This window comes from Acomys minous (genome assembly GCF_964271855.1).
Source record: "Acomys minous genome assembly, chromosome: 14".
NCBI classification, from domain to species: domain Eukaryota; kingdom Metazoa; phylum Chordata; class Mammalia; order Rodentia; family Muridae; genus Acomys; species Acomys minous.
In genome coordinates, this window is record NC_140496.1 from 4,574,411 (window position 1) to 4,693,138 (window position 118,728).

At 48.8% G+C, this 118,728-nt stretch overlaps 4 protein-coding genes and 1 pseudogene across 11 annotated transcripts; 2 read left to right on the forward strand and 3 right to left on the reverse strand.

The window, feature by feature from the left end:
* Window positions 1-17,079: 17,079 nt before the first annotated feature.
* Window positions 17,080-46,311, reverse strand: URB2 (URB2 ribosome biogenesis homolog). Of its 6 annotated transcripts, none has more exons than XM_084755951.1 (11): window positions 46,190-46,220; window positions 45,526-45,639; window positions 44,270-44,405; window positions 42,802-42,978; window positions 37,953-41,283; window positions 33,869-34,029; window positions 32,207-32,317; window positions 29,867-30,109; window positions 25,812-25,899; window positions 22,949-23,088; window positions 17,080-20,999 (listed from the first exon to the last, which is right to left on the reverse strand). In XM_084755951.1, the coding sequence occupies exons 3-11, from the start codon at window positions 44,393-44,395 to the stop codon at window positions 20,802-20,804; spliced, it is 4,575 nt and encodes a 1,524-aa protein (XP_084612077.1). In that variant the 5' UTR covers window positions 44,396-44,405; window positions 45,526-45,639; window positions 46,190-46,220; the 3' UTR covers window positions 17,080-20,801. The 6 variants fall into 6 exon arrangements, with proteins under 6 accessions (XP_084612077.1, XP_084612078.1, XP_084612076.1 ...); XM_084755952.1 differs by lacking the exon at window positions 46,190-46,220 and adding an exon at window positions 45,999-46,178 and having other exon boundaries at window positions 45,526-45,600; XM_084755950.1 differs by lacking the exon at window positions 45,526-45,639 and having other exon boundaries at window positions 46,190-46,311.
* Window positions 46,312-46,316: 5 nt separating this feature from the next.
* TAF5L (TATA-box binding protein associated factor 5 like) lies at window positions 46,317-68,524 on the forward strand. 2 transcript variants are annotated; one of them, XM_084755959.1, is made up of 5 exons: window positions 46,317-46,536; window positions 55,126-55,270; window positions 57,507-57,611; window positions 61,240-61,964; window positions 66,798-68,524. In XM_084755959.1, the coding sequence occupies exons 2-5, from the start codon at window positions 55,129-55,131 to the stop codon at window positions 67,593-67,595; spliced, it is 1,770 nt and encodes a 589-aa protein (XP_084612085.1). In that variant the 5' UTR covers window positions 46,317-46,536; window positions 55,126-55,128; the 3' UTR covers window positions 67,596-68,524. The 2 variants fall into 2 exon arrangements, with proteins under 2 accessions (XP_084612085.1, XP_084612086.1); XM_084755960.1 differs by lacking the exon at window positions 46,317-46,536 and adding an exon at window positions 46,656-46,889.
* On the reverse strand, window positions 64,665-66,791 carry LOC311582733 (small ribosomal subunit protein uS17-like; annotated as a pseudogene). Its single transcript has one exon. The product of its transcript is annotated as a small ribosomal subunit protein uS17-like (transcript).
* A 14,374-nt stretch (window positions 68,525-82,898) lies between the features above and the next one.
* On the reverse strand, window positions 82,899-85,517 carry LOC311583468 (uncharacterized protein; the record flags this gene model as incomplete). Its single annotated transcript, XM_084757086.1, has 2 exons — window positions 82,899-83,074; window positions 84,909-85,517. 2 exons carry the CDS (start codon window positions 85,515-85,517, stop codon window positions 83,009-83,011), a joined length of 675 nt encoding a protein of 224 aa, XP_084613212.1. The 3' UTR covers window positions 82,899-83,008.
* ABCB10 (ATP binding cassette subfamily B member 10) lies at window positions 85,516-115,154 on the forward strand (the record flags this gene model as incomplete). Its single annotated transcript, XM_084757085.1, has 13 exons — window positions 85,516-85,936; window positions 96,485-96,685; window positions 97,964-98,166; window positions 99,441-99,575; window positions 100,756-100,902; window positions 101,956-102,091; window positions 104,040-104,135; window positions 105,307-105,516; window positions 107,801-107,880; window positions 109,096-109,276; window positions 110,605-110,648; window positions 112,785-112,819; window positions 113,147-115,154. 13 exons carry the CDS (start codon window positions 85,516-85,518, stop codon window positions 113,376-113,378), a joined length of 2,121 nt encoding a protein of 706 aa, XP_084613211.1. The 3' UTR covers window positions 113,379-115,154.
* Between the last annotated feature and the right edge of the window lie 3,574 nt (window positions 115,155-118,728).

Here is a 118,728-nt window from a genome sequence, read left to right on the forward strand (position 1 = left end):
CCAGGCCTAAGTCACAGAGAGCCGTTCCTAACTAATCCATCCCACAAAGCAGCCAGTCCAAAACCAAACACAGATGTATACAGCTTAAAAAATAAATAAAAGGAAAGGCCAAGAACATGTCTTAGTATGCTGTAAATCCTCAACAAAAAATTTAGCAAATCAGACTCGGCAGACAGGGCCTTGGCCATAGCTCAGCAGGCGAGACCCCCTGCCGTGCGTGCGAGTGCGTGCGTGTGTGCGTGCGTGCGAGCGTGAGTGCAGAAGGACCTGGCTTGAGTCCCCAGACCACGGAGACAAGTCCTGCATGGCACCTGAGCTTTCCCTGTGTCCGTGGACGGTCCCAGACACAGGTGCACATCAACAGCACCACACGGATGGCCTCAAAGGGTTAGTGCTAAAAAAAAAAAAAAAAGGAGGAGGAGGAAGAAAAGAAGAAGGAGGAGGAGGAGGGAGGAGGAGAGGAGGAGGAGGAGAAGAAGTTGAGAGACGGATGTGTTGGGGATGGCCAGGAGAGGTGGAGGGGGCTGGGGGAATGTATATGATAAAAATACATTGTATACATGCATAAAATTCTTTTAAATTTAAAAGAACTTGGGACAACTCCCTTTTTAAAACTGTTTTGCATGAGTGTACATGAACCTGCAACCCCAGCACTAGCTGAGGTCAGGGAAGAGAGACTGGGCTTGCTGGTCACCAGTCCAGCTCCAGCCTTAGTGGCAGGCTCCTCCCAGGGGACTAAGAGTGATAGGACAAGTGTGGCTTCTGCAGAAGCACATTTGCACATGTGTACAGCACACACACGCACACACACACACACAGTAATGATGATGATAACGCACCAGTATACTAAAGGGAAAGTGTGCCAGAATCAAGTGCGACCTGTCCCTGGAAAATCAGTCAGTAGAATAGTATACTACCCATTAAAAAGTGCAGAAAGGGAGCTGGAGAGATGGCTCAGAGGGTAAGGGCACAGACTGCTCCTCCAGAGGTCCTGAGTTCAATTCCCAGCAACCATATTGGGGGTTCCCAACCATCTATAATGAGATCTGGTGCCCTCTTCTAGCCTTCATGTGTACAAGCAGGCAGAGCACTGTATTCATAATAAATAAATAAATCTTTTTTTTAAAAAGCTGAATGGTATGCAGTTTTTAAAAATGCAGGAAGAGAAACTCATTACTATCTCAACAGATGCAGAAAGCCAGCCATCATCAGACTCAGTGGCGAGAAACTGAAACTGTTTCCATCTCGGACCAGCAACAAGACAAGGACACTGACCTCGGCTGCTTCTGTTCAACACCACAGCTGAAATTTTAGTCAGAGAAATCAGGCAGAAAGAAATGAAGAACTCAAGGCACCAATTGAAAAGGATGAATCAGATGACTTCTATTCACAGACAGCATGGTTTTATATGAGGAAATTCCTAAAGGTTTTACTCAAAAGAAAAACCATTAAAGCTAAGAACCAAATTTAAGAAAATACAGGACACAGAACCAATACTCAAAAGTCAGTTGCCTTTCTACAAATTCACAGTGAATATCTCTAAAAGGAAATTCAGAAGAGAGCTGATACCAGGACGGGACTCAGGTCAGCCATCACCAGGGAAGCAGCTGCTTGCGGAAGATGTGACCTGACACAGACCCGCAGCTGCACAATGTGCAGACAGTGGGAGACTTCAGAGCAGTCGGTCCTAAATGAGATGTCTTCATCAAATTCCTCCCCTCATGGCTCAGGGGTCTGTAGAGAAAAGGAGGTGGAAATAGTCTAAGAACCAGAGATGATGAATAACTCTGAGGAAACAGTGTCTTCAAGACACCATAGGGGTTGACGCACATAGAGACCGAGACTGTGGCAGCGCACACCAGACCTGCAGATCAAGCCACATGGGGTCCCAGTGCCAAGCTGGGGGAGGGGACACAGGCTCCCACCCCTGACCAAGACGCTGTCTGAGGTTGATACCCACTGGCAAACGAAAAGTTAGCTTTCTCCAATGGAGTCTCCTGGGAATAGGGCCTACCCTGAGTAATCGGTCAACACAAAATGAACTCAATGGTATTTTGTGGACTGTTTGTCTCATTCTGCTTTGTTTGAGCTTTTTTTTTTTTTTTTTTTTTTTTGTCTTATTGGTCTTTGTTTATATGTTTTGGTATCCATTTTTGTGTTTTTGGCAGGTTCTCTCTCTCTCTCTGAGGGGTGGGTTCTCTCTCTCTCTCCCTTTCTCTCTCTCTCTCTCTCTCTCTCTCTCTCTCTGGGTGTGTGTGTGTGTGTGTGTGTGTGTGTGTGTTTCTTGTATTTTCTTTCAGAGAAAAACAGGCATGAAGTTGGGTGCTTGGGGAGATGGCGTAGCTGAGAGGAGCTGGGGAGGGTGACAGCGTAACCAAAATATATTACGAAAAAAGTTCAATAAAAAGTAGAGAACAATCGCAAGGCTGAAGAGATGGCCCAGCAGTTAAGAGTGCTGGGTGCTCTTCCGGAGGACCTGAGTTTGGTTCCCAGCACCAAAGGCTGGTGGTGCACAACCACCTGTAACACCAACTCCCAGAGTTGGCGCCCTCTCCTGGCCTCTGTTGGCACCTGTATTCACATGCACATACCTACGGGTAAAAATACAGTAATAAAAAAGGCATAAGATAAAAAATCAGTTACATTTCTACAAGCCCACAATAAAGATGCCAAAAAAGAAAATTAAGAAAAGATTTTACTTTCAACATCATCAAAATGAATAAAATACTTAGAATAAGTTTATCCAAGGAGGTGAAGACTCGTACACTAAAAACTCCAAAATAATGTCAAGTGGAATTAAAGAAACCATAAATAGATGGAAAGAAACCTTATGTTCATGGGTTATAAAATAAAAATGTTTTTTAAATTACAATAGTCAAAACACTTTACAGTTAACACAGTCCCTGAAAAATCCTTATAGTATTTTCTCTCTCTCTCTCCTTCCTCCTTCCTCCCTCCGTCCCTCCCCTCTCTTCCTCCTCTTCTTTTTGCTTTATTGTTGTTTAGAAATAGGAATCTAGGGGCTGGAGAGATGGCTCAGTGGTTAAGAGCACCACCTGCTCTTTCAGAGGTCCTGAGTTCAATTCCCAGCAACCACATGGTGCCTCACAACCATCTATAATGTGATCTGATGCCTTCTTCAGCAGATAAAGCACTGATATACAATAATTAAATTTAAAAAATCTTAAAAAAAAAAAAGAAATAGGAATCTAGAAGGATTATGAACAAGAACACTGAGAAAGAAAACAAGACCATATATATATACATTTCCTGACTTTAATGTATCTATAAAGCTGTGGTTATCAAAGCGGCATGGAATTAACATAAAGACACACACCCCAGCCGAGCAGGTGAGGGAGGCTGCAGGTGGATAGAGCCGGGTGATCTTTGTCAGGAGTTCCAACACAGAATAGAACTTGTTTCTTCAGCAAATGATGCGTGCAAGAAAATGAAGGAGCCCTGCCCCCTACTTTACACCATATAAAAACTCAATATGGATGAAGAAATAAAACTTTAAAACCCTTGAAAGAGTGATACTACAGCTAACAAATGGCGAAACCGGAAGAATCTGAGTCAGGCTCAGGTCCGGAGTCCTAAGATGTTACTGTTGGGCTAAATGTTGAGAAGTCAAGACAGGGAAAAAATGTGGTTAAAGCCGGGTGTGGTGGCGCACGCCTTTAATCCCAGCACTCGGGAGGCAGAGGCAGGCAGATCTCTGTGAGTTCGAGGCCAGCCTGGGTCTACAAAGTGAGTCCAGGACAGCCAAGGCTACACAGAGAAACCCTGTCCCAAAAAAAAAAATGTGGTTAAGAACTCCGTAGCCTGGGGCTGGGGAGATGACTGTCAAGTGTGCGGTGACAACTGTGAAGACCTGTGTTCGGATGCCCAGCACCCACACACAACGCTGGACATGGCAACGCACTTGTGTAAGCCCAGTGCTGTGGTGAGGTGGACGTGGATGTATCCTCGGAGCTCATTGGTCGGCTGCCTAGCTGAATCAATGAGCTCCAGGTTTGGCGAAAGACCTTGTCTTAAAAAAACAAGGTGGCAGGCTCTGGGTCTGGTTAACTTGGTACGTGGTATTTGTTACTTCCAGTTTTGTAATAATAAAGCTAATTTTAAAAATTAAAATGAGGAAAACACCTGATGTTGACCTTTGGCCTCCACACACATTCCGTGAGAATGTACATACACACTGTACATAACACACACAAAAGGACATATAGCCTATGAGTGGGGGAAGGTGCTTGGTTCAGCAGTAGAGCACGCGTGGAGCGCTGAGAGCTCCGAGGGCATTCAGAGTATAGCCAGTCTAGAGGGAGAGCAGTCGGGGTTTGTGTGCACCCTGGCCTCCGGCCCAGGACCACAAAGCCTGGCTGCACTACAGAACACCCCCCACCCGTTGTTTCCTGATTTGACGCCAAGAATTCCCTTCAAAAGAAGAAGGGAGTGAGGTGAAGAAAGAGGAGAGGAAGGGGGAGGAAGGAGGGAAGAGGAGGGAGAGGGAGGGAGGGAGGGAGAGATTGATTCATTTACTACCCCAGTAGGAAAAGCATTTCAAGAAGAAACTAACATAACCTTAGGGTAGCTCCGGTGTGGTTGACCCCTGAGTCTTTATAAAACTAACGACCTCGGTGTCCACGGCTGCAAGGCCCCTGACTGCATCTTCACCACAAATGCGCGCATGCACTAACACTTGCAATTTACATACTTACTTCGGCATTAAGTCAAGCAGTATGTGGGTTTAGGACACTGTGTGCCAAGCCGTGACAGTCCAAAGCTCTTCAGGGCAGCAGTTTGAGCCAAGGGCTGTGTGTGTGTGTGTGTAGCAGCAAACGAAGCATGCGTTATTTAAGAAACCCATCATATGTATTTTAAGAGAAATTTATCCAGAAAATCCTGGTTGTGGTGTCTGCGTTTTACTGGAAGGAACTCCGAGAGATGTAGAGAGAGCGATTAAACATGCATTTAGGAAGGGCTAGTCACCCTAGCTAAAATGAACCATTTGGCTTCATTCAACCAAAGTCTATTATCTCATAATATCAGCATAGAAAGTTCTAATTTTCTGTTGCTGTAACAAAATACCTAAGGCTGGAGAGTTTATAAAGGAAAGAGTTTTATTTAGCTCACAGCTTTGGAGGTCCAAGGGAAGGTGCCATTACCCCATTTCTGGTAAGGCCTTTCTCGGCACATCACAGCAATAGGATTATGTACAACAGGGAGGCAAGAAGACATGGGAGGACTCAGGGAAGGTCAGGCTCACAACACAGCAGCACAGGATTCCGTGAGTCCAGCATCAGTCCCTCTGGAGGCATGCTCCTGGGATCTTGTCACCTTTCACTAGGCCACACCTCTCAAGGCTCCACTAGCTCAGCGCTGCACTGAGGACCAAGCTTCCCAGCACAGGCTCTCAGAGGATGCACTCAGCCCGCCATTGAAAGCCTCTACCTACTCAAAAACCACACATGTGACCTTGTGTGCCGATGCTGTTTTGTGTTCCTTTTACCCTTAAGATAGAAACAGCTACTCTTCCTGTTTCATTGTAGACAGAAGAACTTAGTCTATTCAACCACAGCTCGCAAAGGGTTACAGATAGAAAAGAGCCAGCTCTTCAGGGTCAGCTCTGAACAAGACAGATGGTAAAGTGACTTTCTTTTCTTCCTTATAACAGAAATGACTTGTAAATGAAAGCATTTTTTTTTCCTAAACAGGTTTCTCTGTGTAGCCTTGGATGTCCTAGACTCTCTTTGTAGACCAGGCTGGCCTTGAACTCACAGAGATCTGCCTGCCCCTGCTTACCTGAGTGCTGGGATTACAGGTGTGAGCCGCTGCACCTGGCTGTAAATGAATTTTTTTATTAGGTGTTAAAAGAATAAGGTGGAATTGGTGAGAAAAAGGTATTAACAGAACATATATCAAAATACATGAAGATGTCAAGGAAAATATTACTTGGTGTGTCAGCCAGGTGATGTTCATCATGCAACTTAAAACATAGGACAAAATATTCCAATATTCACGCCAAACATAAAAGAAAAATCTGTTTGCTGCCAAAAAGGTGACATATTCCTATTTGGCTCATCATGAGATATTCACAGGTCTCAACATAAAAGCAAAACTATTCTATCTACTTGAGAATCATTTATTGTAGCTTTTGCTCATTAAACAGCTTCATAGTGCAGGCTGGAGGTGCCCTTGGAGGTGGAGTGGCGGCCAAGATCCAGGACTCTGCGGAGGGGTGTTGGTAAATACCAATTACAATGAGAAAGAAACTGGGTGGTGACTAGAGAGGACAGACTAGGGACTTTAATAGTCTAATTACAGAAGCCAGAAAAGGTTTACCACAGGAAAACACCTACTGGTATCCACTTTTTAGTAACGTTTGCGTTACTGTGACATATGGCAAGGAGACTGTGGTGTTTAAATTATGATGTGAATTCCTCAATTTTAGTTTTACCTAGGATTAAAATATTTTGGTTAAAATACTCTTTCATTTTCTCACAGCTAATTTGCATACAGCCTTTGATTCTACCAGGAGGGCCCTGGGGCACCCACTGCATCACTGAGGCGCAGGCTGCACTGTGAGGCACCTTCACTGCCTCACCCCTGCAGCAGCACTCATACCCCCCTCCACAACCTGGGATGGAACTGCTGACCTACACGTATTTTTTGAAAGAATGAGTGAATTTTCTATAGAAGATGCCATTTAGAACTTGAAAATAACGATATCCTCTGAGCACAAAACTACACAGGAAAAATGAAAGGCATCAGCCAGCTATAAAAGTAATAGTGACTACGATGCCTGTGTGTGTGTGTGCGGGTGTGCGAGGGTGTGTGCCGGTGAGGAGCTTTGGGACTAAGTAACAAAGGGACAGGCTGGCCTGGAGTCACAGAGGAAACATGGCTACAGTCAAGAAGACAGACGCTTGGTTTCCACGTTTCTGAGAAAAGACACACAGTGAAATGGGGACCTATGAAGTGTAGAATAAAACATTAAGACTTAATTTTTCTAGTTTTCTTATACTTAAGTTTAAAAAAGAGCTTCATGGGGTTAGTTTTTCCTCTTTAGATAAGTGAACAGAAGGACAGACATGAGTGGGTCTGGCTGGTGAGCGAGGGATGGGTAGATGGCTATGCTAATGAGATGGAGGGGGGGAGGGGAGGGGGCATATGTGCACGAGTGAGTGATGGATGTGTGGATGAGTGAAAGGATGGGTAGATAGATGAGTAAATGCATGGATTTGTGGGACAAATAGGTGAGTAAGTAGATGGGAAATGGCTCAGTGGGCAGGTGAGAAGGTGGATGAATACATGCATGTGTGTGTGAACGCATGTGTGTGAATGCATGCGTGTGTGAATGCATGCATGTGTGAATGCATGTGTGTGTGAATGGATGCGTGTGTGAATGCATGCGTGTGTGAATGCATGCGTGTGAATGGATGCGTGTGTGAATGCATGTGTGTGTGAATGCATGCGTGTGTGAATGCATGCATGTGTGAATGCATGTGTGTGTGAACGCATTCGTGTGTGAATGAGTAAATGGGTGGTGGAAACAGAGAAGAACTTAGATATGGACAAAAGATTCAATCAACACTTTACTCATGACGAGTGTGGTGGCGCACGCCTTTAATCCCAGCACTCAGGAGGCAGAGGCAGGCAGATCTCTGTGAGTTCAAGGCTAGCCTGGTCTACAAAGTGAGTCCAAGACAGCCAGGGCTACAGAGAGAAACCCTGTCTCAAAACAAAATAAGACAAAACAAAATGTATTCGTATGTTAAAGAATTCAGTTTTGCTAATCCAGTGAGGTGGAGAAAAGAGAATCATTAAATTGGAAAGACAGGGAGACCCTGGCCACCAAAATGGTACCTCTGCTTAAGGACAGAGATGTGTCACCCAATCTTACCATGCCTCCGTTCAGTCAGCAAACACTGGACATTGACTACTGGCTAGTTCTCAAATGAGAGGTCAAGATCCTGAGTGTTTATATTTGTTGAGACACAGTATGAGTTGGCTGTGATTAAAAACACAAAAATGGCCGAGCATAGTAGCACGCATCTCTAATCCCAACATTCTAGAGGCAAATGGCTCTCTGTGAGTTCAAGGCCAGCCTGGTCTACACTGCGACCAGGCTACATAGTGATACCTTGTCTTGGAAACAAAATAAAACAAAACCAAGAACAGCAATAGCCACTGGGCATGGTGGCGCATAACGTTAATCCTAATCCCAATACTTAGGAGGAGGAGGAGGTATACACAGGTGGATTTCTGTGAGTTCGAGGCCAGCCTAGTCTACAAATGGAGTCCAGGACAGCCAAGGCTAGATACTAAAAAAAAATCAAAAAGAAAAGAAAAAGGAAAACAAAAAACAAAACCAGACAACCCACAAAATGAAGCAGTAGCGTAAACTACACATAACCATCCTACCTTGTGCTCTCCATGGACAGATGTGGTGGGCCTGCTCCACAGAGCTCTCCGTGGACAGATGTGGTGGGCCTGCTCCACAGAGCTCTCCGTGGACAGATGATGTGGTGGGCCTGCTCCACAGAGCTCTCCGTGGACAGATGATGTGGTGGGCCTGCTCCACAGAGCTCTCCGTGGACAGATGTGGTGGGCCTGCTCCACAGAGCTCTCCATGGACAGATGACGTGGTGGATCTGCTCCACAGAGCTCTCCGTGGACAGATGTGGTGGGCCTGCTCCACAGAGCTCTCCGTGGACAGATGATGTGGTGGGTCTGCTCCACAGTGCTCTCCGTGGACAGATGATGTGGTGGGCCTGCTCCACAGTGCTCTCCGTGGACAGATGATGTGGTGGGCCTGCTCCACAGAGCTCTCCGTGGACAGATGATGTGGTGGGCCTGGTCCATAGTGCTCTCCATGGACAGATGATGTGGTGGACCTGCTCCACAGAGCTCTCCGTGGACAGATGTGGTGGGCCTGGTCCATAGTGCTCTCCATGGACAGATGTGGTGGGCCTGGTCCACACAGCTCTCTATGAACAGTTCCTGAGCAGTTCAGGGCAGCGTAGGCGTGGCTACAGGGAAAGCGACTCTGAAACTGCTGTGGCTTTGTAGAAATTAAGTTTCTATTCTCCCTGTTCCTGTGCCACTGTAGGTCAGAGTGTGTGCCACTGAGCATATTCAGTGGCAACCCAGGAATCCACCCAGAGGCCACAGATACAGCCAGCTGGTGGAGTATTTACCTAGCCTGCACAGCGAGGTGGGTTTAAGGCCCAGTACCACGTCAACCGGGCAATACACACTGTAACTTTAGAATGCAGGAGGATAAAAAGTTCAAGACTACACCTGGGTTCACGAGAGCTTTTTTATTTTTATTTTTTGGTGTTTTGGTTTTTTGAGACAGGGTCTCTCTGTGTTAGTCTTGGCTGTCTTGAACTCACTTTTGTAGACCAGGCTGGCTTCAAACTCACAGCAATCCGCCTGCCTTTGCTTCCCAAGTGCTGGGATTAAAGGCGTGTGCCACCACGCCCAGCTAAGAGAGCTTGTCTTAAGAAAAAAAAACAAAACAAAACCTGCAATCCGCTTCCTTTCTTTCAAGCATTTTTGGGCTGCTGATCCACAGGCAGAGCCATGCATGCCTGCTCCTGAGGTCCATGTTCCACATACTGAAAGGACGGTCCTGGACTATCAAGAGCTAGGGGGTCCGAGCACCAGTGAAGGGACCCAGGTGTCAGCAGCTGACTCCAGACTTCAGGCCTGTGACATGACCATCGTCAGCTTTCCCCCGCAGCACAGCAGAGAGCAGACTTCCTCAGAACCCCGGATGCCGAGGAAGCAGCCAGCGCCGCAGCAAGCAGAGTGTCCGTGCTAGCCTCGCCCTCCACGCACCTGGGCGCAGCATGTGCGGATGGTTTGAGGCCAGCAGTAGTTGACTTGCCCCGCACCTGCATCCCATCTGTGTCAGACAGGTGCAAAGGCTGAGCGGTCCTGTTCTGCTCCAGCCCAGAATCTTCACTGTCAGATCCATATGACCCCGTCCATGCAGGGAGAGGGAGGGGGTTCCCAAATGTTTGGGAAACTGTATGGTCCATGTCTGATGTAGCAGGTACGGCTCTCAAGGCCCAGAACTCAGGATGTGTCCTCCGATCCTCAAGATGGCCTTGTAACTGTACAGCCGTGTCTTCATGTGGGACGTGCTACAGGAGTCGGTAAGACACACAGGACCTTGCGGAGCCCCTGAGCGTAGCAGTCCCCAGTTACACGTCCCTACCTCAGTACTTCTGACTTAGCATCTCTGATTAATTTGCTTGCCAGGGAATGGGGAGATGGAGAGAGCTCTTGCCAGTCCAGCACAATGAAATCAAAACGAAACCTCCAAATCAGAACTACACTGAAGATACAAAAGGCTCACGGCACCCTGTCCTTTGACGGTCACCAATAATCTACTGTTCTGTGGAAATTACAGGGCTGGCCGTTCTCAGTAACTGTGTCATTTGCACAGGGGGAAAGCCAGAGCTGGCACAAAACCCATTTTCCCAGTTGATTTTTCAGATGTACCTAAAATAAACTAAGGCAAGAAAGACTTCAAGGCGCTGAGAACACAAGCTGTTTGGGAAAAGATGGCCCATAAAGAGGAAACACCTGGCCCTGGCAGCCAGGCTCTCAGTCGCAGTGGGTGCTGAGATTCCACACGAGGGGCCCAAGACACCTCTCGCTGCCTAGGGCTGGGGTAGAACTCAGGGGTGGTGGCTCGGATGGCTCCAGTAGGCCCACATGTCTGAATACTTGGTCCCCACTTGGTGGACTGTTCAGGAAGGAACAGGGGACGTAGCCTTGCTAGAAGAGGTGTGCTACCGGGCCTTGAGGCCTCAAAAGCCCATGCTAGGCCATCTTGCTCTGCCTCCTTCCTGCCTGGTGGTCACAATTTAAGCTGCTACTGTTCCAGTACCACACCAGGCCCCCTGCCACCATGCTCCCTGACATGACAGTCATGGACTCACCCTCTGAAACTGTCAGCGAGCCCTCCTCAATTAGATGCTTTCTTCATCCGGGTGGTGGTGGCGCACACCTTTAATCCCAGCACTCAGGAGGCAGAGGCAGGTGGATCTCTAGGAGTTCAAGGCCAGCCTGGTCTACAAAGTGAGTCCAGGACAGCCAGAGCTACAGAGAGAGACCCTGTCTCGGGGGTGGGGTGGGAAAGGGAAGCTTTCTTTTCTTTTCTTTTTTTTAGTTTTTTGAGACAGAGTTTCTCTGTGTAGCCTTGGCTGTCCTAGACTCACTTTGTATACCAGGCTGGCCTCGAACTCACAGCAATCTGCCTGCCTCTGTCTCCCAAGTGCTGGGATTAAAGGCGTGCGCCACCACCACCCCTCGAAGCTTTCTTTTCTAAGATGTCTTGGTTATAGTCTCTTCACAGCAACAGAACAGTAACCGAGACACAGGTATCTCACCCAGGAACAAAGACCACAGGCAGCACTGATTAGGGTGACACACTGCCTGAGACCTCTTGTCACTTCTGACTTTTGAGAACAACTTCCATGTCCACAGAGACACCCACCAAACCCAGCCCCCAAGCTGGGCAAGAGGCCAGCGCCTCACACACCCTGCACGAGGGTAAGACTGGCCACCTGCAGTCACCACCGCCTGTCCCTGAACAGCAGTGTCCCACTTTGCAGACAAAACTTGCACGTATTCCTATGTGAACTATATCTGGTAATGACTGCCTTAAGCTAGCTGCAGTCCTCTCAGAGCTACGCAGCACTGGCTCTCGCTCGTCTTCCACGGTGATGGCTCTCAGGGTATGGCTTGTGGCTTTTGGTTCAGTGATGGTTGGAGAGAAAGGGGGCTGGCTGTTTTTCTTCTGGGATCTAGTCTGGATTCGAAACTATTGCTGGTTATACATATCCCAGTCTCAAACAGTTGTATGTACCACCTTTTTTTTCTTTTCTTTTCTTTTTTTTTTTTTTTTTTTTTTTTGTGTGTGTGTGGGGGGGGGGGGGTGAGTTTCAAGACAGGGTTTCTCTATGTTATCTTGGCTGTCCTGGACTCGCTGTGTAGACCAGGCTGGCCTCGAACTCACAGCGATCCGCCTGCCTCTGCCTCCCGAGTGCTGGGATTAAAGGCATGCGCCACCACGCCTGGCTCATACCACCTTTTTCTTTCTTTTGTGATATGCTGTTTGGATTTCACGGACTGTTCCAAGTTCTGATTTTATCTGATTATTTCTTTCTGATATCACGTGTTCTATTCCTCCATCTGTCACACTCTTGTATAATGTTTAGGGCAGCATTTAATAAAAATACTGCTAGAGGGGCTGGGGCTGTCAGGAGGTAGGCGGCTTTTCACAGAACCCTGGGCTCAAGCCCTAGCACTAACATCACAAAAACTGTATATGGTGGCACAGGCCTGTGATGGACAATCAGGAGCTCAGGGTCAGCCTCAGCTACAAACAAGCTTGAGGCCTCACTCACCTACCTTCACTGTCCTAGCACATGGTTTGCTTGTTTGTTTGTTTGTTTTTGGTTTTTCGAGACAAGGTTTCTCTATGTAGCCTTGGCTGTCCTGGACTCACTTTGTAGACCAGGCTGGCTTCAAACTCACAGAGATCCACCTGCCTCTGCCTCCCGGGTGCTGGGATTAAAGATGTGCGCCACCACGCCCGGCTCTAGCACATGTTCTTGATACTGTCTGGATCTTAAGATGCTCCACAGCTGCCTCCCTCTGCTGTCCCTGTACCAAGACAATCCTGATTCCAAAGGCATGTTAAACCACATGAGGCAGCACAAGAGTCCAGGGGCCACCCTGGGACGTGACAATGGCCAGGGCAGCTGAGTCAGCAGTGACCAGAACAAAGTTCTCCCAGGTGGAGTCTGTTTTGGTTTGTTTGAGACAGGACAGCTTCTTGCAAAGCAAACCAGGTGGGCCTTGAACTCCACGCCTTTCTTTCTGCCTGTCTTGCAAGTGCTGGGATGACAGGTGTGTTCACTATGCCCAAAGAGCCAGTTTGTCTTTAAGAGGGAAAGAATCCCTGCAGATACCCGTGGCGTTGGGATGGACAGAGGCTGTGAGTGATTAGGGCTGGACTACAGGAGCGTGCGAGAACACTGTGGGGAATGTATCACGGAAGACCTGCTCGACACGTGGCTCAAACCATGACAGTTCAAGAAGCAGAAATCCAAAGCTTGAGAGGAACTTGCCCAAAGGTGGCTAGTGACCTAACCGGAGTGGAAGAGATGAAGAGAGAATCAGAGTATCAGAATTTTAGGGACGAGGAGAGGAGAAAAGCCTATGCTGTAGGGACCTTAGAAAAGAGAGGGCAAACCTGGGGTGGTCCTACATGCGAGGCCAGAGGGGAAAACTGAGGACCCTCCACAAGGCTGGGGCCCTAGATCGTGCACACAGGGAAAGGCTGGGATGCACACAGCAGAAGAGGGCACTTCTACCCGGGGTTCTTTGTGAGAACAAGGAGCTGGTGGGAACGTGGGAAGGACAAAGGGCTGGGCTAGGGTGGTTTAGAATCAGAAACTTCTGTGTATCTGTAAATCGAAGGGAAAGTGATGAAAAAATGGGCAGGGGCCAGACAGAATGCAGGTGCGAGCTACATGCTGAGTTAAGAGCCACAGCCACAGATGCCATAGGTACCTGTGGGACCACACACTCAGCCCCTACGATGACCACATCCTCCAGGAGGGCACGAAGGTGTAGCAGGAACATGCTGTAATGCCATGTCTGCTTGCCCACCTGTGTGTGCTCCATGTCCCCAAGGTGCACCAGGCCAGGTGCTCCTTCCTAGGTTCTTGTCCTTGCATGGCCTCACTGCTTTGAGCTTTTTAAAAAATATATATTTTATTAATTTATTCATATTATTCTCAATGGTTATCCCCTCCCTTGTATCCTCCCATTTCCCCCTACTCCCCTCACCTATGACTGTGACTGAGGGGGACCTCCTCCCCCGTATATGGTCATAGGAGACGCCAATGCTCTCAGCTCCGGAGAGCCCAGTCTGTGTGCTGCAGTTTTAGCCACTGCCAGTTTTTGAGGCCCAGCCCCCGGGTCCTCTTTTTAATCAAAATGTTCGCTTCCCACTCTCAGCAGCTGCACTCACTACAGAGCACGTTACATACTTCCTGCTTTCTCTTAGCATTTATGCTACAATCAGCCATAACTTCGCCATAAAACCCTAACTAGAGCTATGCTGCCCCAGGGGCGACTCCTCCTCAGATGAGAAGCTGTTCTTCCTGACAGCTGGACCAGTGAAGGGAAAAAGTAGGATTTGGAGAGAATCCATCACTTACCACTGCCCAAACCGACTGATGTGGCCCCTGGAGGGAGAAGGGAGGAGCACGAGGGCACTCAATAAAGTACCAGCACATGAGGTGCTGGGCTGGGCATACTAATGAGAGAGAGCCATGGGGCCATGGCAGAGGAACAAGCTACGCGGGAATCTGAGTGAGCGAGCCAAAAGGTAACTCAACGTGGAAAGCTGAGGGACCCCAGACGAACAGGTCCCAATGCAAGGTCTCTGCCAGTGCCCGATGGCAGGAGACCAGAGGCAGCAACCTTGGGATTCAGGGCCAGGGTGTTGTCCCTGGATAAACTGAGGTGAAAAGCATGCCCACAGAGAGCAAGAAGGGAGACTGGGGATGAGGGAAATCACTATGGGCGGAAGTGGCAGGGAGCTGAGGCCTGATACACAGAGAGACGCAGGAGGGCGGGGATGGCAGCCTAACGTGGATGAGATGCTTAGGATGATAGGAGTTACAACTGTTTAAACTGCATACTGCCTACCACATACAGTCTGTGCAGGAAGGACGGATAGCAGGGAAGGTGAAATACAGACAGCAAAGAAGACCATTTACAAGATGCTCAAGAGAATGAGGGATTTAAAAATGATAAAGCTGCCTCTGGACAATGGCGCTCTCTCTCTCTCTCTCTCTCTCTCTCTCTCTCTCTCTCTCTCTCTCTCTCGTTTTTTTTTTTTTTCCAAGACAGGGTTTCTCTGTGTAGCCTTGGCTGTCCTGGACTCACTTTGTAGACCAGGCTGGCCTCGAACTTAACAGTGATCTGCTTGCCTCTGCCTCCTGAGTGCTGGGATTAAAGGTGTGCACCACCGCGTCCGGCTTGGACAGTGGCTTTTAAAAACAAAAATGGGAGAGCTTAGCTGGACACTCTGGTGCAAACCTGTCATCTCCGCATTTGATAGGCTGAGGTAGGATAATCAGGAGTTCAGGCCAGCAAGTCACAACTAGCCTCAGCTACATGAGACCCTGTCTCAAAGTGAGTGAGCTCAGAAGGTCCAAGAACACTGGAGATAAATCAGAGTAATGCCTGTGAGCTACCTTGAAAGCGCCATTGAAAACATGAAGTAAGAGGGTGTGAAAAGAAAGGGAAGATCTGTGAGGACTGTGTCAAGAAGACTGTAGAGGACAGGCTAAGTTACTACGCCCTCTTTGGTGTCCCCCTCCCCAAACATTCTAGACTGCCCCAGCAGTGCCTGCAAAGAAATGGAACAGGTATCCCCGATATGGAATGGGAACCTGTTGGGGTTCACACTTCTGGCACAGCAGGGTTGAGGAGGCTCAAGATCTCAATCCAGCTCCAAGGGCAAATTCGTTGACCACAGTTCCTTGAGCAGCACCACAGCACCACCATCAGGACACCCGAGGAACTGCTGGGCCTGCAACTGATTCACCTTAAGTGGGAGATCATCAGATGAACCTGCAGCAGAGGCCAGACCAGGCTCTGCTCTACCAGGTTATGGGCAGAGGGGGCCAGAGACTATTGGAACTGAAGTTCCACGTGTCTGGAGCAGGAGGCCTTGAAAGACTGTTTCCTGCACCGCGTCTCCAGGTGACCAAGCCTCCCTTGAAAATTCCTGCAGCAACGTAAGTAAAATGAAATCTGTCGGTACACAGCAAGAAGCAAAAGGGAACCAAATGCACTCAGGTCCAGTTCTGGCTGCCCAGCTCTGAAGGCCTGAGCAGAGTAAGAGGAGAGACAAGCTAGCCATGCCAAGTTGTTTCAAGTCAGCAAGAGCAGGGAGTAAAATCAGATCTGGGGCATAAAGCCAAGCCTTTCATATAAAAAATATCTAGTTCATATTGTCTGTTCCAGATAGAGCAACTCAAAAAAGCAGTTATGAAAAACAGGGGTGTGGTGCGGCAAATTTATTTGTAGAACTTTATTAGGCTGTTCTTGTATTCCTTTTGTGGTTTCTCGGCCTCTTCCATTGTGCTCTGACTTGGCTGAGAATAGTTGTCTGCTGCACTGTATACAATAGGATGCCCACCGTCTAAGCGGCCCATTGTTTAACTGTAAATCATGCGGGGTATGATCATACTTTTCAAGTAAGAGTGACTATGACAGGATGGTGGTTTGTTGTTGTGGTTTTACTTTCTATACTTTCTCAGGTTCCTTTGAGATGACTCGGATGTCAGCCCTTAGTCACGCCTGCATTTGCACTCTTGACTCTATGTCAGCCTCCCGAGTACAAGCCCAAGGGTAGAAGACATTCGCTCAATGTGTTTCATTTTGTCAAATGTTTTAACAATGTTGGTGTTAAAATGATCACTAGAATGGAATATAAAAAACATTACATACCTCATATGCGTATCCGAAGCACCGTGTTCATCTATCTGGTAGAGATGTAATGAAGTAGGATAATCAGCAGCCGACCGTACATGTCACAACACAGCTGGGTGTGCTATGGATGTGTATTAGTTGATGCTCCGTGCTTCTCCATAGGCCCATTAGTTACCATTTGGCACTTCATCTTGAAGTACTGCCATTTAAGAAAATTATCTATATATGCTAGATAACATAACAGCAATGAAATTAATTTTTCGTGTGTGTGTGTGTCTGTGTGTGCGTGCACATGCAATGCGATCATGGAGTTTTAGGCACACAGACATGTGGAGACTGGAAGATGACTTTGTGGGATGTACTTTTGGCAGTCTTTATATTGTGACCAAGGCCAGGTTGCCAGCCTTGCATAGCACTGACCTTTTGCACTGAGCCATGTCACTGACGCTCAAATAAGATATGAGTAAAACATGACATCTGTAATGTCGTGTCTTCTTTTGAGATTGTAAACATATTTTCATCCAAGGATCGAGGAAACACAGGACAATTTAAATAATAAGTTTTATTTGCAAATGAAAAAAAAAAACAGGGGTGTGATATGTGATATCGTGGGGCCAATGTACTGTGAGGCTCACTGTTAACTCCACACAGGGGTGTGATATTGTGGGGCCAGTGTACTGTAAGGCTCACTGTTAATCCCACACAGGAATACTGTGCAGGAGCGCCCTAATACATTCAAGGCCAGTGTGTACTTCACAAGGGAGTTGATGACAAGCCTAGACTATGGTAAGACCCACAACAAAAGCAACAACAAAGCGGAAGGCACATTTTCTTATGGGTTATCCTTAAAGTCATTTTTTAAAATCTCCATTTTGACTGGATGAAAAGAGAGAATCAGAAGACTTTACAACATGAATTCTACAATCAATGAGAAAAAATAGTCCAAGAAAGAAAGATCAGGGCCGGGCGTGGTGGCGCACGCCTTTAATCCCAGCACTCAGGAGGCGGAGGCAGGCAGATTGCTGTGAGTTTGAGGCCAGCCTGGCCTACACATCGAATCCAGGACAGCCAAGGCTCCACAGAGAAACCCTGTCTCAAAAAAACAAACAACAACAACAAAAGAAAGATTATATAAGAATAATATTTATGTAAACAAACTACACAATAAACTTAAAATAGGTAATGTAGAAATGTATACTCTGAACAAATTAGAGCACTTGAAAAGAAAATGGCATAGCTCCTTTATCAATAAAAATGGACGTCGTGGGACTGGAGAGATGGCTCAGTATTTAAAAACACTTGCTACTCTTCCAAGAATTTCTGGGTCCCACTCGTAGCACATACATGGCTGCTAGCAACCGTCTGTCACTCCAGTTCCAGGGGTTCCAGTGCCCTCTTCCGGCTCCCTGGGCACAGGGATGTACAAAGTATACACGTGTATGCCTTGTACACACAGGCAAAAAGCTATTCATAAAGTAAAAATAAGTAAGATTACAAAAAAAAAAATCCTGTGACATTATTTAAAAAAAAAAAACACCAAAAACTCTTTAAATACTGAAAACAATTCCACTGCCTGGCATGCAGAGCCCAGGGCCGTATGAATCAAGTGCGGTGCTGCATGCCTGCTGTACTCAGCGCTCAGCAGGTGGAGGGGAGCGGATCAGAAGGCTACGGTCATCCTCAGCAACACAGCGAGGTCGAGGCCAGCCTGGGCTAAGAGATTTTGTCTCAAGACAATGATGATGGTGGTGAAGACTGATTTGGGAGAGAAAATGATCCAACCTTCCTCAAAGTATCTGGTAGAGCACTGTTCCATATCACTAAGGCAACACTAATGCTCCATGAAGGCCTTTGCGCTAAGCCCCTCTTCAGTGCTTACTTTTTCTTTAAACAAGCTAAGATGCTGGGACCACAGTGGTTTGACTCCCTAACTGACAGCTGTTAGACCCTTCCTTGGTACCCAGCTGGTCTGAGAAGAATACGTTAGCCAAGTAGCCAACCCAGGCCTGCTTATGGCATTCTACCTACTTCATATACTCCATGGACACCTTGAGGAAGCCTCATCGCAATCACAACCGCAGCTCCAGAAGGAACCGTGACTGTTACAGCAAACACTTCAGTCAAGTTAAGCAGTAAGCTCAGCTAGGCCAGTCGAGGAGCACCTTCCTGGTGGTCAGAGAAAGCCTGTGATGGGTACAGACATACTTGCCACACCTCTTTTCTGCTGTACAAGCAGGGCAGACTACTCAGCTGATTCTGAGGTACCCAATGACAGCTGTGTCACACCCTAGTGTTATAGCCAACACTGGGCCCAACAGAAGCTTCTGGAAAGCGGCCTTTCACTGTTGTTCTCCTTGAGACAATGCCTCGTGTAGAGCATGAAGGCCTCAAAATCACTGAGAATGACGTAAACTCCTTCTGCCTCTACAGGCACGTGCCAACATTCCTAGCCCAAGCGTCTTTTCCTTGCTTGCTTCTGGTAACATAAGAAATGGACGCAGAGGCTGAGCAGCAAGGGTAGCAACGATGCTCATAGCAACAGCAGCAACAGCAGCAGTGAGAGAGCAGCTGAGGAGCACTGGACAGCGACCTGAGTGGGAAGTAGAGGGGGCAGAGCCCAAAATGAAGAACCGTGGGTCCTACACAGTGACAATCCCAAAAGGCTTCCAAGGCTTAAGCATCAAGAGTCTTAAGGCCCAAGAACCATAGAACTGATCACTGTCAAGGTCTGAGAGCTAGAACACTGGTCACCGTGAGAGCTAAGGTCTCAATAAGCAAAGGCTCATTCAAGAGCTAACACCAGCAAGCGCACACGACCACTGCCTGCTGCTGTTGTTCACTCCAAAACTAAATAAACAGCTCATGTGAACTTGACTTAGGAAATAATCTAGCCACAGGTAATATTTCTAAAAGGAAAAGATTTCCATGTCTGACAGTGAGGACTTACCAGATGAAACAGCTGTGTCTGTACTCAGCAGAATGGAACATTTAAAAATACCAAATATTTTTATTGATTCTAAGATATGACAACTATTACAAAAGAAAACGTTAAGTAATCTTGAAACACATTTTGATCAATACACACACACACACACACACACGAGACTAAACAAGACGTTTGCAGGTGACAATAAAAGCTGTTTGGGTAACTAAGGCCATTAAGACACACTGCTCAGGTAGTGAGAGTAGCTACCACTCTGTGCCAGAGCTCCTCCTGACCAGACTGCACACCACACTGCCCAGGGCCTGGCTGCTCCCCCAGCACCTGGATTCTCAGAGGGAAGGCACAGGGTAGCAGCTGGAAAGAGTCTCTATGCAACTTGGTTTAACTAAAAGGGCAGAATTATCCAAACAGGATTTAATTGCAAGTCTATGTATCAGGAACAAAACACCAGCTCTAACAGCTTCCAGCCGAGAGAGGGAGAAAGACCCACATCAGGTGCAGTCATAATGGTCAACAATTTTTCCATTAAATTTATCCCATCTCAGATCCTTTTCTTTTTCTAAAAAAATAAATCTATTTATTTATTTATATTATGTATACTGTATTCTGCCTGCATGTACACCTGCACACCAGAACAGGGCGCTAGATCTCATTATAGATGGTTGTGAGCCACCATGTGGTTACCAAGAGCTGAACTCAGGACTTGTAGAAGAGCAGCCAGTGCTCTTAACCTCTGAGGCATCTCTCCAGCCCCTACTTCCAGGTGTCTTATACGACATAGTTATAAAAAGATGTACTGAGGCATAAGGTGTAGCCAAGCGGCAGCAGTGTGAGGCTAGTGTGTGTGAAGCCCTAGGTTGAATTCTTATCATACTGGGAGGTGGGATATTAAAAAGCACCCAGCATTTTTAAAAAGCTATAAAAATACAACCCAGGCTGGGCATGGTGGCTCATGCCTTTAATCCCAGCACTTGGGAGGCAGAGGCAGGTGGATTGCTGTGAGTTCAAGGCCAGCCTGGTCTACAAAGCAAGTCCAGACAGCCAAGGCTACACAGGAAAACCCTGTGTACAAACAAGCAAACAAAAAAATCCCCAGGGTGGGCATGTCGTTAGACCCAGCGTGCAAAGGCAGAAGGCAGGTGGCTCTCTGTAAGTTCCAGGCCAGTCAGAGATGGGCAGTGGGACTCTGTGGATATATGCATGGGTTTCCTATGGTTGTGGACAATACGCATGAGAACTTCAGAAGCCTTACAGCCTCCGTGGCTCTAGACCATGAAACCTCTGCAAGCTGTCCCAGGTCACTGTGCTTCTGGGGTGCGGCCTAGGCCATGTATCTTTTCTCTCCTTCGTGCTTGGCCTTGTGGTACTTGAGGTAGTCACTGTGCAGCTCCTTAAAGACATCCCGCGCTCCAGGCTGTAGTGAGGCCCGTAGAAACTGGATATCACGCTCCATGCAGAGATCCAAGATGAGGTAAATTCCTTCCTGAAGCAGGTTCTTCACAGCTGGGTACAAGGTTACCTGGGAAAGAAGGTAGGAAGGAAGGAAGGCTCTAAGCTCACTCCAGGGCAGGATCAGGCAGCGTGTTGACAACGCCAGAGCTCAGTCAGCAGCATGAAATTGGTGCAGCCACAGAGCCCTGGGCTTCAGCCTTTCTAAAAACAAAAGCAATTTCTACCACTAGGGTCAATGGTCAGTGAAGAAAAACAGATCCCTACTGCTTCAAAACTCACTGGATGAGATGAGCACTAGCTACTACTCACCCCAAGCTGGCCACATAGGGAGCTTGCTGTAAACATGACCTGGAAGTAAAGGAGAATGTACTGGAAACATCTTTGTACATGTTCATGGGGACTCCTCACCACACAGAGCAGACAAAACAACCAGGACTGTGGGCTGCAGCATCACCTGACCAACAGGGTCCTCCCAGGACACCTGCCTGTCCCTCACGGGTCCTCCACAACACCCAGTCTACAGAAGCACAAGAGTAAATGCAGAGATCTCTCGGGCTGTCTTTGCTCTTGAGCATTTAATTAAACACAAACATGCTGCCTGGGAGAATATTTGGCTCTCAGGAGCAGTCTCTAATGCACACAGAGCATTTTCTTCATTACTAAATTTAAAGATAAATGAAAGAAAAGACCTAGACTGCTGCCAATGGATTCCAGGATGCAATGCCTTAAATAATTCACAAGGCCTTTTGCTTTCAAGATTGAAACAAAAAGAAAAAAGAAAAAAAACGGACACGTTTAAATTAGAGATAAGTAATGAAGCCAGGAAACCAGAGATTTCATAAAATAAATCTTAGAATAATATGACTTAAGGGTTCCAATTATCACTTCCCTTTTTGGCCCTCTGCAAAGTGAAATTACTATGCCCCATTTTATTCTCCAGCTAAAAAGTACAAGCTTTTTTTTTTTTTCATCAAAAGTTTACATGTTAACGACTCACATGCTTGGGAAATATCACGCTTCTACTGAAACTGTTAAACACTTAAATAACAAGTCTTCATGTCACTCTAGGCCCACCAGAACTCTCTCCTCACGCACTCACTCACACCCTCAGCCCAGCCGAAGGTGCTAGGACGACAAGAAGCTTCACACACTGATGTCAGCAAGAGTGTGGGCTGGAAATTACTCAACAGTTAACTGTTGAAATAGGGAAGGAAGCAGTCTAGAAAGGCCGTTCAACCAAGCCTCCCTGGAGAAATGCTGGCTTCTCTAGGCAGACACTCCACTGCAGTGCCACCCAGACACCCAACTACTATGCACGCAGGAGACCCAATCGCAAGCCGGCCCAGCAGACTGGCTGCTTCCCAGACAGGAAGCATGAACATGTGTTTATGCAAATGCAAGCAAATGGAGACACACACCTATCATTCACCATGACACACTGGCATTGTAGTCCTGACCTGGCCTGACCGTAGGGCACCTGTAGCTTATGGAAGTGCTGTGAAACAGTGCATGGGCATACACAGCAAGTAACTCTCTTATGAAAAAGTCAACATTCAAAACACTCACAAAATCACCAGAGTGTCAATGCTATAGTGTCTGGGAGCATCTGAATGTGGTGACTATCTCAGACCCACCCTCTTCTCTAGCCTCTGCTGCTGGACCCATAGAGCTCTTCTTGGTTCTTGGGCCTGGGTGACATTTCACTTGCCTGTCAGATAACCAGAAGAAAAGGAAACAGGCCCAAGTCTGTACTGAAGCCAGAGACCCGGGAGTCCTGAGCAACTTCACTGAGGGGCTCCAGTGACCCTTACACATCCCGCAGCTATGACCATGACTCTGTAAGGCTGCTGATAGCTCCCTCTCCCCCCTCACCCTCCCTTCTCTCTGACACACACACACACACACACACACACACACACACACACACACACACACACCATGAACAGGAAAGCCCACTGCTGTGGGCCTATAAGACTGAATAAACCCCCTGAGGAGCATGCCTAGCCTGGGTTTTACCTTCTGTGCTTCTGTCACATACTGGGCCACCAGGAACGGAGAGAATGTGGTGAACTCCTCAGCTCGAGCAGCAATGTGGCTGTACATCCTCTCCATCAGGCGCGCACACTCAAGGACCACTGGCAGGTCATCCATGCTTCCTACAGACAGCAAATAATTAGCACTGAAATAGAAAGAGCACCTCTTCTAGCCCTACAATCTTACTAGAGACAGAAATGACCACAACCCTCTACTCTTTCCAGACTCTAACTGGCTTATTCTGTAGACAAAAACAAGGTAAGACATACATCAGACACGACACCAGCAAAAATATACCATCAAATTTATGTGTTTTTCTAGGTCTGTGACGCTAATTTTCATTGTCACCCTACTGGATTTTAGCAGTTCTAATAGACGTATCTCTGGGGAATGTGTGTCAGGAGGAGTTAGTTCCAGGGAGGAGCACCCTGAATGTGGACAGCACCATGCCAGGACTGACAATGGAGGAAAGCGTAGGAAGCCCCAATGAGCACCAGCATTCATCTCGCTCCACTTCCTGACTACAGACCACCTGACCAGCCACCCCGCACTTCTGTGCCCATGATGGACTGTGTCCCCTCAAACTGTGAGCCAAAAGAAACCCCTCCTTCCTTAAGCTGCCTGTGTTGGTATTTCATCAAAGCCAAGAGAATAGTAACCAGTACAAGGTCTAACTAGAAAACCAGTACTTTTCAGGATAAAAATCTATAATTGCTATCGTTATTTTTAAAAGGATAGACTGCTACAAGACAGGATCAAATGAAAACTACCTTCAAGAGAAACAACTTATTGAGGCGGTTTAAAAGAGTTCCAAATTATGTCTTTGCCTCCATTCGTTTTAGAAATTGTCTGTGTAAGGCTTTCCTTTGAAGATCCAATGTCATCAGCACACAATCCCCACCTTTCCGCTATCTTCCCAGAGGCCCTTCTTACTCCTAGCGCTTCCTCGCTCTTCAGTGTAGGACCCTCTAGCTCCTGGGGTCCCCACGTCTGCCCTGCCTTGGTAGGGAGCTCTGGCCCATGCTACAGCACCTTCCAAGCTCTGCTGAGCACAGTGATGGCTACAATTTTATTTATAAATCTGGAAAATGCAAATAAGCCCAGGAACAAAAGGTAGACTGTTGCTGCTCATGGTCAGGCCTAATATAGAGGCACAGGACTCAAATAAGAGTTGAAACAATCTATATTTTGGCTGTGGTATGGCTTCATTTTGTTCTTAACTGTCAATTAAGCAGACAAAGTTCATCACGCATACATTAAATCTCAATAAAATTGATTTCTAGTATGTATTTTTTTTTTTTTTTAGAATAAACACATAGACACCTTTTATAAATGCAGTTTCCTAGCTGGGCATGGTGGCACATACCTTTAATCCCAGGATTTGGGAGCCAGAGGCAGGAGGATCTCTGTGAGTTTGAGACCAGCCTGGTCTACAAAGTGCTTTCCATGACAGCCAGGGCTCTCTTAACCAGAGAAACATAAATAAAAGGTAGATAGATGGGGAGACAGATAGTAGATTAGAAAGGAAGGAAGAAAAGAAAAAAAGGAAAGCTAGCTAGCTTTCTAGATCAATGTAACTTCTATGAAATGATGTTAACATTTGGGAGGTATTTCAAAAGGGCCACACTGTAGCCAAGTGCTTCATGGTCTAACAGTCTCCTGCTTCTCTTCAGACAGCACGAGTAACTGACACTGACTGCTGCAGCCCCTGACTTCATACATCATGATAAGAACATGTGTACTAGAACACAACAGAGAGAATAAAGTGGCTAAAGCCTTGCAGGGCAGAGAGCAGTCTTGGGATTAGAGGACTGAGCTAGGCCAACATGAAGCACATGCTTCCGTGCACGCTTCAAATATGTGACAAGGGACAAGCGTGATGGAGCCTGGGGCCATACTGCACGTCCACAGCCCATAGCAAGGCCTGGGTTTGCCTGCCTGCCTTCCTGGGGAGAACAGGGAGGCATCACTGTCAGAATAGGATCTTGGGATAGTAAAGCACCTTAACTGGAATCACAGAACCAACCAAGACCACCAAAGAGACGCCACTTGTTACCAGCCCTACATATCAGTACATCCCCCCACCCCCAAGACAGGGCCTCTCTGTGTAGCCTTGGCTGCCCTGGATTCACTTTGTAGACCAGACTGGCCTTGGACTCACAGAGATCCGCCCGCCTCTGCCTCCCTGAGTGCTGGGATTTCAGGCGTGAGCTACTGTGCCCCGATACATCTTATTTATTAGTGGTCCATGTGGGAGAGCACACGCCTCAGGGGCAGTGCCAGCCCTGGGGAAGGCGGTACTGAGTTGTGTAAACAAGCGGGCTGAGCAAACCACAGAGAGCAAACCAGAAAGCAGCATTCCCCATGGCCTCGCTTCAGCTCCTGCCTCTCCAGAAGCAGCAAAGTGTGGCCCGAAATTCTAAGCTGAAGTAAACCCTTTCCCTCCGCCAAGCTGCTTTTGGTCAGGGTGTTTGTTACAGCAACAGAAGCCTTAACTAAGCCAAGAGGCACGAGCAACGTCCTGGCGATTAAGGTACAGATGCCCCAAGTTCCATTCCTAGCATCCACGTCAGGTGGCTTAAAACCACCTGTAACTTTAGCTCGAGGGCATCAAACACCACTTTCTGGCCTCCACTAGCATTAGCAATGCATATACAATTCACACAAACACGTAAATAAAAGTCAGTATTTTTACAAAAAGTGTCTCTAAACTTTTTCTTGAATAGTCTGAGCATTTCTCACATCAACTCAGTTTGGTGTTTTTTTCCCCAATACTATTTATGCAGGAACCCTGCATGATGAACACGCTGGACTCTGTGCACCTAGTGCCGTTACTCTCAATTACCTTTGTCTCTCTGCCGTCCTTCATGCATCACAGAAACCAGCAGTCTATGAAACGAGTTCAGGAACGATGGGATGGCCTTCAGCATCACCTGTGGTGATAAAGGACACAGCAGCACATCAGCGGTCTTTTGTCTGTTTACCTGGCAGGACATACAGAGAAGCGCACGCCCCACCATGCAGCACAGAGACTTCTCATAGTTTCTGCTAAAGTGTCTAAGCACCTGGCTCATATCTGGCTTAATAATTCTTGTTCATAACATTTTAGCAAGTAGGGGTGCTACATTACACACCTTTTAAAATTTATGGGGCACCCTGATTTACAATTTGCTGAGTCTATGCTTTCTCTATGCTGTTCTAATATACCCTAGAAACACACAGAACTGGTACTTTTAAAAAAAGATTACACACACACCTTTAATACCAATACTGAGGAGGCAGAGGTAGGCAGATCACTGTGAGTTTGAGGCCAGCCTGGTCTACAAAACGAGTCCAGGACAGCCATGGCTATATAGAGAAAGTCTGTCTCGAAAAACCAAGAAGAAAAAAGAAAAGATTACATAAATTCCCTTCCAATATGGAACAAACCATCTCAATTAACAGTGATGAAGTGGCTTGCCTAGGACTTTCCTGTCAACACTGAGACTAGGCAACTCCCTCAAGAAGCCTGCTCCTGGCGCTGGAGAGAGAACCAGGTGGTTAAGAACCTCTTGCCAAGGGCCTGGGTTCGATTCCCAGAACCCACATAGTTACTCATAACCAGCTGTGTCTATAACTCCAACTCCAGGGGATCAGACAGCCTCTTCTGACATCCGTGAGTACTGTAGACATGAGCTGCACACACATACATGCAGATAAAACAGTCCTATACATAAGCCATCCTCCTTCAAATGTGTTACCCTTCCCCACTCACTCTCTTATATATTATAAAAATATTTTCACCGCCCCCCCTTTGAAACAGAGATTCACTATGTATCACTGACTGGCCTGAAACTTATATGTAGACCAAGGCGGCTTCAAACTGCTGCCTTTGACAATGCTGAGATCACAGCATTAATTAACACACTAAGCAGCTAAAGCCAGCTGGGCCCAGTGGCGCACGTCTTTAATCCCAGCACTCGGGAGGCAGAGGCAGGTGGATCACTGTAAGTTCAAAGCCAGCCTGGTCTACAAAGTGAGTCCAGAACAGCCAGGGCTACACAGAGAAACTCTGTCTCCAAAACAAAACAAAACAAAAAAAACAAAAAAAAAAACAAAAAACAAAAGGAAGGAAGGGAAGCCTGTACACTAAAAATATTTTATAAAAGGAAAAAAATGAGACTAAAGATGACAAAAACATGCTTTTTAATCTCTCTCCATGTATCTGTGTGTGTACATGGTCATGTATGTGAGTGTGGCTGCATGCATGCCATAGCACACACAGAAAGGTCTGAGGGCAGCCTCCGGTGTCAATATCTTTCTGTTGTTCACTGCTGTGTCCTCCAGGCTGGCTGACCCTCAGCCTTCCAGGGACTCGCCTTGCTCCACTTCCTGTGGTGCCATGAAGCACTGGGATGCAGACACGGGCTGCCGTGACAGCTTTACGTGGGTTCTAGGGACCCAAACTGGGCTCCTTGTTCTTAGGTGTCCCTAGCCCCAAGCATGCCTTCTTTACGCCTCACCTCGGAACACACCCACAGCGTCCAGCCAAGCAGCAATGAGCTCATGTAAATTTAGTTAGAATTAAGCAAAATTAAACATGCAATTTCTGGTTATACTGACTGCATTCAAGCGGCCCACATGCTGAGGCCGGTGAGTACCACACTGACAACGCAGGCGCCATGGAGTATTTACTGGACGACACTGACCACTGAAGTGAAACACAGAATAAAGCACCAGGCAATTCTCTCTGGCATAATTAATCCAACAAACTTCAGACAACACCACGGCAAACTTTTGTCCTGTTTTTTGCAGTAGGTTTCAGAAGAGGCTATTTTTGCAAAAGCACCCTAGAGCTTCACTGGTGCTGAGTCCCCTCTGAATCCTGGCTACATTAATGAAAAGCTAACCAAATCCAGGCCAAACACGACACCTTTGGTAACTTTGCAAATCTGTCCTCTGTGTATGCCTTTTCTTTTGCATAACAAGGGTAACAGGTCATCATGAGGTCTACAGAACTATAGCAAGAGAAGGCTTCGCACCACAGACTGGCCACCTGCTGCATCTTCCAGACAGACCTGTGAGGACTCCAGCTGGATGTTCACATGGGCCTAACACCACGCACTGGCTCCCCTCATGAGGCCCATCCGTGTCAGGTGAATGGGAGCTGCTTTACTCACTCACATCATCCTGTGAATACTGTGCTGTTCATGTTCTCCATACACTGAAGTCCGATCACACTAAATATTCGTGTGTTAATAGCTTTGCAGGGGTCAGTTTTTAATCTTATTTTCATCACAATCTCAGACTGTGATGGATTTGTGCTGTATTTGTATTATACGGTCACATACCAACCATAATAATTAGTCAAAAAATTCCATATGCAAGGTAGTGAACATAGGAGGCAGGGTCAAAGGTGACAGTGGGGAAAGTCTTTGGAATAGAGTATTTCTTTTAAAAACGTGATTGCTGGGGAAATAAGATCACTCAGTGGGTAAAAGTGTTTGTCAGCATAACTGGTGACCTGAGTTTAACCTCTGGAGCGCTGGATAGGTTTTTTTTTTTTTTTTTTTTTTGTCAACTTGACACAAGCTGGAGTCATCAGAGAGGAGGGAGCCAGCCCCAATTGAGGAAATGCTTCCATAAGAGCTTGCTGCAACACATTCTCTTAATTAGTGATTGATAGGGGAGGGTCCAGTCCCTTGTGGGCGGTGCCGTCCCTAGGCTGGAGGTCCTGGGCTCTATAAGAAGAAAGGTTGAGCAGGCCATGGAGAACAAGCAGGTGAGCAGCTCCCTCCATGGCCGCTGCATCAGCTCCTGCCTGCAGGGTCCCGCCATGCTGGATTCCTGTCCTGGCTTCCTCCAGTGATGGAGTGTGGTGTAGAAGAGCAAGTCAAATAAACCCTTTCCTCCCCAACTTGCTTCTGGGTCATGGTGTTTCATCACAGCAATAGTGACCCTAACTAGGACACTGGACCTCATATAAAAGAAAGAGACAGATGACTCCATAAATTTGTCCTTTGATCTTCAAACACACATCATAGCATTTGTGCAAACTATTCTTAGTTTGTTTTTTTGAGACAAGGTTATTCTGTGTAGCCCTGGCTGTCCTGGACTCACTCTGTAGACAGGGCTGGCCTCAAACTCACAGCCATCTGCCTGCCTCCACCTCCCGAGCGCTGGGATTAAAGGTGTGCCACCACGCCCGACTATGCACACTATTCTTAGATTATCAAAATACTTTTTAAAGTGTCAACATGTATGTGTACATGCACATACACAGTACTTATGAGTTCCTGCTGGTCACATGTATTGGTGGGGGTGCATGAAAAGAACCCTGATCAAAGGTATCAATAGGGTTTGCCCAACACAGGTTTAACTATGTGGCTCTCTGGTCGAAGCACTCACTGGCCATCAGTCCCTTATCACTAAACAGGGTCAGCACGTGCTTTACAGGCTTCCTGTGGGTGCAGCAGCAATTGCTCTACAGTGCTGGCTGGCCATGCTCTCTTCTAGGACATATGTGCTCCTGACCTCTGCACAGCATAAACAGTAGCACACTATAAAATCAAGACCCTCCCACTTGAATTATAAGCCCAACATAACTAAGCAAGGCAGTGACTGATTTAAATACATCAGCAGCACACAGTAATGGCCTCCTTTGTGTAATACATGGCACCACTTGAGAGTATCAGACACGGTAAAGAACAGCTCAAGCAGCCTGAAGAAAAGGTCTAGTATTTATTTCTATGTTCACACAGAAATTACTGGAAGCAAAGTCTGCAACAGTAGAGTTTTCTCTACACGCACGCATGCACGCACCCCCCACTGAGCAGCCCCTCCCCCACCCTTCTCTGCTGCTTCTCCAGATGCTGGTGTCCCCAGCTCCTGCAGGAGTGGCCGCAGTGCCCATCCCCTCACCTTAGAGTGGCACTGCAGGATGGAGAACAGCACATTGTGCATCTTCTGGAAGACACTGCTGAACTCCAGCGGCTTCAGGTGCTCCAGAGGGGCTGTGAGCAACATGTTGAAGGCCAGACTGACATGGTGAGGGTTCCTGATGGCCTCCTCCCCTTTCCGCAGCAGAACAGCCAGGACGTCAAGAACAGGCTCAACCACTCCTAGGGCCACAGGCTGCTCCTGGCAGGCCTCTCGGTGCTGCAGCTACAAAGCAACAAAGAAAAGAAAGGGCAGGTGATCCTCCAAAGAAATAAAATCACTAATGCTCTAGGTGACAAAGGTAGTCCCCCTGTACTCTACCAGGAAGTGGTATGGCCAATCAATAACCCAAAGGGACAAGGAGGCTGCCATCCAGTCTCCAGGGTAACCTACTACAGACCTAGCTGCTCCAGCCCTCGCTCTTTTTGTTAAGCATATCCACCATGAAGACAAGCCGCTTCTTAAAAGGAAACAACTCATCTAATTTCTTACAAGGACGCTACATGTTGGACACCCATAACAGTGTTTTCCTGAAACAGATCATCAGTCCCAACTGCCTGTGATTATAATTCAGGTCTAGTTAAGATTTTCAGTTACTGTCCAAGAAAATAAAGAGACTTAAGATAAAAGACAACTGTCTTCCCTGGGTCACCTAGAGAGCACCCCTATGGTTCCCAGCTTGACAGTGAACAATGAAGGAGGCCTCTGCGTCCTGAACCTTACAAGTCCCACTGTTCTTATGGAAACAGCTCTGCAGCCTGTCGGTCACACACACTAGAGGCAGCAAGTGGGTTTCAATCTGGTGCACATCAATGGGACAACACACAGTCACCATTACGCACACATCAGTATGTTCTATTCTTACTCGGGAACTTACTTCTCCACTGTCTGCTCAACAAACTCATGTTAGGGGAGAATTACACACTTTGGCACAGGACTTCTGGTGCTACAGATTCTTAGGGAAAAGAACAAGAAGCAAATTAAAAAACAAGAAGGAGGGCTGGAGAGATGGCTCAGTGGTTAAGAGCACCGCCTGCTCTTCCAGAGGTCCGGAGTTCAATTCCCAGCAACCACATGGTGGCTCACAAACATCTACAATGAGATCTGGTGCCCTCTTCTGCAGATAAAGCACTCATATGTAATAAATAAAATAAATCTTAAAAAAAAAAACAAGAGGGAACATAAAGTCCAGGTTTTAGGCCTTTCACTCTGAAAATATGGTGATCTCTTATAGACGTTTTGGTTTCTTTAAAAACTCAGTTATGTCATGCAAACATGTTTTTGTTTTAATCCCAGGTATGGGATATGGGGCTGCTCCAGTTTGTCCACAGCTGATAACAGCCTCCTGAGAGGGCACATGATCTGTCAGCAGGAGACTTTCTCCTGTGGGGCCGTGGTGTTTGCCAGCTGGAAAGCATGCTGTGTGGACTCTGAGAGGGTATACCTATGAGCGTCCACAGAGAGGAGGAAGGAGGCTTGGGGAGAATGCTTGAGGAGGCAGGCGGAGCAGGAGGAGGAGGGAGAGAGGCTGCGCTGCATCCGCTGTTGCTCGCTGACCGTCCTGGCAATGAAGACTGGACTTGCCCCCAAGAACCAGTGACCCTAGACAGCAGCAAATAGCCAAAGAGAACTACGCCCCTTCTCCCCACTGATCCTTCTCTCCTACCTGGTGCTGGGGTGTTGTAAGGGATTGGGGAAGGGAGAAAGAGATATAAGAAACCAAAGTGAAAATAGAGACTTCAGACAGCAAGGGCTACAATCTGGATGGTGATGATGGCGAGTAGGCACTGCCCTTTCATGTCTGCCGAGAGAGTCTTTGAGGCAGGCTCGATGGAGGGTGCACACACGAAGACCAGCCCCAGAGAACCAGGCTCTTGTAGAATAAAATGAAACCAAGTCACTGCCAGATGAAAATTCAATACTTGGGTAGAATGCAATAGTAACCTATCACAATCAAACTTCCTCAGAGTATTTATTCCCTTTACTGCATCACATGCCTTACATACATGTACCCTCCTGGTACTAGAGTATACTTAAGTGACCACAGAACTTTGTGGGGAGTCAGCCCCAGGCACCCCCTTCACCCACAGCAGCCTCCCCTGTCCTGGCCATCATCTTATCCCCCCGCCTGACGGTTCGAGCGCCCACCCCCATCCTCTCACCACCTCAGTCAAGCTGCTACTGTCTAACCCTGAACACACACAGAAACCCTAACCTACGGCCACCTTCATCACACACCCCAGACGACAGAGCCCAAGCAGACAGCCACCTTACAGAAGAGGAAAGGACAAGCTGGAGGGTTCATCTCGAGAAGCCACTCACCATTAAAGCTGTGACTATTTGGGGGCATGCACGCCACAGCAGACTCTTCTTTTCTCCACTGAGTGAGCACTTTAGGAGTAGGCGGAGTAGTCTAATGGCGCACAAAGTAACCTGGAAGAAAAGGGAGGGGGACGTCAGCACAGGGATAACCAGTCCCTGAGAGACGCCCCTAAGAGGAGACCCTCTTACTGTACTGACAGGATAGAGCAGAGCCCTGTTACTGGGGACAGGGACAAGGCCTGGTCAGGGCTGAGTGTTAGGAGCGAGGACCGTCTTTTACATGTGCACTGACAGGAGGCAATGATGCTGAGCATAACTCCAACAAAAACAGGGCCTTTGGAGAACGTCTCACTAAACCAAGCACAAAACAAAATTGGTCCGCGACAGCAAGCTCAGCGAGGGACAGAATGGCCTATTCATAGACCCATTGTGCTTAGATGCTGTCCATCTACTTTATTCTACAAGAGCCTGTTTTTGGGGGCTGGTCTTCTACCATCAAGAACTACACAAGAGGCAGGTGGCAGTGTGCACCTTTAACCCCAGTACACGCAGAAGCAGGTGATCATCTGAGTCTGAGGACAGCCTGGTCTACAGAGCAAGTTCCAGGACAGCCAAGGCTGTTACACAGAGAAATCCTGTCTTCAAAAAACAAACAAAACAAAAACAATAAAGTAAACAAGGGGGGCTGGAGAGACGGCTCAGTGGTTAAGAGCACTGGCTGCTCTTCCAGAGGTCCTAGGTGTGGTTCCTGGCGCCCACACTGTGACTCAGAACCGTCTAACTCCAGTTCCAGGGTCTCTGCTGTCCTCTCCTGACCTCCCCAAGCACAAGGCATACAAAAGGTGCACAGATACACATGCAGGCAAATACCCATAACACATAGAATAAAATTAAAACAAAACAAAAACTACTACGTAAGGAAAGGGTTAAAGGAAATATGGGCGAGATGTTGTGAGGGCAGATAATGCTTTTAAACTAGAGCATAAGCATCTCTTTTAATATCCATTTTTAACTCTTTTAGTATTTCTAGCCAGGTGGTGGTTGTGCATGCCTTTAATCCCAGCACTTGGGAGGCAGAGGCAGGTGGATCTCTGTGAGTTGACGGCCAGCCTGGTCTACAGAAGGAGTTCCAGGACAGCAAAAACTACATAGAGAAACCCTGTCTCAAAAAACCAATAATGATGATGATGACGACGATGATTCCAACAAACTATGGTAGATGAAATGAACTTATAGATTTCTACATATGGTCTCTCTATATATTTATCATCTCGTATAATAAGATCACACATCTGTAATTCTGAATAAGAACTCTTCAGCAACAGTTAGACAGACTACAACTGGGCTCCTCTCACAAGCTCCTGCTCTGCCTCTTCTCTGTCAGCCAAATTTATCTATTTAGTTTTAGGGGTTTTGTTTTTGTTTTTTGAGACAGGGTTTCTCTGTGTAGCCCTGGCTGTCCTGGACTTGCTTTGTAGACCAGGCTGGCCTTGAACTCAGAGATCTGCCTGCCTCTGCCTCCTGAGGGCTGGGATTAAAGGTGTGCACCACCACACCCGGCTTCTATTTAGTTTTATAAGTGACACAAAATTTCAAACAATCCTTCTTTCTACCTGGAGTGAACACCACTCCAGGCCTACAACACAAAAAGAAGATGTGCACCTGCAGCTCTGACCTCCACGCCTGAGAGATGTCCAGCCCCTCGAGAACAGACTGCAGCACCATCCCAAAGTGCTCTGTTGTCCCAACCTCAAACATGTGGGTGAGCAGGGCTCCCAGGTGAGGCTCAACGTCCTGAGTGACTGGAGCAGGGATGCTTGGACCTGCAGGAAAAGAAGGACTGCCTGATGACAGTGGACTGCAAAGCGGCCGCACTAAGGACACCAGACACCTCTGGAACAGCACAAAACCAAGTACGGTGAAGCCAGAACGGGCGCTCATTGTGGCACCTCTCTCTGACCCAGAGCTGCACCTATACACAGGGTATGCACACACACAGTGCCAGTACACTCGGGTTAGCTCTGGACCACAGCAGACTGGTGACTGTTACTTTTTATCTTTCTATCTTCCTTATACAATCAGTATTGGTGAAGATGTGGGGTATTTTTAAATACCAAGATGGGGAGTGGGGAGCCAGACCAACCCTAGACTTTCGTAGAGGCCCAGTTGAAAGGACAAAGTGAACTGTAAGTTCTGTGTTCTTGTCCACGAGTGGACTTGGCAAGGCCAATGCCTCAAAAGTCCAAGTTATAGCTTCTAGGCACCCAACTCTTCCCCCGGGGCTGGTATCAGTCCTAAAGCAGATGTGCCTGGGATATCCCATGCTCTCTTGCCAACACCGTCTAACTTAGCTCTCTTCTGGACCTGGCCACCCACCCACCCCCACAGATAGTATATATGACGCTGTACTTCTTAAAAACTTGCTTGGCATAAGTCATTAGCTTATTGAAGACCTCCTGGCCCCAGCCAGTCCTTTTTGTCTTCTCTGTTTCTCATCCTCAGTTTTCCCACTCAGTACCTCACTGTTCGAGCCACCCAGAAATGTTGAAAAGATAACAAGAACCTTGACATTCCTGGGACTGTCAATTAGGCCCAAAAGCTGTATTCTGGAACTTCCAGGATATTCTGGTCCACAATCCTACAATAAAGCTGAAGGCAGGGTATTCAAGGCCCTTCAACACTGACCTGTGCATCCTCCCATGTGCTCTATGTTGCCACACACTGCCACAACACCTTCTACCTCTCTGTGTTATTCACAATCAGGACAGAGATGAGGCTCTGACTGATGAAGTCACAGGCTCATGTTCCAGCTCCAATTTGCTCATCAGTAAGCTAACAGATCAGCAAAGATGCCTGTCATTGGCAAATAAAAGGACAAAGAACCCACAGAAGAGCCTCTCCAGGACGGCTTACCAACCCTTGCCTGGCGGACTTCATGGCCACCTACACTTGGCTTACCCTCTAGGCCCAGTTCCACACTCAGGTTGGGTTTTTGTATCCCATATTCTCTCCTCTTCAGTCTCTATAGATGCTTGTCAGTTAATGAAGCCCAAATCAGCCAGAGCAGGGATAGTCCTATATTGAAGACCAGCTCTAAAGCTCCGGCTTCCGCAGTTCCACTAAGGCGTCTATTGCCTGAACGCACTCTTCATAAACGCTCCTGCTTATAAAATGCCCCCTTAGTGCCACTGGAGGGCAGGGGCACCTCCACAAGCTGCTGTATTGCTGCCTTTCAGTTCTTCAAAGCAACCTTCATGTTCCTTTTCTTTCCCAGTGCCTTGGGCCTCACCTTACTTGGTACTTCCTCCAGACTGCTCACTACTCCAGCACATCACTCGACATTTTTATGGTTCAGATGTGTGAACAATGCTGGCTTCACTGTATCTGAGGCTCTGTCCCATACGTCTGAGGTACTACAGGTCCAGGGATATAAAAGTAAGGCTTAGAACTGCCTCATTCAGCAGAGAGAGGGAAAGCGGGTACAGAAGCTGCTGTTTATCAAACTGACAGCAGCCATAGCTTCAGATGTCAGCTGCCATCCTAAGACACTCACCTGGAATGCTGTCACAAGTTTTAACAAAAAATTTGATGCTAGTCTCACTATAAAGGAAGCACCAATCCCTGAGTTATTAAACAGAGAAAGACAGACCGTCACAGCTGGGTTTTCGGTTCATCCACACTTGACTCCCAGACCGAAGGCCACTGACAGGGAGGCAGCAGCACTATTCACTCCATACCGCAGCTGCTTGTGGTTTCACCTCCTCACAGGCCCACCCTGCAGCTGGCAGTGGCTTTACATCCTCACAGGCCCACCCTGCAGCTGGTAGTGGCTTCAGGCCCTCACAGGCCCACCCTGCAGCTGGCAGTGGCTTCACATCCTCACAGGCCCACCCTGCAGCTGGTAGTGGCTTCAGGCCCTCACAGGCCCACCCTGCAGCTGGCAGTGGCTTCAGGCCCTCACAGGCCCACCCCGCTGCAGCTTCTCTATGGGATAAACTCAGCACTCTCTATTCAGCACATACTTTGCCGCCTGTGATGTATACTGACTGGATACAAGAGGACATCAGGCCTGTTGACCTTTGTCTACTTTAGGGAGTAACTCTACTTAATATATGTTTTTATGATTTAGTTTATGTTTCATTTTGAAACCTTGACCTGGAAATTGCTATGCAGACCATGCTAGCTTCAAACTTAAAAGAATTCCTCCTGCCTCTAGCATGCTAGGATTAAAGGTATGCCCTGCCAAAAAGAATAATTTTATACTATATTTGTTTGTTTAACTATTTCAATGGCTACACAGGAATCCCTAGCCCTTTGATCTATACGACCAGGTGTCAGTTTTATACAGGAAGATGTCACCTCTCTCACACGTCTGTGTCTGAGGTTTTAGCTGGCCTCAAAGGGTGATACCTCATTAACATAGATGACACCAGGAAAGTCTATTTTACTATGCACACAAGTTATTGACCACATTGAGTTGGTGTACTGAGGAAAGCAGATTTTATGTAATTTTCAAAGTTAATCTATAGCTCTATAGACCTGATCCAGAAGAGTTTCTCCCAGGTGAGATGATCCGTATGAGTTATCTGTGGCCAGAACAAATTAAAGGCCAAACACAGTAACTCAAAACCATGAATGGAGGTTGGAGAGATGGCTCAGTGGTTAAGGGCACATAACTTAGTTTACACAGAATATCCAAATTAAGTTTCTAGAGTCCATGCTAGAAACAAATGTGTAACTTAGAAATGTGGAACTCCAGCTCCAGAGAACCAGCAACCCTCTTCTGGAATCTACAGCTATCTGCACCCACATGTGCACAAACCCACACATAGAAATATAATTAAGAAAAAAAAATTCTGGATGTGGAATTCAAGATGAGCCAGGTCTGCATAAGGAGTTCTAGGCCAGTTATGACATAGTAAGACCTTGCCTCAAACAAACAAAGCATGAATGTACACAAAACAAGCCCATAAACACGAGAGGCCCTGAGAAGCCTAGAAGGGTACATTGTAGACAGGGAAGGGAAAGCTGGAAAGGTGACTGTTTACATGGGCCAATATAGAAAGAGGAAATGGGACTGGAGAGATGGCTCCAAGGTTAAGAGCACTGACTCCTCCTCCAGAGGTCCTGAGTTCAATTCTCAGCAGCCACATGGTGGCTAATCACCACCTATAACATGATCTGGTGCCCTCTTCTGGCCTGCAGGTGTACATGCAGCCAGAGCACTGCATACATAATAAATATTTTTAAAAAGAAGAAAAGAAAGAAAGAGGAAATGATGCCCAGATGTATGTTTGGGGGGCAAACTTTCTCCTGTGGTACCTTCTGAAGCTACCAGGCATCACCTAGTTCAGGAGGCCCAGCCAGTTATGATGGGACATACTAGACATACCGGCAGGACACGTGAAGAGACAGAGGACTGACTCATAGGACACGAAGCATGGTAACCTGGCCATGGAGTCCCATTGACTTACACCTCTGAATCACAGAATCAGCTCAGAAAAAAAAATACCTTACTGGGGCTAGGGAGATGTCTCAGTGGTTAAGAACACTGGCTGAATGTCCAGAGGGCCCAGGTTTGATTGCCAGCACCGACATGGCCACTCACAACCATCAGTAACTTCACTTCCAGGGGATCTGACACCAGCGTCTGGTTTGAGGGCCCCAGGCTTATACATGGTACACAAACACACATGCAGGCAAAACACCCATAAACAAATTTAAAACAAGCAAAAGCACACCTTACCTGTAAGAACTTTCCGCACAGAATAAAAGATGGACGCAAAAACAGAGTTCTCCTTGGAATGGAGCTCTGGGGCCAAAAGGAACAAGGTTAGAAATCGCAAGGCTGCCTGGAAAGCCTGAGTAGTCCCCACCAGGGCTGGCAGCTCCTCCAGCAGCTGAAGGTAGACATCTTGGTAAAGGGCCGTGTGAGAAAGCAGGGTTCTGTCTCTGTCCACCACCTGGGCAATTCTGTCCTGTCCTTCCCTGAGGTGCTGGCTCAGGTCTACTTCTAAAAGTGTGGGGACAACTGAGAGGAGGACTGAAGGCAGGCGGCGGCGGCCTTTGGCCCCGGGCACTAAGCAGAGCTGCAGCACGCTACCCATCTGCAGCATGGCCTGCTGCAGCAGCTCAGGTAGCGCTGCCGGTGCCTCCAGTAGCTGCCTCCGCTCCTTAACACAAGGCCCCAGACTTTGACACAACTTGGTTAGAGCCATTAGAAGCAGCTGCCTGCCCCGAAGGTTCTGGATTTTCAATTCTTTGCTGGAAGCTCCCTTAGTAAACCTTGAGAGGAAGGCAGTGATTTTTCCAAAATTGAGCACCAAGCTCAGCTTTACTTGGCTAAGCATGTGCATTAGCTGTTCCAGGAACACCCCTGACACTTGAAGGAGCTGCAGCCAGGCAGGGTCATCCTCCCTAACTTCAAACTCAGTACTGGCTTGCAACAGTGAGGTCAGCACGACCTCAAAGATGTCACTAACATACATGACCCTGAACACAGCGCGGGCACTCCTCCCCCTCTGCAGAGCACTGAGGAGCTGGTAGCATGTCACCAAGAACTGGAGGGCTCGTGGGCGAGAGCAATGCCCTACTGTGGAGACAGCCATGGAGAACAGCAGGAAAAAAAGATGCACATGGTAAGATGGCGAGAGGCTGTCCAGGCGAAGGGCAGAGATGACTTCCAAGAGCTCCAGGAGGCCTTTGAGCTGCTCTTCGTCCAACTTGATAGGAAAACCACTCTTGACCATGGATAGAAAATTCTGGGCAATTTCTCCTCTTGTTTCTATACCTTCAGGTCCAACTTTTGCCAGCTTGGTTTCCCAGTGAGCCACACCTGTGTGGTAGTCCTTTTTGAGAAGCCAGGGGAGCTGCTGACTAATAAGACGCAGATCACTGTGAGCACCAGAGCACAGAACGCTAGAACAGTCTGCAATGATACACATCAGGAAGGCAGAATGGAGGGACTGCATCTCCGGAAAGAGAGGGCTGTGAAGGAGGGCTGTGGATACTTTCTCAAGTGTGACGTGTGTCTCACTATGTGCCAAGTTCCCCTGGGCTTTACTTGCTGGTAAAGTTCTTAGTAGGACAGCTGCCACGTATCTCACGTCATCCAAACAAAGGTAGGGCATTAAAACTGTGAGGTTTGATACGATCAAATGCCAGTGTGCTACAGGGTATGTGGACTCCTCCACTGTCGACACCTGCCCATCCCAAGCAGCTGCTGTCTTCTGACGTAAACAGTCTCTGCTAGAGTCAAGAATGTAGGCAGCATCACACCTCAAGGTCTGAAGGGCTTCTTTAGACTGCGACCTAGTCTGCATTAAAGTCCTTTTCACTCTCTGAAGGTACAGCTGCTCTAAGCAGAACCTACTGAGCGCTCTGGACCGGGCTACACACTGTTCCACCTTCTTCCAAAGCTGTGTTTCCACACCTGGTAGCAGCAAAGGGAGGTCTGAGACATCCACAGCAGTCCCAGCTATGGGCCCAGCCAGAGAACAGTACTGGCTGCAGTGTAAGCTGAGGGTGGTGTCCACCTGAGCCCAGGTGAAAGACAGTAAGAGTGCAGAGTCACTCACCTTCTGCTGCCACGGCTCAGCCTCTGGGCTCCAAGGGTCCAGGAGAAGGCCCAAAAGGGGCTTCACAAGCTCCTTCAGCATCTTCTCCATTACGCACTGTGTCCGCCTGATGACGGGCAGAGGCATGCTATCGTCTAGACTGCGCATGTTGACCATTATGCAGTGCAGCAGAGAGCTCAGGGACAGTGCCTTCAAAGCCATGTCAGGGTCACTCTGCAGACAGGGCATGACTAAAGACTGGAACTTATCTAGTACAAGGGACCATGTATCCAGGACCTGACCCAGTGGCAGCTCCAAGAGGCATGCACAGAGCGCGGAAGAGGGGCCTGAGGCAAGCAAAGGCTCCCGAAGTGCCTCAGCAGCTGGACGGCAGATCACCCCCAAAACCTCCTCAAACAACTGTGGCACCTGTCGGAGCTTGGCATATGTCTGGAAGACAGTGTTAATAAGCACTTCCTGGGCTTTTTTGGCCCGAAATTCTGTTACTTCTGCATCAATCCAAGCTGAAGACAAGAGGTCATCCAGGTCTGGCTCTAAAATCAAATGATTCAGAGACATCAAAATCTTGAGGCATCGAAACCAAGCTGGCACAGGTGCTTGTGAATGGTTCAGCAGCAGCTCAGCCACACGGCGGTAGAAGTGGAACTGTGTCTCCCCATGCCGGATCCTGTCAGCAGCCACATTGTAGATGTTGGCAGTGGCCACTGAGTTTAGCAGCTGTTCTACAGCCAGAAGCTCTGTGGTCCAATCTGACAGGGACAGGGCTTCCATCTGCCCCTCCTGCAGGTGTGACATCTGCAAGCAGCCAAACAGCCTGGGGAGAGCCTGAAAACAGAGAAACTGGTTTTCTTCCTTAAGGTATGAATCCAGAAAGAGTCTGTACAACAAGGACACTGAGCTGGCCACAACCAAAGCACGGAGGTCTGACGTGACATAGCCAGACTCCACCAGCCTTGCAGTCACTGTTTCCATTGGAGTGACAAGACTCTTCAGAACTCCTATCTTTACGTCCCCTTGGTGCTGTTCCAAGAGCTCCTCTTTATAGGACGAGAGTAAATCATTTCGAAAAATCCCGCCTTGAAGAACAGTTTCAATCTTACTCCTGATATCTCGGCTCAGTGTCTGCTGTAGCTGGCCCTGACCAGCCTGCGTCCATGTGCCCCCCAAAAGCAAGTGTCTCAGGACTAGGCAGGGCTGGAGGAGGTGGCTGGTCATATCCCCAAAGACACGCCTGGGATTGGCTTGTTGTTGCTGAAGTCTGAGGTAATGGTCCAGAGCCAGATGAATGACCTCAAACAGCTTGGCTGTCATGGCTCCTTCTGGCTGTCTGCAGGCTGACCAGCAGAGCTGGCTGAGCAAGGCCACAATCAGCTCCGGTTTGGCTGTATAGATGACAGCAAGGGCAGGTGCTGAGAGGATGCCCTGGCAGCAACTCAGGATGGCACAGATATTCCTCTGGGATCCTGAAAGTGAGAACTCTGATATTCTCTCATTTATGATCTGAGTATTAGGAAAGAAAGAAAGCAAGCTCATGACTACCCAAAGCCACGCCTACTCAGAATGTATCAACAATCAATCACTCCTCTCCCACATTTGACGAGAAGCACCCAGGTTCTTCTACCTCTAACGTGACCGCGACACTTAATGCATCAGTAAAAGACAAAGTGTCTGTTCTGATCCCTTCACACGTCCCTCTCCTGTCAGCATCCATTCTGAAAAGGGTTAGTGCCGTTGTAAACTTGCCACCCAATTCCAAAAGGCTGGGCTTTGCAAAGCTTAAAAGTCAAATTTTTTTCTTTTTATTTATTCTTCTCTCATACAATACATGCCAATTACAGCCTCCTCTCCGCCCCCCCCCCCTCACCTTCCCCCAGATCCGCTGCTTCACTGTTGTCCTCAGATAAGCTCGGAGGTGCTAAGCTATTAGCAACAGCATGAAACAATCATTATTTCCACTCAAGTCAGTACTGGTTTTTTTAAAGTTGCAGCAGATGTGCTGGATCCTAAGATGTCCACATGTCTCTAGATACTTTATAATATAGATGGTCAATTAAAAAACCTTTTTCATGCTTAGACCCCAGAGCATAATCTGTTCAGCTTGTATATGTGTCCTTTAGTGACGTTTTATATAACCATCACCACACATTTTAAAGCTTTAAGCAGCATTTAGGTGTGCACCACCACCACCTGCTTAAGCATCATTTCTTAAATGCAGAGCTCTTCATTTTCCAGCCTTGCCTTGAAAGACACCTCAGAACAACCCCATTATTTAGAAGTGTCACAAGGAAGGGTATTGTCTTAAGAATATGCGGCAGCTTGTCTACCTGTTCTCTGTTCTGTTCCATCTGTGGGGCTCTGGCTGGATAGCTCTGCCACCCGCACATGGAGGCTGCAGTCCCAGCGCTGCTGCTTCCCACTCATGCCATGGTCAGTTGGGCCTTCTGCCCTCGGCGCCTGGTATGCACTAAATGCTCACTGGCACTGGTGTTAAGAGAATCCCTAGTGTTATGGCAAAACAGTTTTGACAATGAAGTTGACTTCTGCGATTTTAGTAAAACACCTGAGGTAATTCCTTTCCATATTTTGATCTGTGTGTGTGTGTGTGTGTGTGTGTGTGTGTGTGTGTGTGTGTATGTGTATGTGTGTGTGTGTGTGTGTGGTTATAATATGTTAGCTACTTTTTCCAGTCAAAAAGTAATCAAGTTGGGCTCTGATGACACACAAATGTGTTCATAGGCCAGGCATGGCAGCCCATGGTTGTAATCCTAGGACTCAGGAGGCAGAGGCATACAGATCTATGAGTTCAAGGCCAGCCTGGTCTATGCAGAAAGTTCCAGGACAGCCAGGAGACGCAGTTTAAAAAAACCAAACCAAACCTTTTTTTGGATACTATTACGACTTCCTACTTCTCCTTCCCCTAAACTGGAATTTCACATATATTCACATAACTGATTCTGAAACAAGTTTAAGCAGTACCAAGAAATTAACAAAAATGCACATAACATACCCACTATTTACCTTGACAAGAGAAATCTGAAGATTTACAGTCTTCCCATTCTTCAGGAGATTCTGCAGTTTTCTGCTGTGTAGAATGTTATCTACATAGACCCAGAGCCTTTCAACAATATCTTCCTGCAGCTCAAGTTTTTTCTTATAAAACGCAACCAATGACTGTCTTGCCCAATCAAGTAAAACCTGGATTTGTAGAAAACATACTATGTAAATGAACCTCTTACATGAGAGAAAAGATTTAACATTACAGGGACACCCAGCCATGACCAAATTCTATTACAAGAAAAACAAAAACAACTTCCCGCTAAAACGTGTCTGCAGTGTCAGCCCTACTGAGGCTGAGGCAGGAAGAGCGCCTTAGTCTACAAGTTCAGGAAGAGACTGGGTAACATAACAAAGTCTTACTTGAAGCACGAGGCTAAACATGGCCGCACACACGGCTAATATCAGTGCTTGGGCAGCTGAAGCCAAAAGACGCTGATGCACCAGCACTGTCTTCATCCTCACTTCTGTTAATGTTGCATGATAATATATGTTTTGAAATCTTGAAATGTTTATTAAGAAATGAAAAAGGAAAAACAATAACATCTTCATCTGAAGCCAATGAAAGGTTCAGGGGTCGGTCTTTGCTAAGAGAAAAACCAACGCCCACAATGACCGGAAGAGATCACACGTGCAACTCAAACGGCAATGAGGGACAATTCAAGAAAAAAAGGAATGAGGGTCAGAACACTAGGACAAGCGTGCTGACTTTCCCAAGACATGCACAGTGTGTGTGTGTGTGTGTGTGTGTGTGTGTGTGTGTGTGTATAAAATCGTGTAAATTATAAAGAAAAGTGTAAATATATATATAATTTCTGAATCTGCTTCATTCAGGAGACAGACAATGCAAACCGAGGCACAAGGGCTTCATGAGGAAGAGGCTATATACATGCCATTTCCATTACTGCAGCTAGACTGACAAAAGCTGCGGCTCAGGCTAGTGACTGAGGCTAACAGGACCAAGCCTGCCAGGATCACCCCTTTGACTCACGTTGTGCAGCGCTCACCAGGTGCCAGGATGACTCATTGTGTGCACTGGCAGGTGTGCCACTGTCCTGCAGACGGCATCGCACCGTTCACTGTACATTTTGATACATCCTGCAGGGCCTCCTCTGAAGCCAGCACCGGGATGCAGGCCATGAGCTTGTCACCCTGCTACAGCTGCATTATCTACTTTTCAGCCACAGAGGCTTAAATAATAGAACAACATTATGCTTGGTACCTATCTATTTCCGGCTCGGTCGCATACAAAGACTAGCACCTCCCAGCCTTTAACCTAGCAAACTGAAGATCTCACTGCTTCTTAACTGACACGATTTTTAACTTCCAATGAAGTTCCTTTTCTAATCTTTTAAATAAATGCCAATATCTAAGTTGTACATGTAATTATTTTAGATCATAAAAATGTAAGCTTTACATTAAATGTACTTACTTGTTCTTTATTTGGTAGAAAGCACTGATGGGAAATCCAAGCAAAGTGAGCTAGTTTTAATTTATCTTCCCAGGATGTTGTCTTGCTTTTAAGTTTAAAGGAAATGCCAGAATAAATAGCAGCCATTGCTACAGGTCTACAATTAAAAAGAAAGGACAAGTATTACAATATGGCCTAGCCAAACAGGCATCAGAAAATAACAATCATCTTAAAAAGAAAATATGTGTACGTGCCTGAGTGTGTGCATGCAAGACCCCAAGAAGGTAAGAAGGCATCAGATCCTTTGAGACTGGAGTAGACAGTTGTGAGCCAGCCACCATGTAGGTGCTGGGAACTGAACCCAGGTCCTCTGGAAGAGCAGCCAGTGCTCTTAACTGCTGAGCCGTCTCTCTAGCCCCTCACTATATACCTTATTGAGCACAACTGGGAAGCAGAGACCAGCCAAGAATACACGGTGAGATGCTATCTCAAACATATAGTCAATTTGAAACTGGATTTCAGCTAAAGCAGGCAGATGGTCGATGATAAATACTTCTGCTGGCATCACACACTGAATAAGGCAAACTCAAAGCACGTAAATTACTCACAGAATGATAGCCACCACCTGTGACTTAAGACTGAGATGCTCCAGCACAGAGGCTCTAAAATGGGTATGTATCAGGATCGGCATTATTAAATAACAAATAAGCAGGCAGTACACTACTTGAAGAAAGTAATGTTTCTTGGGGGGGGGGGGGGAGAAATCAGGTGTTGTGCCTGAGGAAATGGCCCAGCAGCTGAGAGCACTTGTTACTCCTGTGGAGAGGCAGAGTTCGGTTCCTAGCACCCACGAGGCAGCTCACAGACATCTGTAATTCAGTTTCCAAGGGTTTCTGCCCCTTCTAACCTCCCCACGCTGCTGCATGCACGCCATCAGACAAGACGAAAGAAAGACAGAAAGAAAGAAAAAAAGAGGCATTGATTTTAATAGAAATGCTGCTATTTCTACTATAACAGTATCTTCTCACACAGAGACCTACATTAGACAACAAAACATACACATTTTTTTTAAAAATGTGATAATACAATAAAATCCTAAGTAACCAAGGGAAAGCAAAGCTTTTGAGTTTCTTTCTTTCTTTTTTCTTTCTTTTCTTTTCTTTTTTTGATACAGGATTTCTCTGTGTAGCCTTGGCACTTTTAAGTATCTTAAAAAATCATTGAGGTAAACAAATGAGCTCAAAAAAAAAAAAAAAAAGAAAAAGATAAATACTGACCATACTGCTGTGTCGGGCAGGAGGGTGTGCGCTGGGGAGGGCTTACTGCATGCCTTCAGAACATCCCTTCCTGTCCTGGGATTATAGCGAGGGTCTAGGGCAGCTGTTCTCAGCCTGTGGGTCGCGACCCCCCTCGTGCGTGTGGGAGGGGGAGGGTGTATATCATATATTTACATTACGCTTCATAAGAGTAGGAAAATTACAATTATAAAGGAGCAACGGAATAATTTTATGGCTAGGGAGTGGGTGGGAGCTGGAGAGAGGCTCAGTGGTTAGGGTTACCCACTGCTTCTCCAGAGAACCCAGGTTCGATTCCCACACCCGTCACTGTGGCTCCCAAGCACCTGTGACTCCACTTCCAGACCGGACGCCCTCTTCTAAGAGAGGGGTTCTAGATTGATACCGCCAAATCCTGTTACCCCGGATCGGGGTTCCCTAGGGTCCCGGGGCTCTTTCCAGTAGGGCTCCCCTACCTCTAAGACCCCTTAGATCGGGGTGCTCTCAAGTGGGTCTCCCTCAGATCGGAGATCCCTCAGAGGCGGGAAATCCCTCAGCCAGGGCTTCCTCGGAGTCAAGTCTCTCCAGCGGGGTGCCTGGATCCTCCACACTGGCGCCCCAACCGAAAATAAAAAAACAACCCCAAACTCCTCAACCCGGCGCTCACCTGGGACCTCCGCGGCAGCCAACTTACACGTGACGGGGGCGCTTCCGGCAGACGTTGACGCCAACGGCTCGGGGCGGGGCGGGGCGGGGCGGGGCGTCACGCAGACATCGCTAGAGGAGCGCCGAGCGCGCCCTGGCCGCGGCGTCGCGCGTCCGCGGCCTAGCCCGGCGTGCCCGCTCCGTCAGGCGGTCATGGGGCGGCCACCGAGAACCGCGGGCGCGGCAGGACGTAGGGCGCGGGGTCCCGGCTAGCCGGCGGCGGTAGCGAAGTCCCACGGCGGGCGACGGATAGGGAAGCAGCCGGTGCCGGGGCGGCGGCGGGGCAGCGGGAGCCGCCTGGGATGTTCAGTGAGTGCGGGCGGGGAGCGGCGGGGGCGGGGGGGAGGGAGGGAGGGAGGGAGGGTGGCGGGGACGCGGGGGAGGGGCTTGGGGCGAGCGGCTCGCTCCGCGCCTCCCGCCCGCACGCACGCGCGCTCGCACACACGCACACCTGCGCGGGCCCGAGCGACCCCGCACGTGGCGGCCCCGGCTGCACGCGCCCGGGAGACACCCACCCCACCCCCCGCCTCCCGCGGCCCCGCCGGGCGCCCTCGCGCGGAGCCAACCGCGAGCTCACGAGGGCGCTCGGCGGAAGTGGGCAGCCGACGGGCGGCTCGCGGCTGCCGCCGACCTCGCAGGCGCTGTGGCTCCGGCGTGGAGAGGTGAGGTTATCCCACCCCACCCTACCCCACCCCGGCCGGTGGGTGGCGGCAGGGCTTTCCCGGTGTCCCGGACCCGGCGTTTGGAGACGCGTTCCAGCCTGGTCCGCCCTACTGGAAAGTGAAGTAGAAAGGGAGTCAGTCCTCCACCTCCTCCTCCAGGTGACAGACTTCTCGGCTACTTCATCTCGAAGGGGCTGAATGTCACGGGTGGAGTTGGTGACCGCGGAGAGTAGGATTGCAACCATTGTAGGTAGCTAGCTAGCCGCCTCGGTTCCTCCTGTAAGATGGGACGGATGGCAGTGTAAGGCTAGACTCGGCTGGTCGTGGTGGCGCACTCCGTAATCCCAGCCAGCACTCTGTAGGCTGAAAGATTGCTGCGAATTCTTGGCCAGCAAAGTGAGGTCTGGGCCAGCCTAAGCTACAGAGTGAGACTTGGTACACACACACACACACCTCTAAGCTACAGAGTGAGACTTGGTATACATACACACACACACACACACACACGTGAACCTCTAAACTACAGAATGAGACTTGGTACACACACACACGTGAATCTCCTTGTTTTGTGAATTATAAGGCGAGTGTCAAACCAGAATAGCCGAAAAGTCTGCTCGTGCCTTCAGCTTTCTGCCATCAGTGATAATAAACTAGGTTCGTGTGTTTGCGGACAGTCCCTTGGAACTGTGAGATTTGTGTGTACTTCTGTCCCTGGGAAAGGGGTGAAGGCCTTCCCTGGCTGCTTAGTGACTGATGAGTTTTGTTGTTTCTGCACTCTGTGTGGCAAGTCCATGAAAGACACCTAGGGACGAAGGACAGGCTTTGCTTTTTCCTGACTTGTTTTAGCTTTGTCGTGTGTGGTGCCAGCACTGTTCAGTTGCAGAGTACTTGAGGTCACGTTCCCAGCCTTCCACATCGCCATCAGCACCTCAGGGCGTTGACTGACACCTGCTCATTCTTGGATAAGCATCAGCCTGCCCTATACGCTCCCTTGGGGTCCCGTGTGGGCGCAGTAAAGCGGTGCTGTAAAGCCTGCAGGCTCAACAGCCGGGCGTGGTGGCGCACACCTTTAGTCCCAACACTCAGGAAGCAGAGGCAGGTAGATCGCTGTGAGTTCAAAGCCAGCCTGGTCTGCAAAGCGAGTCCAGGATCTCAGTTGACACAGAGAAACCCTGTCTCAACAACAGACACTCACCTGGACCACTGAACCTGCGTCCAAGAGCTGAGTGACTTTGGGCTTTGGTCAGGTTATCTGACTGTTGTGGGCCTCAGCCCTCCCACCTGAAGAATAGTACCTACCTAACAGTAGTGAGGGTAAAAGCAGATAGTCTGTGGGAGGTAGTTAGGATGGTGTCTTACTTAGCAGTGGACTATGTTAAATAAACGTTAGGAATCCATGGTAGTGTAGGAAAGACAGCACCGTGACGTAGGCTGTGGTGCTCTCCCTGCTCAGGGGTGGAAGGGCAAAAATGAAGAAGCCATGGGAGATCTGTTCAAGCCAGGTGAGCGTGTGGGAGGGCGCTTCCATCCATAGGAGAGGGATTGGCCAAGGCCTACATAAAAGGTGAGGGACCTCCAGTAAAGTGAGAACTAAAAATTGGTTTGAACATAAACAGAGGCAGTTCAGACCAACCTCAGAATGACATGATTGGGTTTTAATTTTTTTTAACATTTATTTATTATGTATACAATGCTCTGCCTGCATGTACACCTGCAGACCAGAAGAGGGCATCCAATCACATTATAGATGGCTGTGAGCCACCATGTGGTTACCAGGAATTGAACTCAGGACCTCTGGAAGAGCAGCCAGTGCTCTTAACCTCTGAGCCATCTCCCGGGTTTTAATTTTTTACGCTTCAGTGAAAGTAAGTTTTCAGCTGAATGATGCCTGCAGTACAGCTGGGCCGGAGAGCGCCACCCCAGCCTCGGTGTCTAGCTTCATACAGATAGATGGGCTTTTTAGTCTAAGTTTCACAGTTCAGAGAACACTCAAGTACAGCATAAAGAAACTGTAGGACAGCAGGGCTGCAGAGAAACCCTGTTTCAACCCCCTCCCCATGTTTGCTTTTATAAGTTGCCTTGGTCATGGCTTCTCTTCATGACAAAAGAAAAATAACCTAAACAATAGAGAGCTCCCCTGTGCTATAAAAAACAGTATTAAAGTAGAAATAAAATACTTGTGGTTTTTCTTGGTTCCTAGAAATTGCAAAAGATCAGAAGCCTAAAATAAGTCCAAGCGGAAACTAGACAGTGCTCAAATACATAGCCATGCTACCTGTCCCTTCAGAAGCCAGTAAGCAGGATAGGAACTGAACCATTCAGCTGTACTCAGTGTTGTCCATCTGAGAAGACAAAGAGTCATAGTCTTAAACCCCATCTCCAGCGCAGTCACATAAGGAGAGGGGGCTTTGGGGACACAGCATCAATCACACCACAGCTCTTGCTCCTTGTGATGGCACATACCTGTTCTTCCAGCACTGAGAGGTGCGGCCAGGAGATCCCTGGAGTTGTTTGTTTGTTTGTTTTTCAAGACAGGGTTTCTCGGTATAGCCTTGGCTGTCCTAGACTCTTTGTAGACCAAGATCTCAAACTCAGAGATCCACCTGCCTCTGCCTCCCCAATTGCTGGGATTAAAGACGTGTGCCACTGTACCCGGCTGAGATGTTGAGTTTAAGGTCTTCAGAGAATATAGCTTGGGCTTCATGAGACCCTGTCAAAAATAAACCAACCCACCAAAACAACAACAAAACGGGGAGTAGAGTAGATGTGAGTACCTTAATAAGATCTTACATGACATCTCAAACAAATAAGGATAAAATCCCAGACCTGCCCCAGCAGAGGAATCAGGGCTTTGTGCTTGCTAAGTGAGAGCTCTATCACTGAGGTAAATCCCATGTGAGAGTGCTCTATCTGCATGTACACCAGCCGGCCAGCAGAGGGCCTCAGATGGCTGTGAGCCAGCGTGTGGTTGCTGGGAATTGAACTCTGGACCTCTGGAAGAGCAACCAGAGCTCTTAACTGCTGAGCCATCTCTCCAGCCCTAGTTCCAGACTTTTTAAAGCATAAGTTCATAGTTAGAAAAGATACTCAGCTCTCCATACCCCCAAAACTGGCCCATGGTCAACAACTCTTATCAGGTGAATTAGAGGGTTGTGTAGAAGTTAGATTGCCTGGATTTACCCTGACCTCCATTCTAAAGGAAGGGACTTGGTCCATATAGCAATGGTTTGGCCTCCACAGAGCTGCGCAGTTGCCACTTGGCTCACCTTGTTCTTTACCTGCTGTCTTTGGTGGTAAGTAGGTAAGGCCGAGATGCAGAGTGCAGTGATGGACCAGGCTTACCAGGCCCTACTCCAACATCCTCGACTTAGGGAAGTGTAAGAGGACCCTGCAGTTTGTCCTTCCTGGTGATTACTTGGAGTGATCATGTAAGAGTTTACATTGCAGCTTTGCTGGAAGTTAGTGGAACAGAAGCAACCACTAAGATGCAGGTGGAGAAGGGATTTGGCATTTGTTTTGTATGAATTGAAAACTGAGACGTCAGCCAGGCGTACCCCTTTAATCCCAGAACTCAGGGAGCCAGAAGCAGGTGGATTTCTGTGAGTTTGAGGCCAGCCTGGCTGGTCTACAATGCAAGTCCAGGGCAACCAAGGCTCCACAGAAAAACCCTGTCTTGATTCCTCCCACCACCACCAAAAATTGGGGGGAGACTTCGAGTCTTGAAATTTTAACAAAAGATTGTGTACTTATAGCCAAACTCTTTTATTTTATTTGTATTTTATTATGAACACTGGAAAGTGAACAGATATGTCAAAATTGTTGGGTAAGCCTTAGGAGACTTGGGTTAAGAGATTTGGAAGCAAGCTGGGCGTTGTGGTGCACGCTTTTAGTCCCAGCACTTGAGAGACAGAGGCAGGCAGATCTCTGTAAATTCGAGGCCAACTTGGTCTACAAAGAGAGTTCTAGGGCAGCCAAGGCTACACAGAGAAACCTGAAAAACAATAGGGGGATGATATTTTTGGAAGCACACACAAAAGTGTACAGGTCCATTTGCAGATATTTTACCATGGGAGTCCAGTTTCTCTGATGCATTATTTCATTATTTTGCTTGAAATATGTGCATCAGAACAGAACCAGCTCTGCTGATTAAATCGTGTCTGTGGTGTTTTGTGTTCCTTGTGTGCTGGTAACCCAGTTCCTACTGAGTTTCTCCTTGAGGTTGTTGGTCCAGAAGCTGGCTCACCTGTCCTCAGAGAGTCTCCTAGAGAAGGCAGCCGCACTCAGACAGTTCCTGCTGAAAGGCGTAATCGGAGGTGAATTCTTGCAGTCAGTATTTACAAACTAGCTTCTCTCCATCAGATGTAGCTGAGCATTCCTATTTGGGTTTTTTTTGTTTTGTTTTGTTTTTTAAAGATAAAACTAAACCGGATTTTTATGTAGCCTGAGGTGAGGCTTGATGCTCCTACCTTCCCTTGCTTGAGTTTGGGTCGCCACAGGTGACATTTCTCTGTTTTCTTTTCTGCTTGAGCATCTCTTCCCCTTATCTGCAGACACAGGTGATGTTATCTTAAGGTCTGCTCTCCTGGGTTGTCTGTGTCTCAATGGCAGTTCTCTCCCCGCCTCAGAGAGCTTGATTGGAGCCAGGTGGTGGGTGATGCTCACGCCTTTAATCCCAGCACTTAGGAGGCAGGGGAAGCAGACAGCCAGGGCTACACAGAGAAACCCTGCCTTGAAAAACAAACAAAAAACAAAAAGGAAGGGTTTGATGGGAATGCTTGTGAGTTCACATGGGTACATGTACATAGTCCCATGTCACCAAAATCTTACAGTAGGAAATCTGAAAGTTTTAGATTTTGAAGTGTAGAAGTGAACTAGTTTAACAGGGCTTGAAGCCAGGCATTCTGGAAAACGTCAGCAGCAGATAGAGTGTAATGTGGGCAAGGCTGGATGTCTTGACTTCCTAATTGGGCCACACTTAGAAAGGGTCATGGAGCCACAGCTGCTGGATGTGTTTGATTCACCCTCTAAATCAGACTCTCCAGGCCTGGGGTTATTTATTTGTACACATACACACACTGCTGGGGTTCTTGTACGGCCAGGTGAGCTATAATGGTGGCCACAGAGAAACAGTGATTTGGCCTCATTAACGGAAAAGAGGAGCAGCCTCTCCTAAGTGTTAAGGCCCTTGTGCTAGCAATAGAAAACAAACAATTAAAATGTTCATCAAGAGCTGGTGTGGTGGCGCACGCCTTTATTCCCAGCACTTGGGAGGCAGAGGCAGGCGGATCTCTGTGAGTTCGAGGCCAGCCTGGTCTACAAAGTGAGTCCAGGACAGCCAAGGCTACACAGAGAATCCCTGTGGGGGGGGGGGAAGTTCATCAATACATTGAAAGAATATCAATATTGGGAATTTATTCATGCTTTTTGTCACATGACCAAGTTACAGCCCTGTCGTGCCCTCCCCTCCTTCCTGGCAGGTGTCTGGGGCTCTGTGTGGTTGTGTGGTGCTCCAGGAGTGAGATGCACAGCCAGCACGGCCTCTGCCTCATAGCTCAGTAGGGTCGGTAACACTTTGTGACTCCAGTCCTCCCTTTCCCCAGCTATGTGACTTTCAAGAAGTGGAGGGTTGGTCAGATACAGTGTGTTAGCCAGGTAAGCAGGACAAACGTACGTGCGTATTGATGCACAATTCACTGAAAGGAATTGTAGAGAGAGAACTATGAGAGGTAAGGTAGCTGCTGGAGCGACGGCTCGGCAGCTGAGCGTGCCGGATGCTCCTCCAAAGCACGGGGTTTGATCCCCAGCACCAGGTGGCAGATGGCACCTTCTGGTACTCTAGTTCCAGGGTATCCAGTGGCACAGAAATTGTGCATTTGACTTACATGGGGGCAAAACACTCATAGGCGTAGTTTAGTTAATTTCTTTTAAAAACAAACAAACAAACAAACACTTTTGAGACAGGTGGTCGTGGTGCCTGGCTGAAAAAGATGAAATTTTAAATAAAGATGCAAGTAACAGATTAGAAGGCTGGCCAGGCGTGGTGGCCCATGTCTGTAATCCCAGCACTCGGGAGGCAGAGGCAGGCGGATCGATGGGAGTTGGAGCCCAGCCTGGTCCACAAAAGTGAGTCCAGGACAGCCAGGGCTACCCAGAGACCCTGTCTCAAAAAAACCAAAAAGGGCATGCAGTTATGTGCCATCATGTGTGTGGAGGTCAGAGGGCATCGTGGAAGTGGATTCTCTTCGGCTTTTACATGGGTTCTGACATAAACCTCTGATTATCAGGCTTTAGGACAAGCTTTATTGCCCAGCAATCTGATCAAGTTTCTCTTTAAAAGCTCACTAAACAAGGGGGAGGGGAGCACTGTCTGCTCTTCCAGAGGGCCTGGGCTCAATTCCCAGCAACCGCATGGTGGCTCCCAACCATCTGTAATAAGATCTGGTGCCCTCTTCTGGTGTGTAGGCATATATATATATGTATAAATAAAAAGCCACACGCACTAAAAAGGCAGTGTGCAGTGTGCAGTGTGCAGTGGTGAGAAAGGAGGGAAGCTGGAGGACGGCCACACTAAGGGATGTGGGCGCGGGGTCCTGAGGCAGGGATGCTCCGGGAGACACAAGCATGCTCAGATGCACCCGAGTCATGACAAGTGAACCTAAAGATTCACATCATTGCCCGGATCATCTCTGTACTTCAGTGTCTGGCAAAGTAACCTTTGAGGCCATGACAATTGTAGAGGCTCTTGTTCATTATAAGTTTGGTAGTAATGGAAAAAAAAAAACTCTGCACTTTTTTGAAAGCCTCAAATGATCTTAAATTTTTCAGAAAGTTGTTTGTCTTATTCAGGCTACTTCCCATCACTTTCCCTTTTTTTTTTTTTTTTTCTTTTTCCTTTTTCTCTTTTTCTTTTTTTGCTTTTAAAGACAGGGTCCCTCTGTGTAGCCTTGGCTGTCCTGGACTCGCTTTGTAGACCAGGCTGGCCTGGAACTCACAGCGATCCACCTGCCTCTGCCTCCCGAGTGCTGGGATTAAAGGTGTGAGCCACCACCGCCCGGCCCACTTTCCTTTCTTATGACAATTAGTGTGGTTCATTTTAACACATGTTCACGCTGCCCCTTTATGTTTTGATCATTTTCTGTGTCTGTGGTTTGAATAATTAACAAATATTTTGATGTAGGTGGAAATGCGTTGCCTAAATCCTCAAATTCAGGTGACAATATTTTGTTTGTCTTTCAGGACTGGGTTTTCTCTTTGTAGACCAGGCTATCCTGAAACTCAGAGATCCACCTGCCTCTTGCTCCCTAGTGTTGGCATTAAAGGTGTGTGCTCTATGCCAGAAGGGTGACAGCTCTTGTCGTCTGTTAAGACCTATGAACTGAGCTGGGCGTGGTGGCACACGCCTTTAATCCCAGCACTCGGGAGGCAGAGGCAGGCAGATGGCTGTGAGTTTGAGGCCAGCCTGGTCTACAGAGTGAGTCCAGGACAGCCAAGGCTACACAGAGAAACCCTGTCTCAAAAAAAAGAACTATGGGCTGAGCGCCAGGCGTGCTGGGCATGCCTGTGATCCCAGGACTCAGGAGCAGAGGTAGCCTGGTCTACAAGGCTGCCAGCATAACAGAGGAACCCTGTCTCGAGAAAAAAAAAACTTAAAAAAAAATGAAGGGGGGCTGAGCCTGGACGCACACCTTGACTCACAGCACTTGGGAGGAGAGGCAGGCAGATCTCTGAGTTTAAGGCCAGGTTGAACTGCAAATCAGTCAACACTGCCTCATAAGAAAGTGATGGAGTAACCTGTGGGTGGGAATGCAGTTCAGTGTAGAGTGCTTACCTGGCCCATCCCCACAGCCACACAAGGCTCCTCCCGTGACCAGGCTCGCCTGGTGGCCCGGTGGCCCGGGCCTTTGGTCTTCTCTGCCTCCTGCTTGACTTTTCGTATACTTGTTCTCGTACTTCTAATGAGCAGCTCTCTTGCAGAGCAGCAGAAATGGCTGAAATTCACACCTGCCTACTTGCTTGATGCTAGGAGTGCAAATGAAAAGGCTTGTGAGCTGGTTGAATGACAGTAGTTCAAGAGTGATCTGTGGGGTGTGTTACCCTTGCTATTTCCATGTGGCCCATCAAAGAAGCTGGCTCTAGGGCCTTTGGAAAAACAGATAAAGTGGAAGAGAATGCCAAGCTCCCTGTGTGTGGCCTCTCCCATCCCTCACCATCTGCTTCCTGTGTTTCTTCTCCATAGGTCATGAAACGAGTGCGCACGGAGCAGGTTCAGGTGGCGGTGTCCTGCTACCTCAAACGTCGGCAGTACGTGGACTCAGAAGGCCCCTTGAAGCAAGGCCTGAGACTATCCCAGACCCCTGAGGAGATGGCAGCCAACCTCGCAGGTATCGGGTCCTGTGGCTGGCCTGGAACAGCAGCTGCAATTGCCCGCCGGGGTTCTCAGCAAAGGGTAGGCTGCCAAGCCTCAGTGAGAAGCTCTGAGGGGCCATGGCCTCCAGGCCTTTCCTCTCCTTCAGAGCTGTGCTCATTAGACTTCTGAGCCTTCTGGAGCCCTGGCTAGAGCTATATTTTCTTCCTCGGAAATCTAGATTGTTCTGTATGTACCTGATGGTATGTGCCACTTTTTTACTCTGCAACACCCCAGTGGTAGATCCTCCTGCTAGAATACAACTTTTGCTCCTGGAAGAAGGGTCTGCCAGGTGGATGTACACATACTGTAGGGTTGATGCTTGGAAATGCTGGCGTCAGAAACACTGCTGATGGTCTTAGATTTTGTTTTGAAGTCATAGTGAAACTGGGCATAATGGCTCATACTTTTCTTTGTTTTTGTTTTGGTTTTTTGTTTTGGTTTTGGTTTTTTGTTTGTTTTTGAGACAGGATTTCTCTGTGTAGCCGTGGCTGTCCTGGACTCGTTTTGTAGACCAGGCTGGCCTTGAACTCATGGTGGTCCGCCTGCCTCTGCCTCCCGAGAGCTGGGATTACAAGCATGCACCATTATGACCAGCTAATGGCTCATACTTTTAATCCAAGCCCTTGGGAGACCTAAATTGGGAGTTGTTGCCTTAAGTCTGAGACCAGTTTGAGCTACACAGTGACGGCCAAGCCAGACTAGGCTGCTAACCACGGGGAAATTTTAAAAGGGAAGAAGTGTGACTCCATCAGGAATATCACGCCGTTGCTAACCATCGTCAAAGGTGGTCACTCTGCTGTTCTGTGAGCTCAGGGTTTGTGTGATAGTTTTTCTGTCCTTCCATTTCCCCCTGGTTTTCATGAAACAGTTTTCCACAAAGTGCAGTCTGTCCTTGACCTCTCAGCAAGCCTCAGCCTCTATGCCGGCTATTTCTTACACCGAATACCTGGTGATTGGATGCATTTCAGTAAATGGGGTGGTTGTGAAGGGCACTGATGGCTGTGTGGTGTGGATTCTCGTGTTTACGTGGCCCTGGCTCCTGGCATACTCTTGAGTGCCTCCTTCTCCCTCTGAGTTCCTGGACTTCTGCTTTCCTCCATCCTAGCAGCGGCAGCTCCCTCAGCCCCGCCCCACCACGCTGTCAGTCAGTGGCCTGTTTGGCTTTAAGGGTAGACTGCCTTTGCTGCTGTGTTAGAAGCCTGAGGAGGTCCTTGAAGTGAGAGTCCTGGCTTCACGGGATAACAGCAGCTCTCAGAAGTCTCCCTCTGTTTGTGTAAGGCACACTGGCCGTTCTGTTTGAGCTCCTCGGGGACGCCTCGGTGAGCGTTTACCTCTCTGTCTCTAGTGCTACATGATGAGACCCTGTAAGAAAAGGAAGTATAAAGTCAAGAAGATCCTGTCTGCTGCTAACTAGTGAGACCCCGGGCTTCATCCTTCTGTCAGCTTCCCAGAACACTGCAACCAACCTCCTTCCCCAGGAAGGCTGTGAACAACTGTTGGCTGGATTCTGACCAGCTCAGATCAAAATTAACACTTTTCCTTCTACAGCAAAAATAAAAGAAATATATAAAAAGGAAAAAAATCAACAGAAGATTGAAAGTTAGGCCAGTCATGGGGCCACACGCCTTTAATCCCAGCACTCAAGAGGCAGAGGCAGGGGGAATCTCTTGTTAAAGGACAGCCTGGTCTACAGAGCAAGTTTTAGGAAAATCAGGGCTACACAGAGAAACCCTGTCTTGGAAAAAAGTGGGGGAGTGGGATTGATAGTTACAGAGACTTTCTATAGGTAAAGCTAAATGATGAAGTATAGAGAAAAAAATCAACAGTGTCAGAAGACCCAGCGTTGAAATCAGGAGACTCAGAAAAAACAACTGAAGACTGTTCCTCTGAGCTGAAGGCATGACCTTGCAGATTGACAAGCCCAGGCCACAGCACATCGTAACACAGCAACACAGGCTACATGTTTCCAGATGCATCTCAGGAATGTTGCGCGCCTGTCCTCTCTTCACTTAATTTGTCCTGTGCTTCCTAGCTTTACAGTCTTCTACCCTGGTATTAGGGGTGTTAGAAGAGAAAGGAGACAGGTGTTGTCAGTGCCAGCACCTCAGAGCATCTCAGAGACGCCATTGGCCTCTCTGCCCTCTGTCCGTCCTGCTGAGTGCTGAATAGTAACTGCGCTCCTGCCTCTGTCTGTGTGTCTTTCTCTTTAGTCCAATCAGAATCTGGCTGTGCCAATGCGGTGTCTGCAGCCCCTTGCCAGGCCGAGCCCCAGCAGTATGAAGTGCAGTTTGGACGACTGAGGAGCTTTCTGACTGGTGAGTCCTTCTTAAGAAACTAAGTAATGTAGCTGTCCCTCAGAACCTCTGTGTTACCAGGGTCTAGAGTCCGCTGCTGTTTGTTTTTCAAGACAAGAGTTTCTGTGTAATCCTGGCTATCCTGAAACTTGCTCTGTAGGCCAAGCTAGCCTCCTGAGTGCTATGATTAAAGACCTGTGCCACAGCGTGATAGCCCACACTTTAATCCCAGTACTTGGCAGGCAGATTTTTGTGAGTTCCAGGATAGCCAGGAACCACCCCCCCCAAAAAAAAAGTACGCCACCACACTTTTAATACAGTTCTTGTATGCAAATGGAATTTCTGTGGGAGTTCGATCTTGAGGTTAAAGTTTACAAGCTTACAAGCATAGAAAGAGAACTCTACATGTCCTATTCACGCTTTGCCCGTGGCTTTTGGCACAGTGGTTTACAACTTCTGAATAAATGAAAGTCAAATCAGCCAGAGAGAAAAGCTTCCTTTAGGTGAAGTGAGTTTGAAGTGTACCTCCATCTCTAAGTCGGATGAAGAGCTTTGCTGTTGTCGTTCAGGCAGGCCACAGAAACACAAAGTTAATGGGCGTGTGTTCCATTCTCTGCTTCTTACTCGGAATGTGAGTTTTCAGAGACAACTGTTTAAGAAGAATCACTTGCCCCATTTGGGAACCTCCATGTCCTTGCGTGTGAAGTGAAGCCACAAGCTGGACAGCTAAACCAAACCGTGTCTCCAGGTCCCAAGATGATTAGTGTTAACGTGAGGTTGAGGAGTTGCAGTGAGAGAACCATGTTGGTTCTGAGTAGTAATCAGAGTCTTATGAGAAATAAAACAACATTCTTTACCCTGGAAGGATTGAGAATAATGAGCAGACACTGGCTTACTGGCATTGTAGGAGCATGAACTTTTAATCCCAGCACGCAGGAGGCAGAAGCAGAGGATTTGCCTGAGTCTGAGGCCAGCCAGGGCCACATGGTGACACCCTGTCTCAAAAGATATATAAGTCATTTGAACTTAACCCAGTAATGGTGACATCTTAGTTCTTAGGAGCAGAAGACATGAAGTTTGAGAGTTCAAGGACAGAGGATGTCCTCATAGCAAGTGTGAGGCCAACCTAGGCTACATAAGACCCTGTGTTAAAACAAACCAGAAAAGAGCTAGAGGGATGGCTTGCTAGGGAAAGGTGTTTGCGGTGAAACCTGACAGGCTGTGCTCAATCCCTGAGACCCACATTGGTACCAGGAGGAGCCAGCTCCTGGTTGTCTTCCAGCCTCTGCACACACACCCTGATGTGCACATGTGCGCACATACACACACACACAACAAATACCATTTTCAAAAACTGTACTTGGAGCCGGGCGTGGTGGCGCACGCCTTTAATCCCAGCACTCGGGAGGCAGAGGCAGGTGGATCACTGTGAGTTCGAGGCCAGCCTGGTCTACAAAAGTGAGTCCAGGACAGCCTAGGATACATAGAGAAAAGCTGTCTTGAAAAACCAAAAAAACGAAAACAAAACAAAAAACTGTACTTGGGGGCTGGAGAGATGACTCAGTTTAAGAGCGCTGTCTGTTCTTCCAAAGGACCTGGGGTCAGTTCCCAGCAACCATGTGATGGCTCACAACCATCTATAATGAGATCTGGTGCCCTCTTCTGGCATTCAGGAAAATGTGGGCAGAATATTGAATAAATAGTAAATAAATCTTTAAAAGCAAAAACAAAACTGTATTAGGGGCTGGAGAGATGGCTTGGAGGTGAAGAATACTGGTTGTTCTACCAGAGGACCCAGGTTCAGATCCTAGCACTCACCAAATAGCTAACAACCATCTGTAACTCCAGTTCTGGCCTCTGAAGGCACCAGGCACACGGCACACACATAGTACACACATACACATGCAGGCAAAACACCCATACACATAAAATTTTTAAAAATCATTTCTAGAAAGAAAAAAATTTTTCTAAGCAAAGAACCTATGTTTGCGTGATCTAGTGTTGGGGTGGGGGGAGTCCAAACTCCACCGTATCTCAGAAGAGAGCTGGGTGGGTGGTCCTGGCACTTTGGAGGTAACGGGAAGGTCAGGAATTGAAGGCTTTGTTAGAAGTATGTGTAGGAAGCAGGGCTGTGGAGATAATGAAGGTTGTTGTTAACTGGCTTTCGTTTATTTACGTGGTTGAATCTATTGCTCTGCATGGAGCTCGCTTGCTTTATAATGGGGAATGTCTTCCTCAGCTAAGCACAGGCTACCTGTCCGTCAGGTTAGGTGGTGTCTTTACCGACATAACTGTTGTCTTTGTGGAATATCCTGTCCAGAGAGGAAGCCAGACACAGTTCAGCCACACACATGTAATTTAATCATGGAGGGGCCCTAGGATATGGTCTGCTCCATGATAAACAATTTTAGGATGACCCAGGACAATATGTGGTTTTTAATCATAAAGGTATAGAATAATTTTTTAATAATCTTATCAACCAGGGTGCTTTCTCCACAAAGCCTTCTCAGGTTGAGAAAGGGTTGTTGGAGTTTACACTGCTACACTTTGATTGCATCTTAGGTATTTGCCTAGGTCCGTCCTGTGTGCGATAGCTCATGTTTGCTTGTTTGTAAATAAGGTTCAGACCCTAAGTACTGGCTCGCATTTTTATTCAACGTACTTAAACATGAGCAAGTGTTACATTCAATATAAAACCATTGTTTCCATACAAGATCCAAACTCATTACAATAGAGGACAAGCCAGACCCAAAAAGCAGGAAACTTAAAGCTAACAGTGGCTGTAACAGTGGCTTTTGCCAAGGCTAACCTCTGTTGCCCTCAAGTGTTCAGGCTGCTGTGGCTCTGAGTGAGTTGTATGCCTTGTGCCGTGAGGTGCCTACCCTCCCCTCATCCTGTCCCTGCAGAGCCCTCAACTTGCACACATATTTGGGTGCTGTGCACATCTCTTTTCTCATCCATCCCTGACAATTAAAGCCCGACTCGACATCTTTAGCAAAGCTTCTTTCATAACATTAAAGTTGTGTTCTTGATGACCAAAAAACTAAGCCTGTTTGTCATTCCTACTGCAAACGGGAGAGTAAGTTTTATAAAGCTTTGCATAGCTGTTGTCGCCATCACGGAGAACAGCGGCCCAGGTAGCCAGCGAGCTCTGGCTGCACTCCTGTCTGTAGTGCTCATGTAACCAAACAAGTGCTGTGAGGCGGGGTCTTACCGTATCCCTGGCCAGCCTGGAACTCATTGTGTAGGTCAGGTTGGCCTCAAGCAGAGATGGACCTGCCTTCCCAAGTGTTGAATTAAAGGCGTGCACCACCACTCCTAGCTTGCTGCCCAGAAGGTTTTGAACATACATGTTTCTGTGAAGTCCTCAGGCTGGAGGTCTTTGCGAAGAACCCATCTAAGGATTCTCAGAAGCATGGTTTATGATGACTTTAGGAGGAATGAGGAAGAGGCTGGGCTGCAGCCTAGCCACGGCTGGCCAGCTGTTACAGGGCCTGGCCACATCCCAGCCTTGACTGACCATTGTTGTTTAGTCGGAAGACTTTAAGGCTCTAGGTTCTGTGTGGCAGGAGGGGCGTGTGGCCAGCTCTAGGGGGATCCTCTGGCTCTCCAGGGTCGCTGAGTGTGAGTTTTCTGTTCCTCATTGCAGACTCTGACTCCCAGTACAGCCATGAAGTTATGCCTCTTCTGTACCCCCTCTTCGTCTACCTCCACCTCAACCTGGTCCAGAGTGGCCCCAAGAGCACAGTGGAAAGCTTCTACAGCCGCTTCCACGGCATGTTCCTGCAGAACGCCAGCCAGAAGGACGTCATCGAGCAGCTGCAGACCACGCAGACCGTCCAGGACATCCTGTCTAACCTGCAGCTCCGAGCATTCCTGGACAACAAGTACGTGATCCGCCTCCAGGAAGACAGCTACAACTACCTTGTCCGCTACCTCCAAAGCGATAACAACACTGCCCTGTGCAAGGTGCTTGCCGTGCACATTCACCTGGACGTGCAGCCTGCCAAGAGGACAGACTACCAGCTGTATGCCAGCGGCAGCTCCTCCCGCAGCGAGAGCAGCAGCCTGGAGCCACCAGATGTGCCCAGCCCTATTCTGCAGAATGAGGCTGCCCTGGAAGTGTTGCAGGAGAGCATCAAGCGGGTCAAGGACGGGCCTCCCTCCCTCACCACCATCTGCTTCTATGCCTTCTATAACACCGAGCAGCTGCTGAATACTGCGGAGATTTCCTCTGACAGCAAACTGCTGGCTGCTGGCTTTGACAACTCCTGCATAAAGCTTTGGAGCTTGAGGTCCAAAAAGCTGAAATCAGAGCCCCACCATGTGGACACATCCCGGATCCGTCTAGCTTGTGACACTCTGGAGGAGGAGGTAGGGGTGCCACTTACTTTTTCTTTTTTCTTTTCTCTTTTCTCTTTCTTTTTCCTTTTTAAAAAATAATTTATTTATTGGTTTTGTTTTCTTCAAGACAGGGTTTCTCTGTGTATCCTTGGCTGTCCTAGACTCACTTTGCGGACCAGGCTGGCCTCGAACTCACAGAGATCCCCTTGCTGGGATTAAAGATCACTCCTGGCTCACTTTTTCTTATACCTCCCTCCTGTTAGAGTACTCTTCCTAACCTGGCCTGTCTCACTGAAGCAGCAGTCTAGTTCCCTCCTAGGCAGCTAAAGCTGGGCTCAGGGCAGATGGTAGAGCATTGAGTCCCACCCATGCCTGGTAGTGACGTCCAAGCCCTTCCTTCTCCAACAGTCAGCATTGTTCATGAGTGGGTGGTGGTTACCGCTATCTGAAAAGCAGGTGGCCCCGCTGGCCTGACTCACGCATCTTCAGCTGATGCTAACCCCGGGATCAGATTGCATATCTGCTATGTCTGTGCAGGTTCAGGTAGTGAGAAACAGGCTTGCTAGGTCAGGGTCTGCAGTCAGCCAGCCTTGTCACCATGAGGTGCACTGCAAGGCACCCATCCTGGCTCTGTGTGCCAAGAATGGTCCTGCCCCTGGGTTGTAGAAGTGTGGGTCTCCTCAGTCAGTGCAGCACCCTGCTGTCAGGTGGTGTGGCTGTCCCGAATAGCAGTGAGAGTTGCAAGGACAGTGGCCTGAGCTTCAGTCAGCAGAGTCACCACTGTAAGAGCTTGAGTTGAGGAAGACAGCCTTCATGGCCAGCTTCTCCTGAGCACCCCCCGTGCTGGGCCCGGACAGTCTGGGCCTGTTACTGATGGCGTGCAGGCAGTTTTGCCTTGGGGCTTTGGACAAAGGAGGGTAATTAGCCACAGCAGTAATAATGTTGTACGTATTGTGCACACAGGAGTGAGCCCTGGCGTACCCTAGCCTCGTGCTGAGTCTCGTGCCCTTGAAGTGTTGGCTGTGCAATGAGGAGCTTTGTTACTGTGAGGAACGTCTAGTGTCTAGGCTCCCCAGGCAACTGCGTTTGCCCTTGGGTTGAGTTGTCAAGCTTTTCCTTATGGAGCCTGCAGCTTCTCCCCCTCAATTGAAGAGTACTGCCCTTGTTTACTTCCTCATTTTCTGGAAGTACAAGAATTCTATGCCCTAACTAACGTTGATGCTACAAACTGGAGGTTATTGAGATTTGTAACAGAAGAGTGGAGGGACTGAGGGAGACTAAGTTTGACTGGAACTGGGGAAGTGGCACAGCAGAAAGGACAGGCTGCTCCAGGTGTGTGCTCTAGCCTGAGTAGCCAGCAGAAAAGGAAGCACAGCCCAGAGGTTAGGTCATGCAGAGCTAAAGGAGGGAAACTGTCACTGGAAGCCCGTTTTGAGGGCCCTCAGTGGTCGTGGTGGCAGGAGAGGCCATGCACCAGCTCAAGTGTCGCTGCTCAGATCATACCCACACTAACGTGCTGCTGGCTTGGCCTCTGTTTCACTAAGAGTGAACTAACATTGGGTGGTGGTGGAGTACACCTTTAATCCCAGCTCTTGGGAGGCAGAGGCAGGTGGATCTCTGTGAGTTCAAGGCCAGCCTGGTCTACAAAGTGAGTCCAGGATAGCCAAGGCTACAACAGAAACCCTGCCTTTAAAAATGGGGAGTGGGGGGGGGGGATGAACTAACTATGGTGCTGGAGTTAAGACGGCACTTGGGATTTGTGTGCTCCACCCTTTTGTCTGCCAGTTGGCTGGTTTTCTTCTTTGATTTTTGATGGGGCATTTTAAGGAGGAAGCAAGGTATAAGTTCTGATAGTTGGTTTTTAATGTCTCTCCAGTGATTAGACGCTCACATGCCTATAGGAGTGAGGCGGGGAAAGTAAGTAAAAGACTGAGGTGTTTATTGCAGAGATTGGGTGGTAAGAAACAAAGAAGCACAAGACCAAGGAAAAGGCTGAGTTAGCAGTCTCTGCTTTACCCTGTTTGGAGCAATCGTATTTTGACAGTAGAAATTAAGTCACTTCTCAGACTCGACAATTCCGTTCTCTGGACATGCTTGAAATTGTAAGGTAGATCAACATCAGAACTTTCACAAGAATGCTAATAGAATATTAATCAAATCCCCAAGGTAGAAACCCGAACTGGTGTCTGGAGAGATGGCTCAGAGGTTAAGAGCACTGGCTGTTCTTCCAAAGGTCCTGAGTTCAGTTCCCAGCAACCACATGGTGGCTCACAGCCATCTGTAATGAGATCTGGTGCCCTCTTCTGGTGTGCAGGTGTACATGTGGGCAGAATACTGTATAAATAAATATTTCTTTTAAAATAATAGACCTAACTGTCTATTATTAGGTAAATAAACAAAACTGTGGCCTGTCCCAGCCTTGATATATTACACACCTGTGAAAAGGAGTGGGCCACGGGCACAGGACACTTAAAGCGTGTGTGACCTGAGAGCCAGTCTCAGAATGCCATGTTTTCATCAAAATATGTGGAATAGGTTCTTCCACAGAAAGAGAAGTAGATGCCAGACTAAGTATGAGAAAAGGAGCGATGGCTGCTAATAGGCTTAGAGTTTTGTGTGTGTGAGATGTGTTAGTTGTGGTGTCATATATGGTACACTACCATTGGGCTCGGTCAGCCAGATGACTCACTGAGGGAGATGCTTGTTTTTGTTGTTGTTGTTGTTGTTTCAAAGTTGGGAAATACCTCTGTTTGTTCTGAGGAGCAGACCAGAGTCCCCTCAGAACTTCTGAAACTGTTTCTTGGTGCCAGCAGCCTTGGGGACCTTGAGCACATTGAATCGAACAGTCTTGCTCTGGGGCCTGTACTTTCCCATGGTGACAATGTTGCCCATCTGTACATCCCTGAAACGGGGCGGGTGCACAGACATGTTCTTACGGTGCTTCTGAAAGCGATTGTACTTCCGGATGTAATGGAGGTACTCCCGGCGGATGACAGTGGTCCTCTGTATCTTATCTTATTCACCACACCAGACAGGATCCGACCTCGGATGGAGACATTGCCCGTGAAGGGGCATTTCTTGTCTATGTAGGTGCCCTCAATGGCCTCCTTGGGCATCTTGAAGCTCCTCCTTAGGCCAGTGTTTTTGTAGTACCTGAGGGAGTTTTTCCTTGCCAGTTTCTCTGAGCAAAACACGCTTCTTGTTTTGAAAGATCGTAGGTTGCTTTTGGTAAGCATGTTCCGTCTGAATGTCTGCCATCTTCCTGGCAGCCTGAGAAAAAGAGAGCTAGGTCAGCTGCCAGGCTTCCTTATTCACTACGCGGGATCTCGCAAGGTGCTTGTTACACAAGCCTGGCAAGCTGAATTCCATCCCCAGAACCTGTGTAAAGGTGAAAGGAGAGAATCCACTCCACACAGTTGTCCTCTGACTTGCACACACACTCACACACAGCATACCCTCCCTTATGAAGAAATTATTTTAAACTATTGAATTACATACTTTAAAATCCTGTGAATCTTATATAGCAAGGCGTATAAATTGTGTCTCGGGTTAGAAAAAGATATGGCTGTGTGCTATAGCTCAGTAGACGGTCGCTTGCCTGGTATGGCCAGGCCCTTGGGCTCCATCTACAGCATGGGTGGGGGATGCGATCCCAGCATGGTTCAGTGCAGGAGCCAGGGAAGCTGAGTGTGCAAGAGCCTGCCTCAGTTTTCTTCTCGTGTTAACCACTGGTGGAGAGTCACAACTCTAGTGGTCAGAACCTTCTCTGTGTGAGAGAGAGCAGAGAGCAAATGGGTTTGGACACTTGATTTCCAAGTACTGTTGTGGACTTGTCTTCTGTTTTCATGGAAAAGATACTTCCAAGGTTGACGTGAGTTCCTTGAACTCCGAGATCTACCTGCCTCTGCCTCCTGACTGCTGCGATTAAAAGTATGCGTCACCACATTTGGTTGTCTATGGTCTGTCACTTTAGTTACTTTAGGAGACAAGTTTGAGACTCTCCAACTTCCTTTCCTTTTTCCTTTTTTTGTTTTGTTGTTGTTGTTGTTGTTGTTTGTTTGTTTGTCTCCCCTGCCCCACCCCCACCCCCAAAGTCTCTGTAATATCAAAATCTTGACGATGCTAAGCACTGGCCTTGCAGACAAAAGTCACAGCAGCCAGCTTCCTTCTGTCAGCATTCGTGGTCTGCTGGTAGCTGTATGTGCTGGTTACAGTTCCTACACAGGCTTTACTTCGGCCCAAGTCCTTGAGATCCCTCTCCACAAGCTATCACTTCCTGTCTGAGCTGCCTGTGAGCTCAGGTTCTTCCTGCTGTCACTGTGATCACAAATGTCCACCAGGTCTCTCTCACTTCCATTAGACAAGGTAGAAACAGGCAGTCATAAAGTAGTGAGAACTGACAGCTGGGGGCAGTGCTGTGGAGAATCTAGGGACTTGGTATCAGTTTAGAAGACCATCAGTTCGTTCTTTGTTTTGTTTTTCAAGACAGGGTTTTTCTGGGTAGCCCTGGCTGTCCTGGACTCACTTTGTAGTCCAGCCTGGCCTGGAACTCACAGAGAGATCCACCTGCCTCTGCTTCCACCGGCTAGCAGTCAGCCTTCAAAAGACACCTCTCAGGGTTAACAGTGGACGTCCCATGTGCTTGCCATCGGTCAGCTCCTCATTCAGAGATCAAGGCCCACAGAAGGATTGGTCTCAGTCTGACGTGGCCGAGAGTTGGGCGTTGTCGGGGGCGTGACCGTGAAGAACACGCCTTCTGACGGACAGGCCCTGTTCTCTGCTTTTCTTCTCTCAGGCTTATTTTCCTTGTGAGACCACTGAATGTTTTCTTCTTGTGTGTTTTGCCACCCCACTATGTTCCAGGAGAATGAGGACGATAATGCAGGCACAGAGATGAAGATCCTGCGGGGACACTGTGGCCCAGTGTACAGCACGCGCTTCCTCGCAGACAGCTCAGGGCTGCTCTCCTGTTCTGAAGACATGTCTATCAGGTACTGGGACCTGGGGAGCTTCACCAACACTGTGCTGTATCAGGGACATGCCTATCCTGTGTGGGACGTGGACATCAGCCCCTTCAGCCTGTACTTTGCCAGTGGGTCCCATGACCGTACCGCCAGGCTGTGGTCTTTTGATCGGACGTACCCACTGAGGATATATGCAGGACACCTGGCAGATGTGGACTGTGTCAAATTCCACCCCAACTCAAACTACTTGGCTACAGGCTCCACTGACAAAACTGTCCGGCTGTGGAGTGCCCAGCAGGGAAACTCAGTGCGGCTCTTCACTGGCCACCGGGGGCCTGTGCTGTCCCTCTCCTTTTCCCCCAACGGTAAATACTTGGCATCCGCCGGTGAGGACCAGCGGTTAAAGCTGTGGGACTTGGCCTCTGGGACGCTTTTTAAAGAACTGAGAGGCCACACGGACAGTATCACCAGTCTGGCCTTTAGCCCGGACAGCGGTCTGGTTGCCTCTGCCTCTATGGACAACTCGGTTCGTGTCTGGGACATCAGGAGCACGTGCTGCAACACACCTGCTGACGGCTCTTCAGGTGAGCTCGTGGGTGTGTACACTGGGCAGATGAGCAACGTGCTGAGTGTACAGTTTATGGCCTGCAACCTCCTCCTGGTGACTGGGATCACACAAGAGAATCAAGAACATTAAGTTTTTATCCAGGTGGCAGACTGGGTGGGGCTGGAAGGCTGGTCACAGTCCAGGACTTGCTAAAACTGAATCAGTGATTGCAAAAGAGCCCTCCCTACCCGCCTCTGTGCAGCCCTGGGGCACAGGACTCCGGTCGAGAGCTGGGTGCTCTCAGGCTTGAGGCCTCCTGGCTTCATGCAGGCACCTTGCTTATGCAGCTGTAGACAGTGTCTCCCGTGGCTGCTCTGAGGGAGGTGGGGACAGGAACTAGGAAAGAAGGGGTGACCTAGCAGCCTTTCCTTTTCCATAATGATAGAACCAGGATTTTTTTTATTATTATAATTAATAATTATTATTATTGAGAAGAGGAGAGCCAACACTGGCAGCGGCGTCTCTGCTCTTGTCTGCAGGGTTGATCCAGGCCCTGGCTCTGATACTTGGAAATTTGAGGTTCAGGGAATTGAGACTTTGGTAGCCCAGTGTATCAGGAGAAAAGGGCACCATGTAAAGTGCCCCTGCAAGCAGGCGGGTCGCTTGCAGTGATGGTGGGAGAGATGGTTTTATAGCTGCACTTCTGCCTTGGAAAGAAAATGGTGGGCAGAGGGTGGTCTCAACATTTGTGTCAATTGCCCAAGGTTCCATCCCTGCACCATCAACAAAATTACGATAAAGAATAATTTTGAGTAAGTCACAAGATAGACTGAAATGCTGGATGTCCAGATGACTGTTAATTCTGAGGTGTGGCTTTTGATGTCTTTTTCCCTCACTGATCTGCTTCCGCCCCTCACTGCAGTGTCGGTATAGTGAACACGGGGAAGAATCATGCGTGTGCACTCACAAGTATCCAACCATGCTCTAAGGACAAAGCAAGTTCTAATGTGTGAGAAAGGATTCAATATTTCTGTTTTCTGAAAAGAGTTATTTTGTATTTTGTTTTCTATTAAAATGTATTTAGTTTCAAAAAAATAAAAGCGTGGCATCTCATTTGTACTTTCAGAATACTCAAGTGTATCAGTGATCTCATCTTCGCTTAGTGGCCAGAGCACAGGCCACATTAGCCACAAAGCAGGCGTGGCGTTAGCTTTGTGTGCTGTCGGTTTACTTGGCACGGTGTTCCAGCATTCCTTTGGGTTGCCTGCAACAGCGGTCCATCCAGCGTTGCTGGCTGCTGGCTAGAGATGGACATCCATTTAGAGGACCCACTTTCGGTCCACTGTAGCTGAGTGTGGCAGTGCACACCTTTAGTCCTAATACTTGGGAGGCAAATAAAAGTGGATCTCTATGAGATTGAGGCTAGCCTGGTCTTCATAATGAGTTCTATGGTAGCCATGGATACATGGTGTGACACTGTTTCAAAAAGAAAGAAAAGTCAGGCGTGGTGGTGCACACCTTTAATCCCAGCACTCGGGAGGCAGAGGCAGGCAGATTGCTGTGAGTTCGAGGCCATCCTGATCTACAAAGCAAGTCCAGGATAGCCAAAGCTACACAGAAACCCTGTCTCGAAAAACTAAAAAAAATAAAAAATAAACAAAAAGAAAAAAATAGAAATCCCATTGTAAACTCTAAGAGGTCTAAAAGCTACATTAATAATAAGTTGTTGAAGAATTCCAAGGTGATGGGTGTGGTGGCCTATAATTCCAGCACTAGGGAGGCTAACCTGGGCTACATAAGACCTTGTCTCAGACAGACAGACAAATGTCGCTAAGTGTAAAGTGCATTGGATTTAGTCCTTTATGGGTAGATGCTTGACTCAGCATTTAGAGAGTTTCTTTGGAGCAGGTGTGGCTTTTGGTCTGCTTTACCAGGGAAATAACAGGTCTGCTTATGCCAAGACATTGAAGACATTAAGTCCTCATGTATGCTAGAAGTACAGCACAGGTAAGTTAAACTGGAAAGTTTGAGTTTATTTTCAATTTTCAGAAGAATGTTGTATTCTTTGAAATATATCAAGCACACCTAAAAATGTGTGTGTACCAGTCCCGGTGGGACACACCTGCAGCCTGTGCACTAGTCCTGGTGGAACACACCTGCAATCCCAGGATTTGAAAGGCAGAGGAACAAGGGTCACTAAGACCTCAAAAAAATGAAAAACTGGCCAGGCGTGGTGGCGCACGCCTTTAATCCCAGCACTTGGGAGGCAGAGGCAGGCGGATTGCTGTGAGTTCGAGGCCAGCCTGGTCTACAAAGCGAATCCAGGGTAGCCAAGGCTACACAGAGAGACCCTGTCTCAAAAAACCAAAAAAACAATAACAACAACAACAACAAAAAACTGAGAAAAACTCAAGAAATGCTCAGAGTTTTAAGGATGCCATGATTCCCCCTTTCCTTTGTTTGTCCTCATGTTTACAGTATCTTGGTTGCATAAGAAGTCTGCCTTTTCTCGGTTTGATCCTTTAATACATTTGGATTAAAAGGATAGTCTGTGCCTTCAGCCTTTTCATAGTGGCCTGGGATAGGTACTCTTCCACCGACAAAATGAGCCATTTCAAGCCAAATTAGCGTATATAAATGCAGGTTTATTGGGGGCATCTCCCCTCACAGGAGGGGATCAGTGAAGTCCACATGCAGAGAGAGACAGGAAGGGGGAGGGGTGGAGGGAGGGAAGAACCAAAATGTCTGGATTATATAGTGAAGAGCCTCTGGGGAAGAGGGAGCCTTCCCTGCCCCTAGGCCAGAGAGTTCAGGGTAGAGGGCAGGGCGTGCCAGCTGTGCCCAGTAACAGGGACTAAGGGATGCTGTGAGAACCTGGAGGCCAGGTTTGCTTCGGTTAAAAAGGCACTTCAGCCAATTATCACAGGTCTGAATCCCCAAAAGCATGTTCTAGTGAAATTTTGGTTTTGTTTTTTCAAGACAGGGTTTCTCTGTGTAGCCTTGCCTGTCCTGGAACTCAGATCCATCTGCCTCTGCGTCCCAAGGGCTGGGATTAAAGGTTTTGCCACCACGCCCTGCTGAAGTCATCACTTGCTTACCCAGCCCACACCAACATTCCTGTCACTGATACTTGTAAAAAAGGAAAACTGCCCATTATGGAATCTCCCAAGGTCTAGTTAATGCTACCCACCCTACCCCAGTTATAAAAAAGGAGACAGGCATTCCTTCTCCATTTGAGCCACTAAAGGACAATTTAGGCAAGTGCATATGTTTCTCTTGGGACCACAATTTGTGTTAGAAGGTTAGGTACGCTGTAGGCAAGCAAAACTAAGACTGTCTGTAACCCAGAGACTGTTGTCAATAAATAACATGAGTAGTAGGATTTTAAGCTGTCAACGCAGGACAGGATGCTGTGGAAGGCTGTTGGGGTCTGTTGTTACAGCTGTCTCAGAGCCAGGCCAGGTGGTGCAGCCATATGATCCCAGCTGTATGGGAGGTGGTGTTACAGCTGTCTCAGAGCCAGGCCAGGTGGTGCAGCCATATGATCCCAGCTGTATGGGAGGTGGTGTTACAGCTGTCTCAGCCAGGCCAGGTGGTGCAGCCATATGATCCCAGCTGTATGGGAGGTGGTGTTACAGCTGTCTCAGAGCCAGGCCAGGTGGTACAGCCATATGATCCCATCTGTATAGGAGGTGGTGTTACAGCTGTCGCAGAACCAGGCCAGGTGGTGCAGCCATATGATCCCAGCTGTATGGGAGGTTGAGGCAGGAAGTGCAAACATCCAAGACTGGACGGCCTTAGTGAGACCCTCTGTTACAGGGTAAGAAGGATTGGAGAGAGAGCTCAGAAGTTACAAACATTTGTTCTTGCAGAGGACCTGGTTTAGTTTCCCAGCGCCCACGTGGTGGCTTGCAACCGTCCTTAAATCTACTTCCAAGATATCTGATGCCCTCTCCTGACCTTCATGAGCACAATGGTGAAAAAGCTCCCTCACCCTAAGCTACAAAAGTGAATACGTAAACGGGGAGGTTGCCAATGTGCACCTCTGGTTCCTCAGTCGGCTTCCGCAGGGGTGTCCAGGCACTGTTGTATAGCAGGCTGGGAGGACCAAACAGCTGGGCTTCATAGATCCAGGCCCTAAGGGGAGACGTCTTCTCCAAGCTTCTCACAGTTGACCCTGTCTCAAACCAAAGAAAAGAAAAGGAATCTTCACCCAAACTGGAGTGGGACTTTGGGTGTGGCGGCTGCCCAGGTCACCTCTGCTCCTCTAAATCTCCTCAATAGAACCTGTTCATCGAGTTAGACTTGGGCAATTCTGTCAGGGGTGAGGAGAAAGACTACCAGGAAGAGACACTGAGCCGTCATTAACATTTTCGGGGAGGGGGTTTGTTGTGTTTCCAGACAGGGTATCCGTCGGCCTCCAGAGTGCTGGGATTAAAGGTGTGGACTGCTATGCCCAGTTCATCAAACAGTCTTGTTTTGGGGTTTTTTTGTTTGTTTGTTTGTTTTTTGTTTGTTTGTTTTTGTTTTTTTGAGACAGGGTTTCTCTGTGTAGCCTTGGCCATCCTGGACTCACTTTGTAGACTAGGCTGGCCTCGAACTCACAGCGATCCGCCTGCCTCTGCCTCCCAAGTGCTGGGATTAAAGGCGTGCGCCACCACGGCCAGCTCTTGGGTTTTGTTTTTGTTTTTGTTTTTGAGTCAGGGTCTCTCTATGTTAGCCTTGGCTGTCCTGGACTCGCTTTGTAGATCAGGTTGGCCTCGAACTCACAGCAATCCGCCTGCCTCTGCCTCCCGAGTGCTGGAATCGAAGGCGTGTGCCACCACACCCGGCTATAAACATTCTTTTTTTTTTTTTAAGATTTATTTACTATTATGTATACAATGCACATCAGATCACATTATAGATGGCTGTGAGCCACCATGTGGGTGGCTGGGAATTGAACTCATGACCTCTGGAAGAACAGTCAGTGCTCTTAACTGCTGAGCCATCTCTCCAGCCCCAAACATTCTTAAAGCATGCTTAAAATCACTAACATTACTTAGTGTTAACTTAAAATCCTTTTAAACTCAATTTAAAGTACCCCTGGTGCTCATTTCCCTGTTAATAAGAGAGATACTGGGTTGGGCAGCAGTGGCACACGCCTTTAATTCCAGCACTCAGGCAGATGCATGGATCTGAGTTTTGAGTCCAGCCTGGACTACAGAGCGAGTTCTAGGACAGCCAAGGCTATGCAGAGAAACCCTGTCTCAAAAAACAAAACAAAATAAACAAAACCCAAAAGGACAAACCAGAGGGAGGGGGAGGGGAAGACAGCTTGACTTCCTTATTGACAGCTGTGGGACTCTCTTGCCACCCTAGCTCCCTTGAGCCAGCTGGACGACCCTCCCATGCTGCTTCTCCTAGTGTTGCACGGTGGATCCTGTGTCCCTCTTGAGTGGCCTTGCCTGGTTTTAGGATTGCCACAGGAGCAGTGGACCGGTCTGCTGCACTGACAGCTAAAGAAGAGGTCGAGCTGAGCTTTCTGGGCCAAACTACAAAAGTGGCCGAGAAGCTAGCTAGTGGCATTGATGCTGCCAGAGAAGAACGAGCAGTTGACAGTGGTAGGGACAGCAGCAGCACAGGAGTGAGAGCCACCACCGCCTCCTGAACAGTAGCAACTGTGACAGAAGGCAGCTCTAAGGAGAGTGGGCAGGGCCGGGAGCAAGAATGGCAGCCTTTGGCATGGTGGCACAGCCTAGAGTCCCAGCAACACAGAAGGGTGAGGCAAGAACATTACCCCACGTTTGAAACAGGTGGTTCAGTGGTTAGCACTAAGTGCTCTTGCAGAGGACCCAGGTTTAATTACTAGTGCCCACATGGCAGCTCACAGCTGTCTGTAAATCCAGTTCCAGGGATCTGACATCTGTAGCCAACCTGGGCACCAGGCGTGCACATGTGGTATGGACATAGAGCAGACAAAACACCCAGCCACATACATTTTTTAAAAACTAAAGCAAAGCCAGGTGTGGTGGCGCACGCCTTTAACCCCAGCACTCCAGGGGCAGAGACAGAGGCAGGTGGATCGCTGTGAGTTCAAGGCCAGCCTGGTCTACAAAGTGAGTCTAGGTTCAAGGCCAGCCTGGTCTACAAAGTGAGTCTCGGACAGCCAAGATAACACAGAGAAACCCTGTCTCAAAAAACAGAAAAATGTGGTGGCGCTTGCCTTTAATCCCAGCGCTTGGGAGACAGAGGCAGGCAGATCAATGTGAGTTCGAGGCCAGCCTGGTCTACAAAATGAGTCCAGGACAGCCAAGGCTACACAGAGAAACCCTATCTTGAAAAACAAAAAACAGAGTCCAGGACAGCCAAGAAAAGAAAAAAGAAAAAAGAAAAAAAAAACAGAAAAAGGAAAAAAAAATTAAAGCAGATTTTAAACAAAAATAGAAGCCAAAAAAGTTTACATTCTATAAATGTTAATTGGGCATTGTGCCTTGTTCCTTTAGTACCAGCACTTAAAAAGCAAATTCAGAGGGATTGCCAGAAATTTGAGACTAGCCTGAGCTACAGTGTGAGAGTCTTTTGTTTGTTTTTCAAGACAAGATTTCTCTGTGTAGCCCTAGCTGTCCTGGACTCGCTTTGTAGAATAGCCTGGCCTCGAACTCATAGCGATCCACCTGTCTCTGCCTCCTGAGTGCTGGGATTAAAGGTGTGTGCCACCACGCCTGGCTGAGATCTGTCTTGATAAAAACAAAAAAAAAAAGGACAGACAGCAGACAAAAAGAGCCAAGAGGACAGCTGGAGTCAAAGAAGGAGTAAAGAGCATAGAGAGGAGAAACGCGGCCTGGTTGCCATGGGGTTGAGAGATCTGCCAGTGCTTTAGGCCGAGGGTCCCAGGCATTGCAGACACACTGGCCAGCGAGCAGTGCTGAGGGTCCCCGTGCCCGAGTCCATTCATAGGCCCTGACACCAGTGTTGCCAAGGATTGAAGAGCCTCCACATCCTAAAGCTACACAAGAGCCAAGGGGCCTTTTCCCCAGTGTCTGCACAGATCGTAACACAAGAGGGCGCCATCAGCCCACAGTTTTGCTTTGCCAGCTGCCACTGCTCTCTGCAGGCATATACTGAGTGAGGGACGGAGGCTACTAAAGTATCCCACACACACACACACCAAGGACGCAAATTTGTAGCCAGTCTGGAAAGCAGTGGTGAAAAAAAGACAAACTCCTGAATTGTAAGTCCATTCATACAGAACACTGCATTAGTTACTCTTCCATTGCTGCTGAAATACCTTTTTTTTAATACTAAAGACACCTGCCATGGTTTCTGCATTTGTATATACCCTGCCTAACCAGAAAGCAGGCAGCCAACTTTTTCGGGAATCCGGATGCTCACAGGCCTCAAGGAAATCCATTCAGAAAATATTGGGTAAAACCCTTGCTCAGCTACAGCTTCTGAAGAGGCTGGAAGTGGACCAGGAAGCTCAACGCCAGTGTGGCCAGGCAGGGCCAGGCTGGGGTTCCCCACACTCGTTTGGGATCCTGATTTCACTTGAGCCAACAGAAATCTTTGAATGTTTCTTTGACACACAGGCGCTAAGCTGCTATCAAATGTGATGACAGGACTTGGGTTCTATCAGGTGTCTGAGTGGCTGGCCCTTGATGCACTCAGTAAATGACACTGATGCAGAAGTGTAGGCTGTTGTTTTAGAGGCCTGGCTGGGATGTGTTGAGTATCTCTGGCCTTAAGATCACTAGCAGCTGCTGGGCGTGGTGGCGCAGGCTTCTAATCCCAGCACTCGGGAGGCAGAGGCAGGCGGATTGCTGTGAGTTCGAGGCCAGCCTGGTCTACAAAGTGAGTCCAGGATGGCCAAGATAATATAGAGAAACCCTGTCTGGAAAAGCAAGAAAAACAAAAAACAAAACAAAACCGAGTGTGGTGGTGCACACCTTTAATCCCAGCGCTCGGGAGGCAGAGTCAGGTGGATCACTGTGAGTTCGAGGCCAGCCTGGTCTACAAAGAGAGTCCAGGACAGCCAAGACTACACAGAGAGACCCTGTCTCAAAAAACCAAAAAAATAAAAATAAATAAATAAAATCACTAGCAGTGTGCATCCTTTGTTCTAGAGTGTAGGAGCACACCTTTCTGGCTTAGCAACGTAAACTGTTCTCGGCATGACCCAGGGAGACGCCCGCCTTTCCCATGCCTGGTGACTGACAGTCTGCCAGTGCCATCTCACGGAGCACACCACTGCCAGGCTTCCCCCACAGGAATTGATCTCAGTTGTGTCAACAGCTGGCTCCTCCTGAGCCTGGGTTTGTAGATGCTGCCCCTCCCTGGATCTGGCCACGCCTCTCTGTGTCTGTTCTTATCTTCTCTTAAATAGAGCTGGCTATATTAGATTAAGACCCGCTCAAGCCCAGTGGTGGTGGTGGTGCTGCTGCACATGCCTGTAATCCCAGCAGTCAGGAGGCAGAGGCAGGGGATCTCTTGAGTTCAAGGCCAGCCTGATCTACAAAGCAAGTTCCAGAACAGCAAGGGCTACACAGAGAAACCCTGTCTGGGGTGGGGGTTGGGGGAGACCTGCTCATTAAAGTCTTATCTCCAGCCGGGCGGTGGTGCCGCACGCCTTTAATCCCAGCACTCGGGAGGCAGAGGCTGTTGGATCTCTGTGAGTTCGAGGCCAGCCTGGTCTACAAAGCAAATCCAGGACAGCCAAGGCTAACACAGAGAGACTGTCTCGAAAAACCAAAAAAAAATAAAAAAAAAATAAAGTCTTATCTCCAAGTATAATCACAGTCTAAGGAAGATTTCAACATAAAAACTTCCAATGGGGGCATCATTTATCCGTAAACCAAAGGGTGTGTGTGTGTGTGTGTGTGTGTGTGTGTGTGTGTGTGTGTGTGTGTATGTGTGTGGGGTGGGGGGTGTGGTGTGTGTGTGTTTGTAAGTGTATGTATGTGGTGTGTATGTATGTGTGAGTGTGTGTGTGTGTGTGTGTGTGTGTAAGTGTATGTGGTGTGTATGTGTGTGGGGTATGTGTGTGTGAGTGTGTGTGTGGTGAATTCAGGTCCTTATACATACTGGGATAGCACTCTTAACAGTAAGCTGCATCCCAGCCATATATGTATTGATCTGAGGTTTGTGATAAGGTCATACTAAACTGCCCAGGGTGTACTGCCCTCGTAAGGCCTTGAACTATGATCCTTCTGCCTCAGCTTCATGAGGGATCATAGGCATGTACCACCAAATGGCACAAGAGCCCTTTAATAACTGTGTCAGGTGTGGTGGCACACATCTTCAATCCCAGCACTCAGGAGGCAGAGGCAGGTGGATCACTGTGAGTTCGAGGCCAGCCTGGTCTACAGAGTGAGTCCAGGACAGCCAAGGCTATACAGAGAAACCCTGTCTCAGCACTTTAAAAAAAAAAAATCACAGCAGAGCCTTTTATAGCCTGTAATGCATGATGTCACAGTGAGGATATTGAAGTAGAATAAAGTAGTAAAAAAAAAGATCAGATACCGCTTTATGGATTAACAACCCGCTGTAAATTAGGCCCTGCTGCAGGGCGTGGCTGGCATGCCCTGCCCTCTACCTAGGGGCGGGGCTTCCCGATCCTAGAGCTCACTATACAAACCAGACAGTTCCGTCCCATGGCCCTTTTGGCCTTTCCCTGCCTCACTGCTCTCTTTCCTTCCCTTCTCCCCACCCCCAGCCCGCGCTCCCCCCTATTAACCTGCATTTATGTATCGCAGCTTGGTTGCCAATTAGCGCATTCAGTTTACTTATCAATCACCATAGCCTTCTGTAAAATCTTGCTTGCTTGCCCGCCCCACCTTCTGGCTTTAGAGCAGCAGCAGTTCTCAGCCTGTGAGCTGTGACCATGTTGGGGTCACATGTCACAAATTTACGTTACAGCTCATGAGAGGAGCAAAATTACAGGTATAAAATAGCAACAAAATAACTTTATAGTTGGGGGTGCTGCAAGCCTGTAATTCCAGCAGCACTTGGCAGGCCAAGGGAGGATGTTGTCTGGGATTCAGGCCAGCCAGGGCTACCGAGTGAGACCCGGTCTTTGAAATAAACAAGACTACAAGGAGGAGCAAGCGGCAGCAGTGGCAGCTGGGATATAATGGGCCTCATAACACCTGGAGCCTTCTGAGGCTTGAAGACAAACAGGAAGCATTCAGGGTGGTTTGGTTTGGATTTAAAATGGCCCCAAAGTAGCTGGGTATAACCTGTGACCCCAGCATTTGGGCGGCAGAGTCAGAAGGGGTGAAAGTTCAAGGCCAGGCTGGAAGACACTGTTTGAGATGAGGCTGCATAGTATAAGGGGTGTCTGACTGGAGAGGAGGAACCCCAAAAGCTCCAGGCCAAACGACCATTAGAGGCGTGTGTCAGCGTCCAGTCTGACTCTTGCAGCCTTGCTAGGAAACTTGCTTGTCCTGCTGCTGACAGCTGATTAGGGTGTTTGCAGCTCAGAGGGCGGAGGCTAAGGAGAGCTGGCAGCGCAGCAAAGGACAGTCCAAAGTGAAGATTGCCTTGAGTTATCAGGCGCTGCCACACTGGAAATGAACTAGGTTTGTGTGTGAGGTTTACTGTATCTTTGGAATAAAGATCTTTCCTAATTGAAGTGTGAACTTTCTCGTGCCCAGCGTCTGTTGACCACTTAGCAATAAACCTTTGGCACGTTTTGACTTCATATTTGTGTAAGACAGTCATCCCTGGTAGCTTTTTGACAACCTAAAAAATGATTTCCAACATTTAATTTAGCAAAAGAACCGGATCAACGGTTTTATTTCTTTTGTTTGTTTTGCTCATCAGCTTCTTTTTTTTTTTCAAACGGTCCACATTTTATTACTGGACAAGCCACACCCCCAATTTAGACAGAACTAAGCCCCCCCCCCGGGGGGGGGGGGGTTAAAATTGCTGAACTCCATCTGGTAGAATTGATTGATTCAGTATAAAGCCTCAGTCTCGCCACTCTGAATCTTTACAGTCCCAGCTTCGTTCTCCTCCAGTGTCTTCTCTTGGAGTTGTACCTGATCTTGTTACCACTCATCATCTTCTTTGTTTCCTCATCTTAGTCAAACAAGATCTCTCTGTGCAGCTCCGCCTGATCTGGAACTCACTGCCTAGCCCAGGCTGGTGTTGGACACACAGCAGTCCTCTGGCTCAGCCCCGCTGGCCCAGGCACACCCAGCTTCTAGTGTGATGGTAAACAGTCATGTTGGCACCAACTTCCCGTCTCTCTTCTCAGTCTTAACAGAATTGCATGAAGTTAAGAAGATGCTGGTTAAAACTAAGAAATACAGCTTTTGTCACATTACTTCACAGGCTTACTGCTACGTACCTGCAATTCCAAAAGTCAGGAGAGAGTAGCAGGAGATTCCCAGGCCAGCCTGAGCTTCCAGAGGGAGTTCCAGGGCAACCAGGACTATGTGGAGATGCTGTCAAAAGACAGAAACAGGGGCTGGAGAGGTGGCTCAGAGGTTAAGAGCACTGACTGCTTTTCTGAAGGTCCTGAGTTCAGTTCCCAGCAACCACATGGTGGCTCACAACCATCTATAATGTGATCTGGTGCCCTCTTCTGGCCTGCAGGTGTACATGCAGACAGAGCACTGTATACAGAATAATAAATAAATCTTTTTTAAAAATTTAAAAAGACAGAAACAGTAACTACATAGAGACAGTCTGTCAAAAACAACAACAAAATCAAACACTAACTCCCTGTCTCCACAAACCACCACAAGCTTTCCCCAAAAGCCACCACCCTAGTGCCCATGAGGGGTTACTTTCGTTTTTTGTTGTTTAGTAAGAATGGTGTTAAGCTGGGCGTGGTGGTGCACGACTTTAATCCCAGCACTCGGGAGGGAGAGGCGGGCGGATCGCTGTGAGTTCGAGGCCAGCCTGGTCTACAAAGTGAGTCCAGGACAGCCAAGGCTACACAGAGAGACCCTGTCTCGAAAAATCAAACCAAACCAAACCAAAAAAAAAAAAAGAATGGTGTTGACGCGTCAGAGTTTTTCAGATTTTATGGAAGTAGTCATTATTTTTCTTAAGTGTATTAAGATGATATATTGATATATTTCCAAATATCCAATCACTCATTCCAGGATTAAAGTGTGTGTGTGTGTGTGTGTGTGTGTTATATGTGCACATGAAGGCGCGTCCCATGTCATTGGGTTCCCCTGGAGCTGGAGCTGGAATGACAGGCAGTTGTGAATGGCCTGATGTGAATGTTGGGAACTTAAGAGCATTAGGTTTTTAGTTTAGTTTAGTTTTGTTTTTTTAAACACGGTCTTACTATGTAGCTCTGGCTGTCCTGGAACACACTATGTAGACCAGGCTGGCCCAGAACTGCCTGACTCTGCGTCCTGAGTGCTGGGATTACAGGCATGCGCCACAAAATGCATCGAGTGAGCTGTCTGTCTAGATCTGGTTTTTTTTCGAGACAGGGTTTCTCTGTGTAGCCTTGGCTGTCCTGGACACGCTTTGTAGACCAGGCTGGCCTTGAACTCACAGCGATCCCCTGCCTCTGCCTCCCAAGTGCTGGGATTAAAGGCAAGCACCACCACTGCCGATCTGGATAATTTTTATGTGACTCTAACCCCACGATCCTTCTTTATTTTCCTGTGCATTTGGTGTTGTGCCTGCATGAATGTCTGTGTGAGGGTGTTGGGTCCTCTGAAACTAGAGTTACAGACAGGTGCGAGCCGCCACGTGGGTGCTGGGAATTGAACCCGGGTCCTCTGGAAGAGCAGTCGGTGCTCATAATCACTAAGCCATCTCTCCAGACTCTAACCCCAGGCTCTTTAAAAAAATAAAAATAAAAATACTGCACCTAGATATTGTACTCCTGTAGAACTGGGTTTGCCGTCTTATTTGTTTATTATTGTCTTGTGTTTTGAGACATAGTCTCGATGTGTAGGCCTGGCTTGAACTAGAGTTCTGAGTGCTAGGATCAAAGACTGGGACACCATGCCTCGTTTTTGTTGTGGAGATGGGGTCCCACCCTGTAGCTCAGCATGAGAGAGAGAAAGAGGAGGGGCGCCCCAGGGGGAGAGAGAGAGAGAGAAATAATTCATCTTTCATTTTTCTCATCTTAAACTGCACCTGCAATGCATAGTGTCCAGGCGAGGCTCCAGACTGAGAGCTTATTTTATTTTATTTAAGGTTTTTCAAGACAGGGTTTCTCTGTGTAATAGTCCTTGCTTTCCTGGACTCACTCTGTACATCAGGCTGGCCTCAAATTCACAGACATCTCCCCTGCCTCTGCATCCAGAGTGCTGAGATTAAAGGTGTGTGTTACCACCACCACCACCACCCTGCCTGGAGTTAACATTTCAACAGAGCCATTTGAAGGGACCAAGTTTCAAACCTTCTTTGGACTCATCTGAGAGATGCTGGGACTATAAAAGCCATCACCGCCAATGCCACAGGGATCCGTGCTGCCCTGTCTGCCGAGACACCTCTGAGGTGAGGCTGTAAGTGTTACACTCTCATGAAGCTTCCGGGCAATTCCCAAAACACTTCTCCTGGAGAGGGCTTCAAAGCTTTGTGGCCAGTGCCACACACAGCATGACTTGTCTCTAAGCATGATCCTGCCACTCAAGCACCAAGTCTGATCAAAGATCCCTCATTGGGGGGCTGGGGAGATGGCTCAGCAGTTAAGGACACTAACTGTTTCTCCAAAGGTCCTGAGTTTAATTCCCAGCAACCACGTGGTGGCTCACAAGCATCTGTGATCTGATGCCCTCTTCTGGCCTGAAGGTGTATGTGCAGGCAGAGCACTGTATACGTAATAATAAATAAATCTTAAAAAAAAAAAAAAAAAGATCCCTCTTTGGCTCCTGGATTGCAAGCCAGGGCATTTTTTGCCTTTAATCCCTCTGTCCACTATATAGTTGCTCTATTGTCCTCTGAATGCATCTCGGCCCAGCAGGTAGAACTGCTCTTGTTTGTTTCCTTTAGAATGTGATACCCATGAACCACTAAGCCTATTAAGAGTCTGTTCCCTCAGGGCCAAACCCCATCCTGGCCAGCCACACCTCCCCCACGGCCCTTTCTGATCTGAACAGTCCACTGATCGCAGCATTGCTTAGCCTTGCTCTGTGTTGCTTGGGGATCCTACCATTTTGTCTGTTTTGCTTTTATCAAGTCATGGCCTCACTGTGTAGCTCTGCCTGGCCTGGAACGTGATGTGTAAAGCAGGCTCGCCTTGAACTCACGGACTTCCCGAGTGCTACGGGATTCTGTCCTGGCAACTCACCCACTTCTAAGCAGCCTGGTTCTTTCGCTGACAGCACACTTTAGAGAAATCCTTGTGCTTCTATAGGGGACAAGAAAATTGTCCTAATTATCCTAATTTCTGGGTTAATCCATGTCTTTCATTCCTTCCTGACTTCCACAGGATCTCACTGTGTATGTTCAAGTCTTTGACGGGATAATTATTTCCATGATTTTTAATTTTTTTGTTCATTCAATAGTTTATTACACCGTGTGTGTGTGTGTGTGTGTGTGTGTGTGTGTGTGAGTGTGTGCATGAGCATACCTTAGCACACCAACATAGGTCAACCACATGGTTTCTGGGGATCCAAGTCCCGGTCAGCAGCATGTACCTTTATACTAAGCCGTTTCATTAGCCTTCATTTCTTCTTTTGCTTCTTTGTTTGTTTGTTTTCAAGTCAGGGTTTCTCTGTGTAGCCCTGGCTGTTCTGGACTTGCTTTGTAGACCAGGCTGGCCTTCAACTCACAGCGATCCACCTGCCTCTGTTATACAGAGAACCTTGTCTAAAAAAAAACAAAAACAAACAAACAAACAAACAAAAACCTGTCTCAATAAGCCCCCTTACTGCTCTCCTCAAAGCAAACAAACAGAAAACCTTGGAGAGTTTAATTCTGTCTAATCAGCTACTGTTATTTTTCCTGTTGACTCTGAGCCCCAGAGAGTACCGGCTGAGGGGACCAGGTGAGGAGAGCAGAGACAGCTCCTAATTCTGCCCCTCAGAGCAGCAAGTGTATTCTGGAAAGATTAGAAGAGGAAGCTTAGATTTGGCTTAAAATGGTTAATCTCTGCCTAGAAAGATGGCTCAGTGGTTAAGAGCGCTGGCTGCTCTTCCAGAGGACCCGGGTTCAATTCCCAGCACCCATCTCATCACCACTGCATCTCCAGGTGCAGGAGACTCCACACCCTTCCTGGGTGCACAGGCACACATGCAGGCAAAATACTCATGCACGTAAAATGATAACAGTAATTTTCAAACAGTGGTTACTCTTGCCAGCCTGGACGGCATTCATCCCTTAATGCTGTCCGGCCGGGGTCCAAGAGGAAGGAGAAGCAAGGGCTGGGCGGGGCACAGGAAGGAGAAGCAGGGGCTGGGCGGGGCACAGGAAGGAGAAGCAAGGACTGGGCGGGGCACAGGAAGGAGAAGCAGGGGCTGGGCGGGGCACAGGAAGGAGAAGCAAGGACTGGGCGGGGCACAGGAAGGAGCTGAGTCCTCAGGAGCCATGGCGACACCTTGGCATTTAGAACTCCTGCACTGACGAGCGGCCACTCTGGAGAACACACGTGTTGCACTTATTCAAGGCGACTGAACCCCGCTCACGCTGCTGCTCATCGCCCTCCACCCCATAACTTCAAGTGTTGTCTGAGAGTGAAAACAGAAAAAAAGGCAGAAATCTCAGTAATCAGACAAATGTGGAAATTTTTACATTCTTACCATTTTATTGGTTTTTTAAATAAATTTTTATTTTTGAGAGTTTTGTTTTATTTTATTATTTTCTGTGTAGCTCTGGCTATTCTGGAACTCACTCTGCAGACCAGGCTGCCCTGGAACTCATGGGAGATCCATCCACCTGCCTCTGCCTCCCAAGTGCTGGGATTAAAGGTGTGCACCACCACCGCCTGGCCTGAGAAATTTTCTGAGAGGAAAAAAGCAAACCATACCAAACCAGATAAACTACAACAGCTGCTAACTGTGTGTTTTTTGTGTTTTCTGCATCTGTGTGAACTTGGTGACCTGGCTCATGAGAGGCGAAGGCTCTGTCAACTGCATCATCCTCCCACTCTAAATTTTTAAAAAGATTTTATTACGTATACAATGTTCTATTTGCATGTACACCTGCCCACCAGAAGAGGGCACCAGATCTCATTGTAGATGGTTGTGAGCCACCATGTGGTTGCTGGGAATTGAACTCAGAACCTTTGGATCAGTGCTGTTAACCTCTGAGCCATCTCTCCAGACGCCTCCCACTTTTCCTTTTTTTTAAAAAAAATATTTTTATTTAATTTTAATTTATGTGCATTGGTGTGAGGGTGTAAGATCTTGGAGTTACAGACAGTTGTGAGCTGCCATGTGGGTGCTGGGAATTGAACCTGGGACCTTTGGAAAAGCAGACAGTGCTCTTAACCACTGAGTCAACTCTCCAGCCCTTTAAATGAAAAAAAAAACTTTTTTTTTATGTATACAGTATTATGCCTGCATGTACTGCATGCCAGAAGAGGGCACCAGATCTCATTATAGATGGTTGTGAGCAACCATGTGGTTGCTGGAAATTGATCTCAGAACCTTTGGATCAGTGCTGTTAACCTCTGAGCCATCTACAGACGCCTCCCACTTCTATTTTATAAATTACTTTTCCAGGGTTGGGACTGGGAAATTAGGAGACGGATTCTGCATTTAAAAGTCTGATGTTTTGTTTCCTAAGGTTTCCCCTCCCCTCCTGCCCACGCCTTGTGTTGGGTTTTAGGAGTATTGCACTAAAACACTGGTGCTGAGGTTGTTTTGTGAACCCCTCCGTTTATTAAGACCCACCCTACCCTAGAAAAGGGGAGCCCCTTTCCCATCCCTGCCTGCTCATCAAGTCCCTGTTAGGATTGAGGGCTTCCTCTTCCCTGTGGCCTGGCAAGGCTCTCCTGCCTGGGATTTGGGGGGTGAAGGGGGAGGTAGTCTCGCCAGGGGGAAGTAATTGAAAAGCTGGCAAGAGGGCCGGGTGTGGCGCAAAACTTTAATCCCAGCACGTTGAGGCAGAGGTAGGCGGATCGCTGTGAGTTCGAGGCCAGCTTGGTTTACAAAGAGAGAGGCCAGGATGGCCAAGGCTACACAGAAAAACCCTCTCGAAAAACCAAAAACACAAAAGAAAAGAAAAAGGAAGAAAGAAAGAAACTGGCAAGAGAGTCCAAGTCAAAGAAAGCCCTCCCCTCCCCCCAGCTCTGGACCTAGGCCCCCGTCCCTTTTTAAAGACAAGGGCTCACCATGTAGCTCAGGCTGTCCTGGAATTCACTATATAGACCAAGCTGGCCTTGAACTCGCAGAGATCTGCCTGCCTCTGCCTCCCATGTGCTGCGATTAAAACATGCGCCACTACACGCATATTTAGCCAGTGGTGAGTGCCTGTTACTTGCACTTCATTCTCGTCCAGTGAACTATCTAGGAGTCCATAGACCCTCCCACTTATTCACCCCGGGCCTCCATAGGATACCCGCCACCCGCCACGGGTCTCCTTGAGACCACTGTTCTCCGGCGCACTTCCACTCTCCAGGCCTCCAAGGCGAGGCGGCTCGGGGATCTCGGTCTCTGCAGCACTTCCTACATTGCGCATTCCTCCAAGACTTCCAGATCCACTGTCTGCCGCCCGCACCACAGCGGAGGCTTTGCGCCGGCCCAAGGGGAATAAAGTGACCAAGTATCTCATCCAGCACCCAATGGTCTCAGCCGGGTTTTGTAGCCAGCAACCTGGACGCCGCGCGTGCGCACTCCGCCAGTCGCCGGCTAGAGAAAGCGCTCGGACGCTCCCAGGTTCACAAGCCGCGGAGGGCACAGGAGCGCGAAAAAGCTTCCGCGTGCAGCTCGCGGGCGCAGGCGCTTGAGACAGCAGCGGGGACAAGGCACGTCCCCCGGAGCTACCGGCTGGTCGCCGCCCAGGGGTGGTCCCTGCGCGGCGGAAGGCGCGGCCCGGGCGCCCGCCCGATGGGGCGGGAGGGGCGGGCCGTCGCCTGCGTCCCCGCCCAGCGCTCGGGCCGGGCCGGGAGGGTCCCCGGGCGTGCGGCCGGGCCGGCGGGTGACGCTTTCTGGGCAGACGCAGCGCCATGCGCGCCCCCCATGCCAGGGCGCTGCTGCTGATTACGCGCCGGGGCCCTGCCGTGCGTCCGTGGGCCCCGGCGGTGGTCTCCTCTAGGACATGGCTGGCTTCTGAGTGGACTCCGCTCGTACGTGCGTGGACGTCCCTAGTCCGCGAGCCGACCCCGGGCCTCGGCTTTCCCGCGCCCCTTTCGGGGCTGCCCGGAGGCGTGGGGCGGTGGGCCGGGTCCGCAGGGACGCGCAGGTGCTGGGTGCTGGCGGGACCCCGCGCCGCGCATCCCCTGTTCGCCAGACTCCAGGGAGTCCCGGCAGCAGCCACCCGAGTGCGAGGTCTTGGCAACGACTCGCGGCGGCGGCCCGCGGCGACCCGGCGCTCAGAAGTATGGAAGCTCCTGGGGCTGGTGCACCCCGAGCGCGGGAGGCTGTCAGGTAGGAACCCTGGGGCACTAGCGGGCGGCGGGTGGGCCCCGGCCTGCCCTCTGTGTCCACAAGGGCGGTCAGGTCTGCCGACACCAGTTGGGAGGCTGGCTATGGGTGCCTTTTCTCAACTGGCTGGCGCTCCCCGGCTGAGGTCAGTGGAGCCTGTTACCAGAGTATTTCACCAGCTTGTCTGCCTTTAGGCATTCTCTGAGTAAGCTGGAGCTTCTGCTTTTAAGGGCAAACAAACAAACAGACAAACAAAGCCATAAGTTTTTTTCCAAAGCTCTGTCTACTTTATATTACACATCTATAATGTGTTTAAAACCAAAGCTAGGGCTGCACGCTAACAAGCAACCGGCAACATTTCTCAGGATGAAGCTGAGCACCATGAAGTTTATCTTGGTTGTCACCTCCTAAGTGGTGAGACCAGGCACTAACTACTCGGTAACTCCACCGAATCAACGAATGACTTTTATAAAGAATTCAGGATCGGTTGAGTCTAAATGACAGTATTCTGTGACTCCCCATTTTTACCAGCCATTGGAGGGGTGGCTGGAGCAAAGGCCTGCTGATACCTAGAGAGCCCTAAATCTACGTTCCTCTGTGGGAAGCTGACTCGTGGAGCCCTGCTGGGGTTCCCTGCCTAGTGCAGGATGTGAATTAGAGATGAAATGGGAATGGGCATGAGGGTTTGCAAGAGGAAAGACCTTGTCATACAACTCTTGAAGCAGACAGGACCTCAAGTTAATTGTTGAGTCCCTTGCTGTACAAATTACTCTCTCTGGGAGAGACTGCTTGGAGGAGGATGCTCATGGACTAAGTTTAGCACATGGACCTCATCGACAAGAGTCAGGAGATCGTGGTATCTTTAATGTGGTGTCCTTAGGTATAAGAAGACACATCGTGTGTGTGTGTGTGTGTGTGTGTGTGTGTGTGTGTGTGTGTGTACACATACATACACATCTCATTGGTGTTTTGCTCGCATGCATATCTATTTGAGGGAGTCGGATCCCCTGGAAATGGAGTTACAGGCAATTGTAACTGCCATATTGGTGCAGGGAATTGAACCAGGAGCCTCTGGAAGAGCAGCCAGTGCTCTTAACTGCTAAGCCATTTCTCAGCCCACATTTTACATAGTATTATGGTTTTTGTGGGTTTTAATGGAAAAAGTCATTTTCTTCTGGCCTATCTTTTAAGGACCGCCATTTTATTTATTTTGTAATGAATTTTTTATTTTTACTTTATGTGCATTGATGCTTTGCCTGCATGTGTGTCTGTCAGATCCCCTGGAAATGGAGTTACAGACAGTTGTGAGCTGCCATGTGGGTGCTGGGACTTGAACCCAGAACACCTGGTTTCCCTGGAAGCAGCCTTAACCACTGAGCTATCTCTTCAGCCCCCTCGTCTGTGTTTTACTGAGACAGGTTTAATGTAGGTTAAGCTGGCCTCAACCTCACTCTGTAGCTGAGGACGGCCTTGAACTCTGATCCTTTTGTCCATCTCTCAAGTGCTGGCATTATAGGTGTGAGCCTCCCAAACTAGGTTTTTGTTTTTTGGTTTTTTGTTTTTTGTTTTCATTTTTCGAGACAGGGTTTCTCTGTGTAGCCTTGGCTATCTTAGACTCACTTTTGTAGACTAGGCTGGCCTCGAACTCACAGCGATCGGCCTGCCTCTGCCTCCTGAGTGCTGGGATTAAAGGTGTGCACCACCACGCCCGGCCCCCAAACTAGGTTTAAAAGACATTTGTGGGGGGAGGAGAGCAGAGAGCAGAGAGTGCGCATGGTGCCCTCTGAAGACCCTGGCCACTGGGTTGCGCTGACTATGAGGGGCTGAGGCAGGAACCTCGGCTTATGAAACTTCAGATCTCAAAGTTTTAGGGAGTGAGGCTTTGCTGGTGCAGCTAGTCCTTCCCTCTGTGCCTGTGCCTGTCATCTCTGTGACCTGTCCCCACTTGTCCTGCCGTGCCAACATGCTGTGAAGACCCCATTAAATAAGACAGAAATGGCACCAATGTCCATCATTGGAGCTGTCAGTCGGCCCCTGATACGTCCAGTGTATGAGAAACAGGCTTCCTGCACTGGATAGCGGGTTTGGTTTTGAGGCAGAGTCTGTAGCCCAGGCAGGCCTCTAACTTGAGCTCTCTTGCCTCAAACCCCTAAGTGCTAGACATTCTCAAGGCTTTCTAAGTAGGTAATAAATATATTCTGTCTTCAGGAAGTGTGAAGAAGAGCTCTTTATGTAGCCTATATTTTCCTCAGAAGTCATAGGGTAAAGCCCGTCTGCGGGTTGGTGCTGCTGGAAGTAAAAGGGAGTGGTGGGCACCGTTAGTTGCCACAGCTCTGAGATGCCGGGGGGTGGGGGGTGGGGTGGGGGGGGGCAGAGACATTGCTTGTGTCTGTTTTTCTGTCTTTCTGTCTGTCTGAGTTTTGAGACACTTTGTAGCCCAAGCTGACTTACAAACACACAGCATTCTTCCCGCCTCCGTGTGCCAAGTGCTGAGATCATGAGCTATCAGGTCTTGTCATTATTTCTTGAAAGTCTCAAAAGCAGATGATAAGAGATGAAATTCCCATGTTAGTCCTCCCTCCCTCCCCCCTCCCTCCCTCCCTCCCCCTCCCTCCTTCCCTCCCCCCTCCCTCCCCCCTCCCTCCCCCTCCCTCCCCCCTCCCTCCCTCCCTCCCCCCTCCCTCCCTCCCTCCCTTTGTTTCCTTCCTTCTCCCCACCCCCTCATCCCCCACCCTGGCTTTTTGAGAAGTTTCTCTGTATAGCCCTGGTTATCCTGGAACTCACTCTGTAGACCAGGCCGGTCTGAAGGTGTGTGCCGCCACCTCTGGGTTCTGATGTTAGTGTTCTAATTTTAGAGAAAATAAACCTCACAGAACTGTGGGGTGTGTTTCAGGAATACCCCTTCCTCCCATCCTCCTCAGCAGTTTGGTCCCCCAGAAGACTTTGAAGTTAAGTATCCAAAACTTGGCAGTCAGGGCCTCCTGGTTGGCATGTCTGCAGATGCTTGCCCACAGAAGCAGCAGGACAGCGCCTGCTCTCAGTGCCCGCTCCTTCAGCATGTCAGCCGCCTTGGTATCGCTAAGTCTGCTGCACTGCCCAGTGCCTCTCTGCACTGATAAGTCTTATTACTCTTATCACTTTGGCCACAAGGCACCTCAGAAGGTGCTGAGCCCAGGACCATCAGGATGAGCAGAGAGTGGGAGGGGCACCTGTGCAGGCTCCTGTGTGCATAGCAGATAGGAGGCTAGGGCTCAGCTCTCCCAGGGAGCAGCGCCCCGAGAAGAGAGGATACCTAGAGTTCTGGGGCTCCTGGCTCATAGGGTGGGGTCCTAGCTAGGCTGCCTTTCTACTTTCTTCCTGTCGTGTTTCATACAGTGCAGACACGCGAGACTCCGGGCCTGCCGCTCTCCTGTGCTACTGTAAGGGCTGGAGAGTGTGAGGTACTGACTGTTCTCAAAAGCCGACGCCTGCCTGGAACTGGGGCAGAGTTTGAGGCTGGCTGTTGTAGACGTGTCTGCGGAGGGACCATAGTTAAAGATGGCGAGGAAGGGTTGGCGGCTGCCTATACCCGCTGCTTCCTGGTGCCCAGATAGAGCACTGGCCCATCAGGACGGGGCTAAGGGGCAAGAGGAACAGCCTGTGATGCGGGGTGGGGTGGGGTGGGTTACTCCAGGGATCTGAGTACTTCCTGGACCCCTGTTTCCTGCTCAGCTTTATTCTAGGCTTTCAACCCCCTATCTTCACGTCTTCCCTCAGCTTAGGGTCGGTGGTTCACCTCATCTCCCATCTGTCCTCTGTCCTGTTCCCTGTCACATCCACATCATCTCTGAGAATGTCTCCCTGTCCCCCCAAGACCCCAGCGTGTCTGCTAGCAGCTCTCACCCTCCCGAGGGAGCTGCCTCTTTGCCTTTTCCCTTCCAGTCTCTGGTCTCTGAGAGGCGGGCAGCTGAGTTACCTCTGGGCTGAGTCAAAGCACAGGTCATTTCTGAGACGACAGCTACCAGATGCCTTCCGTGTGTCTAATCCACTCACAGCAGCTCCATGGAAGACGCTGCTGTTAAAATGTTTATAGGAGGAAGATTTGAGGCACAGAGGATTTGAGAGACATGTTAGGGCAGACACGGTAGCAGAGCCAGGGTTTTTTGGTCCTCTTTGCCTCCTCTCTAGAGCCAGCTTTCCTGACCCTGCTCGGCCTCTGGCCTCCCAGGCCTAAGGTGCAGCCTGAGGCCATCTGCATGTCCTGGGTCTGGCCTCTCTGACTGCCAGGACTCAGTAGGGTGAGGATGGTGGCCATGCACTTGGGAGGATCAGGCAGGAAACAGCAGTAGCAGCGCTGGGGCCCACCGGGCTGCAGGACAGCAGTGGAGGCTGCACTGTGGTACAGAGACAAGGTGGCGAATTCCTAGTGAGCTGAGCGAGGGCTAGGATTTGGGGTGGAGCCTAATATATCACAGCCCCACACGGCAGAACCTTGATTCCAAGAACCCAGATGACCAAATCCATTTTATTTACATTCAGATTGTAATACGAAGGGGCACACAATAGGGGGCACATACACCTGAGGTTGGGATGTAATAATAGCTCAGCTGGCAGGGTGCTTGGCCTAGCACGCACAAAGCCCTGGGATTGATCCCAGCTCTGCGTAAAACCTGGCACACCCTCCTAATCCCAGCTTTCTAGAGCAGGTGGTAGGGGCAGAATTGTCACCTTTGGCTGTGTGGTTAGTTAAGGTTATCGTAGGCTACATGAAGCCCTGTCTCAAAAATAAATAAGTAAATTTGGAACTGGAGCCGGGCATGGTGGTGCACGCCTTTAATCCTAGCACTTGGGAGGCACTTAGGCAGCTCTCTGAGTTCGAGGCCAGCCTGGTCTACAGAGGGAGTTCCAGGACAGCCAGGACTACATAGAGAAACCCTGTCTCCAAAAAAAGAAAAAAAATCAAAGTATGTGTGTGTGTGTATATATATATATTTAAAAATAAATGAATTGGCCTTTAACCCCAGCAGTCAGTAGGCAGAGGCAGGCGAGTCTCTGAGTTCGATAGAGTGAATTCCAAAACAGCCAAGACTACACAGACTCTTAAAAAGCCAGTAAAATAAAATCAGCCTCTTCGTTAGCATTTCATTGCTGGGAGGAGCCACCATGGCCGCTGCAACTCTGACAAAGGACACGGTTTAATTGGGGCTGGCTTCTGTTCCCAGGGTTAGTCAGTCATGGTGGGGAGCATGGCAGCCAGCGGGCGGACAAGGTGCCAAGAGTCCTACTTCCCGATTGGAAGACAGCAGGAGGTGATAGTGACACTCTGGCCAGGCTTGCGTGACACACCTCCTCCAAAGCCACACCTACTTCAACAAGGGCACAGCCCCTAATGGTGCTGCTCCCTATGGGCCTAGGGGGCCCTTTTCTTTTCTTTTCTTTTTTTTAAAGATTTATTTATTTATTATGTACCTATACAGTGTTCTGCCTACATGTACACCTACAGCCAGAAGAGGGCACCAGATCTCATTATAGATGGCTGTGAGCCACCATGTGGTTGCTGGGAATTGAACTCAGGACCGCTGGAAGAGCAGCCAGGGCTCTTAACCGATGAGCCATCTCTCCAGCCCATAGGGGGCCCTTTTCATTCAAACCACTATAAATAAATAAATAAATAAATAAATAAATAAATAAATAAGGCCTAGAGAGATGGCACAGCCCTAGCGGCTCTTGTAGAGGGCCTGGGTGTGATTCCTAGGACCCGTGTGTGGTTCATAAACATGCATAACACCCTCCCTCCGTCAAAGAGATCCAAATGTACGTGGTACACATACAAGCATGCAGGCAAAACATGCATATGTATAAATTAAAATAAGTCTTTGTTTGTTTTTGTTTTTTCGAGACAGGGTCTCTCTGTGTAGCCCTGGCTGTCCTGGGCTTGCTCTGTAGTCCAGGCTGGCCTCGAACTCACAGAGATCTACCTGCCTCTGCCTCCCGAGTGCTGGAATTAAAGGCGTGCGCCACCACCGCCCAGCAGTAAGATAGATCTTAAGACTTTTAAACAAATAATGAATGAATGGATAAATAAGTGGACTATGCTAGGGTTCCGCTAAAAGCCCCCCTGTTCCCCTTCTTTTTTCCAGACACCGTCTCACTGTGTAAGCGTGGTGGACCTGGGGCCGGCTGGGTAGCCCAGGCTGGCCCGGAACTTGCCTTTTGAGTTCTGGGATTCCAGATGTGCTTCACCACACCAGCTTCCCCCTCCTCTTTGTCAGGGAGTCGCTGCTGTGTGAGAACTCGGATCCCGGGCTGGAGAGATGGCTCAGCGCTTGGGAGCACTGCCTGCTCTTCCAGAGGACCCGGGTTCAATTCCCAGCACCCACATGGCAGCTCACAACTGTCTGTAACTCCAAAATCTGACACCTGTAGACATACAATGCACATAAAATAAAAATAAATGATTAAAAAAAAAAAAAGACCTCGGATCCCATTCACAAAGTGCAGACTCTTCCTGTGATTTAGGAAACTAGAGAAGCCTGGGAGTTCACACCTAAAATCCCAGTGGTCGGGAGGCAGAGGCAGAAGGACCACTGCCAGTTCAAGCCCAAACTGGCGTATAGATGCGTTCCAGGCTAGCAAGACCGTGTCTCAAAATGAAAAGGGAAAAAAAGAAGGAAAGGGAAGAAAAGAGCTAGGGGCCACCACTCCCCCTGCCCCGCCACTGTGTCTCGGGAGCTGCTTTACCCTCTAGATTGAGACTGTAGGTTGTGCTGGTTTGTTTTGTTTTGTTTAAAGGTATGTATTCCAGGATGGCCTCACACTCCACACATAGCTCAGGATGGCCTGGAGCTCTTTTTTTTAAAGATTTATTTATTACATATACAGTGTTCTGCCTGCATTTACACCTGCCCACCAGAAGAGGGCGCCAGACCTCATAGATGGTTGTGAGCCACCATGTGGTTGCTGGGAACTGAACTCAGGACCTCTGGAAGAGCAGCCAGTGCTCTTTACTGCTGAGCCATCTCTCCAGCCCATTCATTTTTAAAGAAAGGTTTATTTATTTCTTATGGGTGACATGTATATGCAAGTGCACCACATGTGTGCCTGGTTCCTGCAGAGGTCAGAAGAGGGCACTGGATCCTCTGGAATTGGAGTACGGATGGTTGTGAGCCACCGTGTGGGTGCTAGGAATTCAACAGGTCCTCTGCAAGGGCCAGTGCTCTTAACTGCTGAGTCTCTTCAGTCCCTGATTTTTTTTTTTTTTCACTTTTGATTGTGGGTTCTGACAACCGGCAAGTAGACTCCCTGAGTGGCCAGGTCTGATCTTCCCTGTTGAGCTGGCAAAGGACTTTGCTCGGGAAAGGTACATTACCGCCTCCCTTGCCAAAGTCCAGTGTGCTCCTTCAGTGACTGAGCTCCTGCTGTGTGCTGTAGGTGAGGGTGGTGAGGTTACAGCAGCGGGCAAAACGGGCAGAAATAGTGAGCCAGTGGTACAATGCCAACATGGAAACCAGGAGAGAAGTGAAGGGCAGGAAGCAGTGTCAGGTGTCCTCGCTGCGAGTGAGGCTCCGGGCTGGCCCTCTAAAGAGAGGCTCTGGGCTGGCCCTCTAAAGAGAGGCTCTGGGCTAGCCCTCTGAGGAGAGGCTCTGGGCTGGCCCTCTGAGGAGAGGCTCTGGGCTGGCCCTCTGAGGAGAGGCTCTGGGCTGGCCCTCTGAGGAGAGGCTCCGGGCTGGCCCTCTGAGGAGAGGCTCTGGGCTGGCCCTCTGAGGAGAGGCTCTGGGCTGGCCCTCTGAGGAGAGGCTCTGGGCTGGCCCTCTGAGGAGAGGCTCCGGGCTGGCCCTCTGAAGAGAGGCTCTGGGCTAGCCCTCTGAGGAGAGGCTCCGGGCTGGCCCTCTGAAGAGAGGCTCTGGGCTGGCCCTCTGAGAGGCTATTGGAATGAAGACAGCAAGGCCTATTGCCTGCTTAGAAGCCTTGTCCCAATGCTCTCTCCTCTTGCTCCGCTCCCTCACTGGTCCACGCTCTCTCAGGCCTAAGCTAGGATGATCTCTTTAGCTGAAGTGCGAGCGCTAGCCCAAGGAGAAAGAAGCACCCTCCACTGCAGGTGGGGCCAGGCACTCTTCCTGGGTTCACAGACAGCCCTGCCATAAACCAGCAAGGCTTCCAAACCAGAGAAGCCCAGAGGAGGCAGACCCACCCTGTACCCAGTCACAGCGCCACTCGTAAAAGGAGCCTGCGCTGCTCTTCCTAAAATGTTGTGTACTCACAAAGTCCGAGGAAGGGAAAAAGAGGGAAACACCCCACATGCTAATATTGTTGTCCAGGACTTGTTTGTTTATTTGTTTGTTTTGTTTTGTCTTTTCGAGACAGGGTTTCTCTGTCTTGGCTGTCCTGGACTTGCTTTGTAGACCAGGCTGGCCTCGAATTCACAGTGACAGGGCTTGTTTATTACCCAGTTGTTTGTCTTTGCCTGTCTGTGTGTCTGTCATCTTCCTCTGCTTTAGCAGTACTGGGGATTGAACCTATGGCTTCACACCTGCTGGGCAAGTGCTCGACCACTTAGCTACATCCAGAGTCCTTTTTATAGAGGCAGTGCCTCATTAACTTCCTAGCCTGGTCTTGAACTTACTCTGTAGCTGAGGTTAGACTTGAACTTGTGATCCTCCTGGATATCAGCCCTGTGTCATAATGCCCAGTTCCTATGATACATCTTGCTGAATGATTCCAAGCAGGTACCCACAAAGGTAGCAGCTCTTCCTTTTACTGGTGGCCTAATGTTTATATGTTCTCTGTAGTAGATCCAGCTCACCCTGTTAGGGTGGATGTGTAAGATAAAGATTCTTTTTTTTTTTTTTTTTTAAGATTTATTTATTATTACATATACAGGGTTCTGCCTGCATGTACACCTGCAGGCCAGAAGAGGACATCAGATCACATTATAGATGGTTGTGAGCTACCATGTGGTTGCTGAGAATTGAACTCAGGACCTCTGGAGGAGCAGTCAGTGCCCTTAACCTCTGAGCCATCTCTCCAGCCCAGATAAAGATTCTTTTGCTGACATGAGTGATGCTGTAATCCCACATCCTTGAAGTTATTTTCCTCTACTTCCTATGGATGTGTGTAAGTGAAATTCTCACAATCCCACATATGATCTCACATGTTGCTGGTGGAAACTTGTTCCTTCGTCAGTGCCGGGTACATTCCCACCAACACGAGTGGCTGCCTCCTTCCCACAGCTTCACCTTCATCGCTGTGAGCGTGCGACGCTTGTCAGTCTCATGAGTGAAAAGAGTGTCTGTCCTGTGATTTGTCTTCATTTTCCTATGGATGTAGTTGTCTGTGCTGTGTGTTCTTTTTAACTGGATTTTCTTAGAATTTTCATTGCTTGCTTTAGCCAATTATGTAGCCCTGGCTGGCTTGAAACTTGCTGTGTAGAGGGGCTGGAGAGATGGCTCAGCGGTTAAGAGCACTGGCTGCTCATCCAAAGGTCCTGAGTTCAATTCCCAGCACCCACATGGTGGCCCATAACCACCTATGATGGAATCTGGTACCCTCTTTTGCCTGATGCTCTCTTCTGACATGCAGGCATGCATGTAATAGAGTGCTTATATACATAAATAAGTCTTTTGTTTGTTTGTTTGTTTTTTCGAGACAAGGTTTCTCTGTGTAGCCTTGGCTGTCCTAGACTCACTTTGTAGGCCAGGCTGGCCACAAACTCACAGCGATCCACCTGCCTCTGCCTCCCGAGTGCTGGGATTAAAGGCCTGTGCCACCATCGCCCAGTCTTTTTTTTTTTTAAAGCAACTTTCTGTGTAGACCATACTGGCCTTGAACTCAGAGATGTGCCTCTGCCTCCACCTCTGCCTCCCAAGAGCTGGGATTACAGGCGTTCGTCACCACACCTGGCTAGAGCTGCCCCCCCAACTGTTGTTTACTTTCATGGACAGCTGTTTCCTAGTTGTTGTTCTGTCTTGCCTTACTCCCCACAGCAGTAACTGTGGGGATGCGGGCAGATCCCAGGAACTGCTCTCCAAAGCTTATGCAGAGAGCTTTGAAGTACCGAACACAGTCAAGGGCGTTAAGCCATACACCTATACTCCTAGCACTCAAAAAGCTGAGGTAGTGTCACAGGAGGGTCAAGACCAAACCTGGGCTACATAGTGAGCCAGCCTGGGCTACAGAGTTAGACTTTGCCTCAGAAAAGCTTCCCTTCCCTCACATACACAAAACGTAGCTTTCCCTGGATAGTCTGACCATCCAGCTGAGGTGCAGTTGGATGCCAGGGAAACCATAGCAGAAATTCAGGAGGAGCAGCACCTGAAATGAGCACAAAGACCAGAAGACAGGAGGGCGTCCAGGCGAACGCCCATGGTTGGCCTGAGGTACTCCTAGCAAGGAAGGAAAGCACACGCCATGGCATCTCCTGGCTGGCTGGGCACACGCGTCCCCTCAGTCGCCACGCCTCTTGCTCCTTCCTTTAGTCAGGCCCGCTGACGGGGGAGCAGAAGCCACGGAGGCCGGTGTAGGTCTGCGGCCCTGTGCTGCGGTGCGAGTCTGTGTGCTGCTCCTGTCTTCCAGCTGCTGTTGGCTTTCTTGCTGTGTCCAGCGTCATCACCATGTCCGCCCCTTTCTTCCTTGGGAGGATCATTGACGTCATCTACACCAACCCCAGCGGGGACTATGCCGCCAGCCTGACCCGCCTCTGTGCTGGACTCACCTGTGTGTTCCTCTGTGGTGCTGCTGCGAACGCCGTCCGTGTCTACCTCATGCAGGCTTCAGGTCAGTCTCATTAGCTGACAGGACCTGGGGTAGAGTCAGGGACTCTCTTCCCTGGCCCCATCTCTTCCTAATATTGCATTCAGACCTCATGTCCCACCAAGAAGGCGTTAGGATCGGCCAGTACTCTCCCTCCCTGCTGTGGTCAGGCCTCCGCTCATGCCGTTGTGTAGCTACTGGGCTGGGACCTCAGTGGTATCTCTTCAGCAGGCAGAGAACCTCCCCGGCCCTGGCAGCCTGGGACTGCATTCCTTGTCTACAAGGCTAGTAAGATGATCTCTGGGCAGTTAACCTGTTCCTGCGTTGCAAAGTGCAATTCATGTAGGGGCAGCTAGTCAGGATTTGATTGGTGTTCCAGGCATGTGATGCTCCTCACATGCCAAGGATCATGTTACCTTTAAAAAAGTTAAAATGGGGCTGGAGAGATGGCTTAGTGGTTAAGAGCGCCACCTGCTCTTCCAGAGGTCCTGAGTCCAATTCCCAGCAACCACATGGTGGCTCACAACCATCTATAATGTGATCTGATGCCCTCTTCTGGTGTGCAGGTGGACATGCAGGCAGAATACTGTATACATAATAATAAATAAAGGAATCTTTTAAAAACTTTTTTAAAAATTAAAATGTGAGTTCAAGGCCAGCCTGGTCTACAAAGCGAGTCTAGGCTAGCCAGGGCTGTTTCACAGAGAAACCCTGTCTTGAAAAAAACACTTAAAAAAAAACATGTATTATTATTTATTGGTTTTTTTTTTGTTTTTTTTTTTGTTTTTTTTTTTTTGAGACAGGGTTTCTCTGTGTAGCCTTGGCTGTCCTGGACTCGCTTTGTAGACCAGGCTGGCCTCGAACTCACAGAGATCCTCCTGCCTCTGCCTCCTGAGTGCTGGGATTAAAGGTGTGCGCCACCATGCCCGGCTTTATTATTTATTGTTGTTAGGATATGTTTACATACATGTGCAGGCATGAGGGAAACATGGGTTTCTAGGCTGATGAGTCAGGTCATGAGGCTCACACGGCAAGGACCTTCACCTTGCTAGTCAAAGGTACCTTTATCACTGTCTCCATCTTCATCACTGTCTCCTCGCTTTGTCCCCAAGGTCTGTAGTTACTAACAGGAAGTTAGCACGCCAGGCCTGTATGAGTCCATCCCACGCCAGGACCCACCGAGCTGTTAGGCTCCGGCTGCAGACTGCCTTTCATGCTAGGCTAGTTAAACAGCTTGTTGGGGGCTGCCCCGTGAGTGGCAGGTGGCTACGTGCACAGCAGGCTGTCCTGTTTGCTTCGCAGGTCAGAGCATCGTGAACAGGCTGCGCACCTCACTCTTCTCCTCTATCCTAAGGCAAGAGGTTGCCTTCTTTGACAAGACCCGCACAGGAGAACTGATCAACCGCCTCTCCTCGGATACCGCACTCCTGGGTCGCTCAGTGACTGAAAACCTGTCCGACGGACTGAGGGCGGGTGCCCAGGCCTCGGTCGGTGTCGGCATGATGGTAGGCCAGCCTCTTCCTCCTTGTGCTTTCTGTCAGGGCTCTTAGGACCAGGGCTGTTGAGCTCGAGGGCTTGAGACGTTCTTGCCACTCTGTAACGTAGAGCAGCAAGACCGCTGCCCTGACTGTCGGGGCCCGGGAGGCCAGTATCTCTACTGAGTCAGGACCATTTGGAGAGTGGCTTTTCCTGAAGGTTTCTAAGACGGACTGAGGACAGCCAAGAATGCCAGGCCAAGGAGCGCCTTTGAGAACCGTGCGTCAGGTTCAAGAGGTAGACCTCATCCTCTGGGCCCCTGCAGCGTGGCCTGCTCTCCACAGATGGCTTGCTTTTCTCAGAGGGCTCAGCCCATCGCAGCTCGCTCCCCAGGTAGCATCTGTGTTCCAAGCCACCCTGCTGGCCTGAGTCACTTGCGAGTATCAGGTTCATGGGACAGGGCTAAACAGCAGAAGGAGAGCTAGGGTTGTAATTCAGTTGGCAGAGTGTTCCCCAGTGTGTACTGAGCTCTGTTTCAGCTGCAGATAACGTGCAGCACTTTGGTGACCTCTCTGACCTGTTGATTTAAGTGGAAGCGACACCCTTAGGGTGACTATACCCAACCTTAGATCTCGCGATGCAGTTTGACCAGTGCAGAGCCCAGCAGGCCTCATTGCATCTGGCCCTCTCCGAGCTGCTGAAGATGTGTTCTGACAGACTAGAACATGCTAGAACTGGCCAGAGGACATGCAGTTTACATCCTTCCTCCAGCAGCTGCAGGCACACTTCTTGGTAGTATGCCCACCTTGGGTTTCTGTGCTAGTTTTGATTTTGAGACAGGGTCTCACTATGTAGACCTGGTTGGCCTGGAACTTACCATGTAGACCAGGCTAGCCTTTGACTCAGAGATCACTTGCCTCTGCCTCTTGAGTGCTGGAATTGAAGGTGTGCGCCATCACACCCAGCTTTGATGTTGGGCTTTGTTTTGTTTTGTTGGTTTTTTTTGAGACAAGATTTCTCTGTGTAGCCTTAGCTGTCCTAGACTAGCTTTATGGACCAGGTTGGCCTCGAACTCACAGAGATCCTCCTGCCTCTGCCTCCCAAGTGCTAGGATCACAGGTGTGCGCCACCACACCCGGCTTGATGTTGGGTTTCATAAGGATCAAAGATGCCAGGAAAATCCAACCCAAAGAGGAGTCCTGGCTTGGAGACAGTGGCTTCCGGGCTATACACAGTAGGTCTGAGGATGTCTTGCCACTTCAAGGCACAGATGTTCTTATCTTTTACCTTTTGTCCTTGACAGTTTTTTGTGTCACCCAGTCTGGCCACCTTTGTCCTTGGTGTGGTACCCCCAATCTCTGTCCTCGCTGTGATCTATGGGCGGTATCTACGGAAACTGTCAAAAGCCACACAGGACTCTTTGGCACAAGCCACACAGGTACTGACCTCCTGTGTGTGTGAGTGTGTGTGTATGTGTGTGTCTACGCTAGGTGTGAGGCCCAGGGCAGCGGGCAGAATGCATGATGTGTATGCTGTGTTCCTTTCAAGCACGAGCTGGAAACGAGGCAAAGAAACAAGCAACAAATGTTTTCTCCCAGAGACACCTCAGTAAGGTGGGAAATGCTCTGGACCTGTCTAGCCACTCACCCCAGAGTGTGTCCAGTCTGCTGTTGCATTTCCCAGGCTGGCCTGGAACTCACTATACAGCCAAGGCTGGCCTCAGATTCATGGTAATCCCACGGCCTCGGCCTCCCAGTACTGTTACAGTTATGAGCCCATACCTGGCTTGTGTCAGCTTCTCACTGTTTCCTATCACTGTTATGGTAGGACAAAAAGTGCATGTGACCAGCTGTGATGGGACACGCCTGGAAGCCCAACATTTGGAGCCTGAGGCAGGAGGATCATGAATTTGAGATTAGTCTAAACCTTTTCTTTGAACAAAAGAAGCTAATATGCTTTGGAAACGTGTCTAGCTAGCACTGTGTCCTGTACTAACCCAGTAAAGCAGACTGCAAAGCACTGTCCTCATTTTAAAAAGATTTATTGCTGGGCGTGGTGGCGCATGTCTTTAATCCCATCACTGGGGAGGCAGAGGCAGGCGGATCACTGTGAGTTCGAGGCCAGCCTGGTCTACAAAGTGAGTCCAGGATCGCCCAGGCTACACAGAAAAACCCTGTCTTGAAAAAAAACCAAAAAAGAAAAAAGAAAAAAAAGAAAAAGATTTATTTTATTTTTTAATAACATGTAAGGAAGGGGTGTGTATACATATATGCAGTTACCCTCAACAGCCAGAAGAGGGCATTTGATGCTCTGAAGCTGCAATTAGAGACAGTTATGAGCTGTCAATAGCAGTGTGACACTCCTCCCTTAGCTCTGTGTGTGTGTGTGTGTGTGTGTGTGTGTGTGTGTGTGTGTGTGTGTGTGTGTGTGTGTGTGAGTTTTGTCTGCATGTCTGTGTGTGTGCTCCCTGTGTGCCTAGTGCCTGTGGAAGAGAGAAGGCATCGGATCCTCCAGGACGGGGATGGTGGGAAGCAAACCTAGATGCTCTGCAACAGCAACAAGCATTGTTCGCTGCTGAGCATCTTCCTGGCCCTTACCACGGGTTTGGATTCTCACAGCTAGCTGAGGAGCGAATTGGAAACATAAGAACCATCCGAGCGTTTGGGAAGGAGATGACGGAAGTGGAGAAGTACACCGGCCACGTGGGCCAGCTGCTGCAACTGGCGCGGAAGGAGGCCTTCGCACGGGCCGGCTTCTTTGGAGCAGTAAGTAGATTGTTGTGGGCAGTGAGAGTGCAGGGATTTTCACTCTGTGGCTCTTGACATAGTAAAGATGATTTTATTTCACCCCTAAGAATGACTTGAACTTTAAGCTGTTTTTATGGAAGAAGAGAAAAAAATAAAAAAGAAAGAAAAGAAAGTGGAATCAGAGAAAAAGTAGTGTGTGTGAGAGCTGGTGCTGTCCCCAGTGTGTGACTGGGCAGCTTTGAGAGCCTCTGACATTGAGTGCTGTGCTCTGTGGACCTTAGGACTGGGCTACACATATGCTTACACAGGCTTCTGGGTCCTTCAGATGTAACCTCATTTGGCTAATCCTGTTGAGGATTATATCACTTTAGTACATTCTAGAAGAAAGTAGAAGAAACTGGTCACAAAGTACCCAGAAACCCTGAATAGAAAACCACCATGTGTGCTGGGCATATTCAGAAGGTAGTAAGTGGGGGCCAGCCTGGTCTACGTAACGAGTTTGTGGCAGCCAGAACTGCATAGTGAGAAAACTGAAACATTTCTGTCTGAACTGGAGAGAGCCTCAGGCTGTGCGGTGGACTGTGAAGTGACAGTTGAGAGAAGGCGGCAGTAGGGACCCCGCGCTCGCAGAGACTCAGAGCAGAGCTTAGCGGCTGCGGCTCTGTGTGGATAACATCTCCTCAGAGCGCGGACCCTGCAGACTCATCGCCACCCAGGGAGGCCTCGCTGCTGCTCTCTTCACTCACAAGTTGGGGAAATAGCTTGAGGGCCAATGACATCCAAGCTTCTGTGGGGATGCAAGAATTTGCTTCACTGTTGTAAATATTTCAAAATGTTTTGTGGGAAATTTTACATATTAAAAGTGAGCCAAAGCACACGCCTGTAATCCCAGCACTCGGGAGGCAGAGGTCAGCTTGGTCTACAGGACAGGCAGAGCAACACAAAGAAACCCTGGTTCGAAAAAACTAAAAAAAAAAAAAAAAAAAAAATAGGAGCCAGAGGCCTAGTTTATACTTTTGTGCCTGAGAGGCCTTCGGTCCCACTGATGTCTTTGTTTTCCTCCCCCTATAGGCTGGGCTCTCAGGAAACCTGATTGTGTTGTCGGTCCTGTACAAGGGAGGCCTGCTGATGGGCAGTGCTCACATGACGGTGGGCGAGCTCTCCTCCTTCCTCATGTATGCTTTCTGGGTTGGACTGAGCATCGGAGGTACAGCATATAAACAGGCTTTGAGGCTACACCCTGAAAACAGGCCCCACTGAACAGGCGCTCTTTCCGTGCTGTTCCCTTAAGCAACCTTAGGCGAGTGGGTGAGCAGGTCCCCGTTGGGAAATTTGGGCCCCTTGTGTCCTTTCTCAGCTCGGGGAGCTGCGTTTCCCAGCCTGCTATTACAGAATGTGTCTCCCTGTTCCCAGGGGAGAGCAGGATGGTTGGCTGGAGTGACGGAGACCAGAGTCCAGATAGTTTCACCTCACACATTTTGCTGCCCAGAGTCTTAACTGTCCACACTCAGTCCCTCTTTCCTCTCACTCCTCAGAATTAATAGTACATTGCTGTCATTTTTATTTTGTTCTTTGACAGGTTGATACCATGTAGCTAGTGCATTCTGAGTCTTTCCCTCACCCTCTCTTCTCTCCCTGCCATGCCTGCCACCTCCCCTTCTCTACAAATCTCTTCCCCACGCTCGTGAGCATTTGTGCTGTTTGTGTCCCACCAAGTTTAACCTGGGCTGTCTGTCCATGTGACTCTGGGTAGCGGTGGGTGACAGATGAAGACAGTGACATCCCCCTTCCCAGACTCTGTGGTAGGGGCCATTGCAGGGCCAGTCTCCCGCAGGCTGAGTGTCTGGCCCCACAGCTCCTATGAGTTCATGGTGGCAAAGGCTCGTGGTGCCCAGACAATAGCGTTGGACAGCCCTTCCTCCTCCTGTCCTGCCCTGAGCCTTTCGCGAATGCTCCTGACCTTTAGCGGAGGTGACATAAAAGCCCTGCTTAGGCCTGTGCTCTCAACTGGATCTCTCACTGGTTTTTAGCATCATGGCTGAGTCTTTGTATTTGCTGCTGTTCACTACAAGGGGAGGTTTCTCTGGGAAAAGCTGAAAGTAGCATTTGTACATTGATATACACATACATATTTTGATAAATGTAAATATTTAATGAGGGTTTTCTTTTAGATTTATTTATTATTATCTGTATTTGCTTTGGTGTTTTGCCTGCATGTATGAGGGTGTCAGATTCCCTGGAACTGATGTTGCAGACAGTTGTGAGCCACCATGTAGGTTGCTGGGAACTGAACTCAGGACCTCTGGAAGAGCAGTTTGTGCTAACCTTCGAGCTCCCTTTATTTATTTATTTATTTATTTATTTTTGAAGACAAGCTTTCTACATAGTCTTCACTGTCCAGGAACTGGCTCTGTAGGCCAGGCTGGCCTGGAATTTACAGATGCCTTAGACTTCTTGTTAAAAAGCAACACTGTTGCATTTAAAGTGTTTGCCAGCATCCTAGTTTCGGAACAGTCATCCTCTTCCCAGAGTGGTCCCTTTGTTACCCAGTTGCTGAGCCTAAGTTGACACATTGTTGTTATCAACCAAAGTTAGCTTTACAGTTAGCCCTGGGTGACCCCACACACCCACCACCTGTTCTTTCTTCGGCCCCTGGCATCCACAGACCGTTTTTACTATATGCCTAGCTTTGAAGTTTTCAAATATTGTAGAATCAATAAAGCATGCAGCCATTTATGGCTGGCTTCTTTCACTTATTAGTGCACATTTAAGATTCTCCTGTCTCTCGTGGCCTAGTTGTCCCTGTAGAATCTTTTTTTTTTTTTTTTTTTTGGGTAGAATTTTGGTTCACTTGGGGTAGCCCCCATACTGCACTTGCAGTGTTGACTGAGGAGGAGGTTGCTGTCCTTGTGGCACAGTGACTTGTCACTGTTGAGTAGTGTGGTCACATATTTGTAAGTTTCCGAGAGCCTTGATAAATAGAAGCTGAAGGAGCTAGGGGAAAGGTGGATGGGTGGAGCAGCTAGCAGCCTCAACATCCTCAGCAGAAAGAGCAGATCTCACGTTGATGGCTGTGGTCGCTGTCTTTAGGAGCCTCAGGAGAAGGGGCCTGTGGCCCTTCTTGTCAGCTGATGATAGACTTCTCTTGTCCTCAGGTCTGAGTTCCTTCTACTCCGAGCTGATGAAAGGCCTGGGTGCTGGTGGGCGGCTCTGGGAGCTGCTGGAGAGGCAGCCGCAGCTGCCTTATAATGGTGGGTCTGAGGTGGGGCTGTTCTTTGCTGGGTTTTTTGTTTTGTTTTGTTTTGTTTTCAAGACAGGGTTTGTCTGTATAGCCTTGGCTGTCCTGGACTCACTTTGTAGACCAGGCTGGCCTCAAGAACTCACAGCGATCCACCTGCCTCTGCCTCCCGAGAGCTGGGATTAAAGGTGTGTTCCTTTATTAAACCTGGTTTAATAAAGTGAGCTTTGGACCATTAAAACAGCATTCTGCCCTCCTCAGAGAACAGGCCACTGCCAGGAGGTGGCTCCTGCTGCAGAGCAGGGAAAAGGTCAGGATTCCTATGGGACTCTGGTGGGACACTTGAGGGGATGTTCTGGAGCTGTGGGGCTGACGACAAGCTGTGCTGCTCATACACCTGCAGCCAGTCATTACCGCCAAGGGCAGGATAGCAACCTGGCGTGAAGGGAACACCCAGGTGGCCTTCTAGAATCTTCCATAGTGAGTGTGACGTTTGTAAGAGATTGGGGCAGGGGAAAGGTGACTAAAAGGCTTTATATTTCTTGGCATTTGGGAGTGATGCTTGTACGAAGTGGCAAGAGCCATTTTCTGCTTTGTCATCATCTTCCCTTGAGCCGGGGGCCTAGACCAGCTGCAGGAGCTTTGGGAGGAGGGTGGCCATGAGGAGCAACACTCAGCACTCCAGGTGCTTGCGGTGCAGTGAGCTTTGCGCCGCCCAGGATGAAAGCTAAGGCAGGAAACCCAGCAATACGTGGGGGTGCATTCCATACCAGGCTGAGGACACACTGGGGCTAAGGAAACCCTTGACACACCTTAGCCTCGTGGCTGTCATGCGTCGCCATCACTGCACTCTCGAAGTGTTTAATTGGCGTAGATGAGAACTCTACACAGATGTTCACCCAGGGCTGGATCCTCACACTCCACAGAGCTCGGGCAGGCAATTGTGTACAACTCAAAAGTCCTCATAAGGTGACGCCTCAGGTGTGTAAGGTCACAAGACCGTATGCACGCTACCCTGGGTGTGATGAGCCCAGCAGACAGGCCCACTCCTCGTAGCACCAGGATGAACTGTGCTGGGAGAGGGACGTCTGTCCAGCTCACTTCAGCCAGAAGGGCAGGGGAGCCGCGCTCTGCCAGGAGGTCCAGTTTTGCTTCCACTTTCTGTGTTCCCTCTTGTGTTTCAGAGGGCACTGTGTTGGACGAGAAAAGCTTCCGAGGTGCCCTGGAGTTCAGAAACGTGCACTTCTCGTACCCTGCTCGCCCGGAGGTGGCTGTGTTCCAGGACTTCAGTCTTTCCATCCCATCTGGCTCTGTCACGGCACTGGTTGGCCCTAGTGGTTCTGGAAAGTCAACAGTGGTCTCACTCCTGCTGCGGCTCTATGACCCTGTCTCCGGTAGGTGATGAAGGGTACTGTGGACAGGGCCACCCCTGAGCTGTTTGTGTCCTCTCCTGCTGCTGCGTGCTGAGGAGCGACCGCACCCGAAGGAAGCTTGTGGTGCGGTGCTCTGGTCTCCACACTCACGGCACCTCCCTCTGCTCCTGCGTTGGAAGTGGGTCAGCGAGACTGTCCAGCGGTGCCCAAGCAGTGCCAAGGGTGCCGTGGAGGGCCGCGTGCCCACACTGGACCGTGTGCCGAGGCAGCACTTGTGAGGGTTGCAGAAGGCCTGCTGCTGCTTCTGTTTCCGGACTATTCCTTGGCTGCTTTTTGGTTAAGTTCTTTGAGACAGGGCCTTCTCTAAAGCTCTGGTTGGCTTGGAACTCAGTATTTAGATGAGGCTCGCATCAAACTGTGGCAATCCTCCTGCCTCTACCTCCTGGGTTCTGGAATCCCAAGCATGGACTACCATGGCCACTCCTTGGTTGTTTTAGGAACAGCTAACTGGGGCCCGCGGCCCATTTCCATGTGGTGATGCAGCCACTAGCATCGCTCTGAGCTAGTAGGAACCCCCACCCCACCTACTCTGTTTACCTTTTCTCTGGAAACAGGTTCTCACTGAGTTTTGCAGGCTGACTTTGAACTTGTGCCCCCTCTGCCCCAGCTTCCTGGGTAGCTGGCATTATGGGCTGCATCTGCTCTGATTTTATTTCACTCTATCGTGCACTTCATTGAGCACTTCAGGTTCTTCTCTGTGGCAAGCCTGCTGCTTTGTGAGCAATCTCCCCAGCAGACACTTTCTCAGTGGGCCTTCCCAGTTTCAGGTCTTCCTCCTCCTCCTCCTCTTCTTCCTCCTCTTCCTCTTCCTCCTCTTCTTCTCCCTCCTCCTCCTCCTCTTCTTCCTCCTCTTCCTCTTCCTCCTCCTCTTCCTCATCCTCTTATTCTTCCTCTTCTTCCTCCTCCTCTGCCTCCTCCTCCTTCTGACACAGAGTCTTATTATGTAGCTGTAGCTGGCTTGGAACTCACGGAGAGCTGCCTGCATCTCTCTCCCCAAGTGTTGGGATCAAAGGCATGTGCCACCATGCCTGGCTATGTTTTCAATTGGATTATACCCCCTTTAAGAGCAAAAGTGTGTTATTTTATATCTTTACCCCCTTTCCTGCCTAGAGTAGGTGATCTGCACATGGGCTTTAATTTTTGGATTTAGAAAACAAGTGTGAGACTGCTCACTTATTCATGGTGTGTGTGTGTGTAGGTGTGTGTGTCCCCTTTCCTGCAGTCTTAGGTGGGCAGCCAAAGAGACTCCCACGTAAACTTGCAGAACACATGAAGACTTCTACCCCTGAGCCAGGCCTGATGGTCTCCTCTGATGCTGGCATGATCAAGGGGTCAGGAGGCCACCATCAGAACGCTGGCCAGTGCTTGCTGTGCATTCCCCTGTCCCTCACAGTCCTCTCTGGAATCAAGGCTCTGCTTAAGACCTTGGGTTCATGAAAACACCAACATTACCAGGTAGCCCACCTGCCAGCAACCTCCAGACTCAGAAAGGTGGGCTGCTGGGCCTGCTGTCCACTAGGTGACGTGCTAGCCTCGGACCTTCCAGAAGACCCCCTCTTGCTCTGAAAGTCCTGACCTTATTGGCTTTAGGCTCCATGCAGACACTAGGAGAGTTAGTTTTTTTAGTGGTTGGGACGGAACCCAGGCCCTTGCATGTGCTAGGCGAGGACCTCACCGCTGGCCGCACTCCAAGTCCTGACTGTATTTATTTAGCTTAAAAATTGTCTAGAGGTTGGGGTTGTGGATCAGCTGGTTACTGCTTCTTCTTCTTCTTCTTCTTCTTCTTCTTCTTCTTCTTCTTCTTCTTCTTCTTCTTCTTTTTTTAAAGATTTATTTATTTTTTATGTACACAGTGCTCTGTCTGCATGTCCACCTGCACACCAGAAGAGGGCACCAGATCTCATTATAGATGGTTGTGAGCCACCATGTGGTTGCTGGGAATTGAACTCAGGACCTTTGGAAGGGCATACAGTGCTCTTAACCTCTGAGCCATCTCTCCAGCCCTGGTTACTGCTTCTTTAGCATGCATTAAAATGTGGATCTGATTCCCAGTGTGGCATCAGGAGGAGAGGGGACAAATAGCAGCACAGTAGGGAGAGACAGGAGGATCAGAAGTTCAGGGTCATGCTGGGCTACATAGTAAGTCTGAAGTTAACTAATGAATCTGCAATCTCCCCACTGGGGCCTTTTTCTGTTCACTCTGGTTATCAGCCTTGACCTGTGGTGACCTCTGGCCTCTCTACAGGAACGGTCAGTCTTGACGGCCATGACATTCGACAGCTAAACCCCGTCTGGCTGAGATCCAAGATTGGGACAGTAAGTCAGGTAAGAAGTCAGGTGTCCTTGTCGCTCCCTTTTGGAGAAGCTGCTTTTCTGCTGCTTTTGCTTGATGTCATGTTTCTCAGCGGCAGGGCCATGGGTGGGGCGCACCCCTCCACACACAGACTGCTGGCTGTGCCCCTCAACTCCAGAACACCTCGTCAGTGGGAGGGCTGCCTCTTACCCGAGACTGGAGACTGGTGTCTTGTACCACACAGAGGGCCTAGGGGAAGACGGCGCAGAAGCTCTCACGGTTCTTCCCGACTCCCAGGCCAGGCCATGGGACGCACTTGCACAGGGCTGCATGGAGCAACAAATCTGTATCACGGCTGGTTTTCTCGGACTGTTGTGCGCCCTGCAGTCACACGCACACCTCCCACTCTTGCACTAGGCTGGATGGAGGGTGTAGCCGTGGGTGCTGACTAGACCCCAGCGGTGTGCTTCCTGGGCTCTGTCGGGGTGCCCTGGTGGTGTCTGGTTGTGTGTCAGAAAGCGACGGATGGATGTGGCGCTTTGTCTGAGTGGAAGGTAGGCAGCTGGAATTGAGTCTTCCAGGGTTTGCTAGCCCTAGAGGGGGGCTGCACTTACAAGGTTGTCACAGGCCAGCAATTGTGGTCACGCATTGTGGAGTCTTCTTCTCACAGTGTGGTAAAGACAACAGACAAGGTTGGTCTTGTTCATGGTAAACAAGAACCAAAAAAAAAAAATTATTTTTGAGACAGTGTTTCCTGTGTAGCCTTGGCTGTTCTAGAACTTGTTTTGTAGACCAGCCTGGCCTCGAATTCACAGAAATCCACCTGCCCCTGCCTCTTGAGTGTGGGATTAAAGGTGTGTGCCACTGCACCCGGCTAGGAACCATTTTTTTTTAATTGCATTACTTGTTTGTTTTGTGTGTGTGTGTGTGTGTGTGTGTGTGTGTGTGTGTGCGCGCGCGCGCGCGCGCGAGCACGTGGCATGGTGTGTGTGTGGAGGTCAGGTGACAACTTAGGAGACTCGGTTCTCTCCTTTCGCTTGAAGTCATTGGACTCAGGTTGTCAGGCTTGGTAACAAACACGGTCACCTCCTGAGGCATTTGCTGGCCTCTCGGTCATGGAGCAGGGCCTCCGGGCCGAGCGCTGCTGAGAACGTGCGCCACTCTTTGTCCTCGGCTCCTCAGAGCCCATGGTGCCTACCTGACGCTGGCTGGAGTTTCTGACAAATGTGCGACGTTTCCAATTGCAGGAGCCGGTCCTGTTTTCCTGCTCCATCGCGGAAAACATTGCCTACGGTGCTGACAGCCTCTCCTCAGTCACAGCCCAGCAGGTGGAGAGGGCGGCAGAGATGGCCAATGCCGCTGAGTTCATCCGCGCCTTCCCTCAGGGCTTTGACACTGTGGTTGGTGAGAAGGGCATCCTCCTGTCTGGTACGTGGCACTCACGTCTCACGGCTTAGTCCTGCCAGCGTGGCAGAAGCTCTCACTTCCAGGAAGTGCTCATGTGGTTCCCAGTGCACTGTCACTTATAGATGAGGCTTTCATCTTTGCAGTTTAGTTAAATTAACTCATCCTTTCTGAAAGGATGTGTTTCCTTCACTTTCTGCCCAGAACTTTCCTTGGGACTGCTGTTGGGTGACACCAGTGACAGCAAGCCTTTGTCTCCATCCTAGGAAAGATGTGCTTTGCAACCTGAGGCTATAGGGAATTAAAGAAAAGATGCAACAAGGTGGCGAATGATGCCTGACCAAGGCAAATGAAGTTTCCAGAAAGGGCGACAAGTGAACCCTTTTATGGGCCACCTATCATCTCTTTCAGATATAACCCCATTCATTCATTCATCCATTTATTTGTTTATTTGTTTGTTTAGTGGTGATGGGATTGAGCCCTGGGCCTTGAGGATGGCGGGCAAGCATTCTGCATGGAGCTATGCTCCTCGCCTGTGCTTGTTTCCCTAAAGAACCCTTGAAAAACGTAAAGCGGATCCTCTTTTTTTTTTTTTAATATTTATTTATTTTTATGTATACAGTGCTCTGCCTGCATGTTCACCTGCAGGCCGGAAGAGGGCATCAGATCACATTATCGATGGTTGTGAGCCTCCATGTGGTTGCTGGGAATTGAACTCAGGACCTCTGGAAGAGCAGTCAATGCTCTTAACCTCTGAGCCATCTCTCCAGCCCATAAAGCAGATTCTTGAGTTGAGGGATTTATGAAAAGAGACTGATCTTTCTGTGGCCTTTGGGCCTGAGCGTGTGAAAAGCTTTACCGCTGGGAGGCAGAGCTGGCCACTCCGAGGGAACAGTCAGCTGTGCACTATGGGCTCCACGTTCTTTGGGGAGGGGCAGATTGTTCTGACTAGCCGCAGAGTGAGGTGGGAGCTGCAGTGCAGCTAACGGGAAGCACACTTTTGGTTAGACACAGACTTTTGTTTTTCAGTGAAAATGCTGAAATGTATTTGTTCTAGATGTTGTAAGCTCCGGTCCTTTCAGGTGTCTGGTGGCTAGACCATGCAGTGGTCCCTTCCAGCTCTGAGGTTAGATCACAAAGCGTAAATGAAACTACAAGGTGGCAATTATGTTGCATGATGGGGAAAAAAAACCCAGAAGGCTCTCAGGGAGGCAGAGGCAGGCCGATCTCTGTGAGTTCCAGGACAGCCTGGTTTACAGAGCGAGTTCCAGGACAGCCAGGGCTACCTCAAAAAGCCAAAAGATTTTCTTCCTAAGAATTTATGTTAAGCTTGTCTTTTCTGTTTTTGTCAGGCGGGCAGAAACAGAGGATTGCAATAGCCAGGGCTCTGCTGAAGGTAAGACTGCTGACTGCTGATGGGTTACCAGCTCCGTGTGTGTGTGTGTGTTTGTGTGTGTGTGTTTGTGTGTGTGTGTGTGTGTGTGTGTGTGTGTGTGTGTGTGTGTGTGTGTATGCATGCATGTGTGTATGTGGAATATATTATGTATGGCTATCAGGCTGGTAAAAAGAGAAGGTGGAAATTCTACTAAGGGCTTATTGTCCATGTATTTGTCAAGGGCCAGTGTCAAGAGTAGGGAAAAACCTTTTTCCTAGAAGCAGCAATTGCCTGGTGATTGGTATTAACAAAATGTCAGAGTGGTGCCAATCTGCAGGCCTCTAACTTTTCCTCAGTTGTTCTGATGGGGCAAAGATCAGACGCCTCAGACTCCAGCCAGGGGCAGGAAGAACGTCCTGGGGAGCCAGACATTCTGCCTTTGTGAAAGCAGCATCCCTTCATTTCTCCCCTCAGCGTGTAGGTGGTTGCTGGTGGCATCATGGAAACATAGGGCACCTATTGAAGTGACTTTTAGTAAGCGCGTACTTGTCCGCCCTAGTGCTCCACCCTACCTAGGGTGCCATGCAGCACTTTGTCTAGATTTGCCGTTCTGGTCAGTGAACCAGACAATACAGGTCTCCACAGCTGCTTGTTGCACTCAGTAAGGTCTGAACTTGCTGCGTGTTGTTGAAAACTTCCTCCTCTTGTGGCTGAATTAATGGGCTATCTGTGCCTCAGTTGATCAGAGGCTGTTGTAATGTTAGAACGTGGTAGGTATGTTTTGTTGACAATTTCTTACAGATAGATTCATAGGAAAATAATCAAATTTGGTGTATATATTGGTTTAATCTCACCTTGGTGCATTATGAATTATTTTACTATTATTAAGTAAGTTATTATGAAGACTTGGAGAGAGCCAAGGACTGTACTGCTGGTTTCAGATTCTCATCTGTTCCTTCACTGACAAGCAGATAACAAAGCTTTAAGCTACATCCCATCTAGTGATTTCAGTGACAGCGGCTTCAGCTTGAGGTATCCCCTCCATCACATACTCATGAAGATGTGTAGGAGCAGCCTCTCGATGAGGAGACTGAGGAGGAGGGGAAGGGTGAGGACGAGGGTGAGGATGAGGGTGAGGAGGATGAGACGAGGACAAGGATGAAGATGAGGAAGAGGAGGGTGAGGGTGAAGAGTGTGAGAGTAAGGATGAGGATGAGGGTGGTGAGGATGAGGATGAAGATGAGGGTGAAGAGTGTGAGGATGAGGATGATGGAGGAGGAAGAGGGTGAGGGTGAGGAGGGTGAGGGTGAGGAGAGTGAGAGTGAGGGTGAGGACAAGGAGGATGAGGAGGAGTAGGAAGATGAAGAGGAGGAGGATGAATTTCCCATCCAAATACGGTTCATGGCATTGGTGCACTGACCTGGCCCATCCCTTCCCATGGGGTGCTGAAGAGCCCTGGCACATGGGTGGACTCGCGTCTCAGTGCTTCACAGTCCGTCTGCCGGAGGCAGCAGCACCTTGTAGGTCAGAGCTCCATCCCTTCTGCCCCTTGTGTTCTTTAATGTGTATAGTTGTTTTGCTGAATGTCTGTGCACCACACCTGTGCCTGGTGCCCAAGGAAGCCAAAAGAGGTGTCAGAGTCTGTGGGGTTGGAGCTACGGAAGCTGCCATGTGGGTGCTGGGAGTGAGCCCAGGTTCTCGACCATTGAGCAGCCTCCCATCTGCTCCTTCTGTCTTTTAAAACTGTAACAGCTACCTTTAAGTGCGGGGTTTTTGTTTGTTTTTGTTTTATTTTGTTTGGGTTTTGGTTTTTTGAGACATAGTTTCTCTCTGTAGCCTTGGCTGCCCTGGACTCCCTCTGTAGACCAGGATGGCCTCAGACTCACAGCGATCCACCTGCTTCTGCCTCCCGAGTGCTGGGATTACAGGCATGCACCACCACTGCCCACCCTTTAAATGCTTTTATTACATTGGGCCAGGGGTGCACAAAGGTCAGCCAACAACATGGTCAGTTCTGTCCATCTAATGGTGTAGGGTCTGGGATTCAGACTCAGGTTGTCAGGTTTGGTGGTAAGTGCCTTTCCGTGCCGAGCCATCTCACCAGTCCTTCTTACTGTCCAGAGCTGTGTCTACTAATAAATCATTTTTCTTTTTCAGAACCCCAAAATTCTTCTCCTTGATGAAGCAACCAGGTGAGGGTATCTCTGTGAAAAATGTGATCAGGTTAGAGTATCTAATGTGTGTGTCCACGCTGGAGGGTGGTGTCTCAGTGATGTCTGTGTCCACGCTGGAGGGTGTCTCAGTGATGTGTGTGTCCACGCTGGAGGGTGTCTCAGTGATGTGTGTGTGTCCACGCTGGAGGGTGTTTATCTTAGTGATATGTGTGTCCACGCTGGAGGGGGCCTGTCTCAGGGATGTGTGTGTGTCCACGCTGGAGGGTGCCTGTCTCAGTGATATGTGCGGCCATGTCTGCAGCTCTGACCTCTCTGCTTCCTTGTGTGTGACCTTGTCTGTTACAGTGCACTGGATGCTGAAAATGAGCACCTGGTACAGGAGGCACTTGACCGGCTGATGGAAGGGAGAACGGTGTTGATCATAGCGCACCGCCTGTCCACCATTAAGAATGCCAATTTTGTTGCTGTCCTTGACCAGGGAAAAATCTGTGAACACGGGACACATGAACAGCTGCTTTTGAAGCCCAGTGGGCTGTACAGGAAACTAATGGACAAGCAGAATTTCACAGCAGTGTAAGGAAGCTGTTCCTGGAGCTGGCACAGGTCTGCTGGGAAGCGGACACCAAGACTGTGGTGACGTCATCATGTACACAGCAGTGCCCTGTCTAAAAACAAAGCAGCAGTCACTGCTGCATTGTCTGACACATTGGAGAAAACAGACGTGAGAGCTGTATGAGTCGTGTGAGTCGTCCTTCAGTGATTTCCACAAAGGATGGCTGCTTTCAGGTGTACCTGTCCTCCCAGACCCTCACTCACTTTTAAACTGGTAACTTCCTAAGTGTCTGACGCACTGAGCTGCTGCAGGTCTCGAGTGTTAGCGTAGCACAGCACCTCGTTTCCTCTGCTAGGCAGGCTGTTCTCAGGTGACGACTTTAAAAAGGGAACTAGAAACCGAAGGCCTAACTACTTGAAGCCACTTTGCTCATCACTGGGGCACCTACCTGGGGCCACGGAGGGAAGGTCGGCTGCGGCTGCCCTCCGTAGTTCCAGGTGTCAGGGGTCTGGGACACTACAGGCTGTGACTGTCAGAATGTTCAGCACTGGGCACGAGAGAGCCTGGTGCACTCTGCCAAAGGAAGGAGTCCCCTTCTATAAACTGGAGAGCTTCTATTTTTTTTATTCACGTCCTTGTTTTATGACTCCTCTTGAGAAGGTGTGAATGACCAGGAGTTAACAAAGGTGGATGAAAATGAATTACATGTTTGTCTGAAGCATGTATTTTGAAAAAACTGCTTTAAGATACGTAGTTCTCAAATATATTGTAGTTTTATATTTTAAATTTTCACTAGTAAGGATCAATCTGGATAAGATAATTTCAGCCTTGACTATGGCAGCTCTGCGGCCTCAGTAGGAGAAACAAAGTGATGAAAAGAGCATCGTCTTTTGTAAAGCGCCGCACGCTGTCCTTGTCCTGCCACTGTGCTCTAAGGCCTACCACGTTCAGAAGTCGGCCGTCAGTAAGTGTGACGACCCTGCCAGTCCCAAGAGAAGAAAGTATCACAGGGGTGCCAAGACAAGAGATGAGACCCTCCTAGGACTGAGGAGTGAGGCATCCCAAGGTCATCTGTGACGGAACAACCAAAACCCAATGAGGAGCTGTTGTAGCACCCAGCTCATCTGGAAGGGCTCAGCAATCCGTCAGGAAGTGAGACAGCACACTGCTCACTCCCCTAGCCCTGGCTCTTGGAGGCCAAGCCCCACCCATGGGAGTTGGAAGCCGGCCAGGACGCGAGACCTTGGAAGTCCTACTCCACTGGCTGCATGGAGCCTTAACATGGCACTGCTCTGTAAGAGATGGCTGCCCTTTCTCCTGGGCTTAGTTTTAGTCACTTACGGTGTCACAGTTCTTACACAACTACCAGCAGCCAATGAACTTGCACATTGTTTTTATCAGTGCTATTAACTGGATGTTGTCTTGAGAAAAAGGTTGTTTTTTTTTTAATGCTGGCGATGTATAACCTGAGGCGGAGCTGCCCTAAGAGCTGGAAACACGCACTGAAGACGCCTCTTCATGAAAGCCACGGAGTACACTGGCCAGTGAGCAAGCCAGGGTCCGTGAGTGAGTGTAGTGTCTAGCACACCTGTGACAACCATCTTCCACTGCCCATGTGGTTATTCAGCTCCGTGCAGGGTGCGTCTCAGAAAAACAAAGCAGCTGCAAAGCAGGTTGGTGAGGAAACCCCTTCGCTTTGTGGAAGTATTTTCAAAATTGAAATGAGTCACCACATTTTATCTCTTAGTATGTTTGTGTCCTTAACCTTTTATATCAGATTAAAATTTATAGTGAACTTAATCTGTGTTTTTTATATTGCTGAGGGTGAGTCAAGGGCCCCACATAGGCTGAGCACACACCACTGACTTCTATCCGTAGCCTTAGTCTCTTGGCTGTCCCTTTTAAAAGTTTGTACATATCCAGTTTTTGTTTTTGTTTTTGTTTCTTTCAAGACAGGGTTTTTCTGTGTAGCCTTGGCTATCCTAAACTTGCTTTGTAGACCAGGCTGGCCCAGAACTCACAGCAACCCATCTGCCTCTGCTTCCCGAGTGCTGGCTTTCCAGTTTCTTTTTCTGAGACAGGTTTTCTCTATATAGCCCTTGCGGTCCTGTAACTCAATCTGTATCCAGGCTGGCCTCGAACTCAGAGATCCTCTTCTGGGATTAAAGGCATGGGCCATCACCACTCACATATTCAGTTTCTTGATAGGATTTGCTATAGAGACTCAAAATGGCATATACAGAGAAAGGCAAGTTCCATGCTTTTCCTCATCAGAAGGCCTTTCTCTCCCCCCCAGAGACAGGGTTTCTCTGTGTAGCCTTGGCTGTCCTGAACTTGCTTTGTAAAAGACCAGGCTGGCCTCGAACTCACAGCTATCTACCTGCTTCTGCCTGCCGAGTGCTGGGATTAAATATGTGTGCCACCAACACCCGCCTTATCAGAGGCTCTTAATGTCCTCACTCGCATCTGTCCAGTTCCATCACTAAGTATTTCCTGTCCTGCCATGAGAACAGTGCTGTAGCCTTGAGAAGGGATTCAGTAGTGTCTTCCTTCAAAAAGCTCTAGTTTACCAGGGGTGAGGCGGGAGAAAGTCAGTAAAAAGAAACCTGCCAAAGCACTGTGGCTGGCACGGTGTTGGGGGTGTTTTGTTTCCAGCGTGTGTACACATTACATTGGGCTGTGGCAATCCCAGGGGGTAGACAATACTTAGGTTCCATTTCCCCAGTGAGGGAAGTAGCTTAGGCAAGTTGTGAATTGCTTTGTCACTTGCCTTAGCTTCTCAGTGTTACAGTACCGTCAGCTAGCTGGCCCTAGAGCTCCAGGATATTTTCTTGTCTCTGCATGCTACATGTTTGGCTTTTATTGTTTATTTTTTAAAGATTCATGTATGCATACAGATGCTCTGTCTGCATGTATGCCTGCAGACCAGACAGAAGAGGGCATCAGATTGTGAACTTCCATGATGTGGTTTCTGGGAATTGAACTCTGGACCTCTGGAAGAACAGCCAGGGCTCTTAAGTGCTGAGTAATCTCTCCAAACCTTCATTTTTTTTTTGTTTTTAATATTTTTTATGTACTTGTATATGTCTGTGCAAGCAAGGCACTAAGGATGCAGAGGCAGGTGGATCTCCAAATTTGAGACTAGCCTGGTCTACAAAGCAAGTTCCAGGATAGTCAGGACTATCACAAAGAGAAAACCTGCCTCAAAAAACAAAAACAAAGCCAGGCGTGGTGGCATACGCCTTTAATCCCAGCACTTGGGAGGCAGAGGAAGGCAGATCACTAGCCTGCTCCCCAAAGCTGGTCCAGGACAGCCAGGGCTACACAGAGAAACCCTGTTTTGAAAAACAAACAAAACAAAAAAACAAAAACAGGGCTCAGAGAAGCCAGAAGAGGGCGTTAGACTCCAGAGTTACAGGGGTTTGTGACCAACTTGATATGGGAGCTGGGAATTGAACTCAGATCCTCTGTAAAAACTCTTCCACTGAGACATCTCTCCAGTCCCCCACACACTTGGCTTCATTACTTATTTTTAAGACAGGATCTCACTATGTAGCTTAGTCAGGTCTACACTATGTAGACCAGGCTGACCTGGAGCTTAAATAAGTCTGCCTCTGCCTCCCAAATGAGCCACTATGCCCAGCACTGATTTTCTTTTAAGAGTGTAATTTTCAGCTGGGTGCGGTGGGCGCACACCTGTAATCCTACTACTTGGGAGGCTGAGGCAGATGGATCTCTGAGTTTAAGGCCAGCCTGGTCTACACACACACACACAGAGGGGGGGCGGGGGGAGAGAGAGAGAATGAATCCAGGACAGCCAGGGCTACATAGAGAAACCCTGTCCCTGTCTTGGAAAAACAAGAGTATAATTTTCCCTTAAACTTGCTTACCTTTCTGTGTTTCTTTAGTGCCCATAAATGTCACACCTATATTATCCAATCCTCACTACCTACAGCATTTTCAAACAAGGGATGTCCCAGCTCCCGGTGCTGACAAGTCATTCCAGCTCCTGGAGAGGGTCACACAAGGGACGGTCTAAAAACCTGATCTGCTCTGCCTAACAACTCTGTGTCCGCAGTGGTCTCTTGAGTGATCATGGTTTTCTTGTTTGTTTCTGGTATTTGGAGACAAGGTCTCATGTAGCCCAAGGTGGCTTTGAAAAATTACCAGTCCTGAAGATACAAAACCAAAGCTGACCCTAGCTGACCTCTTCAGACACACCCCTTCCAGTAAAATAGCAACAAAGAGGAAATGTACTAGCTAGGCTTCTTAAGACTCAAGGCAGCTGCAGAACAAGGCAAGCCTACTTTCACCTGGGAGAAGATACAAGGTAACTGCCAGCAGTACAAATGTGACTTTGGGGGATGTGAGCATCTGGCACACTGTCCACCCTACAAACGGGTTACTCAACCAAGGTTTACTTAACCATTCCCCTCTTCCAGCAAAGACAATGTTAAGACAACTGTGTACTTGTCACACTGGACACCAAGGTTCCAAAGTCACCCTCTCTTCAAGATATTTAGAAACAGCTAGTGTGGCGGTGCACGCCCTTATTCTTAGCACTTGAGAGACACAGGCAGGTGGATCTTGGTGAATCCTTTTCGCAAGCTGTGACCCCAAAAGAAAAACATTTAGAAGTAGCTTCTTGAGCCAGGTGTGGTGGCACACACCTGTAACCTCTGCAGGACCAAGAGTTGTTCAAAGCCTCCCTGGCCTACATGAGACATTGTCTCAAATACCTAAAAATAAACAAAACAGAAAAACGTGATTACCTGAGCGACCATTATGGGCACAGAGTAGCCTGGCACGTTGTAAGTAAATATAGTCCGCACAGGCGGCGGGAGGAGGAACGTCATCTCTCACCTAAGGAAGTTCAAGAGAAAGGCGGCGCTAGATTTGATGCAAGGCAGAAGCCTGCCAGGAAGGGCCCACCATCCAGGAGAAAGAAACTTGCGCAATAGCATCAGAGCTTTTAATTCCTGCAATGTGGAATCCAAGTAGAAGCGGTGACTGAACAAAAGTTAAGGCCACCCGAAGTTAAATCAGTGGCGACCTCACAAAGGAGTTCAGCAAGTTACCCCTAGGCGGTTATCAGCCCTGGATTTTTATAAGCTCTACTGCAGCCTCGGACTTCGTTAGTTCGCTGGCTGGTAGTGCGGGGAGCTGAGTGGAAAATACAACCCCTACACCACGCGGCCCTCCAAACAGCCGCAGGGGCTTCCACAGGGCTTTGTGGACCGCCTGTAGGGCTTCTACGAGGTTCTGGGACTTGGGGGCGGGAGGGGAGGAAGGGGCGAGAGTCAACACGCCTCAGAAGGGGGGCACAGCCCTCGCCGTGCCACCGGCAGTGGGCCAGACCCGCTGCGACTGGGAA

What these genes read in the sequence shown, in the direction of transcription:
- URB2 (XM_084755950.1), bottom strand. Translation starts at nt 44,395, where the DNA reads ATGGCTGCTATTTATTCTGGCATTTCCTTTAAACTTAAAAGCAAGACA. An exon ending in CGTGGAGGTCAGAGCTGCAG is followed by an intron (nt 32,318 to 33,868) that starts GTGCACATCTTC and finishes CTTTTCTTCCAG; the next exon opens with GTTACTTTGTGCGCCATTAG. An exon ending in ATGTGACAGAAGCACAGAAG is followed by an intron (nt 21,000 to 22,948) that starts GTAAAACCCAGG and finishes CTTCTTTCCCAG; the next exon opens with GTAACCTTGTACCCAGCTGT.
- TAF5L (XM_084755959.1), top strand. Translation starts at nt 55,129, where the DNA reads ATGAAACGAGTGCGCACGGAGCAGGTTCAGGTGGCGGTGTCCTGCTAC. An exon ending in ACTGAGGAGCTTTCTGACTG is followed by an intron (nt 57,612 to 61,239) that starts GTGAGTCCTTCT and finishes TCCTCATTGCAG; the next exon opens with ACTCTGACTCCCAGTACAGC. An exon ending in GTGACACTCTGGAGGAGGAG is followed by an intron (nt 61,965 to 66,797) that starts GTAGGGGTGCCA and finishes ACTATGTTCCAG; the next exon opens with GAGAATGAGGACGATAATGC.